The 140,914-nt window shown below is 41.0% G+C and overlaps 3 protein-coding genes and 1 long non-coding RNA gene across 4 annotated transcripts; 3 read left to right on the plus strand and 1 right to left on the minus strand.

Annotated features, from left to right (window-relative positions):
• The first annotated feature begins 23,343 nt into the window (after positions 1–23,343).
• LOC124281395 (peroxisomal membrane protein 11A-like) lies at positions 23,344–34,865 on the plus strand. The gene is made up of 4 exons (XM_046717427.1): positions 23,344–23,460; positions 30,310–30,422; positions 33,461–33,624; positions 34,496–34,865. The coding sequence occupies exons 1-4, from the start codon at positions 23,396–23,398 to the stop codon at positions 34,841–34,843; spliced, it is 690 nt and encodes a 229-aa protein (XP_046573383.1). The 5' UTR covers positions 23,344–23,395; the 3' UTR covers positions 34,844–34,865.
• A 10,655-nt stretch (positions 34,866–45,520) lies between these two features.
• LOC124281376 (methionine synthase reductase-like) lies at positions 45,521–59,525 on the minus strand. Its single transcript, XM_046717414.1, has 14 exons — positions 59,465–59,525; positions 58,405–58,556; positions 57,207–57,357; positions 55,586–55,703; positions 54,523–55,132; positions 54,133–54,276; positions 53,777–53,862; positions 51,665–51,821; positions 51,272–51,452; positions 51,034–51,076; positions 49,128–49,302; positions 48,728–48,942; positions 47,621–47,860; positions 45,521–47,302 (listed from the first exon to the last, which is right to left on the minus strand). Exons 2-14 carry the CDS (start codon positions 58,549–58,551, stop codon positions 47,224–47,226), a joined length of 2,346 nt encoding a protein of 781 aa, XP_046573370.1. The 5' UTR covers positions 58,552–58,556; positions 59,465–59,525; the 3' UTR covers positions 45,521–47,223.
• Positions 59,526–59,804: 279 nt separating this feature from the next.
• Positions 59,805–98,148, plus strand: LOC124281354 (limb region 1 protein homolog). Its single transcript, XM_046717389.1, has 13 exons — positions 59,805–59,965; positions 76,225–76,318; positions 76,776–76,806; positions 77,075–77,214; positions 77,941–78,044; positions 79,289–79,415; positions 79,735–79,806; positions 86,517–86,581; positions 86,820–86,924; positions 95,338–95,496; positions 96,240–96,313; positions 96,697–96,854; positions 97,241–98,148. Exons 1-13 carry the CDS (start codon positions 59,900–59,902, stop codon positions 97,534–97,536), a joined length of 1,491 nt encoding a protein of 496 aa, XP_046573345.1. The 5' UTR covers positions 59,805–59,899; the 3' UTR covers positions 97,537–98,148.
• A 4,157-nt stretch (positions 98,149–102,305) lies between these two features.
• LOC124281377 lies at positions 102,306–105,220 on the plus strand. Its single transcript, XR_006899915.1, has 3 exons — positions 102,306–102,633; positions 102,734–104,988; positions 105,065–105,220. It is a non-coding gene; the product is annotated as an uncharacterized LOC124281377 (long non-coding RNA).
• The last annotated feature ends 35,694 nt before the right edge of the window (positions 105,221–140,914 follow it).

The following is a 140,914-nucleotide window of genomic DNA, read 5'->3' on the forward strand; positions in this document are numbered from 1 at the left end:
TTTCCAGCGATCCATAAAATACCAAACATAACTATCATATGATGACATAATTGTTGTGACAACCCTACTTCCCGCATGACAACAAACACCTATAGCCGTCAGCCACTGAACCAGACCGTGTCATCTGGGCGGTGAAGCCGTTTGAGTCGTCAGGGTGGCTGACATCGCAATGCCGGGTATCACACGCAAACAAAACCATTCATCCCATCAATATAAACAGTTTGTGCTGGTAGTAATCATATCTCGCCATCTTCAGCAACGATCATCCAATACTGTAGTGATCAATATGTCGATAGACGTGTGTAGTTTGACACAAGTACCTGTCAAAGACAGGCACGTCTGTGCCAATTAATGTATACACTAAAAATTAATTAAGCACCCCATGTATTTTTGCAATGATAGGTTTTCAACACGTAACTAAAACTTCTCAAGGTGACCACGATTTTATGACCCGTATGGTCCTTTGACTCATAAGAAACGACAAAATGATTGGAATCCATGTTGATTTTATGATGACAATTATGGTGATTTTCATACAAAACCATGTCTGTACAACGATGGCCCTGGAATGTTTAATGTTGAATTTATTGGCGAATGTGAATATTCAAAATGTTATTTTGCGTGTCTTACACGATTCAAGGTCAATACCGAGTGTAACCTTCATGTGACTGTATGACAGCCAGCTCTCTCCTCCTTATAACCCTGTCAGCCTCCTGATCCTCTGAAGGGACAGTCTACATCTTTCTTCGTGTAAAGCAGCTTCCAGTTGGGCCAGGCTCTGTTCAGGAGGATCCCTTTGTTGCACACGACGACCAATCATGTTCCAGATATGCTCCAGTTAAAAGGGTTAAGGTCGGGGCTCATTCAACCGTGAGATATGTCAGGGGGTGCTTAACTAAGTTCTATGTGTATATATGGGGCTTCCTGATGTTAATACGGTATGTTACTCTCCGTCATCTGGCATAAATATGTGAATGGGGACATATAATATATGTATCAGTTTGCACGGGCTATCTATCTATCTATCTATCTATCTATCTATCTATCTATCTATCTATCTATCTATCTATCTGTCTGTCTGTCTGTCTGTCTGTGTCTGTCTGTCTGTCTAAGCATACATACATCGCTATATAAGCATATGTATATATCGCTGACCGTGCCGTAAAACAAATGTACTCACGGCATTATAGCAGCCTATTACAGTGATTGGCGAACCCTTGATCCACAGTCGTCTTGTAATGGGATTGAGTCTATAGTGTAGACATGAAATTTCCGCTGCTGTCAGATCACATTCAATATTAAAATCCTATGTCTTCATGACACCTTAATCCCACTCCACGCACCTCACAATCGTCGTCAGTGCACTTACAAATCGCTAAGTGAGAGTGCACTGTCTCACTATGATCAGGGCTCCGTTCTACAAAGCGATCTTAACGCTAAGATGGCTCTAACTCCGATACTTTAAGAACGGCTTACCATCGTCGTTCCACTGAGATCGTATTAAGAAACGGGGCCCAGCTGTTAGCGCCCGCGATAGTCTTTTTGTAGCGGAAACGACATTTAAGATCGACTTTAATGCGATTGGGAACGCGGTGCGGACTTCTGTCCCTTTATTGTACCAGGATTTGCTGGTCGTAGGTTCGAATCTCAGATGCCCTGATTATGTCTTGGTTTGTCAGTTATGGTAACTGTCACACCTCTTAGTGTGTCTTGCACCCAAGTGTAGAACATGTAAGTCATGTATCAGTCTGTATCTCATGTGTCGGCCTGTAAGGCATGCATCAGTCTGTTACACATGTATCAGTTTGTAAGTTATGTATCAGTCTGTAGGACATGTATCAGTTTGTAAGTTATGTATCAGTCTGTAGGACATGTATCAGTTTGTAAGTTATGTATCAGTCTGTTACACATGCATCAGTTTGTAAGTTATGTATCAGGCTGTAGGACATGTATCAGTTTGTAAGTTATGTATCATCAGTTTGTAGAAGTTATGTATCAGTCTGTAGGACATGCATCAGTTTGTAAGTTATGTATCAGGCTGTAGGACATGCATCAGTTTGTAAGTTATGTATCAGTCTGTAGGACATGTATCAGTTTGTAAGTTATGTATCAGTCTGTAGGACATGCATCAGTTTGTAAGTTATGTATCAGGCTGTAGGATATGCATCAGTTTGTAAGTTATGTATCAGTTTGTAGGACATGTATCAGTTTGTAAGTTATGTATCAGTCTGTAGGACATGTATCAGTTTGTAAGTTATGTATCAGGCTGTAGGACATGCATCAGTTTGTAAGTTATGTATCAGTCTGTAGGACATGCATCAGTTTGTAAGTTATGTATCAGTCTGTAGGACATGCATCAGTTTGTAAGTTATGTATCAGTCTGTAGGACATGCATCAGTTTGTAAGTTATGTATCAGTCTGTAGGACATGCATCAGTTTGTAAGTTATGTATCAGTTTGTAGGACATGTATCAGTTTGTAAGTCATGTATCAGTCTGTAAGACATGTATCAGTTTGTAAGTCATAACTTACAAACTGATACATAACTTACAAACTGATACATGACTTACAAACTGATACATTACTTACAAACTGATACACGAGTTTACTGGCCAATGTGACATCATCCTCTGCTGGTTGCCGGATCACGTCGGCATAGCAGGTAACACAAAAGCCGATGCTGCAGCTAAATCAGCTCTTGACAAGCCCTATATCTCCACTGTTAATCCCGTACAGTGATTTCAAACCCACTATCAAAAGCTATACTCGGGACCTCATGCAAATAAGGTGGGACACCCAAGTAGGAATTGAAGCCAACAATTAGTTATACCTACGTGGGTTGTCAGTCAAGACGAGATGAGGTAATTTTACGACGATGTCGTATTGGCCACAGTCGGTTTACTCATGACTATCTGCTGAAAAGGGATGGGGATGGACCTCCCATGTGTGTCTCTTGCGATGAAGTGTTCACCATCAAGCATATAATTGCTTGACTGTGTGGACTTTTCGACTGCAAGGGACTCACATTATGACGCGGTAAAACCCAACTCAACTCAACTGATACACGACTTACAAACTGATACATTACTTACAAACTGATACACGACTTACAAACTGATACATTATTTACAAACTGATACATGACTTACAAACTGATACATTACTTACAAACTGATACATTATTTACAAACTGATACATGACTTACAAACTGATACATTACTTACAAACTGATACATTATTTACAAACTGATACATGACTTAGAAAGTGTAATACACCTAAACAGTGTCTTGTGTGGGTTTTAAGGTACCAAACTTTTCTTTGGTTGCATTGGCACACCTTCACATACATAATGATTTAGATGAAGCACTCCAAATACGCTTTAGAAACTACTGGAATTAGTTGTGTGACAAACTACTGGAATTAGTTGTGTGACAAACTACTTGAATTAGTTGTGTCAGAAACTACTGGAATTAGTTGTGTGAGAAACTACTGGAATTAGTTGTGTGTGAGAAACTACTGGAATCAGTTGTGTGAGAAACTACTGGAAGTAGTTGTGTGAGAAACTACTGGAATTAGTTGTGTGAGAAACTACTGGAAGTAGTTGTGTGAGAAACTACTGGAAGTAGTTGTGTGAGAAACTACTGGAAGTAGTTGTGTGAGAAACTACTGGAATTAGTTGTGTGAGAAACTACTGGAATTAGTTGTGTGAGAAACTACTGGAAGTAGTTGTGTGAGAAACTACTGGAATTAGTTGTGTGAGAAACTACTGGAATTAGTTGTGTGAGAGTTGACATAAGTATGCCAGGAAGGAAGCAAGCTTCAGATGAAGCTCACATTAATCGTGTTGAACATGTATGTGTAATATCTATTGCCAGCTTGGAGACAATGGTAAACCCTGGAAACCTAATTATAAACCACAAATGAGGATCTAAATCATTACAGACACGTTAGTTAAACGTAATACGTATATGTCTGCAACATGAATATACTGCCATGATAAGGGATCGTTCATAAGTTATGGTGTGTGTGTGTGTGTGTGTGTGTGTGTGTGTGTGTGTGTGTGTGTGTGTGTGTGTGTGTGTGTGTGTGTGTGTGTGTGTGTGTGTGTGTCACCAATTTAGTTCTGGGGAGGTGGGGGTCCTCAATTTTGTACACATGTAATAGGGGGATCAACAATTTTGCACAATGTAATATTAAACATTATGACTTTGTACATGAAATGCAGTGGGGGGGAGGGGGGCACTTACTTTGTACATGTGCATAAATTTTAGGGGGGTCATTCACTATGTAAATGCTTCTCCATAAAATGCATCACACACACACTAACACACACATACACACACACCTACTATAAATTATGAACGGTCTCTAAGAATAATATTTTAAATAAACAATCGTAATCCTTTTTAAATGTGAAAGTTATTATTGACAGTTTTTACTGTTTTACATTTCTAAAAGCATCTCTTTACATGCCATCTATCAGACCCATCAGAATTTCAATCTAAACTTCATTTAATATTATCCGTTACGAGTTCCTATTGGCATGGGATCTTTGTTCCTTGTTGACATTGATTATCATTACCATACCATTCACACCATGCAGGAATGCGGTGAATGTTTGTGATGCGAACCGATATTCTGGAGAAGTAAACCCACTCAGTGACTGTTTTCACCAAGTACATGGCAGTTCGCACAGTGCTTGTCTTCTTCGAGACATCTCGGATGTGTTCGGCCTTTTCCGTCACATGCGGGGGATTCCCTCCCACGCATTTGAGCTCAGCGAGCTGAAGGTCATGGTTTGGTGGCCCGCCAGGCTGTTTTGACGGCCTAACAGAATACGGTATTAATAACCGAACTGAATGGGATTAACAGGATCTGGGCAGGAATTAGTTCACTCAACCTATTTCCTAAAAGTAACGGCAACTTGCAGAGCGGAGATCACCGTCCATTTTCTTCATCTGTTCACATTAGGGACACTACCCGACTTGTTGAACCGTGGAGTCGTGTTGCACTGTGGGTAATAGATTGCTTGATTGCACGATGCATTTGAAGTCACCTATGCCAAGATGGCGTTAATGAGTAACCTGAACAGCGTGTGACCTTTATGGCGTTCCTTTAGTTTAAAGATAAACTGTCGAGCAAAAGAAAGAATACAATTGGAAAAACAACAACTTAAACACAAGAGTGAATGAGTATAGTTTTACACCGCCTTTAGCAATAATCCAGTAATATCACGACGGGGGACACCAGAAATGGGCTTCACACGTTGTACCTTTGTGGGGAATCGAACCCGGGTCTTCGGCATGACGAGCGAACGCTTTAACCACTAGGCTATCTCACCGCCCCCAAAACACAAGACGTCATCAGACTGAAAAACCCTTCTTGTATGTTTCATCTGTAGCCACCATCAAGTATGGATATATGTCTATAGTATATATTTACCCCGCAGTTTATGCCTTGGTTTTAAAATACCCATAGCTAGTATAGGCAGATCAGTGTGTCCCATTGTGACGTCGGTCTACAGTGAGTGAGTCTCCTTGACAATATTTCCGCCATCTAGCCAGGCGAACTACTTTTACATACCTTGAAACCAAGCGCAGTAACAAATAGGTACCAGTTTATGTGACAGACCACCGGGTGTCCAGATACAGATACAGCGTCTGAAATCACCGTCAACGCCTGGGTACAATGTAACATCACAGACCACACATGACCGGATTTGTATATGACCTATGAAAAGGATTAATCCAATCCAAGGTTTTACTTCTATCTGTATACTGCGTGAAAATTGACTTTTTTAATATAAAATGCGTGTCCATGGTAACAGGTTCACAGCTGGTAATATAATAAGATTAACATTCACGGCACCTTCAAACCTAACCTATCTGTTGACCTACATACCATGACACATTTCATCCACATATGTGGACCAGGTTCAGTTTCTGTTTTCGAACAGTATTGATTATCTTCACCGTCTCAATCACACCAAAGGTCACGTCCACTGTCTGTGAAGGTCACTTACACATCAGTGTGCCTAGTTCAAGGCGTTTCACCTGTGGAGACACAATAAAGACGCTTACTGCGTTTTGTTGAAACCTTAAAGGCGTTTACTGCGTTGTGGTGAAACCATAATACACGGCATTACAACCCCATATTCTTTGTCGCAGCGACTTTGGGAGTCACCGAAAGGCCATGACATGTCTAAGGGAATGTAACTCGGTCAGGCGTTTGAGGCCTTACATGGTACTGGGTCATGTGCTACTTTGCATTCCTCTATAATAAACCAGTAGAAAATTGGTCTTTTGCAACCCATGCTTGTCGTAAGAGGCGACTGGATCGGATGGTCGCCAGCGCTGAAATGGTTGGTTCAGATCATCGCTTCCCAATTAATGTTCATGATGTCAATCTCTGGGTTGTGTGGTCCAAAATTTATTATTACAGACCTGGGCCTAGATTTTCGAAGCTGTCTTAGGTCTAAGATAGTCGTAAGTGTCATACATTAACATTAACTTACGACTATCTTAGCGTCATATACTAGTAGCTAGAATGCGGCGTTATGCAACAAACAAACATGTATCACGTGTTCATCTGTTTACTGTTCCGCGCTTGTTTCAGTACCCGCAGGAGGTCGCGTGTCGAACCATATTAGTCGCACTCAGCAATATTAACGTGAAGCGATTTACACGAAAACGTCCTTTCATTAATAGTCCACTGTTGTTTTTATCCCGCGAGGGTGGTTGAACTACTTTCACGTCCTACAATTGATTATTGAGAGATCAAAGCTTTGCAACCCGTGACATTCATATAACCGATATAAGTATGTCTGGTAATTATACTGCGAAGTATATATATCGGTTAAATATACACTTTTGTTTTCACTGGACTGGTGACCCAGATATAGATGAAATGTATATCGTTAAAAAACATCAGATTATTGCAAAAAATGCTTTGAGGTATTCTGTATAACACATGCTTACTGCACACAAAATTTTATAATTATACGTACAAAGATTTTAATGGGAAAAAATTACACGTCAATGTGGCTACCACAACAAACATGTTTAAATTGTATCACAATTATATTTCCCCAGTCCCCGCCTGCACAACCCACCATAGTTTTTTCTCACCATATTGTTTAACGAGTTTGCTATTTATCATGTCGATTGTTGCATGTTGTCTTTTGGTTGTTTTTTTTACACCTCTGACCGTATTTCTCTGGAAATAATCATCCCTATATACAGCACGACCAAAGTCCAATGTCGCAGGATACGATGCCACGGAGCCTGACCATCCAATCCCTTTGACGTGTAGGTACGAATGTAGATGACCAACAGCCTTGCCTGTAGTAAGACGAGACCTCGTGGACCTGGTCAGCTTCGGCGACTTGGATTATTAAACGTTATCGTAATCCAAATGCGTTGATCAATGCTCATGATTTCATTGAATAACTGGACGACCTGGACTCGTTAGATAGTAAGAATATTGCTAAATGGGCGTTAAACAACAAATAATAAACAAAAACACGATCCACAATTAGTGCTTTTTTACGTAAACTGGCGATCAATTCTGACCCAGATTCTATACGGGGAATGTGCGATGTGAATACATTCGCAATTACAAGTGTTCCAAACATCTTTAATGATCGTTTAGAAGATTAATATTATTGTTTAACGGGATGACCGAGTAAGCACTGTTCACATGTGATGTACACAACCCAGAGGGACGCTCTACTACGCACATATATGTGCGTGACCATTTGAACACTGTTAATTTAAAAATATCTCCCTCCAGCACAGTTCTCTGAACAGCATAACGGTCGGTCTGGGCTAGGTTGTTGATGAGTCGATGTCTCTCTTCCAATATCTTGAAATCAGACACCTGTATCTATTTAAAACTCTTACGGTTGACAAATCAATGTTCATATTTCCCGAAATGGAAACGTGCGCTGATCAGTGACTGAATGATGGAGTCTGACGTCATCAGCGCGTTGTGAAGTCACGGCAGACATTTGATGTCGGAATTAGTAAACATGTTGTTATTTGGCAGCCGTAACATAAATAAAGATGCACAGGTTATTATTAGAAGAATAACACCCGCTGTCCTTGGGCAGACGACACACAAAGACACACATTTGCCGCAGGCTTATGGCATACTTGGGGAAACAGGAACATATACGGGAAATTGACAAAAATAGGGGTAAGTGTTTGAAGTTGTCTGTGTTTAATGTTTACTTGGGGAAGCTTTGTTAAAATCCTTATTAACCATAATGTGTTTCCATGTGATTAATAAACAGCTGACCCACTGGAGATACATCAAACGCCAAAACATGTTATTATTTATTCCTCCTAAATTCTACACATATCTTTCAGCAAGTGTAACAATGGTCAATTCGACAGCAAAAACATCGGATTTATTCAGTGCATTCCTTACTTGTTGTCTCTGGGAGATGAGTAATACACCTAAGAAATAAATAAATACCCTTTGACAATACGAGGATACCAACGATATATCTCTTCATAGCGAAATCATCATACCTAAATTTAATGGGTGCGAATTTCTGAGCATGCGGTTAGGTATATGTACATACTGTCGTCTTAGAAAGAGGTCAATTTTAACAAGGGTAATCCCATCACACGTGGTTCATGTGGTGTGTTATTAATGTCCGTCTTGTTTTTGAATGAAGTTCCAACCTGTTCACTGTCGTTCCCAATGTGTTTGTCAGCCTTGTGACGTGCGCCCCAATACCCCACGCCATATCAGTCTCTGATGTCGACCTTCAGACTTACACGGCACCGATTCACAAGAGTTATTCCCAGAAAAACACGGAAATGTTACAAGATAGTCCCAATACGAGCTAATGACGTCATAACCATTTAGAAGGTATTGTTCTACTGGTGCGAGCGCGAGTTGTGACGTCATATCGCCCCGGTGACTATTGATCGTGAGATGGTGGCAGCGCGTTGTGACGAGCAGTCGCTTCACTTACAGACGAGAATTAGCCGAGCTTGCAACCTTCAGCGTCTGGTCACATGTCGTTCCGTCGTTAGCTTTGCATGACGCGGGAGCACTGATCTTTGCAAGAAAAGATGTTGACGATTTTACTAAAGGTCAAAACCCGCTGACCTTTTGAGAGATGATCTCTTTAACAAAACTGGGCATGTGTAATGTGCTCTCCTATCTGAGTCTCGAATATACATTTCTATGTTTAGCGCTTTCATAACATCATGGCATGTTGTTTTGCTGGTGACGTGAACAGAAGATAAAATTAATCACGTAAACTCTTGGTTTAGGTGCAGGCATGACCATGAGTTAGGTGCGTTAAGACATTGGCCAGCCATGTGCAACATATTGGTGGTCCATTATTTTACACAGGCCGATATAGAACGTATTGATCTGTTTGACAAGAAACGTAATCTACCGGAGTATATGACTCCGCCAGACAGGTGTGAAAATGATTCAAATAGGTCCCTAGTGACAATATATGAACCAAACCTTTTAGAAACGCTTGCTCGGGTCGTAATGCGTGTTGAGGGTCCGAAGTCCTCTTACTAATGGCCATTCTCAATTAAATATTGAGCCGTGACTAGAATGGTCAGATTGGCTTATCATCAGCTGTTCTGTGACACCAGCATGCATTCGGATAGCACCCAAAGGAACCCAACGACAGTCTCTAGTTTTCAGTTATATAGAACCGCTGATGTTACAATCAGTTATTTTTTAATCAGAGATTGTCACAGGTATTTGAAGTCCATTGTCGGCCATCTGAATCAGCTTCTCGTCCACAATGTAGCTGATAACAGTCGGGGTCCGGTTTCACGAAGCGATCTCAGCATTACGACCGAAGATCGCTGCGCAGACGTAAATGTGAATATCATCACACATCTTGTCGTACGTCTGTTAAAGTATGGGAATTACGATCGTCACGATTGTTTTAGCGCAGCCATCGCTTTTTGGAACGGGGCCCACTTTTTGAAGAGTGAATATTATAACACGTTATGTGTACACATGGAAAAAAATATCGCAACACCTATAACTGTTTACCCCCATATAGCCATTTATATTCATATCATAATTATATTTGTTTGTATGATTATTTGGACCCTTACTGCTACGATCAAAAGCGACCAATATCAAGTTTCAGTAAACTGTTCTTAGAGCCCGATAACTTGGAAAATTAGTTGAATTCGTTGTTGATAACCAAATGTTGGGCATGGTCAAAGATGACAAGGTATTGGTATCTGGATTCCAAGCATGTCATTGAGCCCGAGAGATGCTGGTTATCATTCATCGACTATAGCCGAGTGGCATGAAAACATCAGCAAACTAATGACTCAAGGACCGTCAGCTTTCAGTGACAAGTCCAAGGGAGGATAAGTTCATCCATTCACATCAAGTGGCGTATTAAAAACTGGCTTCCAGCTCGTCGTTTGTCAAACAGAACGGTTCGAAATCGCCTAAAATCGTGGTGGTATAGAGCTAGAAGACCTATCAAACATCCGTTGTTATCCCCAGACCACAAAACAGCACGACCAGCTTGGTGTCAAGATTGACATCACTTGAATTTGAGGACATCGGGAGGTGTCCACAGCAGGTTAGACGAAATTCGTTTTCTGTTGATCATGACTGATGGCCGAGCTCGTGTTTGGCGAAAAGCACAACGGAATATCTTGGAGCACGTACCGTTTGGCGCTTGTTTATTGATAGTGTGAGGATGCCTCTCACTTTACTGTAAGCTTGACCTTGTGATGATCAGACAAAATCTGAATGGGCAACGGCACATCACTAACATCCTAGACCAGGTTGTTGTACCACATTTCAATGGCCATCCTCTGAACACAAGGAAAGTATTCTTGGACAAGAATGCTAGACCACGTCATGCACGTGCCGTTGGTGATTTCTTATGTCAAGAGGCGGTAACAACTCTACCTTGCCATCCCAGAAGTCCAGATCAAAATTCCATATAGCATGTTTGGGACAGTATGGATCGCAAAATATGCCAGAGAGATCATCCAATGCAAAATCTTCATGCATTGGAACAAGTCCTCCATCAAGAATGGAACGCAATACCGCAACATCAAATTCAAAGTCTGAGAGTCGATGAGGAGGAGGGTCAGGGGTGATAATGTAATTGGCGGAGATTATACACCAGATATTGATATTGTGTTCGGTCGTTGACACTTATGTTTTTTCTTTAGGATTGTTTGCCAGAATATTGAAAATGTCCACACTTGCTACCATCATACCATAGTTATCAGCACTTAAAAATGGGTCAATGTTTTACCTGGTTTAAATATATTTTCTCCATTCTTTCTCCATCTATTGCAATTGGCGAACTCCATAAAAAGCCGCCACTTGATGTCGGAATTCTATAATTACCTGTCATTAGTGCCAAAGGGTGTACACAACTCATCACTCGGATTTGAATGGTCACATTCACAGATAATCCGTAATTCCCCACAGTTGGTTTCCGATAACGTCTCTGCTACACATTATTAGAGAGTGTGAGTATAGTTTTACAATGTCAGCGTTTAGCAATATTTCATCCATATTACGACGGGGTACGCCAGATATTCTCTTCACATAATGTTCCCATGAGCAGTTCGAATCCATGCCTTGTGTGACGAGCGAGCGCGTTAACCAATAGGCTACACGCTGCCCAAATACATTTATGTGAAAATCGTGGAGATCCAACTTGAACTAAAACAAAATGTTAACGGTTTGTTTGTTGTTTAACGCCGCACTCAGCAATATTCCAGCTATATGACGGCGGTCTGTAAACAACTTAGTCTGGACCAGACAATCCATTGATCAGCATCATGAGCATCGATCTACGCAACTGGGATACGATGACATGTGTCAACCAAGTCAGCGAGCCTGACCACCCGATCCCGTTCGTCACCTCTGACGACGAGCATGGGTTGCTGAAGACAACTCAATTCTAACTACTTGTTTATTATAGAGGAAGTAGCACATGGCCCAGTACCATGTATGGACTCAAACGCCTGACCGAGTTACATTCTCTTAGACATGTCATGGCCTTTCAGTGACTCCCAAGTTCGTTGCGACAAAGAATTTTGGGTTGTAATGGCGTGCATTAAGGTTTCACCACAACGCAGTAAACATCTTTACGTTTTTACCAAAACGTGGTAAGCGTCTTTAAGGTTTCACCATAACTCGTCTGAGTGTCTGTACAGGTGAAACGCCTTGAACTAGGCACACTGATGTGCAAGTGACCTTCACAGACAGTGGGTGTGACCTTTGGTGTGATTGAATACCAGAGTATTTAATAGTCCCTGACATTAGATGCAGTTGTGTGTTTTGGCTCAAGAGAAACAGAACATCGTGACAATAATCACTTTAACACATATTTTATTCTTTTACAGTCTTTCCATAAATGTTCGCTCCTGTGTAATGTCTTTGCTTACCACTACAGCACCCAGTGGTGAAGTCGTCCCCTACATCGCTCCGTACTCTTTCTGCAATACCAATATTTCAAATATCCTTTTCGAAACGGATTTAATTAGCATTGAGTGGAGTCCATTTTGACAGGAAAGAAAAACATGATTATCCATATTCTTGTAACCGCAAAGGTACGTTTTACGAGTTTTCTTCCATCATAAAACATATCTTTGAATATAAAGTACAAATGCACCCTCTACGTCTTCAGGGCTAGCATTTCGGTTAACCTCCGCTAACCCTTGGATCCTTTCCCTTGGTTCAAGTCAAAACATTGATTCCACAACAGTCTCGTATCCTGCTGACTGGGTTCCGTCCTATTGCGCAACTTAGTACAATAACCAGTCCAGAATTTTTAGACCAATTCATTTAACTGGCTGCATAAATATTAATCAATATTATTTGATACATCTAAGCACTTGTATATTGCAACACTACGCTCCTTCTAAATCCTTGCAAACACGTCGTGCAGCGTGCTTTGTAGTACAGCGAACTTAGCCGAGAGCCTGACAAACGGAAACCTGGAAATCGTGGAAAATCAAAACGAGGCTCTGCCGCTAGAAAAGTTTTGCGGTCTGGTACGGACATTCAATCACATTGCGTTACAGAACTACACTGAATAAGCGCAAAAAAACACAAAAATATAGAAATACGATGTTATTAAAGTTTAAAATTAAAATTCATTTGTAAATACCATTTTCTTATGAAACAAGGAATTGGAATTCAGTGTAACCATAGTTGTTTGTGATGTCTATTTTCACTTTCGGATCGACTGAAAGTAGATCATTGTCTGAATAGGTTCATGAGACTCATGTTTCGGTCTGTCCCAATCTCAAATTGCCCGCCCTTGGTTTCCTTTGGCACATTTGATTGGCTGCAGAGACCATTATAGGGTCTCTGTTGGCTGCGCAAGCCGACAGATGGAATGAAAGGCTGCGATCACCAAAACCACGGGAATTGAAACTGAAACTCAGTGCGTGTAAAGATTGCAGCCATATACTGATGAAAATGGGTGAAACAGTAATTACTTGAAGACTAACACCAACAGAAGGTGCAACACATTGTCCACAAGCGCCTTCTGACAGTCAGCTATGCAACTAGTGTATATTCGTGATTCTTGCTGGGGAATATTCTTCCCATAACCGTTAAATTTTTGTTCTTCCTTAAATTATGTAGCGTAAACATCAACCTAAAAATGTACTCCCTTGCCACCACCAAACATAACTGAACACGTGCTTAACACAAGGCAGTGAAATGTCTTCTGAGCAATAGGCTACACACACTGCAGTTTTCGCGATATTAGACTTCAAAATGTATGACAAAACACAATATCCACAGTTTAAGCATCTTCACTACACAGCTAGATTCTCGGAAAGCGTTCTCCAGCAAACATCGTTTCCATGAATAAAACGTTTGACACCTTGAAAACCTTCAAGAAGTATTTCAGGGCGTAGGTATTTCAATATTAATAATTTAATAACCGTAAATATTTAGCCTTCACGTTTCGCACACGCATTCCTTACTGAAAAATGTAAAGCTGTCAACACACTCATAATGTTAAAAAAACATACGAATAATGCAATCAATTTTAATGCTTTGTTTCTCAGGTGTATTTTATTTCCCACCTTTTTATGGCTGTCACTGGTTCAGCGAGTAAAGGACAAATATTTGGCTTCAAAACCCCTTGATGTCTTTGCTTTTTCAGAAAAGTGATTTGGGCATATATTCCTTGAACTCGAGAAATAAAGGTAGATCCTATTCTAAAACAATGTTTGCGAACTCGACTCTCGCAGAGGATACGAATTCATTTCTTCCCTTACACGATCTTGCACAGGGTTGGGTGCCAGAGCTATTGAATGACGTCATGTATACACCCGGAAAAAGTTATGCACCACCGGTAAATTGTACAAAGTTGTATGTTTTCGCTAACATCAGTGATGTGAACGCAGAGTATGTTGGTAAATGTTGCCATTCTTGGTACAAAACTGCTTCCAACTCACGCATATTTTGAACACATACACTCGGTGCTCAGACCTCGAGTCACTGTGGACCACGAAAGGTGAGGCGCTGTTATATTCTGAATGAAAGTTGTCACTGCACGAGAACGGTGTGCCAAGCGTTGTCATCCATAAATACATGTCTTGAAGCAAGAGGATGATTATCAAATAGGGGACAACAACTGGATCCAGCACTTCCTGGATATACTGGTCACGTGTCAAATCCCCACGTGTTGTCACACACCATGAAGGAACCTCCATCAAGGCAGCAGTAGGTTAAATGTGTATTGCTGCAAGTGCTCTCAAACGTCCATCAGTTACATGAAGAAGGAATCTACTTTCATTAAACCAATGTATTCTTTGCCAAGTCCTCAAATTCCACCTTTGCCATGGTAAACACCAAGCCAAACGTGCTTGCTGGTTCAGTAGTGGAAGTTTGGTTACCCTGCTCGTAGAGACCCTGCGAAATGGTAGCCAGTGGGGCTTCTGAACTGTGTTTGTGGCAAATGGTTGTCGTCGAGTGAGCCTCAATCTTCACGATTTGACGTCACCAAATTTTGGTCGTCCTGAACGCAGGCGATGCTTCACCTCATTGGTTTACCTGTATTTTCTGACCAAACTACTGACATCTGTGTAGTCGACATTCATTTCCCGACATGTGGCACATCCACAAACTGAACTTGAGTTTGCGTCTGGACATGCTTCAAAGGCTGTGTTTGGGAGACACTTTTCACCGAGAACACTTACAATAGTTTCCTAAATAAACATTATCATCAGACTAAAGATGAACCTGAACATAGCTGTTAACGGTCAGCACATTTAGGGGTGCTTAAATTTTGCCAGGTGCATATATAATAACCCCAATAAGAAATCATCGTCATCGGATGATAATTTCAGTTTCACTTTAAAGAACAAGCTGATGCCGTTATTTTGGAGTGTTCTTTAAAAACCTTGACTTTTGCATTTTGCTGATACGTGAATACCAACCTGGCATCAGTTGTTAATGTATGAGCCAAGCGGGAATCAATACATTCTAGTTCATTTTAACGCTTTTTCTCCGAATGTTACTTCCTCTGTAAATATTTTATTAGTAGTAGAATGACAAGGTTTTACACAAGAACACCTATAGTTTTTTCTGTCGCATAGCGCTGTTTCGCTGTGAATGTGAAACGGTACACCTTTCTGGCCCATGAGTGAAACTGTAATGTATTTTAGTGATGTCTTTCACAGATACTGCCTTGGTAGCCCTTTTAAAATCATAAAACTGAAACATGATTTATACTTAAAAACGTGTCACTTCCTTTTCCAAGGTAGTTAATAGACTTAATAGGAGACCACTTTCCTTCACATCGAGAACTGTTAACTATTGTCGAAGTGATATCCGAGCAGAGAATATGATCCCGAAGAAATAAATGTATTGACATTGACAATATAGCCGTATTACTGAGTGGTGCAATACAACTGTCACTATCCTTAGAATGAGAAAGTGAGTTGGGTTTTACGCCGCTTTTAGCAACATTCCAGCACTATCACGGCGGGGACACCAGAAATTAGCTTCACATGTTGTAACCATTGGGGTATCGAACGCCTTCAGCGTGACGAGCGAACACTTTGACCGCTGGGCTACCCCACCTTCCCCACTATTCTTAGAAGTGGAGGGAAGTGAAACGACTGTGGAGTAACACCTGTGTGCCTCTGACTCACCATGTTAGCCCAAGCTGAAATATCCTCCAAGGTACGTCTTTGACTTCCGACGATCTTCGTCCATACCTGACCACCCCTTTTCATAAGATACCTGTCTGAAGCAATGCGTTTACACCAACGACAGGAGAATGCTGAGGCACATGAGGCTATACAGAATACTAATATATTGAAACACTTCAAATTCCCACAAAGTAATTTACGACAATCGTAGGATCATGCACATAGATGTATTTGTATGCTAGTGCCTTGGTCTTAGACTTCTGTACATTTCCTGAAAATATTGAAGGTAACTAATTAGGCTTAATTGAGGTAGACTGGTTGTGCCCTATAGTGAAACTGACAATTGTCGTCGAACGTGGGTCTAGAATCTGGTTGATTCCCTAACAACCAAAGGTGGCTTATTCGCGCACCCGGTTTCAGATTGAAGTGTTTGGTATCCAAGATAAGGCCAGACCAATTTTATTTCTTGTTTTACGGATTTCTGTCCTCAGAAAACCTAAAGCAGGAGGGAAAAAATAAATACAATGACCAGTCAAAGTAATATTCCTTCTAAATACTGAAAGTATTTTACTTTGGGGATTTTATGAAGTGTGTATGGGGCAAAAAACAATCTAAAAGAAGTTTTCTTGTAAGTTTACATTTTTGGCCAATAAAAACATAAGGATTTTATTTTTTGAGGGGGAAAAATAATTTTTATTTTTTTCTTATTCCTGAAAAAATACGACCGGCGGATCCGTAAAACAAGAAATATAATTGGTCTGTCCTAAAGTTACCTTTCGCTGATGAGAGTAACTGAGAGATACTTGTTTGTCCATCTTCAAAGACAGCTGTACTCCTAGCACATCAGCAGGGACATTTACCATGTTAGGCTCTTTTGTTCTCTGAATTACCGTGAGTGATCTTTTGAAAGGGTACACTTCAAGACAAATCATAATAGACCTTGTTAGAAATATTTCCACAATCCCGGAAACAAACAATGACTTATTCAAATCAACAAGATGACCCTCTTGATTAGGAAGGAAATCTGATTGCATCAGATCCGAAATCTGACTGGATTTTAACTTGTGTATACAATGCTTCAACCTTATATCTTCCAATGAATTCTAATTGTTTATCAAACTCAGTTAAAAACGTTTTGTTTCTTTAACACTGATGTGACCTGAACCGACAATCATTGAACGATTACATTCTTACCGGACAGGTTGACTTACTCCTTTGTCTTTCCAATAGAACTGAATCCAGGCGATTGGTTTCTTCCTTTAAACAATGCACATGGTTTTCTTTATTTCTTGCAGATTTATATCTGCACATCAAACATTTCCTCATGCATTTTGTGTATTTTGTAACTTTGTATGCATGTCTGGAGGACGGATTTCAGATACAAAAATCTTCACATAATAACGTTCACTTATATCTCACATTATTTACCTGCCTTTCTTTTAGTTTTGTCATTATTGGTATGGGTCTTGTTAGATACCACTTAAATGTGGGTAACACATTCCCTTTGACAACATAATAGAATTCAGGGTGGTGCGTCTCGCAAATAGATTCCAAAATCGATGCGTATATGTCAGGCGCGTATAGCTAGCAACAATCATATGTAAGCCCGGGCTCTTTTCTATAATGGTATGTCTCTGTATGTCATTGAAACTTTTTAAACGTTATAAGCAACAATCTGCAGTAAGCCCGGGCTCAGTTTCTATAATGGTACATGATTCTCAGCTGTATGTCAGTTGAAACAGTTTAAAGGTTAATTTCACAATTTCAACAGTAAAAGGAATTGTCAGTTTCACATTAATTTTCAAGATCTCTTAGCCTAAACGCGTCGTAAGTGCCAGTTACTTAAGGTTGGCGGTACCATTACACTAGTAAGTGGAGGGTGAGTCCAGAAAATCTTTACGATACGATCTCACTGGAGACTGGTCTTCTTGTCCATTACGGACGGGACGTCTACCTGAAAACGCTGACTTTTCTGCCTACTTCCAGCACTGTTTTCTGTATACCAATTTGGTCAGGCAACAGCTTTATGGACCCTGTCAGCTTAATGCGGGAGAAAACCTGGAGAAACACGGGTCGCAGGTTTTTTTTTAGCGAAACAACCTACGATTCTGCAAAAAATGACCCGTGAAGGTCCGGGTTAGAATATTGATCTTCAGTAACCCATGCTTGTGGTAAGAGGCGACTAACGGGATTGGGTGGTCAGGCTCGCTGACTTGGTTGACACATGTCATCGGTTCCCAGTTGTGAGGATCGATGCTAATATGCTGTTGATCACTGGATTGTCTGATTATTTAGAGACCGCCGCCATATAAACTCATGGGCCAAAGAAAGTATAGGACTGGAAACATTATTTTTTCACTGCCATTGACATGGCTATGAGAATTAGACATGCTGGCAATGTAGGCCCCACTACAGGGAAGGGAAATACACCGCCAAACCGCAACACGTTCGAACGGTGCCCCTAGCACATAATGCACGTGCAAAGTTTCGGTATAAATGCAATGCATCGGTCCCGTCATATCACAGCTGCTGAAAACACATGAAAAGTATGCCACGACTGACGCCAGAACAGAGAGAGGGGGCCATAGGGATGTCCGATATGGGAGCGACGAACGTCAGAATTGCAAGAAGATTTGGTTGTACGCCACTGACGATAGCAAGACTCCTCCAACGATTCAGACAGCCAGGTCGAACACGGGACAGGCCGAGGAGTGGACGTCCACGTGTAACCAGCGCACGTGAAGATCACCATATACGCCTGATACACCTCCGAAATCGATTTGTTACGGCAACGTCAACGGCCGAAACAGCGTTGGGACGTCGCATCAGTCGAAGGACTGTCCTCAGACGTTTGAGAGCAGGTGGAATACGTTGCTATCGACCATTCCGTGGAATGAGACTAACACAACAACATCGACTTGAAAGACTGCAATGGGCAAGACGAGTATACCGCTGGCAAGTGCGTGACTGGCGGTCCTCTTCACCGATGAAAGTCGGTTTTGTCTGCACAAAAATGACGGCCGACAGAAAGTTTACAAACGATGGCATGAACGTTTTGCAGCAGCATGCATTCAAGAAGTCCATGCCTATGGTGGAGGTGGTGTGATGGTATGGGGTGGCATTATTGGCGACCAAACGACACCCTTGGTCGTTATTCAGGGGAATCTCAATGCTAACGAGTACCGAAATCAAGTCTTGCAGCCTGTTGTCTTACCTTTCTTGAACAATCAACCAGCAACTCCCCATACAGCAATAGCGACGAGAAACTTTCTTAATCAGAATAACGTTAATGTTCTACCCTGGCCTTCTCGATCACCAGATATGAATCCGATCGAGCATTTGTGGGATCATTTGGGAAGACAAATTTGTGGTCGTCATCACCCTCCACAGACAAGACAAGAGTTGGAAGTGGCACTGAGGGACGAATGGCAGCGACTGCCAAATGACGTCATCCCACGCTTGACGTCATCGATGCGACGACGTGCACGAGCGTGCATCGGGGCTGCTGGCGGACACACACGCTACTGACGTTGTGATCGTTCTGGAACAAACTTTTCTGTCTTTTGTGTGCGCAATTCGTCAAAGGAATATCATTGTAACTTTGATATTTACCCCCTGACTGTTTGAATGTCAATGTCACCTTTCAGTTCTTTCAACCAGGTGATGATTTGTACACACAGCAAAGTGCAAATGAATTTGCTACAAATTACATCTATTACATAATCCAATTCTTGTGTTGTTTCTGTTTTACTGATCTTCAAAATGACCTATACTTTCTTTTGCCCATGTGTTTAGCTGGAATATTGCTAAGTGTGGCGTAAAACTAAACTTACTTACTCTGACTAAATTGGGATGTATATTTAATTTAAACCCCAGAGGAAGCGGTTCCGGTACGAAGAAGGGACGTAGCACCGAGACACTTAAATCAAAAGAATTTATAGGTTTACAAACCTCATAATACAATATCACGGAAGGTTTGAGTCTAATTTTGCAGCGATATCAGTCCAAGAATCCTGATTGCGACGTCAGCCCAATTTCACATCACCTTGTATTTGCTTGCAGAGGACCCCCGTGAAGATTCGGATTACAATTGATATTCAGCAACCCGCGTCGTCGTAAGTGGTGACTGAAGGTATTGAGTTGATGTACGTCATAACAGATGTTACCTGTGCCCTTCGTGAATCGGGTGTTATTGGCACAGAAACCTTTCTTACAAAATGTTGGATCCATCCCTGAATTTAACACGTTCAAAGAAACGTGCTCATTAAATGGGTATTTAATCACTGGATTTTCTGGTTCAGATTCTATCATATGTTGACCGCCTTCCTATAGCTGCAACATTGTTGAGAGAGGCTTTAAACAAGAAGCAAGAAACACGATATTTTGGCAGTTTCCTTGTTACCGTCCGGCGCCATGTTAGTTCCCAGTCCCATACCATGTTAGAGGTAATTATTGTGTAATATCGTCTGGTGGCTCTGCCATCCCGTGTGTTATTACTCGTGTGTTTCCAGACACTGGTTTGTCAAGGCCATGCTCCTTTATAGACCACCGTGATAAAAATAGCAGCATGTCATAAAGCTGCTTATTGGGTATTCATGCTCTCATATGGATGTTTGTGTTCATTGGTTGACGAAATACTAAACCAGAGCCCTGTACGAATGGGTAACTCCCACACTTTAACATATTGGGCACGCGGTAGTTGTACTGATCGCTATTGGAACGGGCTGGGGACATACCTGACCGTCCCTCGTGTGAATATATTGGTCAAATAAAATGATACTGATGGAAAGAAATAACGAAACGTTTTCAAAGGTGGTCGTGAATCCGCTTTATATTGAATCCCGTACATGGGTTCAGCTGATCCCATGTCATCTTAACACCATTGCAAGGGTCGATGCTCATAATATAGACCACTGGATTATCAGGTCAAGTTTTGGATATATATAAATAGCCGCCTTTATATATTTCCAGTTGGACATTAATCGTGTAAAGTTGCAAAGTTCCATCTTTGAAGTTTAACGAGAAGAACGATCTAATTGTCATCATGCAACAGCTACAGGCCCTTCAGGTAGATGGTCGAGTAACACGTTATGTAATTAGACGGCCATTATTTGATTAATCAAGGTAGCTTTGAACAGGTAAACAGAAACGAGTTCCGGAAACAAGAATATGGAGCACCGTGCGTCTTAAGAATAGTTAGATGGAATATTCTATGATTGAATGTTTCCAAATACACAAAGTCACTCTTTTCTTTCTTGAAGAGATTTTCACAGAATCCTTTACCTGGCTGAAGGTAATGCAAGGGACGTTTACAATTATAGACAGCTGTTCTGTTTTATAGTTACACAACCACGGCTGTATCGAATCACTCCGTCATACACACAATCCTATGTTCTAAAAACACTCCCGCCTTTTCTGGAGAGGGCAGGTCACAAATTAATATGTGAAGAGCGACGGAGAAGTAGACAAAAGAGTGAGTGAGTTGGGTTTAACGCCATTTTGAACGATGTTCCGGTTACATCACGGCTTTGGGGCTTGACGTAGAAGGAAAGCTCAAAGTGATACAGGACTCCGGTGTGAGACCAACAAGTGATACTTACAAACCAAGACACAATCAGGGCGAATCTGGGTTTGACCCCACAGACACAGGTTTCTGGCAGCCTTGTCAGGCCTACAAATGTCACTTCATATGCCGATTAGCCCAATCTGTTTATTAGCCTCCAGCTCAACGCCACTTCAGATCGACTCGCGGCAGATAGCTTGACTCTAAACACGCCCACACCAATACCTGAACACCTGTATGGCATATAATTGCTTCATCTCTGCAGGGTATGTCGAAATATATTCTTAATTCAATAAATATTGGATTTTTATTGAAACCAATAAACTTTGGTTAAGATTTCCCAAGGGTAATGTATCATATTTTCATATGTCTCAAAAGAACAATCACCTAGCAGTATGCGTGACGTCATAATGCATTGCTGCACAGGTGTGCGCCTCTAATCATTGGCTACGGCTTGTGCTCTCAGACCAGTATTTGCGTGGCTGTGTGCACCGTGTTGTAGGACATCAGATCGTACACGTCCACTTACATGCTTCATTTACCTTATCCCCGCCAACAATTATTGTGTCATCAAGTATTTCCATCAAAGCACACGCAGATCGATAGATCGATATCTCTTGTCAGATCATACGTTTTGCACGGAATGTATGTGGCGTTATAAGCCTATAACAGCCCCTCTGGGTCATACAAGCGTTCAACGAGCATTAGGATATCTTTAATGCAGTCGCGACCATCTGAATCCGTCTGTTCTTTATCTGTTTTCATCCCTTTTTACGCAATTCATTCATTGATGTATATACTTACTGTCCTAAAAATAATCACCAATAAATTGCGACAAGGCTGAGAAAGGCAGACATTAGAGGGAGAAAAATGCTCATTTATATTCTTCTTAGCTCGCACGTTTTATGGGAACCAACAAATGACGTAATTTTCCAATGATTGTTTAACATTAGAAACTTGAAACAATACCATGAACCATGTCATTCCAATATTTCTTCTAAGTCTGATAAAATATGTTTGGGAGACATTTGGTTTTGAATGACTTGATGACACTGATATTGGCCTGAATTCTCATCTCAAATGCGGATCCAGAGGCGTGTGCGTGCGTGCGCTCATGGGTGCTTAAAATCAATTTTTCAAGAAAGGGTTAGCCAAAAACAGTACGAGTTTTTACGGGCCTGTTTGTGATCAGGTTCTTGCAAAATATTTAATGCCTGCCGCCTCGTTCTTCTTACAAAAACAAAAACGTCGGTAACTCAATACAGATCCGACGGCAGTATGGCTTAGGGGGTTGGGGGTGGGGGGTAATGTTGATTTAAAGGCTGGGGTGGGGTCACCCATTTTGTTCTGGGGAGGTAGGCGGGGTCATCAATTTTGTACATAAAAATATTTAAAATTATGCTTAAAAATATTGGAAGGGGGAAGGGTTTTGATTTTGTACATGACATGCAGGGGGGTCACTTACTTTGTACATAAATTTTAGTGGGGGTCAGTCACATTGTACATGCTTCTCCATAAAAATCATCATCACCCACCTAGCCACAGTCGGGGCAAAATATATATTTATTTCTAGTGGTACACAAAAAAATGTAAGGTAACCAGAGTAGCCTCCCTTTGTAAACATTTAATACACATGTCGGTGTGCATACAAACGATCTCTTGTGAGCAGACATAATGTCGTTGTCGAGAAATATCATCAAATTTAACACGCATACGTCAGCAAGAGATAAATTCTACAGGTAAAGTCATAATCGACACATAATCATCCACTTGGCAATATGCAATAGAGAGGGGAATAAGGTCCTCTTGCGAGATTGGTCTTGTCACGTTTCAACCAGTACGTGTCCAAAGTACACATTTAAGAAAGTCTCGTTGATCTTTTTCGAATATACGCAGTCTTGCGGAATTTAAAGGGACTGTGCTCAAAAGCGGTGTGCCAATTCCACAAGCTGTAACTAGAGCCTAACCTTACCTTATGTTTAATTGAGTTTCATGTTTAAATTTTAATTAAACGGCGATCAGTCTGTAGACAATCAATACTGGACGAGACAATCCGATGATTGACATCATGAGCATCCATCTATGCATTCGAAATATGATGACATGCATCAGCCATCCCCAGCCTTAACACTGCATGTTCCTTACAGGGGTGGAAATAACCCATTGCCCGACGTCCGAGTCCAGTGTTTTTTTCTGCCGGGCAAGCAAATTTGTATATCATGCTGTACCGGTGTCCAATTGACTTTCCAATGTTAATAATGTTGTTTATTTAAAAAATCAACAAGAATCGGCCGGTATAGTGGAAAACTTATCATGGCAAGTGATTTTACATGTGCCACTGTACCGGAGTACACTAGCAATTTTAAAGCTATTTCCACCCCTGCCTTACCATATTCATTTAAGGATAAATCTAGGGGTTGCCAACTATAAGTTAAAGCAACTAATTCTAGAGGATTGTAAATATCTATTATGTATGTCTAGATTTTATTATGCCTTTGGTTGGGAAACAAATTCTATAATCATACTCTCACAACAAGCATGGGTTGCTGAAAAACAATTCTAACGTGCATCTTTATGGGTGTTACAAATGTTTAACTGAGACGTGGAATAATGTAATCATCAACTGTATATAAGCTTAGCTAGCAGGCAAGTTTAGTTTTGAATGATGTAATTTAAACTTCATGAGAATCTGTGCATGAAGCTCATATGCAGATAGAAAGGGTTTGGTGTATGTAGAATTAACTCATTTCTACATGCATGTATATAAAAACACTTCAAAAGAATTTGATAAGAAATCTTCAAATTGTCCGGCCAAATTTAAGCCAACAAATGCAAATGGTGTCTTACACTTTTCGGCATGTGTAACTCCTGCCTTTCCTAAAAGATGTATCTGAGCTTGAGGCTGGTCCTCGTTTTTGTTCGGGAAATATCTATTTCAATGGAAGAAGGAATGGATATACTTGCATAAAGCATGGCCGTGATAATTGTGTACTCTTATCCTGTCCCTGTTATTGCCACTGTAACTTCTACCATTGTTCATTGTAATTCACCATATATTTAAAGGTCACATGCAGCGTAAAACACAACTTTGCAGATTCTGATACCTTTCCATATGGACTTACCGAAACAAATCGTCAAAATGCAAATTCAAGTTATAAAGTTGAAAAATAACGCGATGAAAAAAGCGGCGTGAAATCGAGTTCAAGCGTTTCACTAATTTTCCCCAGACTTTTCTGGGGAATACGAGGTTTCAACAGCTGGGCTGCGTGAATATTCGGTGCAGGCTTTGGTGTGAGCTATTTTCATAATGTTTTGTTGATATCTCACAGGTGGCGAGCTTTTCACCACACGCGTTCTTCTTACCGAGTCACTTTCTCAGTTCGATACTTAAAAGCAATGTCATTATTTAGCTGACACAATTTCTAACTGTGATATAGATATGTCGTTGTCACAGACAAAACTCAATGTCTTGTGTTATTGACACCTATGTGTCTGCCTGCCAGTCTGCTAATGACAATATTCAATACACAACTCACGATCACTGACCACACAATTTGAACTTAACACCAATCAGGCTATACACCATAAACAAAAGCGCATTGATTTATGGCCCGAGTTCGGTCTCTGTCACATTAGGTAATTACACGGACAGGCAGGTGTGATACTTGAACACATGACATGTTATGATGTCTGTTGATTGCAAAATGTTATACACAAAAAATGAGCATGTATTTACAAAACCCAACATCTCTATACATGTGACCTTTAACAGAAACATACATACAACAGTATATGCATGCAATACTTAATGTACATTATTATAGGATCCCATTATGACTGAACATAGCAAATGCTATGTCTGAATTCGAAAGAGTTCCTTAACTTAAAGTATTAAAGCTACACACACAGAGTAGGGCCTATAACAGTTCATCAATACACACTGTATACTCCAGATTCTGAATGGATTATAGATGGTTGCTTTGCACTCGTAGCTCACTCTAGACTCCGCCTAGGACGTAAATTGTCTCAGTGTTATAACATGAACATATCAGTAATTTCCCTCCACGAAACGTAAGTATTCTCAGGGGTGTTTACTGGAACACTATTGACTCATATCTTGTAACAACGTCTAACAACTCGTCTCCCAGACCCTACAGAATAAATTAAAAGTAAATCAACTCAAGCCATGAATTGATGGTTGTTACAGATTTACTCAGTCTGACGTTAAGCATTGTTAATAGCTCAGTAAGGATAAGGCTTGCATATATGTACTCAGAAGTAAAAAAACTGTCAGAACGAATTCAAAATTAGATAGGCACTGTAATCAAATCATTACAGAAATGGACATAATAAGTGGATCTAGAACATTTTTTGTGTGCAAATATCCTGACACATCAATGAATAACTCAGCACAATTCCAAGACATTACGTGAACGTTTGCAGTCCATTCAGACTCTTGACTTCAGTATCTAGTGTGACCACCACGAGCGGCAATAACTGCAGCACAGCGTCTATGCATGGAGTGCACCAATCGATTGATGAAGGCCATTGGAACCTGGAACCACACTCTGATAAAGACAATAAATCGGCTGTGTTCGGCCTTGGTATGACATTATTCAGTTTCCTCTGAATTTCATCCCAAAGATGTTCAATTGGGTTTAAATCAGGACTAAGGGCTGGCCACTGCATAATGTTGACACTGTTCTGCTGTAGGAAGTCCCGTGTAGCTCTGGCAGTATGGGCCCGGGGGTTATCATGCTGGAAAATGTTGTTCCGGTGACGTGCGAAATGTATGACATGTGGTCTGAGAGCTTGGTCGATGTAGCACTACGCTCTGATGCCACCTCCTCTCCCTGGACCAAGGTTCTGGAACACCACAGGACCCACTTTCTGGTTCAGGCCTATTCCACCCCATACCATGATGCTTGCACCTCCCCATGAGTCTCTTTCCATAACACATTGGTCCGAGTATGCTGGCCTCGTCATCGCCATATTCTTGTTCTGCAATCTGCAGTTGATACGCAGTACCGAATCTCATCTGTGAACAGAACAGTTCTCCATTGCCTGTATCGCCAGTTTTGGTGTTGTAGGGCAAACTGTAGACGTTCACGCCGATAACGAGGGGTGAGGATAGGCCCACGGTAAGGTCTACAGCAATGGAGGTTCCTGCTGTTAAGACGTCGGCGTACTGTATCAGTACTGATTGGTCTTCCGTGTGTTCCCGCTTTCTGGCATGCTGTTTCGGATGCCTGCATGAAGGGATTCTGTACATGCTGTCGCACAAAATGGCGGTCTTGTCATCTTGTGGTCACCCTTGGTCTGCCAGTATGGGGCGATCATTTGTGGTGTTGGTGGCCCGGAAACATTGCTGAAGCCTGTAGATAGTCCAAATGTTGACCTGGAAGTGATTGGCAACGGCTTGTGCAGTGTGGCCAGCTTCAAGTCTTCCTAGAGCCTGGTTCCTCTGAGCTGTCGTGAGTCGCGCCATCCTGTCATGTGAATGTTTCAACCAGGTTTGGGGGTTCTTAATATAGGGCTGGTCCTTGTGAACAGCACGTGCAGCATGAGTTGCATGAAAAACATGGAGAACACCGTACCATCTCCGAGATCAGGATGCGTTTTTGAGACCGTTTCCTGGGTTCAATTCTGAGTTTGGGAAGGAATGTCTTTGCTCAGGTAAAGTTGGAGATGTTGTCAAATATATACAATCAAAACATTAAATGAGTTTACAGTTATCCGTTTCTGCAAAGGAAAATTCCAAACTGACGTTTCTTTTGCTGCTACTTAGTATATATTTCAGATGAGATAACTATTTTTCTGTGACTTATTGTTGGGAAATTGACCAGCGGGATGGGTAAAAAAGGTCCCCAGCAAATTATGCTGGTTGAATGAGCTGATTACTTGGATCGGATGCTGGAGCTTGGTGATTTGGTTAGATGGTGTGTCATTGTATCCTGAAGGCTTGGATTGATGGTCAGAATATCAGTCACTGGGGGGCAGTGGGGTAGCCTAGTAGTTAAAGTGTTGGCTCATCACAACAAAGGCCCTTGTTCGATTCCCCACGTGGGTACAATGTGTGAAGCCCATTTCTGGTGTCTCCCGCCATAATATTGCAGGAATATTGCTAAAAGCGGCATAAAACCATACTTACTCACTCACTTACTGGATTATCCTGTGCTGACTTGATTATTTACAGCTGCCATAATATAGCTGGAGTATTGCTGCATATGACAGTAAACAAGAATCAAAGTACTGAAAATACAGCTCTTTGTCAAACCACTGGCATGGCAAGCTGGATCCATTGTCTGTAGACTGTGGCATAAAAGTACATTCACTCACTGCTTCTCTTGTCGAACTCATCTTACACATTACTTATGATTATTTAAGGGGTGGTGGGGTAGCCTTGTGGTTAAAGCATTTGCTCATCATACCAAAGTCCTGGGTACCATATGTGAAGCCCATTTCTGGTTCCCCCACCTTGATATTGCTGGAATATTGCTAAAAGCGGCGTAAAACCACACTCACTCACTATGATTATTTAAAAGATGCACAGAACACAGAAGGAAACACATCCACTCAAGCATGTAAGGGCAGTACATGTCTACCTCTCAAGTGACACATGCAGTAATGATAGACTGTAAGCATGAGCGGGCATGTTGTCTGTGTACAAATAAGTCTTCTCCTTTACCTGAGTCATAGCCCCTTCAGGAAATACCACATCCCTCTCATCCACGAGGATTTTACACCTGAACAATTAGTGCTTATGTAAGCAGGTTGTATTAGAAAACTATATTTAGCTTAACATGTAAAACTACAGGTCTCAGCTATTTGTATGCATGTTCGGTACAGTTATACTAATATTGTACTAAATAACCTGGTTTACCACAAATTTGAAATAACATCTTGTTGGCATTGTGTATTGATTGTATTTCTATTGTTTGGTATATTGATGTGCTGTTTCATTTTTGTTGGAATTAAATTTAAAATTTAGAGAGCTGTCTTTTTGAATAACAAAAATTTTAATAGCAAAAAGATGGAATGAGGAGTTGTTTGATATGATTTGCAGAGTTGTGTCCCTTTGTTGTCAAGATCATGGGTTTGAATCCCGAATTAAATAACCTTTGCTGATAGGTTTCACATACAAGGTGATCATCTCAGTCTTTCCTCCCACATGACAGTTACTGATATTCCATGTAAAGCAATGTTAAATCAAACCTACTCAGCCATGAATACTTTCTTCAGGTATCACTGGCTGTGTAACATTTACCATGTCTACATCATAACAGTATCTGTCATACCTGACTATACGTCAAGTGCTGAAGATCAGGATGCATGTACATGTATACACATGAAGGAAAAAAGGATTGCAACACCTATTGTCTTTAACTCCCATATAGCCATTTATATTCATATAATTTTTTTATGTTGGTTGTCATCCATGGACTATCAGCAACTTAAGGACCGTCATTGTTCAGGTCTGCTACGAATGACAACTCAAGGGAGGATGCAGACCCTCTGAGGAATGACTTCATTCATTCATGTCACAGAATGACTTCCCTGTCGTTATTTGTTCAACAGATTAGTCTGAAATCAACGAAAGATGTCCGCCGTCTGGGTTTTGAGCTAAAGGAACTATCAAACGTCCGTTGTTATCCCTAGAGCACATAGCAGCATGTCTAGCTTGAATCACTTGAATTTGAAGTCATGGGAAAGGGTCCACTGCATCTTCGACAAAATTCCTTTTTTTTTCGTTCATGACTGATGGCCGAACTCATTTTTGGTGCTCCAGAATCACTGCATATACACAACGGAATATCTTGCAGCAAGTATCATTTGGCGGTTAATAATAATAATAGTAACGCGTCTGATATCCAACCGATGCTGCTCAGTGGCGCTTTTACAGGGTCAGTGGAAATACGTAGGTTTTCAGTTGTTTCTTGAAAGAGTCTAGTGAAGTGCAGGATCTAAGGTTGATAGGAAGAGAGTTCCAGAGAATAGGAACGTTGGCTGAGAAGGCTCTGGTCCCCATGGCTGTCTTGGAGTCTGGCACTGAGAGTTGGCATTTGCTCTGTGAGCTGAGAGTTCTGTTTGGTTGGTAGTGATGGATGAGGTCTTTAAGATATTGTGGTGACTGATAGTGTAGGGGTGCCTCTCACTTTACTGTAAGCTTGACCTTGTGATGATCAGACAAAATCTGAATGGGCAATGGTACATCACTAACATCCTAGACAAGGTGGTTGTACCACATTTCGATGACCATCCTCTGAACACAAGGAAAGTATTCTTGGACAAGAATGCTAGACCACGTCATGCACATGTCGTTGGGGATTTCTTATGTCAAGTGGCGGTAGCAACTCTACCTTGCCATCCCAGAAGTCCAGATCAAAATCCCATATTGCATGTTTGGGACAGTATGGGTCACAGAATATGCCAGAGAGATCATCCAATACAAAATCTGGATGTATTGAAACAAGTCCTCCATCAAGAATGGAACTATCATTCTGACAAATAATTTATCTGTCACAGCAACAAGTTTAGAGCAGTGGTCATGGAAAATATAAATGCAAGTAAATTTTTTATTCCCACAGGACGTTCCAGTATGGTGCCAGGCTGATTGCTTGGTATCTTGACACAGGGAAAGATGACCCTCTCATCACACGACTGCGACGAGTGGAAGCAGCACTCTCTTTGTCCAGGAAATGTAAGGTCTTTTGAAAAAATATGATTGCAGTCTTAGTCCTAGCTACTGTGTAGATCATCTGTAGGCATCAAGGGGCAGTTGGGTAGCCTAATCGTTAAACCGTTCGCTGGTCACGCGAAGGACCGGCTCGATTCCTCACATGGGTACAATGTGTGAAGCCCATTTCTGGTGTCCCCCTCTGTGATATTGCTGGAATACTGGGGCGGTGGGGTAGCCTAGTGGTTCAAGCGTTGGCTCGTCACGCCGAAAGACCCGGGTTCGATTCCCCACATGGGCACAATGTGTTAAGCCCATTTCTGGTGTCCCCCGCCGTGATATTGCTGGAATATTGCTAAAAGCGGCGTGAAACTAAACTCAGTCAGTCAGTGCTGGAATACTGCTAAAAGTGGTGTAAAACCATACTCACTCACTCACTCACACACTGTAAGCATCATCCTGGAGACTCCCTCTGTAGATTCCCCTTCAGATTCCTGTGTGTGGACTCTTGAAATCCCCCAGGCAGATCCCCTCTATAAATCCTCTCTATAAATCCCTTGTGTAGATTTCCTTGTTTGGTTTCCCATGTGGAGATCCCTTCTGTAGACCCCCTGTGTACATATCCCTGTGTGGTTTCCCATGTGGATATCCCTTTTGTAGACCCCCTGTGTACATATCCCTGTGTGGTTTCCCATGTGGAGATCCCTTCTGTAGACCCCCTGTGTACATTTCCCTGTTTGGTTTCCCATGTGGAGATCCCTTCTGTAGACCCCCTGTGTACATTTCCCTTTTTTTTTACCATGTGGAGATCCCTTCTGTAGACCCCCTGTGTACATATCCCTGTTTGGTTTCCCATGTGGAGATCCCTTTTGTAGACCCCCTGTGTACATATCCCTGTTTGGTTTCCCATGTGGAGATTCCTTCTGTAGACCCCCTGTGTACATTTCCCTGTTTGGTTTCCCATGTGGAGATCCCTTCTGTAGACCCCCTGTGTACATTTCCTGTTTGGTTTCCCATGTGGAGATCCCTTCTGTAGACCCCCTGTGTACATATCCCTGTTTGGTTTCCCATGTGGAGATCCCTTCTGTAGACCCCCTGTGTACATATCCCTGTTTGGTTTCCCATGTGGAGATTCCTTCTGTAGACCCTCTGTGCACATATCCCTGTTTGGTTTCCCATGTGGAGATTCCTTCTGTAGACCCCCTGTGTACATTTCCCTGTTTGGTTTCCCATGTGGAGATCCCTTCTGTAGACCCCCTGTGTACATATCCCTGTTTGGTTTCCCATGTGGAGATCCCTTCTGTAGACCCCCTGTGTACATATCCCTGTTTGGTTTCCCATGTGGAGATTCCTTCTGTAGACCCCCTGTGTACATTTCCCTGTTTGGTTTCCCATGTGGAGATCCCTTCTGTAGACCCCCTGTGTACATATCCCTGTTTGGTTTCCCTCTGGTGTGGAGATCCCTTTGTAGACCCCCTGTGTACATTTCCCTGTTTGGTTTCCCATGTGGAGATCCCTTCTGTAGACCCCCTGTGTACATATCCCTGTTTGGTTTCCTATGTGGAGATCCATTCTATAAACTCCCTGTGTAGATTTCCTATGCAGCTGCCAAGTGATCTCTTATGTGGATCCAAAGTGAGATCCTGTTTTTTTATCCCCAAACCCAAATAGCATTAAATATAGTGAACATATAAAGTGAACTATACAAACATCATGACACAAATAGCATTAAATATAGTGACCATGTGTGATGTGTGATCTGACTGGTGATGTGTGATCTGACTGGTGATGTGTGATCTGACTGGTGATGTGTGATCTGACAGGTGATGTGTGATCTGACTGGTGATGTGTGATCTGACTGGTGATGTGTGATCTGACAGGTGATGTGTGATCTGACTGGTGACTGGTGATGTGTGATCTGACTGGTGATGATCTGACTGGTGATGTGATCTGACTGGTGATGTTTGATCTGACTGGTGGTGTGATGTGATCTGACAGGTGATGTGTGATCTGACAGGTGATGTGTGATCTGACTGGTGATGTGTGATATGACTGGTGATGTGTGATCTGACTGGTGATGTGTGATCTGACTGGTGATGTGTGATCTGACAGGTGATGTGTGATCTGACAGGTGATGTGATCTGACTGGTGATGTGTGATCTGACTGGTGATGTGGGATCTGACTGGTGATGTGTGATCTGACTGGTGATGTGTGATCTGACAGGTGATGTGTGATCTGACTGGTGATGTGACTGGTGATGTGTGTGATCTGACTGGTGATGTGTGATCTGATGTGTGATCTGGTGATGTGTGATCTGACTGGTGATGTGTGATCTGACAGGTGATGTGTGATCTGACTGGTGATGTGTGATCTGACTGGTGATGTGTGATCTGACTGGTGATGTGTGATCTGACTGGTGATGTGTGATCTGACTGGTGATGTGTGATCTGACTGGTGATGTGATCTGACTGGTGATCTGATCTGGTGGTGATGTGTGATCTGACAGGTGATGTGTGATCTGACTGGTGATGTGTGATATGGTGGTGATGTGATGACTGGTGATGTGTGATCTGACTGGTGTGATGTGTGATCTGATCTGACTGGTGATGTGATGACAGGTGATGTTTGATCTGACTGGTGATGTGTGATCTGACTGGTGATGTGTGATCTGACTGGTGATGTGTGATCTGACTGGTGATGTGTGATCTGACTGGTGATGTGTGATCTGACTGGTGATGTGTGATGACTGGTGATGTGTGATCTGACTGGTGATGTGTGATCTGGTGATGTGTGATCTGACTGGTGATGTGTGATCTGACAGGTGATGTGTGATCTGACTGGTGATGTGTGATATGACTGGTGATGGTGATGTGTGATCTGACTGGTGATGTGGTGATGTGTGATCTGACTGGTGATGTGCTGACTGGTGATGTGTGATCTGACTGGTGATGTGTGATCTGACAGGTGATGTGTGATCTGACAGGTGATGTGTGATCTGACTGGTGATGTGTGATCTGACTGGTGATGTGTGATCTGACTGGTGATGTGTGATGTATTTCAGTGTTCCGGCTGGGCAACACGGTAGACCTGGCATACAAGACCATTGACTGCTTCAGCATTGATGACTACAGGCTGATGATACTCAGTGTGACTGGCACTCTCTTCAAGTCTGTCTGGCTGTTCCTGGACCACTGTCTCTGGTTCTCCAAGATCGGGGTGCTACAGGTACACGATTCTGAAGTTTAGTTTTACCTTGAACTATGTTAGTTACACCTTGGAGATGCTTGCCTTATTAAACTACATATTAGGTAGATAAACGTTTATTACTTTTGTTCGCTACTGAAGGCTAATTTGGGGTTTTATTGAAGTTGGGTTTAAAATCTAATCTGTAATTAGGGTGGCGTAAATTGAAAATCCACAAACATGATTAACTGATGGGCTATTCCACCTAATTGCCATTACATTTATGTCAGAAACAAAGTATGTTATAAGTTTGATATCAGCCACGAGTAAAATAGTTAGTTTATGGTTAACTGAGTCAGTTTTTATTATCCTTTCAGTATGTGATTGTCTATAAGCCCATGCAGCTCTAGAAAGGTTTAAGTTTAAGTTTTTATGTTAATTTACTTCAGCTGAATCATGTGACTCAAAACATTCTACAAGTACATAGAGGGACCAAGTTAACCCATAAAATCATTGTGTAGAATACTTGAATAATTGAAAGTAAACACTGACTGACATAACAATCTGTACTATATTGCAACGTCCTTTCACATCACAAGGGCACAGGACATTGTTAAGCACTGCTGGTCTACAGTATCATCCAGTGTGCTGTCTCCATTCTGTTACTATTCCCTGAACCAGTCTTAACAAGGGTGTGGTGGTGAATGGGTCCAGGAGATATTCATCAGTTTAGAATGAAGTTATATTACTCTGGGAAAATATATACAAAACACTGTGTGTAATGGTAAGTCATACCTGTTATTTCGGGGTTAATAAAACAGGAACTGACCCAATTCTGAAAAGTAGTTTACAAAAATCAACTTACTGTTTCATTGTAGTTAATGCGTGTACATGTGGAATGTTACTGTTACAGATTGACCAACCCATGTGGAGCAAGTGGGCACTGAGGGTGTGGCTTGTGGCACTCGTCGCTTCCACAGCTGCCGATATCAAGAAACTCAAAATTATTAAAGCAAAGCTTGAGAAAGAGATACGGCTGAAGAGGAGAGTTGAGGGAGAGAAAATATCCCCTGAAATTCAAACTGAACTTCATAATGTACAGACAAATTTTTATAAGGATTTCTGTGATATGTTTATTCCCTTGTCAGGCCTGAATGTGTTCAACCCGGGAGTTGGGGCACTCTGTGGCGTGATTTCCTCACTGGTCGGCTTCCAGCAGGAGTGGGAAAAGCACATCACACCCTACACACCCACATTATGATGGGGAGAGAGGGGGGAGGGATTAGGAGGGGAAGGAAGGTCAAGGAGCGATGGGTCAAGAGAAGAGGGAGGGACATGGGGGAGAGAGGAGGGAAAGTTCAGTAAGGGGGGGTCAGAGAGAGGGGAGGGAGATGTCAGTAGGGAGGTAGGGGCAGTTGGAGAGGGAGGGGTCAGGAGGGAGGGAGATGTCAGTAGGGAAAGGAGGGGTCAGGGAAGGGAGAGGAGGGTCAGAGGGGAGCAAGAGTCAGGAAGGGGATGGGTAGGTTGGTGGTTGAAAGTTGTCTAAGCCGCAATCTGTTGTACATATAATGAAGTCATGGTCTGGCAAACCAATCAGCCACATCACACAGTCTATTCTTTCTTCAGTAATCAAGCATAATAGGAGCGATCAAAATACAGATTTGAACTGTGTATGAGAGAGTGGGAGGGAAGGATGAATGCGTTTGTGAACAAACATCAACCTTTATGATGTCCATTTTAGTACAAAGCTTAGTCTTATGATTACTGGGCATGATTTTGTTGTACCATTATACAACATGATACTGCTGTACCTTTATACAACATGGTACTGCTGTACCTTTATACTACATGGTACTGCTGTACCTTTATACAACATGATACTGTTGTACCTTTATAAAACATGGTACTGCTGTACCTTTATACAACATGATACTGCTGTACCTTTATACAACATGGTACTGCTGTACCTTTATACAACATGGTACTGATGTACCTTTATACATGGTACTGCTGTACCATTATACAACATGGTACTGCTGTACCTTTATACAACATGGTACTGCTGTACCTTTATACAACATGACTGTGCTGTACCTTTATACAACATGGTACTGCTGTACCTTTATACAACATGGTACTGCTGTACCTTTATACATGGTACTGCTGTACCATTATACAACATGGTACTGCTGTACCTTTATACAACATGGTACTGCTGTACCTTTATACAACATGGTACTGCTGTACCTTTATACAACATGGGGCTGCTGTACCTTTATACAACATGGTACTGCTGTACCATTATACAACATGGTACTGCTGTACAACTATACCAAATGCTACAAGGTACCATTACACCACATGGTATGGTTGTACCATTATGTGTGACACTGTCATGTTTACAAGAGGACTAGATGGTGTTTCAGGAAGTTCTTTAATGACGCATGTGCAGGTTACAAGTTCCGCTTACCAGTTTCGCATAGTTAAGGAAACGCTCATATAATATAACTATTCAGGCCATACATAACAGCACTATAGTACCATCATACCATATTGACTATATAGTACCATCATACCATATTGACTATATAGTACCATCATACCATATTGACTATATAGTACCATCATACCATATTGACTATATAGTACCATCATACCATATTGACTATATAGTACCATCATACCATATTGACTATATAGTACCATCATACCATATTGACTATATAGTACCATCATACCATATTGACTATATAGTACCATCATACCATATTGACTATATAGTACCATCATACCATATTGACTATATAGTACCATCATACCATATTGACTATATAGTACCATCATACCATATTGACTATATAGTACCATCATACCATATTGACTATATAGTACCATCATACCATATTGATATATAGTACCATCATACCATATTGACTATATAGTACCATCATACCATATTGACTATATAGTACCATCATACCATATTGACTATATAGTACCATCATACCATATTGACTATATAGTACCATCATACCATATTGACTATATAGTACCATCATACCATATTGACTGGGGGAATTTGTTATGCTTCTTTCTTCTACGTCTATGAGTGCCTTTTGAATCGAAATACATATATATTTTGTATATTCAGATGTAAGTAGTCCAAGAAATATAATGACTACTGCTCAGGGATCTCAGCTGTCTTTGATTAAGTAGATATTCACATAATGGAACTTTGTCATATCTGGAGGTGGTCTTCATATTCTATAGTGGGAAGCTTCGTATTCTATAGTGGCAGTGATTCAGTCTTCTATGCATAGTCACTGGAGAGAGATCCCAGTTGCAGCAGCTGCCGAGACCTGATGAACATTGTTGCTGTAACCAGATACAGTCAATGATTTGCTCCATACATGCATAAAATAAACAGATGTTGGTATTTTTTCTCTGCTTTTTAAGTCTTATCACATAATTTTATACACTGATAAATGTGGGGATGTTCCTCAAGCCCTGAGCTTATCATCTGTTCGGGTTATCTGTGCACTCTCTCCTACAGCACAGGTACATTGTACTACCTCGATTGATGCTTAGTGACCAGCTGCAAAAGATGCTGACACTTTTGGTCAAATATGGAAATGACTAGGTACTACTGTAACTCCCACAGCTGTATTGCTGGTATGTGAGGCCAGACCAATGAAAACTTGGTCAGGACCATACCACTTGCACAGTTGGACCAATGATAGCATGGTCAGGAAAATATGGTGATCGGAACAGCTAGATATTGATGGCATGACTCGACCAGTAATAGAATGGACAGTCTGTGCTGGTGATGGGCATGGCTCGACTAGTGGTAATATGCTCAGTCCTTGCTGGTGATGGGCATGGCTAGACTAGTGGTAATATGCTCAGTCCTTGATGGTGATGGGCATTGCTAGACTACAGTCCGTTTGAGTCAGAAACGGACCGATGAATTGCAAATTTTATCATTGTACAAAATTGCCACATAAATATAAATAGTACACATGTTTATCATTTACTAATACCCAACAGCTTTCTGATATTTGAAATTTTCCGGACTCCACCAAAAACCCTTTATCATACCGGTACTAGATCCCATTGTCAGAAACTTTACAGGGGAGTCTCATATTGGTGTAAATAAGAACAATCCAAAATTTCATACTGATATCTTGAATGGTTCCAGAGATACAGGTATGTTCCCATATGGGAACATTGGCAGGATCATCGTGAAAACAAAACAAAATTGAAAATTATAATATAAATTGTATATTTATATACTTATCCTATCTCACGACTTGCACCTCTCTCTCTCGTTTCAACTTTTAGTGGAACGACTGTAAACTTTTTTCCATAGGCCTCCTTGTCCATTCGCCTGTGCACTCCATGCTGCTCTCCTTAATTAGCTTCCTAGTTCCTAATAAAGCTTGCAGCATGCTCCACTAATTGCCCACGTGACTACCTTGAATGATCATTCTCATCTTGGAGCCAACGTTGTAATCTGAGTAGTGGGGAGGCCGGGCAGGCATCCATCGCGTGAGATAGGATAAGTATATAAATATACAATTTATATTAGAATTTTCAAATTTTTAAACTTATCCTATCTCTCACGACTTGCACTTATCCCACAGTTGGACGGCGGGCCGCAGATTACCCTTTTGTCTGGACAGTGCGAACAGCTGGTCTTGGAGCTGTGTGGACTGATGACAACCGTAGATAGCGATGTACAAGGGAGGCCTGTTACGCATGCACGCAACTCCTATGCTTGTAGTGGGTTCTCTGGACCCCTTGGCTTACTAAGCACAACGACTCCCAGGGAAATGGGTGCTCCCGAGCGATGTGGTGTTCGGCCGCAACATTGTACAAGACAAGGGACGCAACTCGGCAAGTAGGCCTCGCCTCGCCACGATTTACAAGGTACCCCCGTAATTAAAGTCTTGCGACTAGAATCGGGCCAGCCCTTGCTTCAAGAAGGCCCCCCTGACACCTACTGAGGCGGGTGAAAGAGAAACACAACTCTGCATCTCCAAGTTTTAACCTTCAGTTCCGGGCAGCATCAAATTGACCCTCACTCCTTTGCCTAAGCTTAGTCAAAGGATGTGCCCAGCAACTTCGGAGGCAGAACGCAATGAAATCCACTGGAATTCAGGAGTGTCACACTTCACTGACATAATTGCTCCGTGGAGTAGAGGTCAGTAAGCGTGAATGTCAAACACCTCTGCATCGTCATACTGATTGTGCCTCAGGTCCGTAGGGCCACGCTAGGTGGCCGTATTCCGATGCCTTGGTATGGAGGCCAAGTGAAGTAGTTCTTAAACCCATATAATGAAAACAAATGGTTGAGATCCAGTTCAACTTTTATTCAGTATAGCCGAGAAACTCAGCAACGACCTGAGCAGAGGTGGAAGTGGGCGATGCAATTCCCCTAACCTTGCAATAGTCTTCAAACTTCTTCCACTTGTTGTCGTACAAGGAACGGGTCGAAGTACGAAGTGCTGAAGTGATAGCTGTGGCCACTCGGCGAGAGTAGCCCTTAGCTATGAAAGATCTCTGAAGATGCGCCAAACGTGTAGATTGCGGGACTGAGGTGACCTGTGGCGCAGTTCCGAGTGAGGGTGAAGAAGTAGGTCGCCCCGGTTGGGAGGCGGTACTGGCTTTGACTCTGCCAAGCTTCTTAGGTTGACGAACCAACTTCTCGGCTGGCCAGAAGGGTGCGACCAAGAGCAGTAGTATGTTGCTGGTGGCCAACAGTTTCTGTATTACTTTTGGTAGCAGAGCTGGAAGGGGAAACCCTCCCATGATATTGCCAGCGCATCGAGGTCCCAAGCCTTGGGGTCTGGGATTGGTGATACGAACTTTGGAAGTTGGTTGTTGAACCTTGTGGCGAACAGATCTATTTGAGGCCGTGATAACGGGTAGATCATCGACTGAAAGATCTGGGGCAGTAACTTCCACTCTGGGGACGGTCGGTTGGATCGGGACAAGGCATCGGGGATCACATTTTTTACCCTGGGAATGTGTCTGGCTCTGGCTACGATGTTGAGTGAGTCGATGAGATGGAAGAACCTGATCGCCCATTGTAGCAGATTTGCCGAGCCTGTCAAGCCTAGATGATTTATATACCAAACCACTGTCGAATTGTCTGTCGAAACAGACTGGTTGATTGAAGCTCTGTTGCACAATGTGAGATGGCTTGAATTACCGCCTTGAATTCCAGCTCGTTTATATGAAGTACCCGTTCGTCAGATGACCACAGCCCGGCCACTTGGTGGTCGAAGAAGTGAGCTCCCCAACCCATGAGGAATGCATCGACGAATAGGTGATGAGTTGGTGCAAAGGGCATCATAGAGACTCCGGCGCAGACATTCCATTCGTCGAGCCAGCACTGAAGGACTGGACGAAGCGGTTCTGGAAGGCAAACCAGTTCCTTGGGGTTGTCGGCCTGAAGATATGAGCATAGAAATTGCTGTATCGGCCGAAGTTGGAGCTGGCCTCTGTACGTTAAGGCTTGAGCTGACGTCAGAAGGCCCAGTAGCTCCTGCCACTGCCATAAGGTTTTCGCCTGAGACAGTGTTTGAGGAATGTATCGCTGAATCTTTATCCACCTGTCGTGAAGGGACGAACATCATCCCCTGACGAGTGTCGAACAGTGCTCCGATGAATTGGAGTCTCTGAGTCGGCATTATTTCCGCTTTTGCGATGTTCAACAGCCACCCTAACTGTCTGAGCAGCGTGGTGGTGAACTGTAGCTGGCGTAGCAATACGATCAGATCCTGTTGAGCCTGGATGCAATCGTCTATGTAGCTTTCGAAGGTGATCCCTTGAAAGTGGAGGAAGCTCGTGATGGGCTTGGTAATTCGGGTAAAAGATAAAGGGCCGTGGAAATTCCAAATGGTAGGACTTTCCATTGGTAGTGATTCCTGTTGAAAACGAGGCGAAGGTACTTCCGGTGTTCTGGATGTATTGGAGCGTGAAGATAAGCATTCTGAAGATCTAGGCTGATTAGGAAGTCTCCCTTCTTCAGGATGGTGCGTAAGAGGTTGATCAACACCATCCTGAAGTGAGGCAGTGGAAGCAGGAATTGGGCATTGAACAACTTCATATTGAAAATGAGCCAGAGTTTGACGGGAGGAACCACCACGGCCAGATCTATTTCCTCTGCCACGGCCTTGAGTGGATGCCCACGGAAAAAGATTGTGTAAATCCGGATTGGTAGGGGTGAACTGTGCAGTCGACGCTGTTTTAATGAGTCCTGGAGCTGTGACTTCTGTTTCTTTAACAGTTCAATCGAGACTTGAAAGTGGGTTTCTTTATCAACTTTAGTAGATACTTCTTGGATGCTGCCATTGAAGAGGGAGTCAGTAAGCCATGGCAGGCGAAACAGTTCTGTTTTAAATCGCTCCTCCCATGAAGAGATGTTAAGAGTCCACGGCGGCGAACAGCAAGAGTGTAGCCCAAAAAATGAGACAACTGATCCAGGATAATTTGGAACTGGTCCAGAGCTAAGGTCATGCATCCTCGGATGTGAGCGTCTTGATCAGTGTAAGTATGCTCCAGAGCAGAGTTGACAGCGTCGACTGCTGCAATCACGCAACTAATAGATGGCAACGTCTTTCTCATGGCTGAATCCATGTGAGCCAACACTCGATCCTCAATAAGGTAGGGCGAAGCAGCTCGTTTGCCACACAAGGTTCCAATGGCCTCATCAACTGTTGGAGCCGTGGAGATTTTTGTTAGGCCGTGGACATGAGAGGTAGAAGGATTATATCTGGGAGCAGAGAATCCGTCCTTAATTCGTTTCAGGCTCTTGAAACCATCATATAGTGTACTGGATAATTTCAGAATACAAGGTCGAGGTGGTAGGATGATGGTAGACCAATCCCAGTTCCTAAGAGTATAAGAGTGATCCAGGTCATCTGCTGAAGTACTCAAGGGAGGTTGGAGCTTCTCAACAATCCAAACGAGTACCTGAGCTGTCTCAACTGCTGCAAAGCTACCCCGAGGGGTAGATAACTCAGAGTGAGCGAGAGATGCAGGCATGACTATTTGGACTGGATCAATCTCAGGAGGTGGACCAGATGAAGAGCCAGGTGCTACCGAAGCCAGATGGGCTGGAGTTGAAGGCTGTATTTGGTTCCAGGCTGAGGTTATGGCCCTGATCATCATATTTAGATCCGAAGTCACTGTAGGAGTGGGGGTGTGATCAGGTTCCCATGACTCAGCGATGATCCCAGAGTGGGTCGAAGGATTCTCAGAGCGTGTAGGCGGAACATCGTAAGAGACTGTAGGCCTATTAGTGGTATCAGAGCAATGATCACCCGAACGTCGGTCAGAGGAACTGTGTCGAGATCTCGACGTGGTAAGTACCGAAGAAGGTTGGTAAGCCGGTGATCTAGTATGGCTAGTAGATCCGGTATGATATGAAGAACTAGTCCGGGACGCTGTAGTTCTAGTTGGTGATCTGGTTCTGATTGGAGCTCTGGTTTGACCATCTGAATAGGATCGGTCATGAGATGTGGATCTGTACTGTGATCCCAAGTGGTCAATGGCTCTGTAAGGTGATCTAGATCGTATAGGTGACCTGGGTCGGTAAGATGATCTAGATTTGTAAAGTGATCTGGATCGATTCGATGCACTAACTGGAAACTGATCGTGATCTGGATCTATAAGGTGATCTGATTAATCTGAATAATTCGTCTTGCATTGAGCACAAACTTTCCTTTTCCTTGACTGATTATCTGTTTTCCCAATGATGTTAGGGTGAAATAATGTCCCTAATATACAGCACGTCCACACAGTCGTGCGACAAGAAAGAGATGATCATTCAAGGTAGTCACATGGGCAATTAGTGGAGCATGCTGCAAGCTTCATTAGGAACTAGGAAGCTAATTAAGGAGAGCAGCATGGAGTGCACTGGCGAATGGACAAGGAGGCCTATGGAAAAAAGTTTACAGTCGTTCCACTAAAAGTCGAAGTGAGAGAGAGAGGTGCAAGTCATGAGATGGGATAAGTTTAAAAACTATCTTTTATTTCTTTGAAATTTTGTGAACAAAACTTTCTTTAACACATAAATCGATGATGCAGGAATGTTCCGGGAAGAGCTAGGTAATGAAATGGTTGTTAACAATCACATAAATTACGATGATGAGTATATAACGCAGCTGGAATGGGTTTTCTTCCCAAAATTTCAGCGACCAAAATCATGTGGCAAGTGTTCCCAAATGTTAGTCCAGCCTTGTCAAAACTGCCCTTGAACCAGGTCATCTGGTTCTAATAGGAAATTTGGGGCGGTGGGGTAGCCTAGTGGTTAATGCTTTCGCTCGTCACGCCGAAGACCTGGGTTCGATTCCCAACATGGGTACAATGTGTGAAACACTTTTCTGGTGTCCCCTGCCGTGATATTGCTTGAATGTTGCTAAACCTGGCGTAAAACCATACTCACTCACTCACTCTAATATGGGATTTCAATATCCATGTTGATTCTCTGTCTGTTGCTAAATCATTCTGTGACATCTTTCAGTCTCCTACAGCACGTGTCTGGTCCAACTCATCGATCAGGTCATACACTAGACCTAGTCATAACCAAGGATAGTTGTGATATTCTGGATGTCGTTGATGTTAGTGACAAACAGATATCTGATCATTCACATATTCAGTGCTCTGTCAAACATACTAAATCTAAGCAAGTGAGAAAAGAAATTAGCTACAAGACTTGAAATATAGATATTAGACAGTTTTCCAATGACATTGAATCATGTTGTACTTGGTTCCAAACAGAAGTTCTTGAAAGTGCCTGCAGGTCTGTTGCTTAACATTGGCTACAGCAATGTCGAAACCACTCCATCTGCAAGAAATCTTGGAATCATATTTAAATCCATCATGTCCCTTGAAAAAGTCAAGAACTTAGGCAAAACGTGCTTCTTCCACATTCACAACATCAGTAAAATCCTCTAATCGTCTTGACAATGAAACGACAAAACGTCTTATGCAGACTCTCATCACATCACGACTGGATTATTGTAACTCCCTTTTCTTCCACATTCCTTTATCCCTGATCAAAAAGTTACAGCGAATCCAGAATGCAGCAGCAAGGGTTGCAACGCGCATGCCGCAAACTGAGCATATATCTCCTATCCCGAAGGCCCTCCAATGGCTGCCCGTGAATTTCATGATTCAGTACAAGATATTTCTTCTAGCCCAAACTGTGTCTATGATCAATCATAACGTCACTATCTCAGAAGCCTTGTCAGGATATACCAACCAACCCGTTCTCTCGACCATCTTCGCCTATCAGTCCCAATCATGAAATCATCAATGGGTGATAGAGCTTTCTCTGCCTCAGCTCCTCTACTGTGGAACGATCCACCTCTTCCTATAAGACCTGTCTCTTACAAACCTTATTTAAGACTTTCTTAAAGACACACCTCTTCAAGCAAGCCTTTGACTAGCTATTCTGAATTACTTTTTCTTATAAATAAGCCCAGACAGCGAATGGGACTTCTCCCAGCAAACGCTGCCTAGTTGAACCCACCAAGAACTTTCTGGAGAATATGTAGACTCCCCGCTCCCGGTTGAGAATCGGGCATTCTCCTGATCTGCACCAAGAGATCAGAAGGTACCAAACCAAGGGCACTGAGAATAATAGGGAGGCTGATGACAGTATACTTGGGATGAAAGCAAGACATTACAAAGCCGATATCCGCATATTTAGCATGCTTTTTGCGTGAATCTTGCCAATCACATTGCTGTCAAAAGGTACAGAAAATTCAATAACATAAATAAATTCATTGGTTTTACCAAGACTGACTGACTGACTGAGTTTGGTTTTACGCTGCTTTTAGCAATATTCCAGCAATATCACGGCGGGGGACACCAGAAGTGGGCTTCACACATTGTGCCCATGTGGGGATTCGAACCCGGGTCTTCGGCGTGACGAGCCAACGCTTTAACCATTAGGCTACCCCACCGACCCGGTTTTACCAAGAAGGAAGATATATCATTTGAAATTAAAAATTGAACAGATAATTCGTTGTTTTTCTTATCTATCAATGTAGTTTATGTGAATATATTGAAAATTTTAAAATAATGCAATTGTATTTGTCAAATTTTTTATAGAGCGTTTTCGGTTGAAACCTGTTTTTGGGGCATTTTTGGACCCTGGTCAATCCTTTAAAAAAATTCAAAGTATGCGCCAGGCAGGGACCAACAAGTACCATATTTTAACATCTTTTGGAATGACGCTGCCTGGGATCAAACCCGCAACCTTCCACTCTCCTGGCGGACGCTCTAACCACTACACCACAGAGGCGGTACCGATGACTTTGAAAAAACTGTGCATTTGCTTCTGGTAATATTAGTGAGACAGCTGTATCCAACTCTTGGATTTCTAGATGGTGATTGGTCGATGACGTCATGAAGCTGTTGATGGCCATGGGCTGAAATGATGTTATGCCAACAAAGTGCCAAGCAACATCCTGTTTCGGATCCTCCAGCCTAAAGCATTCCGATTGCTTTATCAGTCTCTCTGCTTGACAGACATAGCACAACGGTAATGCTCTGATCAATGTGTTATGGTGAACAATGTAATGGGCAAAGTATCAACTTGCAAAATCAATGCCAGATAAAGAGTTTGGACGTAACTGAATAATGCTTCAAGCGCATCGCTTATAAAGCTGGTTCATTTATGTTTGTGTTTGGTTTAAGTGTTTTTTGTCTGTCTTAGGTTCCCACATCCTTCATTAGCCAGACATCACTTCCATCAGTTATATATAGAGTTACGTTTTTTAGCAGAACAAAACATGCCCAATGGTTTGGAAACATAATACATACCATATCTGTTGACATAGGATCTGAACATTGGCATTGAAATGTGCACCTCTTTTTCATTATTGTTTCAAACTTTTCACAGATTAAATGAAAAAGAAAGTAGAGCATTCAAATCATATTTATTGAATTTCATAATTCATTTCACAGCCATGATCCTGATCTTTGAAAGCTCCTGTACAAACTTGCAACATACAACATCACACCATGCACTTAATTTCCAGGTAGACTATTCACAATCTCCCTGCTGGGGAAGTGTGGCCACAGCTCCATGCACTAGCCTTGCAGCAGGGTGGAAATATACAATAAAATATACAATCTGTGAATTAAATTGCTAAAAGATTTATCCCAAAGATCAACATAGAAACGGTGTAGAAGGCATAATGTGAGCATAGTAAAGGCCACACAAATATAAGATCCTTCTAAAAATACATTTAACCAAATATATGGCTCTGCATAATTGCTGGTCATTGTGTAGAAATAAAATACAAGTCAATTATAGATAGAAATATTAACAGTTGCAGTGTACTCTGATACAACAAATAAAATACTTCCAAATGTCAGGAATAACAAACACAATCATTAAGCTCTAGAAGTTTTGAGGGTGAATCACACACATAATCAAACAAACTTATTAGGAAGATGGCAGGTTCCTTCAAGTTGGCTTTAACCACAGTAGCTGCTAGTTCTTTGTTTCTAATTTTTATGTCCACTGATGAAAGAAGGTGGAAAAAGAGGTTCCAATATTCTGGATCAAATAGGTAGTAGCTAAAAGCAATGATGGGTTGATCTGTAGACCCCAAAATAGATCATAGTGCATCAGTTCACATAGATATGTAGAAAACCGTGAAACATTAACAAACACATGATCTTACTATCATCAGCTGTCATCTAAGGAACAAATGTAAAGATTTCAGCTTCATTGTTCCATTGTTTTCGCAGGTGATGTTTACAAAGCCTTGAGCGCACTTTTGTAGAATTTTGGAGTATGGTAAAAATGAAAAGGTTACAAAATACAGATCAAATGTAAATGACAGTGTCTTTTTTTGTGGGAATGAGCATGTGAAGGTGTCAGATTAATTATAATGTAGTTTCTGGGAAGATGTTTACAGATGCCACAGGGGGTAAACGAAAAATGTGAGAATCATTCTCAAGGAAGTGTAAAGCTTATTCTCCTCAATAAACCCGACAAATAAGCAAGAAGAAAATGTGATCCTCGACAGTGACTCCCTACTTCAGCTGAACAACAATTAATAACCTCTCACAACACAAGAGAAACACAAGCTTGTAATATTCACAACAGCAGGTTGGTTCAATTCTGCACCAGTCACTTACCAGTCATGCAATCTTCAGACTTGGTGGATGTCACATTTAGGGAACTAAATGCCCTTAGTGTGAACAAACCAACATAACCCAACCCAACCAAAGTTTCTTGCGATCCAGCCCAAACTTCAAGTTTGCATCATAAAACACTGGCATGTAAAAGAGCCCTGTAATGACATAAAACACTGCCCACACAACTGTGTGTAAGGTTCTACAAGGAGTTTAATCCTGCATGGGCCGTCTGTGTATATATAGCCCCTGTCTTCTTCTGTATTTCCTCACAATTTCTTTATACTACTTGTGCCATAGCATCTTGTGTGTGTCTGTCTACCTGTCTATGTCCAAGCATCAGCTGTGTGTCTGTCTACCTGTCTATGTCCAAGCATCTTGTGTGTGTCTGTCTACCTGTCTATGTCCAAGCATCTTGTGTGTGTCTGTCTACCTGTCTATGTCCAAGCATCTTCTGTGTGTCTGTCTACCTGTCTATGTCCACACATCTTCTAGATACTTCTTGTGTAATCTCATCTTCATTAGGTATCCTGAGGCATCAGCGGCACTCATACCTGCAACACATCTTCACTTCTTGTGCTCATCTTCATAGTCCTCTACTGCTGTCAGTGAGCTGCTGTTTATTGCCATTCAATTAGTTTCGATCACTTGCATATAGTGCATGCCTATTTACCACTTTGGTGAAACAAGACAAGCATGGAAGTAGTGATCAAATGAGAAACATAATCCAGGCAATCAGGATTTGAACCTGAGGTTTCTGGCATGCCCAAGGGATGCAACTCTGCACAGCAAATTGCTTATGTCAGTATATAACGGGTATATATTCTGAGTAAGTGACATTCTTAAGACAATATGATATTCTAAAACTTACCCCCTATATTCCTTCAGGATCTGTACAAAGGTATTTGTTACGTCTTTGGCCATGTTGCGAGCATCACCGCATACATACACAACAGCATCCTGTTTCTCTATCAGATCTAGAGTTAGCTCCCCTTGCTTGAGCAGCTGGTCTTGGACATATCTGGGAGAGCCTTCTGGCTGGATGTCCCTGGAGAAGCTGACAAACAAATGACTCAGGACTCCTGATTCTTGAAATTCCTGTAACTCTTTCCTGAAATACACCAAAAGTAGAGCTACATGTTCTGAACTTGTAAATAGCATGTGATATTCCTAACTTTGAAATTCAGTCACCACACTCACTTTCTAAAATAACTTGTGGGTAAAAATGATGTGATTATTTTTGAATTCTGAAACATACTTGGATATTTTTTGGCAATAGTCGTCTTTGACCAATGACTGAGTCAGTTTGGTATTATCCCCTTTTTAACAGTGTTTCAGTTACATTACAGCGTGCTAAATGTGGGAGGAAAGTCTGAATCAAAGCAGGACTCCGATGTTTAACACTTTCCTGAAACACATGAGTATGGGTCTGGCTCTGAATGACCAAAGAATAAAGTCACAACTGTACACAGTACATCACAGGGCCTTCGATTCCCCAAATGGGTACAATGTGTGAAGCCCACTTCCGGTGTCCCCCGCCGTGATATTGCTGGAATATTGCTAAAAGCAGCTTAAAACAATACTCACTTACTCACATCACAGGGCCACACACTGAAAAACTTAATCTACCATATCACAGCATAATTTTACACGAAAGTTCGCTAAAAACTTGGGACATATGAAAAAAACGCTTCCATATCCAAGGTTTGAAAAGGTATTGACACTGGTGGCAACCTTGTCATCCAGCATTTTGTAGATTCTTGCAAATTCAGATTTGATATAGCAACAATTTCACAAGCAGGTCAGAATTTTATGTGATTTCTGAAATCAAACTACATATCCTTGTGATCTTGTTACACTATAACAATTAGACAGAACTTGAAAAAAAATTCTCATTTCTGACTGAGGCTCTCAGTTCAACATTGGTCAATACAGATGTACAGTGCATCTTCCTTCCTGTAAATAACATCTGAAATACCTGAAGAGGTAATCTCTGTCTTGATGTCGACACCCATAGAACAGGCATGTCTGGCCATATGACTTGTCTGCTTCTGATTGGCTCCTCTGCCATGCTCTATGCTGGAGGAAGCCAATGAATGGCGCAACACCTGTCCCTGGACCAATCAGAATGATGGGCACAGAAATGTCTTCTGGGCACCGGAAATGTTGATTGGTACGTGTAAATATGGGTATCTGCAACCAATGAATATTTAATGTTACCCTGAATTTCAAATATTGATATCAAACAAGACGGATGACATGTTCCTCACAAGTTTATGTATTTTTAATCATATCCCAATATTCATTATTACTTTTATAAATTATTCTTTAGAATTAACATTGCCCAATCAAAAGACGAAATGAAACAGATTTGTTACCTTAAGGTTATTGCCCTCCTTCTCCTGACAACCATCTTGGATTTGTGTTGTCATGGTGACAGTATCCAGCCAACCAGTGCACACCCCCTTCCTGGGAGCTGATCTTCCATCTGTGGCAGGGATGCACACAATGTTGAAGGCGATGCTGAGTCTGTTGGGATGGGTCTGAGGAGAACTGGAAACCAAACATAGTTTGTATCTGCAGAACAAACCTATGCATTTCTTTGGATTGTACAAACTATTTGGAAGTAACAGATTTGGATACTGAGACTAATCTTTGAGTTGCTATTAATATTAGAAATACTAAGCACTATACTGTTGTGTCAGTGAGTTAACATCAGTTTGATGTTGGTAGTATTTCCGCTATATAGTAACAAGTAGGGTGTAACGATGCATTGAACTATCGATGACTGCAATTGTTGAGTCTCCGATAGCAATTAATCGATTGAAGACCCGAAAAACAATTGATGCATCGATAGTATGTGTGACTATCGATAGTTTAGTAATTAACTTCTGTTGATAAATGCGCAGCACAAAACACAGGAAGTACCAGATTCATTTTTTTTATTTATAGTTATCCGCCCCTGTTACCTCTTAAACAAACTTGAACTGGGTTTCAAGTTTCTTGTCAGTTTCTAAAAGAGACTGAAGCTACTTCAGCTTGTTTTTATTTCATATAAACTATACATTCATTTGGGAAATGACTTCAAATGAGACAATTCAAGGAGAGAAAAAACTATTGCAATTATAGTATTGCAATAGTTGGTCGCAATAGACTATCGCTATCACAATAGTTGTTTCCCCCTCAATAGTCAACCCTAGTAACAAGCACATGTTGTACCTCTAGCTGCCGCTAGTTGTGATGAGTAATTGCACGCTAGGCCAAAATTGAAATAAACAAGAAGACAAAGTCATCAATATCCCCCGCAATGGCAAAATACTCTTCATGCATATGTCTACGAGTTATGATTATGCCAAATGTTTTGGTGTGTATATAGAAAAGTGGAAGGAGAGTATTTAAAGGTTTTAAAAGTTCTGCTCCAGAAAGGAGCACTACCACCAGTTTCAGTCTACGTCAAAGTTGTTGGCATGGAAATGCAAAGATATTTTATTCAGAAATCCAAAACTACCAAAAGGCACCAGTACACCACCTGACCAATCTATGTGCCAAGTTTGGTGAAGACATAGTGAACGGTTTTAGAGTTCTGCTACGGAAAAGAGCACAAGCACAAATTCCAGTCTAAGTTGAACTTGTTGCCATGGAAAAATATTTTATTCAGAATTCCAAAACTACCAAAAGGCAGCAGTACACCCCCAGATGTATGTATGTGCCAAGTTTGGTGAAGAAACATTGAACGGTTTTAGAGTTCTGCTACGGAAAAAAGCACTACCACCAATTTCAGTCTAAGTCGGACTTGTTGCCATGGAAACGCCAAAAATATTTTATTCAGAATTCCAAAACTACCAAAAGGCACCAGGACACCACCAGATCTATCTATGTGCCAAGTTTGGTGAAGAAACATTGAACGGTTTTAAAGTTCTGCTCCGGAAAAGACAAATGTGCACGGACGCACGCACACACAGACAGATTCCATTTTAATACCCCACGCAAAACGCGTTGCGGGGGATAAAAAATATTCTACAATTAACACAGAGGTAAACATAAAACATTATTAGCGACAGTACTGAAACCATTTTACATACTAACGTTATGTAGAATAACTATATAAACACGAATTGATGAAGGATACCACAGAACTCAAGACAGATCTGAACAAAGTTGCGACTTGAAGCAAGAGGAAGATCAAGGGTAGGTAACTCATACAGGAGACTGACTTCCAGGGTGTGATAAACGTGCAAGCCTCTATAATGACACACAGTGTTCTGCTAATGACTGTTAACCTACCTGCACACTGAATACGGCCTGGGCTGAAGTCTAGGGAGTTGCTCTGAAATAGATCAGTCAGCATATAACTGGGACAGGACAACATTGCAGTACCCATATATACATATCTGGAAAAAGACAACATAATAGAACTATTATATTCTTACTACTCCTGCCCAAACCACAGTAATTTAAGTTTCTTGACACAGGATCTCTACAAGACATCGACAAGAACAACTGTGATGAAACCATGTCTCACCTATCACTCTCTCCACTGGAGGCTGACAAGAAGGGAAAGCTGTAAGAACATCCAGCAGAGAGAGTCGTGACTCTCGGATGAACCTAGAGTAATCTCCTGCTCCTTGTTTGCTGCAAAGTTCCTGTAGGCGGCGGTGTTCACTTTCATCACTTGTACACTCCACAAATATCCGCAACAGTGCCTGATAATTACACATGTGTGAACAAAATGAAAATACAAGCAACTTCCAATGTAGAACAATGAGAAGGGTGTTATAGTAAGAAGCCAATTGAGAATTTAAACATGCATGTTTTTGCATGAGCAAAAGTGCACAATTGTCGATGAGAGGAAACAGAGTAAAGATACACACTAAATGAGACTTTGAGGCTCTGTAGGCAGTGGACAGCGTCTCACCTTCTTGGGCTGATCACGGATGTCGACACACGTGAGGAAGATGTGTCTGAGGGTACACACTGGGGGAATGTGAGGAGGAACGGCAGCGTTCTTCTTCTTTGTACCCGGAACCACACTCAGCTCTATAGTGGTATCGGCATTACTTGTGTGACCAAGTCTGAAAATAAGCCAAAGTCATCTATACACAAAGATGACACACAGAGGAGTGTACAGAACAACACAATAGTTTACATCACTGTACAGTTGAGTCAGTTGGTAGCTGTAAGCCATAACTTGGGTATCTGTTTAGAGATATCTGTATCTGTGTGACACCAGGCATTTCTGGTGTAGCATATTGACGATAATATAAGGTTAGGTGCTCTACCACTCTCATATGTTACAATGCGAGTTACGTCCCCTTGTATCACTCTCGTTGAGTAAGGCATCAGTAAAGCACATATTTTAGCAGATGCCATTTGTTCTGTGGTATATTGTTGTGAAGTTCTGCCAAGTCTAAGAACTTAGCATCTCACTCTAATCAAATCTGACATTCAGTGAACCGACATTTCATTGACTCTAATCCAGTAAACTATGTTTATAATAAACACACTTATAATTACTGACACACATATATCTCATTTCAAAGGTTTAGACTCACTAGTGTAAAAATAGCCACTTACTTCAGGCAACTGTTCTAAATTAAATTTTGCAAAAGATTCAATACTGTTTAACGGTACTGTTTACACATGAACTGATGTATTGTAAAACAAATCTGTAACGTTGAAAAGATTATTGTCATGAGTTCACTAAATGATAAACATCAGTGAAAATTGGCGAATTCTTAACAAATTTGCACCATATTTGCACATGCTTTTCAGCAATTTGATCAGGGGCGGATACAGCTTTTTGAGAAAGGACAGGGTGGGGTGGGGTGGGGTGGGGTGGGGGGGTCACCCCCCTGCACCCCCCTTCTGGATCCGCCTATGTTAATGCATGATCCTCTTGCAATTCATCTGCATAAGGTTTGCAATTGGTTCCCCCAAGTTAGTGGACAAATCAAACCATATATATATCAATAACATACAGTGAGTGTTTTAAGTGAGTCTAAACTTTTGAAAGGAAGTATATATCAAACTGTTAGTGTTTGGACATGGCTACAAGCTGTATATTCCAGTCCAAATGGTATAAGAAACTGTGGTCATAATAAACTAAAATTAGTGGTTTGTTATTACCGTAGATTACTGTAACTAAAACAATCCAAGGTAATGTGGCAGCGCTACAGACCAATGTGACCAACATTAGTGGTCCAGCATAAACATTCTAAGTCAACTAAATCTTAACTATAGATTCAAATGTGAACCCAGTAGAAGAAAACTTCAATGTACACATGAAAGAAAACTGCTGACCGAAACAATTGTGGTTAAAAAACACTGGCCTAAGGGGTTATCAAAATGTTTTGAACCATAGCATTTTTAGTACAGAAATATTGCTGTGAGCTGTAATTATTTAGCAACATAATCTTGCAGTTCAATACACTCTTCAGCTTCCTGAGGCAAGGGAGGTAACTGAACATTAAAGTCCTGTTTCAGCCCCTGCCAAACTAGCCTGGAATCTTGTTTTGTGTGGACTAAGGAGTCCAGGCATGGTCCAATCAAAATCATGTACAGAAATCAACAGCCGGTTCGTAAATAACATGGTAACGGTCAATTACAGATAAGTACAGCATGTGCACCATAAACAACGTGGCTACAAATATTGTTCAAAACTTTTGATGTACTTAATCTACATACTACAATCGGCACGCACTGGCATCCTCAGAATCAGCATGTTACCAGTTTTCTTTGGTGGTTAATCCTCCCAGGAAAATACTTTGATGACAGTTCTACAGCTGAGTCAGTTTTTTTCCTAAAGAACAGGTTGCCTAGATTTAATTACCGTCAGGTCATGGAACTGAATCATGCCAAAACTGAAAAAATCATTCAACAAACACATGTCAACACTGATACCAGCAAAACAAAACTCTACCGGTACATATTCCAGGTGTCCGAGACTTTCTCTAAGCCCCAAACATGACAGCTCCTGATATAAGTAAGACTAAGAGACACAACTCTGCAGCACACTTCTCCATATTACCTGTCCAGCAGCTTGTCAACTTCCTGAGGGTCGTTGGGGCAGACAATCGACACAGCATCGCCAGGCTCATAGGTCAGCCCACTGTCCTGCACAACAAAAAAGTCATCGTCTCAATCTTTCTCAACGGTTAAACCAAATAAAAACTGACAGTTACATCGATCTCTCTGAAGCTGTCTGCACCATACTTGTCATTTGGTTTTGTTGGATGACACCTGACAACCATAACTGAAAAACATCCAGTGAGTGAAGATTGCTTTACACATCACTCGGAAAACTCCGTGAATAACCGATTCGGGCACAGTGCTAGTCTTATTGAGTTTGCTGCTCATGTTGATGTCATTCTGTGTTTTACTTACCTCAGTGTTTAAAGAGAGCAGTAACGTCTTCTTGACAGCATCCGCACTAGTGAGGACTTGAGCATCTTCAACAGTAACCATGGAGACATCACTTGAAGCAGATGGAAACTTACAGCCATTTTGCATCGGCAACAAAGATGTATCCTGAAATGATTATGCAGTTTTACATTAGTCACAAATTTCAAGTGAGAATTAAACATGCCTTAATGTTTTCAAATTAACATATTCTGGTACATTTTATAAAAAACACAAAGGAACCTCGAAAGTATTATATTTACATCTCACTTTCTGAAAAGGATTAAAAAACCCATCATCATTATTAGGCAAGAAACAAAAAGTGTCTGGTCAAAACATGAAACAATTTAGAGGAGGTCCACACAGTTCACTTACCAATGTATTCTCCGGCATGTAGGTGATTGCAAGGAATGATGGTGGCAGAGCTGGGACAGACAGTCCACTCTCACATAGTGGAGGCACAGAAACACAGAGACTAGGAACACAGGTTGGCACAGAACTGTCACCTTGCTTTAAGTCAGGGGTGGATGTGACCGTCTGCTTTTCTATAGAGACACTCTGAGCTGAAGGTTCAGTCCCATTCTGAAGAGCTAAAGAATTCTCTTTATCTCTGTTGTTGAGTGAATTAGTTTGATCAATAATCAAAACCTCTGGGGTATGTGAAGGTGTATTGCAGCTTTTTATACGATTATTCTCATTGTCATTTAAAGACAAGGCTTTCACAGAATCAGTCACAGTTGTCTCCCTTGACAGATCAGTAGCGCTAGAGACTTGAGATTCTGTTGATTCAAGAGATGTATTCCCATTCTGACTACGACTCGACTGGATATTCCTTGTGTTCCCTGACAGGCTAGAGGTGTTATCAGAGTTTTCACAACATGGAACAACTTCAGATCTTTCTGAATTATCAGGTTCTGGTAAATCCAAAAATGTTCTCAAAGCAGCCCACAAACCATCAATCCATGGCTCCACTACAACCTCCAAACTGAAAACACATAACAAAGAGATACATTGTCTTGGACATACATGAACACAGACGTAGAAGCAGCAGATATGTACAGAGATAATTTCATGCATTCATTACCAAGCTATACCTATCCTGCTCAAGACAAACAAAACAGTTTACCGTTTAGAAAGCCATTCTACTCTTTGAGAGTTCATGGCCGAGAGGATATGTTGTCTTGGGCAAACTGAATTCAATGATTTTTGGCATCCAGGAAACTGAATACAATTTTTGTCTGTATGTCTGTCTGTGTGTCTGTATGTCTGTCTGTGTGTCTGTATGTCTGTCTGTGTGTCTGTCTGTGTGTAGACACTGTCAATAAGGAGCCAAAGATAATCTGAACTTTCGAACAACTGAAAGACGAAAGCATGATGGGATTTTAGTGCAGTTATGAACTTCAAAACACTGGAAACTGAATACATGTACAACTATTACCCAACAGCATCATCTGCCCAGCCACTGTTGTAGAACCGGACAGCACCGAGGTCCTCCAAACGCCGATCAAGGGTCTTCCCACAGTTACAGAAGTTGGTGTAGTTGGAGTCTCCCAGGCCTGCAGCAAGAACAGCAGTTTAGATTCGTACTGTAACTGATACCTGAGTGTGTCTTCAGAACATATTACATCAATCAGTCTGTGGTTAAACTTGGGACCTCTTATCAGATTTAAAATGGCTACAACACCAGTGTTCATTCTAGCATTTCTAAAATGTAAGTCCATGGCCTCAGTAACATTGGCCATTGAGAAATGTGAGTTATGTCAAACAGCTGTGGCTTGCTAGTTACTGGTCTAAATTCACTTACCGTATATTACGGTATTACCGTAGATAAGCCAAATTTTGAGGACCGTCTGTAGAAGGGGGTGGCTTATCTACAGGATACAGGAAACTTTTTTTTCAGGGGGTAAGAAGTTCTTTTGGGGTTAGGGGGTTGTTCTGTTGGCTTCTAATACTGGTAAGGTCAGTAATTTGAACAAGACCAACTAAATCAAGATCTGCTCAACACATTTACTGAACAGTTTACATCTATTAAAAATGCCTTCAAAATAATTAAAATAAATCACAAATAAACTATTATTAATTCACAATCTCAGTGTTCATTAGCAACTCAACTGAATACTTCAACACTGACTGAGCAGTTCTCTATATCTGAGCATTGAAACAACACAACATGAGATGACATGTGAAACAAACTTGCAATACATTTCAGGTTTAAGTTTAATTTCATGAGTGTGCCAACACAACCCGCCTGTACTACTTTTACAGTGCACCATGTAAAATATTAGTGTACGAATGGAGCAAATGCATGGCCTAAAACACAAACCATATTTTCAGTGTAGTCTGTGACTTAAGTCACAAATCCTGTACAGCTGATATTTCACAGGTCTACAGCAAATGATCAAGTAATCAAGTCAGTTACAAGTATCAAGGTTTACTAAACTCCAAAACACTGACTCATGTTGTATGTGTTATAGGCATCATATTTCATACAAACCAGGGCTCCAGATAAGGGGCGTACAGGCGCGTAATGTACGCCTCAAAATCAATTAAGTACGACATAATATAAGATTTCAAGCGTATCGTGTACGCACATAAATACCTTTGTACGTCTAACATTTAATTTCCGTGCGTATCGTGCAAATGGAAATCTATTTTGGATAAAACTTATTAAGTTTCTTTTGCGAAACACGATTTAACACATGAGGAAACCCAGACAGTAGGAATCACATGCGTTGCCATGCAACGATATACGTCACTATTTTTTGATTGGCTAAAAAACTACACTTCCTATTTATATCAGGTCGGACCTGACATTTCGCGCATCACACGGTCGCTCAGTTATTTCTCACGCGTCTTCAAATACAAATACATGGTTGGAAATAGTGATCGATGAATCGTCCAGACAAACCACATCACCAACTCGCTCACACAAAAACATGTCAGTACTCCTTCAAAATTCTCACTACACCTCCACTTGCAATATGATGTGTAAGTACACTTCGCACCCCCAAAAGTTATCTGGAGCCCTGCAAACATCAAGTGTGTGAAGCCCATCATACCTAGCAAGGTGTAGTGGAGTCCAGCAAGGTGGTCCTCTGTCAGTGTCTTCTTCTTCAGTCTCCGCACAAACTTACAAGCTGTGTCAGGGGGCTCTCCATCACCTGTTGTTGATGTGACAATCACAACACATCTTTCTTTCTCTATGTTAAACTGAAAGCAGACCAAAAATAATTTTCAAACATATTTGTATTTAAAAAAATCCCAAAGAATAAAACACCTTATGTCACATTCAGTTATTTCATGCAAGCTGCTCATAGGTATAAAATGGAAATTTACTGTTTCACCTTCTGTTTCATACACTGTCATCATAATTTGAAGAATATTATGCACATAATAAAACAGTGTCCATTGCTGTTGAGAACTCGGTACAGTGCTCAATGTAATCTAGTATTATGTCAAACATAATTAAGTTGCTAGTTAGGGTACAAGCATAATTAACCTCTGATTATTCATGATACTGCAGGGGCTGACGAAGGGGAGAGGGAGCTCGTCTTTGGACTGTATCATATTTGGCCTTCATCCCCAACCTTCAGATTGCCTGATTACAGTCTCAATAAATTCTGTATTGGAGGCCATAACACCGTGACTACATAAAGGACATTATTCATTTTCACAGGAAGCTGGCACATTTATATCAATTTCTGATCAGAGAAAGACGATTTAGCTGCATATATAAATACAATATTACAATATAATAGCTGTGTTAGCGAAATGATGCTTTCAGTGTTACGATATATATCAGGAATGTCAATGAATAAGAAATGTACACCACCCTCAATACAGCTTGAATTACAAATTTCACAAAGCCAATTATCAAAATCAATACCTAATCATCTTTGTAAGTTACTATGAATGGGTAATTCACATATTCTTAAAAGTGAGTGAGTGAGTGAGTATGGTTTTATGCCGCTTTTAGCAATATTCCAGCAATATCACGGCAGGGGACACCAGAAATGGGTATTCTTAAAAGAGATAGACAGGTCTAAAGTGTCTATTTCTAAATAGATTATGTCTCAGATAATAATATATTTGAAAATATACTCTTGATGATTCACACATATTAACATGACTGGGTTATAAGTAATAATCAAAGTTATCTTCCTGTAGGCTTCACAGGCATGAGAGTAAACGGAACATAACGTAAGGTCCATTGAAAATATTGTAGGACAACATCTAAAGTTTATACAATGAAATAACCTTTTTCTCAGTCTGACTAAGACAATGCATCTCAGCATGGAGTCCCTCCTTTTCTGCTCTCTCACAAATCTCCTCTGATATGGCTTTAGCTTGGCCAGTCTGCGAGCCATATAGGAGGAGAAAACGGTTTTGGGTATGTCCTGGCATGATATCTGAAATACATCCACTTATATTCAATATGGCAAAGCAGAGCACAACTAAAAGGTCTGTTTGATTGTCATTTTAGAAGTTGATCAATAATAAGACAGATATTATACTTTATGGATGACAACTTCTTTATCATATTATGATGCCAAATTTTGGTATAGGTTCTTATATTATTGTCAAGCAAGAGGGCTTAATGAAGAAATCTCATGTGTATTTGACAATGTCAAACCTACAACAAAAACACTCTGACATTTAGACAATGTCATGAAAGTGGCACTAGATCTAACATTTGGCAAGAAAAATATGTGTATATATGGGATATTCGTATTCATATGCAACTGATTAAATCTACCCGACCCCTAATCAAATATTCAATCATGGACAACAGCTCTGTCAAAAAAAGTGTTTCTAATAAACATTTATTGTTTCGTGTCTTTGGTAATAAAAGTGTCAGGCCAATTTACAAATTTTGAAAGCAGAGTGTGCTGATGATATAAGATATAACATAACAACACAACCAGGTGATGTTATTCGTAGAAGCTCGGGTGCTTTTACTGTTTTGTGTCTTAACCATTTCGCACTGGATACAAGTACCAATTAAGGAACCTATAGATTTGGTATTATATACAAATCACAGTAAAACGATTCTGCAGTGTTAACATGACTTGTCCCCAGGTTTGAACGACACACTCGTCCGTGCCTACTGTAAAATTGCACTCTCAATTTCAGCGCCATGAATGGTTATATAATTTTGTAAACAATACAAGTGTTGAATGGAAAGATATTATAGAATAATTTCTCTTTGCTTGAATCTGAAGTCCGGTTGGTTTGATAATTCCCGCATGTGCGTCGAATCCATGAAACAGAGCAAATCCATTGACATAACCATGACTGCTTGCATCAGACGTCTTACCTCGGCTCTTGTTTTGGAGGAAATGACATTTTACCGGAAGCAGTGCTTTTAATACACACCGTAGTGAATTATGGGATTGATAAGTACGCTAATACATATTTCGTTACAACTTACTTGCTTTGGCGTAAAATGATTTCTTTAAGATTATATTTCTTCAAGCGTTATGCATTAGAATATTTTTTAGGTATTTATCTCATGTAAATATTATCTTAAAATTTAAAAAATAATGTTACAACGGTACGTTCTATACATCCGTGATGTATACATTAAAATAGTTTTGCTAAGACATATAGTCACGTGGAATATCGAAGAAACTTTATTTAAATCGGGAAAATGACAACAATGGCCGAAGTGCATTGCACACATGAAATGTCGAGGGAGTGAAAATATTCAGTGGACTGTTTTCTGAGGACATATTAACAAAATCGGTTCACCATGTGGGAGGACCCTGACGTATCAGTGCAAGAACAACTATTTCACGACTATGTGCGCGAAAACATTGTGAGTATCATCTGTGACAGCTCAATTCCTAACCTGTCCAGATTAGGCCAGCACCACAAATAACGCAGTTTGACAGTTCGTACACGTGTCTTTTTGTACGTGTGAATATTTGATAGAAAATACGAACAAAAGCTTGTGAATATGGCCTTTATGGATGCCGTTTAAATTATGAACAATTGTTACTGGTAGAGAAAGGTGGACTGTTAGGATTCACACATTTTGAGTTCAATTAGCGTTGGCTAAAGGCTAGTTATCAGTATCCTGATATATTGCTGTTTGTTTTGTTGTTTAACTCCGCACTCATCATTATTACAGCTGTATGGCTGCACCCAGATATGTAACGTGTTAGTTGTTATATTTAGGTTTAAATAATATTTTCATAGGTACCTAGCCGAGAGCCGCGATGCGGTTCTATACAGCATCGCGGCTCTCGGCTAATAGGTACCCTACTAAACACAATTATCATCGCATGATGGCACTCTTGGTTAGGACTTGTTGGTGATTAGCGATGTCTTTATCCTTTTCTACTATGTTAACTATCAATCATGCTAAACTTATACCAGTCAGATTACCACTCAAATATTATTTTCTAAATTTGATGTGTCAGTTATATTTCTTGAAGTTCCAATGAAGGAACACCATTTGTCTTACCATCATTGCCTTGTTGTTGCTGCATTGTCATGCATGTGCTGTTTGAAGATGCATGATCATGATTGTGTGAAAACTTTGTAATATCGATTCATGATACTCATAAGCATATGTGGTAGATTGATAATCCAAAGCTTCCACATGGTGAGTATACTATAATGTCGCGGGACATGGATGTTTATATGCATGCTTGACTGAAATCTCATAAAGTCTTGTTAAAATGGTAAAGGTTATCAAGCAGTTTCTGCTTGGTACATGTTCAGATAGATGTTTGTTTTCTGCCAATTGGTTGCCCACAGACTGTTGTTGGTTATTTGCGATAGGTGTAACTGTCAGTTGATATCAACATCATAAGAGATGCATGTAACACTTGTCTGTGATAAGAAAGACTTTTTGTCTTATCACCTCAATAAAATACAAATATTTGGTTTGTGCAATGATAAGTAAAGTATATGTATATATAAATTGTAAAAGACATTTACCTTGCTTTTGTGACACAATGACAATGTCAGTCTTACAGTTATCATCATGATTCATGTTCATGTATTGAATAGAAATAGATTCAATGGTAGATGAATACTAAAGTATAAAATCTAAGAAGTTGTTGAGATACAAATTCAGATATACTAACTGGTTACTGGTGTCTTATTTGTCTTACCACTTATTCTCAATAACTCAATAACAAGGGAAATGTAACACTTGTCTACCATGTTCATGATGTAAAATACAAGTGTCATATGCCATGATATACACTACAGCTTACTGTTATCCTGGCTATATGTGATCTTATATATTCATCCTTATCATACTTGTCACATAGGTTCCCTTAGTTTACATAACCTTCAAAAACATGACTCACTTCAGTTACAGTTTCTTGTTGATGTGAATTTGCTGCGTTCATCCAGTTACTGCCCTGTAAACTGTACAATAGCTGTAGTGTACAACAGTGGAACAAGAATGAGATTAATACTTATTTAGCATGATGGTGTGGCATAGAAATATGGTATAAAGATGCTGAGATATTCATTACTTTTCTTAATACCTGGGTGCACACTATTACTGAGGGTGTTGATTATTTCCAGCTGAATGATTTAATCACTGAAGCTTTTCATCCTCATTTTCCTAACCAGACAGTCTTTGTAGTCAGGTTATTGTGTCATCCTAAGGTTATATCATTTAAACTGTCAAGGTAAGACATATGACATACTGCATCTTATTGTCACAAATATATCAAGACGCAAAGTTACTGCTGGCCATAAGCACCCATGCAAATTTGAAACTATGTGCCTGGCACAAGATCTACTTGACAGTGCCACAGACCTACAGGCACTAATCAAGCACTGACTAGATATATAATATGTGAAATCATATGACCTTCAGTCCTTCAAGCACCTGCTAGTATTTAACTATCCTTGGTACTTTCAAGAGACTTCAGGAGTTTATTCATTAGTTAGAGGTTCTGTCTTGAGCGTCTCTCTCAGCTTGTCAGTAGCAGTCTGCTCAGCCCTCCTCTCCACTTTACTTTATGAAGGAATGTTGACGTTTGTATTGTAAATGTAGACTATAGTGCCAGCTATGTTGACATACCTGACCCCATTGTTGTGGCATTTACATACCATGTGGTCGGTGAATCGGAACTTTAAAAGGGAGCCCAGTCACCTAGTGAATTACATAGTCACACACCTGTCTGTTGTATATTCTTGGTAAATATATTTGTTGCCTGGACCCTGTTTTGGGATAGATGGGGATCTCCGAATAATCCAGACATACAACATAGGCTTTGTTTGATCAGAGTTTCCTGTGCTTCTCATTGTACTCATCAAATATTTGAATGGAATTTACTGAATATATTAGTTTGGCATGTTCATTCTTTTGCAAGCTTTCTATATGTAATCAGTTTTGAAAACCCCACATTGTTATGAAGTTATACAATATAAATCCAGCTTTCACAGACATTAGTGGGTTGGTAGTGTAGCCAAGTGGATGAGTATTAAGGGCCAGGTTCCATTCCTCACACAGGTACTATACATGAAGTCCATTGCTGGTGCTCCCCACATGATATTGCTAGACAATTTATAAAAAATTCTTAAATTCATTCTCTCTCACTGACTCCAAACATTAGTATTTAATTTGTCCTTTCTTTCATGTTTTGCCAAGTATGCACATGAGATGTTGTCTTCTCCATGCAGTGATTTATTGCTTGCTAACACTCATGTATGCACAGTGTTTTTCCTTTAAGTATTAATACAGGAAATGATTAACTTCCCTGCTTTTTGCAGCTTTGTGTTAAAAATGCCTGTTGTATAACTGTCATGTTGAAAACATTTGCAACGGGGAAATTCATTATATTTTTTACATGCTTTGCATGATCAATTTTCTCCCTATATAAAAAGAAAACATGAAAACTATTCGTTATGAAAACTGGATGAGGAATGATAAATTACAACCTGCGCTGTCCTCATAAGGTAGATAAAAATCACACTGAAAAATGATGGTGAATTTCTGAATACTGCAATGTAGATGCAGTGATTGATGACTGTAAATGTCCACGTTGACACAAACATTATCTCGGTTATTGCCTATATTTCAGGTGCTGTGTTTGCAGGTTTGCAGTGTTCAATAAATCTATACATGATTAAACATACACTTAGTCAGCTGTAACAGGCACACAAACAGGCCATGATTGGACCACCACAGCAGAATGTTCAGACTAAGGACTTTCGTTTGAAGACTGGAAAATAAAAATTAAAACCATACACAACAACTTGAACTTATTGGATATTTAGGTGGCAGAGGACAATCTTGGTTCATATGTTGATGAAACTCAAATGTTTTTTTTATATTTTCTCCTATAGTGCTGTGTTTTCTGTAAAAATCTATAGTCAAGAAGCATAAAGATTACCAGTACTTGCAGGTGTGTTTTTTTATCTTGTCATTGAATGTTTACTGAAGTATTGGGTTTATTGCAGTAAATACAGCATGTCTGAGCTACCAAGTTACACCATTTTCCCCTGAAATTCTGTTTCTTGTGGAATGGCTGATCATCTGATGAGAGGTTGTTGTTGTCAGCCAGTTTTTCCTTTATAACTAAACAACTTGCTGGTTATGTAGCAGGGCTCGATTTAGTGCTTTGATTCTTGCACTGGTGCAACCCAATATTACAAAGTGCAACCTAGTTATCAGGTGCAAGTCAATGTTTGAGTGGGTAAACTTATGAATAAAACATCTAAATAATTAAATAGCATATTTCTGCCATTACATATTGCAATAAAAACAGTGCAACTGGAATTTGGCTGGTGCAACTAGGTTTGTATTTTAGGCAGCACCTGGTGCAGGTAGGTTAACATCTCTTAAATCAAGCCCTGTGTAGGGCTTGTTCTTGTAGTTTTATACAGTCAGATTTAGCATTTTGTTTTGTGGTTGACAGTAAGATATCCCTAGCTTGAGTAGTTTTCTAGTTACATTACTGCAAACAGTAGTATGTATAACTTTTTGAAAATTGATTCTTTTGCATCAGTGAAGTATGACACCCTGTCACCTAGTACACTGTTGGTTCATGATATGGATTAATGCTTTGTGATGATCATGGTGAGTCATGATGCTCCAAGGTCATTTTTTTTCAAATTTAAGCTGAATAATTTTATTTAATTACTATTGACATGCCCATGGCCATATATGTCACACTGTATCTTGTGACAAGCTCTGATGACTCTTGTTCAAACTGTTTTCTTGGGTTTGGGAGACAACTTAATGGGCCCTAGATTCAGATACCACAGAAGCTCTTATGTACATAAGGACTCTGTTTAACTTAAACACTGGCTGTATGCATATGATAAGTATACTAGATAAGATGATGAAGATATTGTAACATGCCCCTGTTCGTGTGCCACACACCAGGTGAGTGCAGGAAGACAAGTTCTGCTGTACTGTAACAGGACTCCTGTAACTCACAGACAGTGTCCCTGAGGACAGACTCTTAATGGTGTTCAGTCTGACATGTACGTTCACCGTGGATGGATGTCTAGGCAGTGTTGCATGTTTGGCCTACTTTAGTGTATTGAACAGTCTGGTATTGACTCTCATAAACTAGCGTGCTACTCTATCACAGGTGATTTGATCAGCTTTGTGTGGACAGTTTACTGTATTCAGACAGTTTGTTGTGTAAACCTCACGAATGCATATTAATGTGGAGAAAGCTCTATACATATGCAGTTAAAGCTTTGAAGAAAGCACGTACAGTGTAGCATTGATTCAGAAAAGAAAAATCATACATTTTTTACTAATACGAATAAATGAGTTGAAGCCTGTCTGTACCAGTTTGATGAACTAAGGTTTTGGTTTTGTTGCATTGTGTCAACACTCACTGACAAGAGATATCTAGAGTAAGACTTGTTAAAGGCGTTCCAGCTCTGTGTGCAAAGTTTGGACAATCAGTTTCTATGTTGACATGTTTGGCTTATTATCCCTGGCTGCATTGAATGAGAAAAACTGTTTGTGTATTTTTTGACACTGCACTCAGCAAGCTGTCAGGTGCTTGACGACCAGACAAGGTAATCAAGTTACTAGAGGTTGATATTATGAGCATGCCCATGGTTTTCAACCCATTGCAGCTGACAATCAGTCAAGATTGTGCCAAATTACTTTTAAGTTAATTCTGAGATTAAAATATTGGCGATTTTATTTTAGGGCAAGGTTAAATGTGGATTCACACTTCTAAATTGAATTGAGACACACACTCATTCAAGTGAAACTATAAAATGAAAGCACAATATGTTTATGACTCTTCTACCATGAGAAAATGTACCATGAACGCTTCAGAGTTCAGTGGCATGGGTTTGGTCTATTGTTTTGAATGGGGTGTTGACTTCATTACAGGAGACCCTGATAATATCCTTCAAACACTATGCTGTTGAAGAATACTTTCTCCATCAGTATGCTTTACTCGCAAAAATGGCAGGCACTGAAAGTGTGCAGCACATCTTCTTCGAAACCCAGCGTGAAGTAGGCACCCCTAAGGAACAGTAGGAAGCCTGGCAAGGTTTAGTTCGATACTGCAGCAGTGTCCCCCGCCGTGATATTGCTGGAATATTGCTAAAAGCAGCGTAAAACTAAACTCAGTCAGTCAGTCGATACTGCAGCAGCACATCAGTGTTATGACATGACCCTGCTCATTATGATGCAACAAATAGTCAGCTTAGAAAAGCATCAAATTTTCAAGAACTCTGATGTCTCAAGACTTGAAATACAAGCTGAGTCAATGTCTATCATGTTTTTCCATTGCCACACATACTTTGACCCCTAGTCTGAAAATGAAGAAAGTCTCAGGGCTCCTTTTCATTATATTTAATCTCTTTTTTACTATGAACTTTTTTTCAGTAAGATATGTTCATTTCAGAGACTAGTTGTTAGTCTATTTGACCCCTGAAGATCCAGGTTAGAATTTATATTCTGTAACCCATGCTTGTCATAAGTGGTGAGTAATGGGTCAGATTCAGCTTCGCTGACTTGGTTGACACATGTCATTGTATCCCAATTGCTTAGATCGATGCTCATGCTGTTGATCACTGGATTGTCTAATCCAGACTTGATTATTTACAGACCACCACCATATACCTGGAATATTGCTGAGAGCAGCGTAAAACTACACTCACACACTCAATACTGCAAATCTACATTTTATAGCTCATAATTGTGAATATATGCATTTATACATGGTAGCTAGTTCTATTCATGGTAGAATCCCAGATAATCATGTCATTGTTGGTGTTCACTTTATATGAAGCACTACTGGTACTTGGCCTTACCATGCCTCTATTGGCTGCAGTAACAAGGCTGACATCAATGTTATGTAAGTGGATAGACTTTGACATTTATAAGTTAGAGAAATGCATTGCATTTCAAGTGAGCTGAAGAGCATTCATGATGTTTAGGTGTGCCTTTTGGAATTCAAGTGTGCAAACTTACTGAATCTTATTGTGCATGAAGATGGTTGGTATTTTCCCATGTTTGTCATACATACCTGTGGTTTCATACAATACACTTTGTCACAAGGTTGGTGTGTTAAAAATTCTGCCCTTCAGGTGACATGTCTTTATCATAACCATGCTGCTATAAGTTGAACTGTTTTGTGAGCATTTAAAAACAAGGAATTTCAAACCCTAATACATGTTACACTGTTTCCATTTCATAAATAATTTGTCAGGTGTCAGTTACATATGCAATGTATAATACCACATGTACATAATATATGACATTTATAACATGGTGTTTGATGTGGAAAATATTGCATGATATACTGTTGTTATATATTGTGTTTAGCTCATGTACAGGAAGGGGCAGTGGGGTAGCCCAGTGGGGTTAAAATGTTCGCTCGTCACGCCGAAGACCCGGGTTCTATTTCCCACGTTGGTACAAGTGCATTTGTAGTGTCCCCCCGCTGTGATATTGCTGGAATATTGCAAAGAGCGCGTAAAACCACACTCACTCACTCTCTTAATCTTTTGTTCAGGAATGTTTACAGTATGACTGTGAGTTTCTTATGAAATATGTAAAATTTCATGATCTGAATGCTCTTACACAACTGGACTTGCTTATTATCAAGATTTATTTTGGAGTTAAGATCATTTGATGTGACAGTGTTATGGATGACATGATTAATTTTCAAATTTCGACTGGTTCATATACACTGATTCTCTGTAATACATCATGTGCACACCTGTAGCTATTGGTACACACATTGCTGCCGTGTTAAGTGTGGATACTATCTGTATGCATACAATGTAACTAGCACTGACTGGACCTGGGGCGATGATGATACTGATGTGTACTTTCAGTTGGAAGTGAGAATAGCTGAACACAATGTTAGCAATAACACAGGGGAAATCTAAACTAACTTGGTAATTTCATCTGTAGTTTCCCTGATAACATTTTTATCTTGGTTAGGAGATATGGTACCGGAGATATCAGCTGGTGATGACAGATCCCGATTTGATGGAGTGTAAACGGTGAGGCTCACATGCCTCCCAACACCTGTAACACTTACTGCCACCCTTGATAAAACTGTGTCACATACCAAACACTCCACTCTTGCCCTGCTGTCATTTACATAAAGAATAGCTGAAGAACATTATCACAGTGTTAACATGTATTATCATGGTGTTAGTGTTCAAGTTGTTTTCAGCTTAGTCCCCTGTTAAATATGCATTAAGGAAGTAAACAAGAACTGGTCAGCTTGGAGCTGGTGGACTGTTTCTGAATGGTTTTGGTTTGCTTTGTTGTTTTATGTCTCACTCAGCAATATTCCAGCTATATGGCGGCGGTCTGTAAATAATCGAGTCTGGGCCAGACAATCCAGTGATCAACAGTGTGAGCATCAATTTACGCAATTGTGATGTGATGACGTGTCAACCAAGTCAGTGAGCCTGACCACTCGATCCTGTTAGTCGCCTGAATGGGGTATCCATGGTAAAACTGTGGCATCGTATCTCATTTGGCTAGCAGTAAAACCAGCCGTTGGCTTAGAACAAACAGACACGCACACACACACATGCACACACACACACACACACACACCATTGCATGCACATGGCGATGTAAGTACAATAACTTGGAACATGACATTAAACTCACCTCATCTGACCTCAGTTGACCTCACCTAATCTCACCTGATCTCACCTTCAGCATAGTTCATTTAGTGAAAAACCAGTTTGATCCATGCAAGATATGTTTGTGATTATTGTGGTGTTTAGTGTTTTTTGCTTACAGTTACTAAAGATACAATGTACATGATACAATTATTTTCCCTGCATGTTTTGACATTTTTGACAGGTCTCATGCAAGCTGTGTGAGAACAATGTGATTTTGTCAGGAGTGTTTGACAAAAGTATTGTACTTTGTTCATCAGCCCCATTGTCCATGACAAGCAGCTTCCCTGCTAATGATGCCTATTGTTGCGCGTACCAGTAAAGCATTGTCCCATCTCATGACCACTACAGTGTGTGGTTACAACAGTGTACACAGTGTAATGTACTGACTAGTTCGTAAAATTCTGTCCAGTCCCATTTACGTTCAGATCTACTCTGGGCAGGAGTCCCTATGTAAGGGATTTCTGTAATAAAAAGATATTTACAACAAAAATAAATTCTCTCCTTGTCTCAGATAGACATAGTCCACATGATAACAATTAATTCCACTTGAAATGAAACTAAGAGGTTAGTCTTGCAGTTTCAGTGAGTGAGTGAGTATGGTTTTGCACCGTTTTTAGCAATATTCCAGCAATATCATGGTGGGGTACACCAGAAATGGGCTTCACACCCTATACCCATGTGGGAAATCGAACCCGGATCTTGGGCGCGAGGAACCAATGTTTTAACCTGTGACTGGGCTACCCCGTCACCCCTCTTGCAGTTTCAAAAGATTGTGGTATGATAGATGTAACTTGTAAGAATGGAATAAACTTAGAATCAGTTCGTTTACAGGATTGTCCACTGTTCTGCCCCTTACATTGTGAAGTGTTTCTCATGTTGTCAACACAGTGTTATGTGGGTTCTGTGATGCAGCTGGAATATTGCTGACTTGACGGAAACCAGCGTTCTTGTGGAGTGTTGGACAGCATTGTGTGTAGTAAACATCTCTTACTGTTACCAGCTAGCTGTGTATACATTCATACACTGCACTGGGTTATTGTGACACATACTGCTATAGTTCACCATACACTTACGACAAACCCTCTTTCCCTCTCGAGACTGCTTTCATTATGAGTCTAGTAGGTAGAGCATGTGCCTGGAGAATGTAGCGTCAACGATTTGATCTCCATCCACGTCCTAAGATTAGTCATACCACAAGATGTTACACGATGGTACTTCTTGTTGTGTGCTCATTTAAAAAAAAATAAATGACTGGTCTGTTCAGGGAGAGTTTTCTGTGAATGAGTATCTTGGCACTAAAAATACGGCATTTGTCCAGACTAGTACATAAACACTGCATGCACATCGCTATTTATCTGGGGCGGTGGGGTAGCCTAGTGGTTAAAGCGTTCGTTCATCACGCCGAAGACCCCGGGTTCTATTCTCTACATGGGTACAATATGTGAAGCGTATTTTTGGTGCCCCCGACTGTGATATTGCTGGAATATTGTTAAAAGTGGCGTAAAACTAAACTCACTCACTATATAATGTACAATAATCCTGAATTGAACTTTAAGTCCCATTTCTCCTCAACTTTCCATCCTGTCTGACTGAAAGTGATGGTTTGTTTAGCAGTATGTTGCTGCTTGACACAAAGTGGTTCTGGAATGAGTCAAATAGATTGTATGTTTGTGAAATAAGTGCAGTCAGTTAATAACATCAGATTAATGATGATTACAAGTGTACATGGTTGTAACATTTTCTAAACATGTACTGGACACGAGACTATCCATAAAGGTGCATGCTTCATTCAAGACTAATATCACATAACCTCAGGTGGCTGATAGCAATTGAAATTCTATTTCCTTTCAATCTTGTCATCAACATGATCCCGTAACACTTATGATTTACAATGTTTAAAATCAACAGAATATTCGACTAGTTTTATAAAAAGTAGTAAACAATAGTTAACCAATGCCAGATGGCTGAATGATTACTTTACACAACGTTAAACCCTATCTACCTTGGTAGAGGAGTCGTAACACATGGTAGACAGTAAAATGCTGTAGTGAAGCTGTTTTTATGTAAATTGACAAATATACTAGTCCAAAGAATCAATTTAATGATTTCCATGATGAGACATCAGGTGTGATAATACAGGCAATGTGAGATGAACACAATGAATGGGCTTTTGTACTGTTTATTGGTATCTGAATAATTTACTGGAATGATGGCTATAATATCAGCACCTGTTACCTTCAACATTTCCAAGCACCAAGATGTGGGAAAGATTCCATATCATGTGTGAATACATGAATCTGAGACGTTTCTGGTATCTCAATGATGTCAGTTGATGTAGCACAGGTCAACATGACCTGGTCTGCTAGTAGGTAGCAGGAGCTGACCAGAGTGGTCATTGTTACATGGTGAGATGTGTCCCCACGGATGTTGTTGGGTGTATGATTATTGATCACCAGCACATGTTGGCAGCATGTCACAGAACTCACTTCTTAGGTCGTGTGACCTTTCATATGTCAGACTGAGCATCATATTCAATACCCTGCTGTGTCACATTATTGCCACACACGAACATTGACGTTTTGCTTTGCTATGAATGTTACATCAAATTCCTCGAAACTTCTGTTGTTTAGGAATTATTTGACTTTAAAATGTGTTGCCCACTACACAAGGAATGCACCATGTACCAGATCTATTGAAACACAGAACATGCCATAATACAAATAACACTTTGTCTCCGATCAGTGCAGGCATTTTGTATTTATTTTACCAATGCATTTGTTGTTTTTCATTAATAATTGGCAAACTATTATCAGGAAAGACTCTCTTGTTAAGCTTTTCATATGATTAACATGTTTGATGAAAATCTGTGTAACTGTAAACAGTGCATGTATTTGACCTGACTTTCAAGTTTGAACAATATTTTAGGGACCGTTCATAATTTATGGCTAGGGTGATGATGATGAGTTTTATGGAAAAGCATGTACAATGTGAATGCTCCCCCCCCCCAAAAAAAACTTATGTACAAAATAAGTGAACCCCCCTGCATGTCATGTACAAAATCAATGAACCCCCCCTCCCTTCCCATAATTTCTAAGTATAATTTTAAACATATTTTTATGTGCAAAATTGCTGCCCCCATAGTTTCCCAGAACAAAATGGGTGACCCCCTAAAATCATCATCACATACACCCAATCCCCACCACCACCACCACCACCCCACCCCACCCTCACCCCTAGCCATAAATTATGAACGGTCCCTTAGTTATATCAGTGCATGTCAGGAAAACCTGATATTGTGGCCTTGGGTTGAAACATTACAACAAGGCCATACAATACGTATCACAATATGATGCAGATACGAAGCATAGTGCTGCAATATTCCATCCGAGTCTACTAAATCCAGGGATTGAGTGGCTGTTATAGCTATGACTGGTGACTGTCAACTGTGATTTGGATTAGTGGGTCATGAAGCCAAGCTCATATAGAAACACAGTGTTTTGTCCCAGGTGTACATACTCCAGTTATCATTACCAGGCTGCTTGTGTGTGTTGTTTGTGTAGAGCCCCATTCATTGAGTCAGCAGTGTGAGTGATGTAAACACGGCCTTGAAGTGAATACACTCCAGCAGTTCCTCACAGTGCAAGAAAAGGAGTTGTGTGGGGTGCACTGACACAGGAGATATGTGCTGGGTGGGGCGCTCAAGTAAACAAATTAACAAGACTCCCCGTCTGCTTAGTAACCACTGTACTTTAGCATGGTACTAGTATTTTAGGAGTCAGGGCCTAGATTTTCGAAGCTCTCTTAGCTCTAAGATAGTCGTAAGTGCCATACATTAACATTAACTTACAACTATCTTAGCGCTAAGAGAGCTTCGAAAATCTAGGCCCAAGTGAACTTAGTAGTCTGCTCCTGTTGGGCAGGAAAGGAAGGAAGCAGTCCGTCAATATGTACTTCCTTTTGTCAAACACTGACAAGCAGGAAAATCAACAGGACAAAAAGCATGATAAGGAACTAGGGGATATTGCTCTGAATTTGGGAGTGTGCACTAATAAGAAAATACGTCAAGCCTGTCAATATCATTTTACCATTTTACCATAGATACAAGTAAAGTTGGGCTTGAATCAGTTGAAGCTTTAGCCTATTTCTGAAGCTCATCTCAAAATCAGTCAGTATTTCTTCATGACACTCTGCCAAGACCCGGGTTGATGTGTCAGCACTTGATCATGTTGATGATTGTCATTAGTTTTCCCCTCTGTATTTCCTCTTGACATTAAGACTGACACACTGTCAAGGCAGTAATGGTGGGCAGGGAATACTTTCCTCTGTATTTAGCATGTATGGAATGTAAATATTTTCATTAGTTGTTTCCTAACTACTAAACCTCCTGAAGATGTTTATGTAGATTCCACATGGCAAGCACATGAAGGCAGGTAGATATTATGGAGAAACTATATCCTGGCTATACCCTCAGCTGTCAGCTGATGAGAGCAGGAAGCGGCAAGTCCGTTCTGCACATACAACACTTGCACACATCATAGTTAATATGTTGTCTTTATCAAAGTTTCACTGTGTGAGTTGTTTCATCGAACTAGTCTTAAGTATGGATGAGTTCCACCCCATTTACTTTATCAATGTATGTCCCCATTGTTTTTTTACATCAATGCAGAAAATCTGGTTTTGTCCATAATGGCTTTCATTTTGAACATATACCATTATCTACATAAGCACACACATCTATTTAATATATTACAATGTCAAAAAGAGGGTGATATTTTGTTGGTGAAACTACTGGAACACACAATTCTGTCTGACAATGAAAGTATGTGCTTTATGAGCCAAGAAAATTTCTGAAGAGAAATCAGGCTGAAAAACTCAATATTGTGTCAGTCATGACGCATATGACCTTTCACAGCAGGTGCAAGGGGTATTTTGTTTCAAATTGGTTTAATGTTATCAGTTAAATGTAGGTGATGTAGGAAGATTAATATTCAACATCTTTGTGCCTGTTTATACATGCTATAGCAAGAGGAAGATCCAGGGCCCCATGAGCACACTTGTCGCACAGCATTCACTTTTCAGATCCATTAATTAATTGAACATCAGAAAAAAATAACTCTGCATTCAAGGGGTTAAGCTGGGTCTCTTGGAAATGGCTAGCCAACAATATAAGGATCAATGCCAAAACATTGCAATTACAGTATAATGAAGTTGTCCGAAAACTTTATCTCCTTTCTCTTGGAAATAGTTAAATATATGAATGAAGAATATCTCAAACTTTTGTGACTTCTCATGTTTTCAGAAAGGGATTGGCTATTCAGAATTATGTTTTTATGTTTACTTTGGTGCCTGTTTTTGTTATTAACTTGTCTTGTGGTGAAAGCATGTCATGTTGCCATGGTTACTGCTGCTTTACGTATTGACTGTGGTCATGATGGCAGTGTCACAATACCTTTTATCAACATGTTTAAAGTGGTCATGACGGTAGTATATTTACACCTTTCTACCTAATTTCTAAGCTTTATAAACTGGCAGTCTGCAGCCCTCCCCAGAAGTCTGAAGCTCATCCTCTGTATGTTTTAGTCCTTAATAGTAAGCAATCTATTAACAATCCATATGTTAGTCTTATTAACTCCAGAATATTATGCCAAGGTCAGATTTAATTTGGCAAGTAAACTGAAAAGCGTTTGGTGCAGACTGTTTTGAGTGTGGTAACCATACAGATACTTTTCTACCATGTGTTAAAGGAGATTTGTGATCAGACATAAAACCCTTCCCTGATGTTTCATTACAGAAACCAAAAACTGTGAAATCTTTTTTGCTCTGTATTTGTATATTGTGTAAACAAAGGCTCTGATCTCATATTGGTATTTGATGGTTTAGGCTGCGTCAATGGAAATTAATGAGATCAGGCATGTTCAATACATACTGAATCAATAAATATCAAGGCTACCCAATCAGTTATTGGCAACTCTGTTTGCAACTTCATATTTACTGTCCAATTGAATAAGTCCATTACTGCGTCAGATTTGTTGTTCAAACACAGCACCTGCACTAGATAGGAGCTGTAGTATTTACTCCTGAAGTTAGTGACAAAGCTTACAACAACCAACTATAACCAGGATGGGGACACATGGGATTTCTGTTAGTTTTGTCTCAAATGTTTTTGTTTGCCATGTGTTAAATGTGTTTGTTTAGTTCTAAGTGGAACTAGTATGGTTTCCACATGATGAGATACAACAGTTTTAAAGGTGATAAATTGGTTGCATTCTTGAGAAATTATTATTATATCAGGTACATGGTGTGCAAGTACATGATCTGTTGACCAGGGGCTCACTGGATTCAGAAACATAATCACACATAGTCAGACCATTTTATTACCACCAAAATTAGCATAGATTCAGCCACAAAATAGAAGCAATAAGACTATTATGGGTATTTTTAAATGCACATTTGATGTGAACTTGACTGGCTGAAGTTAACTTCGCAGCTATGCATCATTGTTCATGGTGCTGAGATACAGTGTTGATATCATATATATGTCTTTCCGTTGTACTGCAGTGTAGAGATGATGTCACATGTCTGGCCATTGTACTGTGATGTAGATTTAATGTCATTTATCTGCCCAGTGTACTACATTGCAGAGTTGATTTCTTGTGTCTGTCCATCATGTTGCAAAAGGGGGGTAATATCACATGTCTGTCCATTGTACTGTGATAGAGAGTTGATGTCACATGTCTGTTGTACTGTGATTTGGGATTGATGTCACATGTCTGTTATACTGTGATAGAGAGTTGATGCCACATGTCTGTTGTACAGTGATTTGGGATTGATGTCACATGTCTGTTGTACTGTGATAGAGAGTTGATGCCACATGTCTGTTGTACTGTGATTTGGGATTGATGCCACATGTCTGTTGTACTGTGATTTGGGATTGATGTCACATGTCTGTTGTACTGTGATTTGGGATTGATGCATGTCACATGTCTGTTGTACTGTGATTTGGGATTGATGTCACATGTCTGTTGTACTGTGATTTGTGATTTGGGATTGATGTCACATGTCTGTTGTACTGTGATTTAGGATTGATGCCACATGTCTGTTGTACTGTGATTTGGGATTGATGTCACATGTCTGTTGATGCCACTGTGATTTGGGATTGATGCCACATGTCTGTTGTACTGTGATTTGGGAGTTGATGCCACATGTCTGTTGTACTGTGATTTGGGATTGATGCCACATGTCTGTTGTACTGTGATTTGGGATTGATGTCACATGTCTGTTGGGATTGATGTACTGTGATAGAGAGTTGATGCCACATGTCTGTTGTACAGTGATTTGGGATTGATGTCACATGTCTGTTGTACTGTGATAGAGAGTTGATGCCACATGTCTGTTGTACTGTGATTTGGGATTGATGTCACATGTCTGTTGTACTGTGATTTGGGATTGATGTCACATGTCTGTTGTACTGTGATTTGGGATTGATGCCACAAGTCTGTTGTACTGTGATTTGGGATTGATGTCACATGTCTGTTGTACTGTGATTTGGGATTGATGTCACATGTCTGTTGTACTGTGATTTGGGATTGATGTCACATGTCTGTTGTACTGTGATAGAGAATTGATGTCACATGTCTGTTGTACTGTGATTTGGGATTGATGTCACATGTCTGTTGTACTGTGATTTGGGATTGATGCCACATGTCTGTTGTACTGTGATTTGGGATTGATGTCACATGTCTGTTGTACTGTGATTTGGGATTGATGCCACATGTCTGTTGTACTGTGATTTGGGATTGATGTCACATGTCTGTTGTACTGTGATTTGGGATTGATGTCACATGTCTGTTGTACTGTGATTTAGGATTGATGTCACATGTCATTGGTATTGCGATACAGAGCTGATGTCATGTGTCCGTCTATGAATGTAGAGTTGGTGTCACATGTCTGTCCCTTGTGCTGCAGATCTGGCTGCTGCTGTTCATCCTCCTCTATGTCAGCTCTTACGCCTCCATCTGCCAGATCCGCAAGCGAGCAGACTCTGAAGACATGTATGCAGGTATGTTCACCTTGGTATCAATTTACATCTCAGTCGTTATGCTGTCACTCAGAGCATGCAGAACTCAAGTATTCCCTACTGTATCTGTTGACTGTGCAACGTTAATGTGTCAGTAGCCAGAGTTCCTTCAGGGCTCTTCTTCATCTCCACACAACATGCACAAAACACTTAGTCATCGTATATTTAATTTACCAAAATAGATAATATGCAGCCTCATACATTTTTCCTTTTTATCACTTGATCACGTTGATCGTGAATTCCTGATGAAATTTAACATGCATTGATTTTATTTAAAGTTGGGCAAATGATTTTACATGTAAATATTGAAGATAGCTGTATATTATTTGGATGTCAGTATGCTTAGTTGTGGTCTCCCTTAACTTTCAAATCCAACAAGTTATTAGTATCTCCCAGCATCTGAATTACATAACACAATGTTAATTGGTTTGTTTTCCAGGTGATGAAGATGCACTGGTGTACCGGATAGCGTAAGCATCTCTATTATGTTACCATGGTTACTGTTGCCACAAAAATCAGTTTATGATATGTTGTTGATGTTTTTAGGCATATAATGTAACTATAATCATTACTTCTAGCACCAGTTTTCATTTAAAACCTCTGTTCTGTGCAAAATTTAATGCATCAGAATTTGTCATTTATATTACTGAAAATCAGTGTGGCAGATGGAGCTGGACTATATTCACCACTCCAAACTGTTGTGATAGGAATGTTGCTGATGAGCAATTTGTCTTGCAGGTTGTGGTTGTGTACCTTTACACTTTCTGTGTCAGCCGGCGCTGTGCTTCTTCTACCAGTCTCTATCATCAGTAATGAGGTGCTCCACCTCTACCCCAAGAGCTACTATGTCAAATGGCTAAATGCATCTCTGGTTCAAGGTAGGTAACTCTGTTTTGTCATCAGTAACAAGCTCCTCCACTTCTACTCCAAGAGCTACTATGTCAAATGGCTAAACGCCTCTCTGTTTCAAGGTAGGTAACTCTGTTTTGTCATTAATGAGGTGCTCCACCTCTACTCCAAGAGTTACAATGTCAAGTGGCTAAACGCCTCTCTGGTTCCTCTGTTTTTTCTTCAAGAGTTACAATGTCAATTGGCTAAATGCCTCTCTGGTTCAAGGTAGGTAACTCTGTTTTGTCATCAGAAACAAGCTGCTATACCTCTGTCTCAAAGGCTACAATGTCAAGTGGCAACATCTCTCGTGGTCAGAGAAAGTTACTATATTTCTGGGTAGGTAACTCTGTTCAGCCCTCAATGTCAGTGGAATTGTTTTCCACTACCCAAAGAACTGGGGTTTTTTTGTTTAACGCCTCAATCAGCAATATTCCAGCTATATGGCAGCAGTCTGTAAATAACCAAGTCTGGGCCAGACAATCCAGTGATCAAATCAAGAGCATCAATCTACACCGTTGGGATCACGATGACATGTGTCAACCAAGTCAGCGAGCTTGACCACCCAATCCTGTTAGTCGCCTCTTACGACAAGCTTGGGTTGCTGAAGACAAATTCTAACCTGGATTTTCACGGGTCCCCAAAGAACAGGGTTTGGAGTGTTTAATGTGTTCTTAATCGTCATCATTTTAACTGCAGAAATGTTTCTTTTGCAGGTCTATGGAATCATGTGTTTGGATTTTCCAACTTGGCGCTCTTCATCCTCATGCCCTTTGCATACTTCTTCACTGAGGCCGAGGGGTTCTCAGGATCCAAGAGGGTATGTCCAGGTGTTCCTTGCTCTCAGCAGAACATTGAGGAATAATGTATCCAGATAAAGTGACCACATGACCCACTCCATGTTGTATAAATTTGATATGTGACAGGTCTTTCTGGCCTGTAACATGGCGGACAGTCAACTCTGTAGTCAACCCTTTACATATCTACACAGAGGATGTTGAGTAACATTGATTGTTACATCAGGAAATTTGTTATTAGGACAGTTTCACTGGATTCATAATCAATGATGATGTGTTGTATGATAAAACAGCTTTTGTGCAGTGCTGTTGGAAAGTATACGGCTTGATATCTATCCTGTTGTTGAAGGGATACTGGGTTATGTGTATGTTGTTATAGTATGTTCATCCATACAGTATTGTGGTGTATAAAGCCTACAGAGACTGTTTATTCCAGGATGTAAAGGACACATGTACTATGTCACGGGGACTAAAGTGTATATGTACCATGTCATTTCAGGTTATGAACAGTATTTATCTTACCTCACACATAAATGTCGCTTTCTGATTGGCTGAGCGCTCTTCTATTATTTTCAATGTACCCCGCTTACAAGCCAGTAACATTTCAATGTACCCGCTGTCAATGGCGACTCATTTGGTACTTCGTGGTAGTAATTCTTTATCTCGAATAACATTGAATCACATATGATGTATGGAAATTACCAATGTTTTGCGAATGCAAATCGATGGAAGGGAGATAACTCTAAATCTGTTTTTCTTGTCAGCAAAATCTAGCGATGGCTACAAAAAGATTTGTACCCGTGCTTCAAACAATTCAAAATTAACATTAAGGTGTTCGGTAAGATAAATACGTTTTTCACTGGTCCCTCAGGGCCCATGGGTTGATGTACCCTCGATGTTTGTTTATGTTCCCCCACCCCGCCGGGCTCAGGGAACATAAACAAACATCGAGGGAACATCAACCCATGCCCCCCTCATGACCAGTGAACAACTTATAATGTACCATGTCGTTTCAGGGAAGGAAGAGTGTGTGACATTGTACCTTGTTGATGCACTGTATGCAGGGTATAATATTGATTTCTAATGCGCGCTGGTGCTAAAATATATACAATGCAGGGGATAATGAGTGTATGAACCTTGTTTTTTAAGAGTATTTGTACAATGTTATAGGGTATAATGAACATATATACCATGTTGTTTCAGGGTGTTAAGAGTATGCACACCACGTTGTTGTAGGCTATAAGGAGTATATATAATATTGTTACAGGGTATAATGGGCCGTGTGAAGGAGGCACTAGCTGTGCTGTGTCTGCTTGCCATCATGGTGTTAGGGCTTGCTTGGGTCGCCAATGCTCTCATCAATGGTGATGAACACAGCAAGCAAACATTATTTGGTAAGTGCAATTTACATAGTTTACTTGGGCGATGGGGTAGCCTAGTGGTTAAAGCGTTAGCTTGTCATGCCAAAGACCTGTGGTCGATTCCCCACATGGGTACAATGTGTCAAGCCCATTTCTGGTGTCCCCACCGTGATATTGCTGGAATATTGCTAAAAGCAGCGTAAACCTAAACTCACTCACTCATATCGTTTACTTTCAACAAAATATTATTGACTAATAAAGTTTCATGCATGTTTTTATAGAATTGATTAACGAAATAATGTGTGTAAATTTCTTAATGTAGAGATTTCATGGCCTGCGATGATTGTTTCAGATGTGTGGCACATCCACCTACCATACCTCTACTCCTGCATCTCTTTCATCGGAGTTCTCATCCTGCTTCTACGTGAGTACACTCACCAACACACCCACCCTACACCCACCCTACCTACACACCCACACCCACACTCCACCCTACACTCAAACCCACCCTACACTCACACCTACACCCACCCATACACCCTACACCACCCTACACCCACCCTACACCCACACCTTCCACCCTACACTTCACCCTACACTACACTCACCCTACACCCACCCTACACCCACCCTACACCCTCCCTACACCCACCCTAATACTCCAACCTACATCCACCCTACACCTCCTACACCCACCAACATCCCTCACCCTACACCTCCACCCACCCTACACCCCGGCCACCCTACACCCACCCTATCCACGCCACCCACACCTACACTTCTACATCCACCCTGCCCCACCCTACACTCCCTACACCCTCCCTACACCCACCCTACACCCACGCTCACCCTACACCCACCCTACATCCACCCTACACCCTCCCTACACCCTCCCCTATACCCACCCTACACCCACGCTCACCCTACACCTCCACCCTACATCCACCCTACACCCTCCCTATACCCACACTACACCCACACACCCACCCCACCCACCCTACATCCACCCTACACCCTCCCTACACCCTCCCTACACCCACCCTACACACACTCCACCCTACACCCACCCCAGGGTGGTCATCACTGAATGATCCACTGTCCATGCCGAGCCGTTGTTGTCACCACTTGATCCCATTCCTCGGTGGTCCTGTCAACATTGTTTACATTAGTCTGTGTGTTTGCATCTCCAGTACACCAGTTCTGGACCATCTAATCTGGGCAGTGACTAAATAGTGTATCTTGTCCTGATAGCAACTATCACTGACCAGGTCTTGATATGATAATGTAGTGATAGTAAAAAATGCCTTGCAATGTGGAAGGAGTGTTTGCCTCAGAAACCTGTATGTTACTAGACCTGTTAGGTATGAACTTGCACAAATAGCTGGTTGTCTTGATTCTCCCAAACCTCAAAGTCAGCAAACATACCCAACTTGGAAGCATAATTTTTCTGTACAGGGAATATGAAAGTCTCTCAGATTTGGACAGTTTTGTCAAACAAAAACTAAACCTGAATGCCACATGCTCAGGACTAGTTTTCAAATGTTAGTAGGAGATGACAAGGGGCGTAGCTACCATTATCAAAAAAAAAGCCCAGGCTTACACATGATTATTGCTAAAAATTGAGGGCAAGCTTTGCAACTTATGTGACTTACCGCTACACGAAAAAATTTGCTTGCAATGTGCCTGATGACCAAGCGTTATGGCCTGGCTTATACATTGATATACTGGATCTAGTAAATATCATTGCGTTGACATTATGTCAGGCTGTACATGTTCATGTCAAGTTCAGTTCACAACACGGTCATGTAACTGTAACTCTGCTTTATGATGAAGAAGTGTTATCTGTCATGACCCAAGTCACTCCCTCCACACCGGAGATAACATCTGTATCCACACCCAGGTGCTTGGCATGATTGCCATGGCAAGCTGTACATCATACTGCTCTTTATGCACGGTATGAATAACTGCGCGAACATATGCGCTGTACAAATATGTTGCGTGTTGCATATATACAGTACTTACCTGTAGCAGAAAAGTAACTATACATTGTAATTTTGTAATGGCTTATAAATAGTGGGGTAATTTAACTTTAATCAAAGGAGAAGTTTTTCAAGGAGATATTAAAAAAGTTCTGTAGGTGAAAGAAGGAATACTGACAACAGGTCAAGTGTCGGCGATAGTGTCTGTTATCCCTGGGTTGATTCAAGCCAGATGTTAGATATGCTAATAACGCGGGATTTGATATTTCAGGGTTTTACCAGACAAAATATTGCGCCACATATGCATACAAATTGAGAAAGGGCACCAAAAAATTACATATCCAGTCCTGGGTGATAAAAAGGGTTTAGTATTAGGAATTAATAATAACAGTAGATTGCATGTCACATACTACTGATGTCTTTTATTCTGGCAAGTAATACACTCTAAGTTCAGGATGTCAGGCAGTCGTTTCTTGCTCAGTCTAACTTTGATATCCCTACCTTTCAGGCTTAAGGCAACTGAGCATGTGCGATAATAGTTATGTGCAATAGACATGACTACCTTTGATCATATATGTTATTATCCCCCCTTATATCCTGGCAACGTGTTTTGCGGGGGGTATTATTTTAGACTCCGTCTGTGCGGCCATCTGTGCAAATTTGTCTTTCAGAGCAGAACTTAAATATTTCCTCACCAGACTTTGCACATTGATAGGTCTGGTGTTGAACTGTTGCCTTTTGGTAGTTTTGGATTTCTGAATAAAATATTTTTTGTGTTTCCATGGCAACAACTTTGATTTCAACTAAACTTGTTGGTGCTCTTTTCCGGAGCGAACGTAAAAACACTTCAGTTCACTCTTGCCACTTTGTGGGTATCCAAGAACCTAATGACATAAATCAACAGTACCTTTCCATTATTTCCAGTATCAACATTACTGAGGTACCTCAAACTGTACATTTGACATAGTCGTAACTAGTTGACATATTCATGAAGAGTATTTTACCATTACAGGGGATATTGATGACTTAGTCTTCTTGTAGTTACTTGATGTTTTAATCAGATCTAGTGGTGGTATTCTTCATCTGGATATGCCCACCACTACATCCACATAACCTGAACCATAGCACTAAACTTGAAGTGGTTGGTCTGTCCCTGTATTTCCAGCTCCAACTTAATACAGTGTTAATTCCTGGGTCTGTGGCAATGTAATGAGATACATTGGTGGGCAAAACAACATCATGTGTAACTGTTTGAGTGTGTTGGATACAAGTATGTGTTCATTGTTTTGACAGACTATATAACATCATGTATAACTGAATGTTATTACGTGGAGGTCTGTGTAAGCATGTGTTTGTTCTTGTTGGACTTTATGACATGTGTAACTGAATGACTGTGTGTTGATGTAAGCATGAGTTCTCTGTTGCCAGACTATATAACATCATGTGTAACTGAATGTTATTACGTGGAGGTCTATGTAGTGAGTGAGTTTAATTTTACACCGCACTCAGCAATATTCCAGCTATATGGCGGTGGAGGTCTATGCAAGCATGTGTTTGTTCTTGCTGGACTAGGGTGCGTTGGGGTAGCCTAGTGGTTAAAGCGTTCGCTCGTCACGCTGAAGACCCGGGTTCGATTCCCCACATGGGTACAATGTGTGAAGCCCATTTCTGGTGTCCCCCGCCGAGATATTGCTGGAATATTGCTAAAGGTGGCGTAAAACTAAACTCACACTCACTTGCAGTACTACATAACATCATGCGTAACTGAATGACTGTTGATGTAAGCATGTGTTGATTCTTGCTGGACTGAATAACATGATGTGTAACTGAATGGCTGTGTTGATGTATGCATGTGTTGATTCTTGCTGGACTGAATAACATGATGTGTAACTGAATGGCTGTGTTGATGTAAGCATGTGTTGATTCTTGCTGGACTGAATAACATGATGTGTAACTGAATGGCTTTGTGTTGATGTAAGCATGTGTTGATTCTTGCTGGACTGAATAACATGATGTGTAACTGAATGGCTGTGTTGATGTAAGCATGTCTGAATTTATGATCAGGGCTCAGCATATATCCCATCAAGAATGGCATAACTCGTTATCATCAAGTTCTAAAACTTATTCATATTCTCTTTTCAAGTGTAATCTATCTATGGAACCATATCTAAGTGTTATTAGCGTTAGTAAATTTCGCATTGCACTCGCACAGTTTCGCTGTGGTTCCCATCAATTAAATATTGAGACAGGTAGATACACAAATAAACCAAGACATCACAGGTTATGTAACATGTGCGACAATGGATATATAGAAAACGAGTATCATTTCCTTTTAGTGTGTACTGCATATAGTTCTTTGCGCACACTATATATTCCTGCCAAGTTTTACAATACCCTTCTTTGTCAAACTACAATATATTAATGACCTCCAACAATACCTTTGTCATCAGAAATATAGCACTGTTTGTCTATTATGCTGTAAGACACCGCCAATCATATATGGCTGCAAATATGTAATATTTGTATTATGGGCAGATGGCCTACATACATTCTGCGAATAAAGAAAGATGTGTTGATTCTTACTGGACTGAATAACATCATGTGTAACTGAATGGCTGTGTGTTGATGTAAGCATGTGTTGATTCTTGCTGGACTGAATAACATCATGTGTAACTGAATGGCTGTGTTGATGTAAGCATGTGTTGATTCTTGCTGGACTGAATAACATCATGTGTAACTGAATGGCTGTGTTGATGTAAGCATGTGTTGATTCTTGCTGGACTGAATAACATGATGTGTAACTGAATGGCTGTGTTGATGTAAGCATGTGTTGATTCTTGCTGGACTGAATAACATCATGTGTAACTGAATGGCTGTGTTGATGTAAGCATGTGTTGATTCTTGCTGGACTGAATAACATGATGTGTAACTGAATGGCTGTGTTGATGTAAGCATGTGTTGATTCTGGCTGGACTGAATAACATGATGTGTAACTGAATGGCTGTGTTGATGTAAGCATGTGTTGATTCTTGCTGGACTGAATAACATGATGTGTAACTGAATGGCTGTGTTGATGTAAGCATGTGTTGATTCTTGCTGGACTGAATAACATCATGTGTAACTGAATGGCTGTGTTGATGTAAGCATGTGTTGATTCTTGCTGGACTGAATAACATCATGTGTAACTGAATGGCTGTGTTGATGTAAGCATGTGTTTATTCTTGCTGGACTGAATAACATCATGTGTAACTGAATGGCTGTGTTGATGTAAGCATGTGTTGATTCTTGCTGGACTGAATAACATGATGTGTAACTGAATGGCTGTGTTGATGTAAGCATGTGTTGATTCTTGCTGGACTGAATAACATCATGTGTAACTGAATGGCTGTGTTGATGTAAGCATGTGTTGATTCTTGCTGGACTGAATAACATCATGTGTAACTGAATGGCTGTGTTGATGTAAGCATGTGTTGATTCTTGCTGGACTGAATAACATGATGTGTAACTGAATGGCTGTGTTGATGTAAGCATGTGTTGATTCTTGCTGGACTGAATAACATCATGTGTAACTGAATGGCTGTGTTGATGTAAGCATGTGTTGATTCTTGCTGGACTGAATAACATGATGTGTAACTGAATGGCTGTGTTGATGTAAGCATGTGTTTATTCTTGCTGGACTGAATAACATGATGTGTAACTGAATGGCTGTGTTGATGTAAGCATGTGTTGATTCTTGCTGGACTGAATAACATGATGTGTAACTGAATGGCTGTGTTGATGTAAGCATGTGTTGATTCTTGCTGGACTGAATAACATCATGTGTAACTGAATGGCTGTGTTGATGTAAGCATGTGTTGATTCTTGCTGGACTGAATAACATGATGTGTAACTGAATGGCTGTGTTGATGTAAGCATGTGTTGATTCTTGCTGGACTGAATAACATGATGTGTAACTGAATGGCTGTGTTGATGTAAGCATGTGTTGATTCTTGCTGGACTGAATAACATGATGTGTAACTGAATGGCTGTGTTGATGTAAGCATGTGTTGATTCTTGCTGGACTGAATAACATCATGTGTAACTGAATGGCTGTGTTGATGTAAGCATGTGTTGATTCTTGCTGGACTGAATAACATGATGTGTAACTGAATGGCTGTGTTGATGTAAGCATGTGTTGATTCCTGCTGGACTGAATAACATGATGTGTAACTGAATGGCTGTGTTGATGTAAGCATGTGTTGATTCTTGCTGGACTGAATAACATCATGTGTAACTGAATGGCTGTGTTGATGTAAGCATGTGTTGATTCTTGCTGGACTGAATAACATGATGTGTAACTGAATGGCTGTGTTGATGTAAGCATGTGTTGATTCTTGCTGGACTGAATAACATCATGTGTAACTGAATGGCTGTGTTGATGTAAGCATGTGTTGATTCTTGCTGGACTGAATAACATCATGTGTAACTGAATGGCTGTGTTGATGTAAGCATGTGTTGATTCTTGCTGGACTGAATAACATCATGTGTAACTGAATGGCTGTGTTGATGTAAGCATGTGTTGATTCTTGCTGGACTGAATAACATGATGTGTAACTGAATGGCTGTGTTGATGTAAGCATGTGTTGATTCTTGCTGGACTGAATAACATGATGTGTAACTGAATGGCTGTGTTGATGTAAGCATGTGTTGATTCTTGCTGGACTGAATAACATCATGTGTAACTGAATGACTGTGTTGATGTAAGCATGTGTTGATTCTTGCTGGACTGAATAACATCATGTGTAACTGAATGGCTGTGTTGATGTAAGCATGTGTTGATTCTTGCTGGACTGAATAACATCATGTGTAACTGAATGGCTGTGTTGATGTAAGCATGTGTTGATTCTTGCTGGACTGAATAACATCATGTGTAACTGAATGGCTGTGTTGATGTAAGCATGTGTTGATTCTTGCTGGACTGAATAACATCATGTGTAACTGAATGGCTGTGTTGATGTAAGCATGTGTTGATTCTTGCTGGACTGAATAACATCATGTGTAACTGAATGGCTGTGTTGATGTAAGCATGTGTTCCGTCTTGCCGAACATCATGTGTAACTAAATGTCATAATGTGAAGGTCTATGATTAATGTAAGCATGTTTTCCACATTGGCAGTGTGTACTCCTGTGGGCATATCTCGGATGTTTACAGTAATGGGCCAGCTGATTGTCAAACCTAAGGTATGTACCAAGTCTGAATGGAGGAAGTAGTGTTGCCTTGTCTTTCAGAGAAAAAGATTTAATTCTGATACGGATGCACACACAATGAGCATACACGTTTATCATGTGGACTCGATCACTTGCTCAAATCACAACCACCAGTTTTTGCATGTGTGATAGCAGGTTGCAAGGCACAATTGTTATTGTTTCCTGGACTATGTAGACATCTATCATGCTTGTGTCTCTTCTTTCATTTCAGTTTTTACGTAACATTGAAGTCGAACTTCACACAGTTACTCTTGAAGAGGAAAATCTTCTCCGGAAAATCAAATCTCAGAACAATCACCACAGTAAGTATTCATATATCTAGAGCCAATTGTTTAAATATTGTTGTTATAAATACACCATTCTAAGATGCTTACCTAAAAGATCAAATATGGCTTGATGATTGAACCATCTCTCATGCCATGGAGTTATCCCACACATATTCTGATGTACATACCTAGGACAGCAGTACAGTGCTGGTGGTGGTGCTCAAGGAATTGTAACTGTCTGTTGAGACGGACATGATCAAACTTTAAGTTATGCTGTTGCTTTACCTCTGACATGTTCATCCTGTGATGATGCCTTATTCTGCCCCATGCTGTTGATTCACATCAGTTACTGTATTGGGTAGAGCAACATAATTGGCAAGCATACCATTCCATGGCTGGCATTTCCTGCAGCATGCTGAATTTAGTGGTGAAAAGTTTGCAACTTTCAGAACAGGACATGCCTCAACTCACAATTACCAGTGACACAGAACATCTTCTATGAGTACATTTGTTAACTTGGCCCCACAATGCAATTGTGGAATGTTTCTTGTCATGTGATTAAATGGAAGCAAATTAATATGAAAAGTTACATATATAACATACTTGTTTCTGCATGGGGGTATGGATAATTACACACTGAGCAGGCCTACTTGACGATCATCTACAGAGTTTGGTGTTGTATTTTTAAGTTCATAACATATATGTCAGGTGTAAACAATAAGGTGTAGCATCCCATCAGTTAGCCCTGTGTGTGGGTTTTCAGTTCGCAGTATCACTTATTGCAGATTTGATTTTTAGCTCATCTCCAGTCAAACATAAGATTACTCATAAATACGGCACGTAGTGTGTAGTAATATCAAGCATCCTCATGCTGTAAGTATAATGGTTCCTGCTGAAACTATTCTTTATTACACTTCACATTATGGTAGAGCTGACTTTATTTCACAGTTCAAGGATTCACTGCTCACATCTCAGAATATGATTCATATAAAACTGTAGCTCAAACAATTGGCATAATTAGATCCGGCTAATATATGGTAACTCTGTATCAGTATGGGTAGTTATATCAAGGAAGTTATGGAAATATTGACATGATTCGGCCCCTTGACACTAGTGCAGTTGTTACATTATATTCTTGTTTACAAAGTGATGTGGCTTCATATCATTACATCATTAGAATTACTGAAGATAAAGGCAGCTTGAGGGTCACAGATTCAATCAACAGGTCAGCACTGTGTCTTGTTTTCTTGTCAGCCAAGGGTTAGTACTTCCTGCCATGCTATAACCCATAACAGATTGCACTTGGTAGGGCTTTTGCTACCTTGTAGCTGTTGAATGTTTTCCTTATCCTGACTCATGCTTATTTGCTTGTCTTCTTCTTCTTTTTGCGAACACAGTGGAACACTTGTATCTCCCAATTGAAGTTCCCTTCAATGTAAAATCACTAATTAGTACTCACCACGAAGTTATCTTTCCCTCAAGTAGCTGAACGAGGGGCCACCTCCCACCATGTGCCTCACTCTCCTTCTTCGCCCAGTGAGCTGGACGGAGAGCTCTGTGTCTCCCTACACACTATATCCTTTATTTATATTTAGTTTGGTACCTCTTATATTCATCTATAGAGGTGTAACTAGTATCCTTATTCAACATGCATTGATAATTATTCGTGTTTCTGCTGCTTTATTCACGGTTCGCCGTGGTTTGCTCAGCAGTTTTGCGCTAATGAAAATCTGCACTGTTTGTAAATTACGCTACTCTGCTGCCGATCCGCATTTAATATGCCCTAGTTGCATAACTCCATGCTCTATTGTTTCACGCTGCAAATTATGTATTAATTTGTCTAATTCTGCCTTTGATAAATATTTATATTCCGCCTTGAGACGGGCGGCAGATAGATCTCGAAACAATCTTCAGTCATGGCTAATAGATCAGAGTCAGATATACCCTGTCAACTGTTGGCGGATCTACCTCTACCGCCTGGTGTTCCGCCTGAGTTACCTTCGGGATAAGCGGGGACGCAGTCCGCTATATCCAAGAAGTTTACCTGCATCCCAGGACATTCCATCATCACAGTCTAAGACTAGAAGAGCTTCCACGCCGTCTCAACGACATTCAACCCCCAGGTCTACAGCTTCATTAAAAGGGAAATCCACTAAGGCTACTAAAAACTTTGCTTCTGACATTCTACCTGTTTCAGAATTGTGTTTATATGATGATGACATTCCGATTATCATTCCAGATGTACGCCATAAGAAGCTTACCAGTATCGCTACCGCCACTTCAGCGCAGATCAACACGCAACCAGAGATGCCTACGCTGACGCTTGAGATTATAACTGAGGGTCCCGCCACTATCACAGAGAGGACACCTCAACGCCAGCGCAGACCGCCCCAGACGCACCTGGTTAACCAAATCATGATGTTGATGGAAGACCGACACGGGTTTACAGAGGCTCAGAGAGCCGGGCCCCAGAGCCCAACCCATAATAAGTCATACAGGGCCCCAGAGCCCGCTTTGACTTTCGCAGAGGGCCCTAGAGCCCACAAACGCTTCCACGAAGGGCAACCCAGCCCGTAGCGAAGCCTGCGCAAGAACGCCCCAGGTCGCTTCCACGAAGGATCCAGAGCCTCACCAGTTTAAGGGCTTCATGAGGAGGAGGAGTGCTTCACCGAGCTCACACCCTGTAGAACACAGAGGTCGCTCAAGCAAGCAGGCTCCCATATAATGATTCGACTCTGACTCGATACCTTCCGAAGGCCTTCAATGGAAGGTTAAGTGGCTCCAAGTCATCTTCACCCAGAAGATCTAGAAGGGATTCATCGAGAGCTTCACGGCCACCAGCTGCTCGCCGAGGAAGTCTCCTCCAAGGTCTCCCTATACTAGCCACACTGGCCAGTCCGCTCACCACAATCTTCTCGCCGATCTTCTTACAGATCTAGGACTCCACCTCACTCTATTATATGTGATCCTACGCCAGAAGAGGAAGAAGGTATCGTATTCTCAGATGCAGAAATTAGATACTGGATGGTGAATGGATTAGAACTTGCTTCCCCGCCTAAGAACAGAACTCAGCTCATACTTATTTGATGAAGGAAGATGATGGACACTATCACCTTACCTCCTATTGACCCGATAGCAGCGGTTCCAGCTAATCTGGATACAGCCTTTACCAAATCTACTTAAATTTCAATCAACACATTTCCCGGTTTTCAACGCCAAGAAATTTGCAGGTCACAATATGGACTCCTTTTTCAAGGCCCAAGAGATTGATGACAACTTTAAGTTAATCAGTGATGCCAAGTCCAGAAATTACAGAATAGACGATCGCAAATTAGCCCAGTTGGATACCATTTCTAGGAGAATGTTTTTTGGATTGAATAGATCTAGAACTGTCAATGAAACTCTCATCACCAAGTTCAAAGATTCTACAGAGGAGGAAGATAGAATGATCTACTCGGCTCTACTCATGCAGAAAAGAGACCATCAGTTCCTTACAGATCACTTGTCAGCGCTTACTGAAGCTACTACCATGGCTCGTCGTCAGGGTCTACTAGCCTCCTGCAATTGGGATAATCAATTTACGGAATCACTCTACGCTGCCCCATGGTCATCGCCCTTACTATTTGGTGGTAACATAGACAAGGTCTCCAAAGAGGTGTCTAAGGACTCTAGAGAGGTGCTTATGATCAAGTCCATGGATAACTTAGCTTAACGCCATTAAGCAATCATCCTTGAGATACTCTGGCAAGTCTAAATTCTCTGGACTACAGAAAGCACGGGACAAGAAATTGGCTACAGCAAAAGGTCCCAGGGAATCTTTTCGTCGCCCATACAGCAATTTCAGAGGAGGATCAGCAAGAGGCAGATCATCCAGAGGTTCCCGCGGATTTAGACGATGAAATTCAGGTTCGGAACGACTGGAGTCTTCCACCCCCAGCCGTTCCAGTACAACCTTCTCAAGTGGGTGGACGCCTTCAGCTGCACTGGGAAAACTGGGGACTACTACAAGATCCTTATGTATCCAACATCCTACAGCACGGATATCAAATACAACTCAAGGCCACACCTCCGTTAACAGTCATCCCTCCAAGGTTCGACTTTCAACCGGCACAACTACCTATGTTAAGAGAAACAGTAGCTACTCTGCTAAGCAAACAGGCCTTAGAAGTTCTGGATCAGCTAAACATCGCACTCAGGTTTCTACTCCCCAGTTTTCCTAGTGCCCAAGAAAAATTCCAAGGAAAAGTTTCGCCTCATATACAACATGAGCATCTTCAACAAAGACTATCTAAGCAAACCGCCAGCTGCCAGATGATACACTTACCGCAACTTCGCACTTAATTCGTCCCCAAAGATTACATGGCCAGCATAGATTTGCAAGATGCATATCTACACATTCGATTCATCCCAATTCAAGGAAATATCTAAGATTTATCCTAGACGGGAAACACTACCAATGGAAAGTACTTCCTTCGAATCTCATCGCCCCTTGGGTATTCACAAGAGTGACGAAGCCTATTGTCGATACCTACATCGCCAAGGTCTTCGTGAGCGATTTTACCTAGACGACGGGATACAAGTGGATCCAGATCCACAGCGCCTCAGACTACAGCTGAACTTTATAATCAAGTTACTAACACAACTAGGATGGTTAGTAAATCTACTCAAGTCGGACCTAGAACCAACGCAAGATCTGCAATTTCTAGGTATACGCATTTCTAACAGCCCAGAATCGTGATAGTAGTCCCGAGGACAGATGGATCAAGATCCAACAGTTAATCCCACAAGCCTTACTCTCTCCGCTACCACTACGACAGTGGCAGATCCTATTGGGACTACTCACATCAGCCCAAGACTTGACAGTCAGAGGCAGGCTTCAATTACGCCCCGCTACAAGTCCTCATCAATGCGCATCTCGAGGACCCTCTACCGCTCAGTCTACCAGATCACGCCAAACCTCATCTACTCTGGTGGACCAAGAGATTGAATGTTTTATGAGGGCGCCTCCTTATTAGAGCCGAATCGAAACACATCTCTACGTAGACGCCGCCACTACAAGGTTGGGGAGCCCACTCGCCTACAAGACAGCGCCAGGCCTATGGAGCAATCAAGAGAGCAAATGTCACATAAATCTGCTAGAGATGCAAGCAGTCATAAACGCCATAAGTCACTGGAGCAACCTACTACAGAACGCTTCAGTTGATGATTCACACAGACAATTCGACAGTGGCGCTTTTATGTGAACAAACAAGGCTCAACAAGGTCACCGAACCCTACTGTCCCTATGTTTCGATTATTCGATCTAATCGACAATCTAAACATACATGTCAGAGCTTGCCACATTCCAGGAGCAAAGAATGTATTAGCAGACGCTCTCTCTCGGCCACACCTACCGTCGCCGACAGAATGGATGCTCCACACAGAGATATTCACTCAAATAATCATGGAAATAGGATCTCCACTAGTAGACCTATTCGCCACTCGATTCAACAAACAACTGACAACCTTCGTATCGCCAGTTCCAGACCCACTAGCATGGGCAACGGACGACTAAGCATATCGTGGAGGGACTCAACGCGACGCTTTCCCGCCACCAGCGCTAATCCCATTAAGTCTTACGGAAAATCAGTCAAACGCAGAGCCTCCATCTGATTTTGGTCGCACTCTACTGGCCAGCTGTAGAACGTGGTTTCCAAATCTTATTCAAGAAATCGGACAACCAATTCTACAACTTCCAGAACGCCAATCTATTGATACATCCGCGACACCAAACAAGTGCACGGAAAACCAGAAGTATTCCAACTTCACGCATGGATTGTATCAAGGCATGTCTGAATAAGAGAGGTTATTCAGCCAGAGCGCAAAAGCAGTCACGCTTTGCACTGCGAACTCAACTCAAGAACTTATAATGATGACAAATGGCACAGTTTTGTCAATTATGCTGCAAAGAAAGGATTTACAGCCAGATATGCTACTCATCCTCAAGTGGCGGACTACTTATGTTATCTACGACAAACTAAGAATCTAAAAGGCTCAACTTTGTCCACTTATCTTGCAGCATTAAGCTCTGTCATAACTATGAGAACGGGGCCAAGTTAACAAAGACCCCAGAGTTACTCGCTTTGCTACGAAAGCATTCCGATTGAGGATCACAAGCGGAAGTTTCACGCTCCAGCTTGGGATCTAAATATAGTGCTCCAACACCTCACAAGTGAGGCTTATGAACCGTTAGAATCTACATCGCTTTGAATCACTGACCCAGAAAACTTTGTTCCTGTTAGCGTTAGCTACGGCTGCCAGGATGTCGGAGATTCACGCTTTGGATTACTTAGAGAACACGCTTTGATGATATTCATAACATCGCACATCTGGGACTACGCTGGGATTTTATAGCTAAGAACCAATTGCCAGGTCAACCAGACAGATTATTCCACGTCCCAGCTCTCTCATCCATTCTTGGACCTCATGATACGATGGATCTATCACTATGCCCAGTAAGAGCACTGAAAATATATCTCCACCGATCCAAACAGAGGAGAGGAAAATTCAAGAGATTATTTATCCCTCTATCTACAGCTACGCAGACGGAAGTCTCAATGCACTACTATCTCAATTTGGATCAGAACTGTCATACTACGTGCCTACAAGGCTGCAGGACTCGACCCTCCAAGAGCATCTAATCCTCATGAAATTAGAGCGCTAGCATCAACACTTGCTCTACACGGCAACTGCTCTTTGAATACCATAATGGAGGGTTGTTTCTGGAGATCCGATATGGTGTTTGCCAACCACTATCTGAGAGATATTACCACCAAGGACGCCTCAGGTATCCACCATTTCGGGTCCCATGGTCCTCGCCAACAGTTGACAGTTCTCGAGAAGATAAGTCAATCTTACAGATTTATACTTATCTGATATCAGTACTAAATAGCTACATGCTATATATATATTTTGCTTAAGTTCAATCTATTATCTTAAGCTCAGTACTATGGTTATTATATCATACAATATATTAGCTAACAACTCTAGAAGTTTTGCTATTATATTTAGCTTAAGTTTCATCATATCTTAAGCTCAGTAATATGGTCACATTTTATATATATATTAGCTAACAAACTCTACGGAGTTTTTGCTATTATATAGCTTAAGTTAAATTATATCTTAAGCACAGTACTATACTCATATAGCTTAAGTTTATGCATATCTTAAGCTTAGTACTTTGGTTACTTCATAAAAGTATATTAACTATAAACTCAAGGAGTTTATGCTATCACATTAACAACTTAAGTCTACTAGTCTTAAGCTTTGTACTAATGTTGTATATACTTTATCATAATAAGTATATTGTAATAGTTATATTGTAATAACCCATATATGGCAGCTGATAAGTTAGCAGCAGGAATTCATCAGTTCAGTGCCTTTATGAAGTTCCCATAGGGTTATTACAGTCATTACAATTCAAATCACTAATTATCCAAATCCAAAGTATTATATATTCCCACCTCCATAGCCGTCGGATTCTACAAGCAAATAAGCATGAGTCAGGATAAGGAAAAATATGTAATTTTCTGAGTAAAATTGATATTTTATACTTATCCTGACTCATGAGGTAAGCCCTCCCGTCCTCCCCACATAACACTTTGGATTTCCCTGTAAATTCAAGTGTTGGGCTCGCTACAAAAGGAGAGAGTGAGGCACATGGTGGGAGGTGGCGCCCTCGCTCCCGCTCAATTGGGGCCATGTGTTCCAGGGGAAAGATAACTCGTGGTGAGTACTAATTAGTGATTTTACATTGAAGGGAACTTCAATTGGGAGATACAAGTGTTCCACTGTGTTCGCAAAGAAGAAGAAGACAAGCAAATAAGCATGAGTCAGGATAAGTATAAAATATCAATTTTACTCAGAAAATTACATTTTAGAAGTTAACCCAGAAATGTATACACAAAAGGATTCAGTATGTACCCAATAAATAACACAGAAATGTTATAAAATTAATAATTGTATTATATAATTAAATAGGGTTACAAAACAATGCAAATTACTGGCCACAATGTATTGTGAGATGAGAGAAGCATGCTCTGGGCCACTTATTTATTCTAAACACCTTCCAGAAAGTTCCATACCATGTTGGATTAATCTGTAGCCTTTCACAAAAATTTCAGATAATACATGACTCCAAAAGCATGAAAATATCGAATCTTCCTCATCACTGCTTAAATTACATACAAATACATTCCTGTCAACTAAATATTGTTTAGATTATTGTTAGGAACAGCTACTGAATCATAACAGAATCAGTGGTATACAGTTACAATATTAGACCTTGTGGTTGAACTTTTGCAATGACCACTATTGTTTTAAATGAATAATTTGATAAAGAGTATTTTTCAGCAAAAAAGTATTTAGGGATCTTGGCACCCTATTTTAAAACATTCAAGAATGAATGAATCACATGTAGTTTAGACAGGTATACAAATGTGTAATTTCATGTCAAGTTTTATTGTTTACCTTCGCCAGTCTTACACTTGTTTCCTTCTGTTTCAGGTATTAAGTATTTTAATCGTTGCACACAACACAATGTTATTGTTAGTTGGGATCAAAGCACTACCTATTGGGGCCAAGGTAAGACTCGATTGTTCCAGTATCCTCTGATTGTTTTCATTACAAAGTTGAAATACAAAAGAAGTGTAGGATTGGGATAGTGTCATGAAATGAACATTGTATGTGTGTCTGTCATGTCAGTGGTACATATTTTAAGAAAGGTGTACACCAGTGTACACATCATGGCTGTCAGTTTCACCTTGACATTCAAAACTAAGGGTCCGGGGACAGGCTGTGATTAATTGTGTGGGTTGTCACAGGAAATATGATGGCCATGTGAAGTACTGAATCGTATATCATATTGTAGGCAGGGACACAAACTAGCATTTACACTCAAGCCCAAAGCAGATTTTTAACAAAAATATAGATATTGGAAGTAGTGGTAGATTTTAAAGTCGTTCAGTCTTGCAGATGTTCTAGTTTAATTTCTGTCTCTGATGAGATAACTATTTATGATAATAATTGATAATTATTCACATACAAGACATTTATGTACCTTGTCAAGGGTTGGGGTAAATAGCATTATGTACCCCATGCTTGATTTATGACTGAACAAGAGGATGGGTTGTCATAAAGTTTGCTCTGGGTGATAACCAGACCATCTCCTGTAACCATGGTAACCTGGCTGATGGCGTGTCATGGTGCCAATGTGAGTTGGAGTGGTGCTCCTACTGCCAGTCACAGGTTTCACAAACTGCAATGATGTAATTCTGATATGTCGACCACAACCCCATTTATTCACAGCCTAATCTTTTCCATTTCAGGATACCGTGCTTGGATTGGCATCTCTCTCAACATTTGGAACGATTGGAGCCTTTTTAGAAATTGTTTTTATTTTGTATCCTTGCCTTGAAACATGTTCATCACATTTTGTGATATTCATCAAATGCTTCCTACTAGTTTCTACATTATCATATCTCTGTTTATTTATGCAAATGTATATTCCTCAACATAGACCAATGATTGGTCTCCAATAATGAATAATGCACTGAGAAATACCTCCAGTCTGCATGATTGCCAAGTAGCTCCGAGCCATATCACAATTATATGTTAATGTTACAGTCGAATCTGCAGTATGACAATTGATTTCACGTTCATGGGTTACCATTAGTGCATGCAGTTTCCATGTATATGTGGAAGTCCTGATGTTTCACTAAAAACCTTGGATCAAACATTCTGCATATTTTTCAAGTTGAAAATTTGTTCCTTAACTTGACTCAGATACTTAATGTCTGCATCAGTTGTTGGTTTTTACAGTTTGCCATTTTTTTGTCGACTGCAACCTAAGGTGAAGGACACACCAATGGTGAAGGTCATTGCCAACTGTATCGTCCTCCTTGTTCTCAGCTCAGCTCTTCCCATTTTGTCAAAAACACTTGGTAAGTATCAGGGGTCCTGGGGAACGATCATGCATATTGAATCAATATTTGGAGGTGACAACTTTTATCTCTGGTGGGACAAGATATAGTATCACCTTCACACTTAAAGTTGGTCCCAAGCATTCTGTGCTGGTTGTGACTTGGTTAATCAATGTATCATATTTATCTGGTCAAGATTAAAATATTTATATTCTACCTTATGTATATAGTTGATGATTGCTGAATTCAGAGTTGAACAGCAAACAAACAATCGGGTGACTATTTTTACATTTATCTTGAATGCCACATTGTAATACTATTACTATTCATTGCAGAATGAACTAAACTTGCTTCTGCATGTGAAATGGTAGATGAACAAGACAATGTGTGAAACTAATGGTTTTCAGGTATCACTAACTTTGACTTGATTGGAAGCTTTGGCAGCATGGACTGGCTGGGCAACTTCTACATCATCTTCCTGTACAACGTCATCTTTGCTGTCACCACTGCACTCTGCTTGTTCACAAAGTTTACAGCCACACTTCGCAGGGAAATAATTGCCAGATTGATGGCAGCCTTCAAAGCGGGAGAAACGGACAATTTCTGCGTCATATACCACTCAATTCGCAAATGGAAACTTGAAAGAGGAGTAAGGGAGATAACTCTGTCGAAGATCATCATAAGTGTTGTGTACATTTTGTAAATATTGTTTTAATTTATTCAGCATATCATTCAAGCTCAACATTTGCTTCCGGCCAAAACGATCAACTCTCAAAAAGTCAGATGGACTCTGTAATTTTTATTGTTATTTTGTAATATATTTTTTTCAGAATTGTTTGATGAATTTAGTTTCCAACAGGAAGTGTTGGCTATGTTTTTGTGATCATCTCATACACCGTTTCCCAGGCTAGTTACATTGTTAGCTTAGTAGTTGTTTGCAATGACAATAGTATCATGTATGTCAGCTTCCTGAACCTAGCATGACATTGTCAGTGGTTTTATGATAAAGTGGTACAGCCACATCATCGTCAGTATGTCACAGGTGTCTACACACTATGTTCCTTCCTAACCTGTGTATACTTTTGTCTGTTTTGCAATGGAGTTGTTATTTTTAATTCATTAATCAAGCAGTTGGTGTTTCTAACAGACAAATCAAGCAAATGTCTGCCACTAGTTAATGAGATTCAACGATTGCTCCGACTGATGAGCAATCAGATAACATCTCAAAAATGGCACTATTTCTCATGCAAAATGTGCCACTTTGTGTCATCATGAGGCAGTAGGGTTCACACAAAGATCAGGCACAGAGTAATGCTCCATTTAGAATTCAGCTATAAACAACCTTGCTTCACTGCTGGACTTAATAGATACAATCCTTACTAAACCAGGTGAGGGGTGAATGTAGTGTAAACAGAACCATGAACTACTGACAATGAAATCACCCTGAAAACATGATGGTTAGAAAATAATGGAGTTGCCATGTATACCATTGTCTGTTGCCTATCCAACTTCTAGATGTTGCTCAAAGTCCTGGTAGTTAATTGATGTTACTGTGAGATACTTGCAGTCGTTTAGATGTTTTGTTACTGTACAATGACGGATGGAAACTACGTGTACGAGACCGTACAAGGTTAATCTTACACAGCTAGTGTGTGATAGACTTGACAGTATTAGCAATAGGTTATCTGTGCCAGTAGGCCAGTGTATGCAATAGACTGATGCATGATGGGATGTCGTTGTCGGCATCTGTAATAGACTGATGCATGATGGGATGTCGTCGGCATCTCAAACAGACTGATGCATGATGGGATGTCGTCAGCATCTGTAATAGACTGATGCATGATGGGATGTCGTTGCCAGCCACTCTAATAGACTGATGCATGATGGGATGTCCGTGCCAGTGTATTCAGTAGACAAATGCATGACAGGGTGTCCGTGCCAGTGTATGCAATAGGCTGATGCATGACAGGGTGTCCGTGCCAGTGTATGCAATAGGCTGATGCATGACAGGGTGTCCGTGCCAGTGTATGCAATAGGCTGATGCATGACAGGGTGTCCGTGCCAGTGTATGCAATAGGCTGATGCATGACAGGGTGTCCATGCCAGTGTATGCAATAGGCTGATGCATGACAGGGTGTCCGTGCCAGTGTATGCAATAGGCTGATGCATGCCAGGGTGTCCATGCCAGTGTATGCAATAGGCTGATGCATGACAGGGTGTCCGTGCCAGTGTATGCAATAGGCTGATGCATGCCAGGGTGTCCGTGCCAGTGTATTCAGTGGACGAATGCATAACAATGTGCCCATACTGATGTTTTCTGTAGAAGGGTGTTTGTGTCCATACTGATGTTTTCTGTAGAAGGGTGTTTGTGTCCAGTGTACAGGTCATTGTACTTGTTGGCATGGGATATGGTGTAATATGTATAATGTGAGTTGAATTATGACTCAGGTCACATGGGTTTTGCTGAGTGACAGATCCGTTTGCCAAAATTAATGTTTTTATAGTGATATGCTGGAACCCTTGGAAGTCTTCATGAGGCCAGACCGATGTATTTTCTTGTTTTACTAGCCAGCACTAATAGCTGAATACTTTTTGGGGTTATGATGATAAATAGTCTTCTGTCGTTCGCTTTTTATAAACTTTTTAAACCTTAAAGAAAGTTTTAAATGAGCAAATATGGTATTTATGTTGTTATGCATCCTTCAGTGCAGTATCTTGATCAAGACAATTTGCAACTCAAGTCAGATATGTCTGTCCTTTGAGAGAGTTTAGTTGTTCATGTTACCTCACCAGGACCCTCTACTGGTCTACAGCAGGTAGGGTCAGAGCACAAGTTTCAGCCTGAGTTTTTTCTGTTTGTGTAGTATACATCATGTTCCACTATAAACCAGGAACAGCTTCTGTTTAAATACTCATGCTGAGCAAGATGACAGACTTTTACCATGATATAAGTAATTACCAACATATGAATATTTTTTCAGATATTTGTTTCATTAGAATGTTTTCAGCAGGGATTCAGTTTTAAAATACATGTATGAACAATTTTCATCATTCAGACACAACACAGTTCCAGCACATCAACATGTATTTACTCTTTCAAAATGAAGTACTTATATTTTGTAAATTACTGCAAAGACGATCTAATGGTGAAAGGTCATTTAAGGGTCAAGATATTAATGTTTGTCTTGTTTTCTAACTGATGTGTGATAAATAATCACAACCATTACCTCTGTTGTGCAGCATTAGTTCTCTGGAGAACAGCTGAATGTTAGGATTGAACTGAAGTATAATGTAAGATATGACCACATAGAAGCATAGCCTCATCATCCCCAGTCTGACATCTTTGCCATGGAGTTCACTGCAGATACAAGACTTTCCATCAGTTTAACCAGCAGTAGATATGTTGTACCATTTGGACTAGTGTGACAGGGATATTTGTTGAATTTGGACCATCAACCAAGATATCTGTAGCATTTGGACTAGTGTGACAGGAATATTTGTTGAATTTGGACCATCGACCAAGATATCTGTAGCATTTGGACTAGTGTGACAGGGATATTTGTTGAATTTGGACCATCGACCAAGATATCTGTAGCATTTGGACTAGTGTGACAGGAATATTTGTTGAATTTGGACCATCAACCAAGATATCTGTAGCATTTGGACTAGTGTGACAGGGATATTTGTTGAATTTGGACCATCGACCAAGATATCTGTAGCATTTGGACCATTGATAGAGATATCTGTAGCATTTGGACCATTGACAGAGATATAAACAGCTTTTGGACCATCAACCAAGATATCTGTAGCATTTGGACCATTGACTGAGATATCTGTAGCAATTGGACTATTGACAGATATCAACAGCTTTTGGACCATTGACAAAGACATCTGTAGCATTTGGACCATTGACTGAGATATCTGTAGCATTTGGACCATCAACCAAGATATCTGTAGTATTTGGACCATTGACTGAGATATCTGTAGTATTTGGACCATTGAGGGAGGTATTCTGTTGCTTTTGGAGCTGTGACAGTTGCTACAGGAATATTTTGTTACATGTAGATCAGTGTTTTTTCTTTTGTCTGCGATAACAGTTGTAGCCTGTGTCAGTATTAATTTCTTAGGAACATTTACATTTTGGCCAAAAGCTTGTGATTATACTAGCCTGCACCATGTTCCCCAAAGCAGTCATAGCACTAAGCTGATCATACTAACGTAGACTCAGGATTGCTGGAGCACTGAGATGACTGTGTTTACAAAAAGGGCTTTGTAGAAAAGTATACAGTACCCATAAAACCCTGAAATTCCACTAGCCCTCTGGATGCTGTTATCATTGACACCAAGCTCGCTGTGGTTACATGGTGACTTCTATTCCGTGAAATCAAAAGAGGAACAGGATTTCCTGAGTTGGGTGTTGACAGTTGATTGTGAGTGTAAGTGAGGCACTTTATATATAGCATCACTGAGTGCCTGAATCCCCCCTTTGTATCTCTGGAAATAGTATCTTACCCTTACTCAGCAAACTGTAGCTGCAAAGATGCAATGAGTTTAAATTAAAATGCTTCCTGTTGTGTAACTGTGCTTTTTCTGCACAACAGCTGGCAATACTCAGGCCGACCTTTGACTAGGTTAATAGGTGTGAACCTAAAAGTCAAGATTTCTTCCTGTTAGACGGATCAGCATGAAACCAAATACATTTATTTTTAAACCAAATTTGGACCCGTAAACAGGAACTTTTTTTAGATTTATAAAATAAGTACACATTTCCTTCTTGCACTTATTTTCAAAGACTTTGTCTGTTTTGGAGTACCTTAGTATTATTCTTTTTACCGACAAATGTCCGATATACCTGTATCCCATCCCACCAACTGAGCCCACCCCACCTACTTGGCTCTATGTGTGTATATTCAACTGTCAGTATTCCCATTACACACTGCAGTGTTGTTCCACACGCCATGCTTCACACCTCCCCGGGGATGGACAATTCATCTTCTGTCACTGATGTTTCCATAACCACCTTCCAAGTCATGCTTCATGTAATATTGTGTAAAACATGCGCATTTGCTGCCATTTGTGGCAGTTTCCAGGTTGTTTTGAAAGTTGATTGAACTTGTTCTTATGTGAATTAATTCCATTGCTAGCTGAGTCCTGGAGCTTGCTGTGAAATTTGTGGATTTGTTGAGCCACATTACCCTGTTTTAACAAGGGAAGTTTGCAGTAGTGTTCATCCAGGGGTGGTGTGAAGGATGTGGAACATTGCACAGCTATGTGGTCCTTCCCACAATCAGGTGTATCCTGAGCCTGTACATATGTTTTTGCTACTATGTCTGTTTTTCCTTATAGCCAAAGATACAGTGTGTTTCTGTGATATTTCTGAAAGAAATCCCATGTCACCTTCTCTGTGGGTAACGTGAGTCTTGTGGGTAACGTGAGTCTTGTGGGTAACGTGAGTCTTGTGGGTAACGTGAGTCTTGTGGGTAATGTGAATCTTGTGAGATCGATCCCAGTGAGTTGCTATATGTGTACTGCTTCCACTACCTTGCATATGTGTGTTATAGATTATCTCAGCAAAATGAACTCGATACTCAGACACACATTTTGTTTTCCATGCAGTACGAGAGCATGCTCCTTGAGCCTACAACTGGATGACTGTTACGTCTGTGGATTTACAGATACATGTGTAGGTGTGTGTAAAGTGTAATACTGGAGTCATGGTGTGTTGGTCTGTACAGTGTCATATTGTGTGATGTGTACATGGACGTACAGTATGTTATTGTGTGGTGTGTTAGTTGTAAAGGTGTGTGTGGTAGACATGTTTTGGGGTGTGTACAGTGTCATATTGTGTGATGTGTACATGGACGTACAGTATGTTATTGTGTGGTGTGTTAGTTGTAAAGGTGTGTGTGGTAGACAAATTTCTGGGTGTGTACAGTGTCATATTGTGTGATGTGTACATGGGTGTAGACGACAGTCCTTTCTGCTTTGACAATGCAAATAGACATGTAGTGTTATCATTATTTTCATGTGCAATAGAAAGATGTCTTCTCGGTACCAGCTGCATTTCATGGTCCTATGCATGCCAGAAGTAGATAGTTTCCTTTCCCTATGCCACCAGGTGATGGTGCAGCAGCCTTTTAGTATGGGAAAACATGTGCACAGCTTGTGCTTGTCTAACACTGTTGTAGCGTTATAAGTCACATGGTTGTCTGTCCTCTCACCGTGTCAATACTGACATCACCAGATTGGTTGATGTTTCCTACCTCCTGAAACCTTGCACACATGAGTTGTCTCCCTTGTATCAGTTTGCTCAACAAATGTCCTACTGTACATATACAATGTATATTCCTGCATTACTGTTATCACTATGCAGGTTAAAGGTAGAAATGGAAGCAATGTACTATACCTGGCCATATTGCACCAGTAAGTCATAAACAAATCCAGTATCAGTCCGATACCAGCGGTCTAGTACTAGAGTTGTCTGTTTGGTTTCTTATAAGTATTTTAGCTTGTTATTTGTTACTCCTGCACCTTGAATTCCATATTTGTTTTAAAGATATCTTTGCTAGTGCTATTAGTCTTGTGCGTACAATATTCAACCCAATAAGACTGTAAAAGACACGAGTTTGCTGTCGGAGATAAGCTCAATTCTCACCATGATGCAACGAGTGTGTTGATACATATTACATAGCTGGAACATGTACTGGGTTGAATATTGGTTGATGTTGTTCTAAGTTGATGTAAATTTTACTTTTAAGAAATGTTATTTAATGTCCATATTGAAAAGATGTGCAATGTAGAGAGTACACTATGTAATTAGCTTAGCTTGTTGACAGGACCCCGACTGACATGACCAGCTTATACCCTTGAGATGCCCTTTGGTCAGTTTGTGTCTGTCTGTAGTCTGCCAAGCTTGTAACCCTTGTTCATGCCAGCACAGTGATGGCTTTGACTCATCTGTAGAATGAATACTCAAATTGTTAGAAACAGGCTTTGCTTGATGTTGTCTGTATACTATACAATGTGTTATTACATGTAAAATATTTCATTTTGTTGCCTGGTTGTTTTCAGTGCAGTGTACTTCCTTTTTCCCCATGAAACACTGTCTTCCTAAACTGCTGATTAACCCCAAAAACTTACAAACATTAATCGAAAGCACAAGCAAGAGATCATTCCAAATATGGATCAATGTCTATTTTTCTGATTGCAGGGTTATATTTTTCACAGCTAGGTGGGGACCACTTGTTTTCTTAAACTTGACACACTAATGGCTGTAGACCCTTCTTTTCTAGTCAGTATATGTAAGAGCATGACAGCATATAAACTACAGCATAAAACCTACCTCAAAATAGACTCTTACTCCAAACTGCCCTTTACAACACTTGGCTGTCTCTCCTTGTCTCAATCGAACACCAGGTCATCTCTCCCTATCCACCACTGGGCCAATCTTCTATTAATCCAAACTATCCATTATACAAGTATTATATTTGTTTCACTGTCATTTAATGTCTTCAGATTAGCTTTGGTTTAATGTGAGCCATATGCTTTGTGTATTCAGTGTTTGTATTTACTTCAGCATCGGTTATATGTTAATAGGGAATCTTCACATGCATTATGATGATTATACCAGCATTGTGGACATGACATCACATCCGCACACCAAAATTAGACATTTGCACAAGCAAGCATTATCCATCAATATACATCTGTATTGACAAACAATAGATTCCGTATAACTATCATTCATTACCCGGTAATTAAGATGCTAATTTCATTTTTGCATTTACAATAGGCATTGTTCTTAGATCCATGGCAGAATTTTATTGGTATATATATTTGTGTCTTTAGAGGGTTAAAACCAGCTTGCTTGTATGGGGCTGGAGATTGACCCCGATAACATGCTTGCTTTCCGCAATTACATATTATCTGTATTTTAGATGCTATTATACATTTGCCTTGTCAGCAAACAATGAGGTAGTCGTGGCATGAAGCTGAAGAACATTCTCAGGCAGTGCTGAGTTGTGGGAGGGTGAGCTGAAGAACGTTCTTTGTAGGCTTGGGTTGTGGGAGGGTGAGCTGAAGAATGTTCTTTGTAGGCCTGGGTTGTGGGAGGGTGAGCTGAAGAACGTTCTTTGTAGGCCTGGGTTGTGGGAGGGTGAGCTGAAGAACGTTCTTTGTTGGGTTGGGAGGGTGAGCTGAAGAATGTTCTTTGTAGGCCTGGGTTGTTGGAGGTGAGCTGAAGAATGTTCTTTGTAGGCCTGGGTTGTGGGAGGGTGAGCTGAAGAATGTTCTTTGTAGGCCTGGGTTGTTGGAGGTGAGCTGAAGAATGTTCTTTGTAGGCCTGGGTTGTGGGAGGGTGAGCTGAAGAATGTTCTTTGTAGGCCTGGGTTGTAGGAGGGTGTGCTGAAGAACTTTTTCTTTGTAGGATTGGGTTGTGGGAGGGTGAGCTGAAGAACGTTTTTTGTAGGCCTGGGTTGTGGGAGGGTGAGCTGAAGAATGTTCTTTGTAGGCTTGGGTTTTGGGAGGGTGAGCTGAAGAACGTTCTTTGTGGGATTGGGTTGTGGGGGGTGAGCTGAAGAATGTTCTTTGTAGGCCTGGGTTGTGGGAGGGTGAGCTGAAGAATGTTCTTTGTAGGCCTGGGTTGTAGGAGGGTGAGCTGAAGAATGTTCTTTGTAGGCTTGGGTTTTGGGAGGGTGAGCTGAAGAACGTTCTTTGTAGGATTGGGTTGTGGAGGGTGAGCTGAAGAATGTTCTTTGTAGGCCTGGGTTGTGGGAGGGTGAGCTGAAGAATGTTCTTTGTAGGCCTGGGTTGTTGGAGGGTGATCTGAAGAATGTTCTTTGTAGGCCTGGGTTGTTGGGGGTGAGCTGAAGAATGTTCTTAGTTCCCTGAAATGTGGTATGAGTAGGGTGAGGGAGAGCTGTGAATGTTCTGTGAAGTCTTGGATACCCTTAGGACAGGTCATTATTATTTGTATACACATTTCCCCACAGGAGGTTTTTGAACACAGTTATACTGACTGATGATGGACTCTGATTCGTCAATGACTATGTGTACTATAGCAGCATTAGGTTTTACTGTATGATAACTACTATCTCTGCACTGTAATGTGACCAGGGTTTTCTTCCACAAAGCATTCTACATGGTAAGATGATTGTAGCTTCCATTCTTGATAAACCTTTGAAGTGATCAGGAGCTAACCTCCAGATACACATGCAGTTCTTAAGTAAGATCATTGTTTTACAGTATTCACCCTTTTTAAGACCTCTTGGCACTTAAAACATTAAGTTGGGTGGGTGGTAAATAAAATTGTTATATAACAAGTTTGTATTGTTTCAGAGATTGAACAGTATTGATCATATTTTATATCAACTAGAAAATAGGGGTGTGTAAAATATTTTGTTCTTTCACAGGGTGGTTATCAAGATTACTTACAGACAGGCCTTAAGCTGTCAGGGTTATAAATAGATGTCATTTTGAAGGTTTATTGGTGCAGTGTTACAGTGCAATATTTCTGTTCAGACATGCGCAACACTTGATCCCTCTATCCAGTCAGCTCAGTCAACTTGGCAAAATACAACTAAATAGTAATGGAAATATGTCAGTAGGACTATTTGTATCTGTGTGGAACAGATTGTTTTCAAAGACCTAATATGGATTCAGCAATTTATGTTGTCATAATATGTAATGATGTTTTCCACATTGCCAGACAATTAAAAGAACTGGTCATGTTGAATGTTTTCTTCCCAATTGGACAAGTTGTTAGTGTGAGACTCTACCTGGTTTCTTTAGCCTCATGGGGATACTGATCTCAAGCCGTGGAAGAGTCTTTGAAGAAAATCCTGTGAATATATTAAGTTAAATGTTCTTATTCATGTTTTTCACTTATCTCTTCTGTGTATTTGAACTGATCTGCAATGTTTTGATTATATTTTGCCAGAAAAATATTCTGGTTCTGACAGATGAATACAGCAATGTTCTTCCCGTGTACTGAACCAAAACTGACCAATCATATCGTCTATGTTCAGGCTCCAGCTCAAAACGTTAGAGTGACAGTTTTTTAAGATTTTTTTGAATGATAACTTTATTTTGTGCCAATCTTTCAGTAGGGAGTTCCCTCTATGTGTCAATGTTGAACATCATGATTAGACATTTTGATACTGTTTAATTTCCCTCATCTGATGGAAGACCAGTGTTTGTTCACAAACATATATTTCTTTGACCTGAATAAAGGAAGTGTTTGCTACATTTGATATTTTTTGTTTGTTATAGTCATCACACACAAACCATTCCTCATATCTATAGCAATGAGGTGCACCTTTGGATGTCCCATATATAGTACTGCTCTACAGGGCTGTGCCCATATATAGTACTGCTCTACAGGGTTGTGCCCATATATAGTACTGCTCTACAGGGCTGTGCCCATATATAGTACTGCTCTACAGGGTTGTGCCAGTATATGTGCCCATATATATATACTTAGTACTACTGCTCTACAGGGGGCCTGTGCCCATATATAGTACTGCTCTACAGGATATAGTACTGTGCCCATATAAAGTACTGCTCTACAGGGTTGTGCCCATATATAGTACTGCTCTACAGGGCTGTGCCCATATATAGTACTGCTCTACAGGGCTGTGCCCATATAAAGTACTGCTCTACAGGGTTGTGCCTGTATATTGTACTGCTCTACAGGGCTGTGCCCATATATAGTACTGCTCTACAGGGCTGTGCCCATATAAAGTACTGCTCTACAGGGTTGTGCCTGTATATAGTACTGCTCTACAGGGCTGTGCCCATATAAAGTACTGCTCTACAGGGTTGTGCCCATATATAGTACTGCTCTACAGGGTTATTCCCATATATAGTAATGCTCTACAGGGTTATTCCCATATATAGTACTGCTCTACAGGGTTGTGCCCATATATAGTACTGCTCTACAGGGTTGTGCCCATATATAGTACTGCTCTACAGGGTTGTGCCCATATAGTACTGCTCTACAGGGCTGTGCCCATATATAGTACTGCTCTACATATATATAGTACTGCTCTACAGGGTTGTGCCCATATATAGTACTGCTCTACAGGGCTGTGCCCATATATAGTACTGCTCTCTACATATATAGTACTGCTCTACAGGGCTGTGCCCATATATATAGTACTGCTCTACAGGGTTGTGCCATATAGTAAACTGCTCTACAGGGTTGTGCCTACATATATATAGTACTGCTCTACAGGGTTGTGCCCATATATAGTACTGCTCTACAGGGTTATTCCCATATAAAGTACTGCTCTACAGGGTTGTGCCCATATATATACTACTGCTCTACAGGGTTATTCCCTGTATATATAGTACTGCTCTACAGGGTTATTCCCATATATACTACTGCTCTACAGGGTGCCCATATTTGCCCATATATAGTACTGCTCTACAGGGTTGTGCCCATATATAGTACTGCTCTACAGGGTTGTGCCCAGGGTTGTATATAGTACTGCTCTACAGGGTTGTGCCTGTATAGTACTGCTCTACAGGGTTGTTCCTGCTCTACAGGGTTGTGCCTGTATATAGTACTGCTCTACAGGGTTGTGCCTGTATATAGTACTGCTCTACAGGGTTGTGCCTGTATATAGTACTGCTCTACAGGGTTGTGCCTGTATATAGTACTGCTCTACAGGGTTATTCCCATATATAGTACTGCTCTACAGGGTTTGTGCCCATATATAGAACTGCTCTACAGGGTTGTGCCTGTGTATAGTACTGCTCTACAGGGTTGTTCCCATATATTGTACTGCTCTACAGGGTTGTGCCTGTATATAGTACTGCTCTACAAAGTTGTGCCCATATATAGTACTGCTCTACAGGGTTATGCCTGTATATAGTACTGCTCTACAGGGTTGTGCCTGTATATACTACTGCTCTACAGGGTTGTGCCTGTGTATAGAACTGCTCTACAGGGTTGTGCCTGTGTATACTACTGCTCTACAGGGTTGTGCCTGTGTATAGTACTGCTCTACAGGGTTGTGCCTGTATATAGTACTGCTCTACAGGGTTGTGCCTGTATATACTACTGCTCTACAGGGTTGTGCCTGTATATAGTACTGCTCTACAGGGTTGTGCCTGTATATACTACTGCTCTACAGGGTTGTGCCTGTGTATAGTACTGCTCTACAGGGTTGTGCTTGTATATAGTACTGCTCTACAGGGTTGTGCCTGTGTATAGAACTGCTGTTATGTAATCCTTCTCTACACTAGTGTATGAAATAAGGCCCGTCCCACCACCTGAGACGGGCTAGATTTCTGACAGACGGTCTAATACGGATGGTCTGCTGAAAAATTTAGACAACATGTTCCGTACATCTGAGTAAATTCGCCATATCTTAAAATCTATTATTGTCTTTGGATTGTCTGGTCTTGTTAAATCCATTTTGGGCTGGTAACATTTTGAGGATACCAGCCCTGATGTCTGGCTGGGTGTTTGGCTTGTGTCCCTTATGTAATCCTGCTCTACACAGTTGTTAAATACAGTTGTGTCCCTTATGTAATCCTGCTCTACACAGTTGTGTCCCTTATGTAATCCTGCTCTACACAGTTGTGTCCCTTATGTAATCCTGCTCTACACAGTTGTGTCCCTTATGTAATCCTGCTCTACACAGTTGTGTCCTATATGTAATCCTGCCCTGTCCCTTATGTAATCCCTACACAGTTGTGTCCCTTATGTAATGCTGCCCAATACAGTGTGTGTCCCTTATGTAATCCTGTTCTACACAGTTGTGTCCCTTATGTAATCCTGCTCTACACAGTTGTGTCCCTTATGTAATCCTGCTCTACACAGTTGTGTCCCTTATGTAATCCTGCCCTACACAGTTGTGTCCCTTATGTAATCCTGCTCTACACAGTTGTGTCCCTTATGTAATCCTGCTCTACACAGTTGTGTCCCTTATGTAATCCTGCTCTACACAGTTGTGTCCCTTATGTAATCCTGCTCTACACAGTTGTGTCCCTTATGTAATCCTGCTCTACACAGTTGTGTCCCTTATGTAATCCTGCTCTACACAGTGTGTCCCTTATGCAATCCTGCTCTACACAGTTTTGTGGCCCTTATGTAATCCTGCCCTACACAGTTGTGTCCCTTATGTAATCCACAGTTGTGTCCCTTATGTAATCCTGCTCTACTCTACACAGTTGTGTCCCTTATGTAATCCACAGTTGTGTCCCTACACAATGTGTCCCCTACACAGTTGTGTGTCCCTTATGTATGTAATCCTGCCCTACACAGTTGTGTCCCTTATATGTAATCCTGCCCTACACAGTTGTGTCCCTTATGTAATCCACAGTTGTGTCCCTTATGTAATCCACAGTTGTGTCCCTTATGTAATCCACAGTTGTGTCCCTTATGTAATCCTGCTCTACACAGTTGTGTCCCTTATGTAATCCTGCTCTACACAGATGTGTCCCTTATGTAATCCCGCTCTACACAGTTGTGTCCCTTATGTAATCCCGCTCTACACAGTTGTGTCCCTTATGTAATCCACAGTTGTGTCCCTTATGTAATCCCGCTCTACACAGTTGTGTCCCTTATGTAATCCTGCCCTACACAGTTGTGTCCCTTATGTAATCCCGCTCTTCACAGTTGTGTCCCTTATGTAATCCTGCTCCACACAGTTGTGTCCCTTATGTAATCCTGGTCTATTCAGTTGTGTCCCTTATGTAATCCCGCTCTACACAGTTGTGTCCCTTATGTAATCCTGCCCTACACAGTTGTGTCCCTTATGTAATCCTGCTCTACACAGTTGTGTCCCTTATGTAATCCTGCTCTACACAGTTGTGTCCCTTATGTAATCCTGTTCTATTCAGTTGTGTCCCTTATGTAATCCTGCTCTACATTCAGTTGTGTCCCTTATGTAATCCCGCTCTACACAGTTGTGTCCCTTATGTAATCCCGCTCTACACAGTTGTGTCCCTTATGTAATGCTGCCCAATACAGTGTGTCCCTTATGCAATCCTGCTCTACACATTTGTGTCCCTTATGTAATCCTGCTCTCTACAGTTGTGTCCCTTATGTTATCCTGCTCTACACAGTTGTGTCCCTTATGTAATCCTGTTCTATTCAGTTGTGTCCCTTATGTAATCCTGCTCTACACAGTTGTGCCCCTTATGTAACCCTGCCCTACACAGTTGTGTCCCTTATGTAATGCTGCCCTATACAGTTGTGCCCCTTATGTAATCCTGCCCTACACAGTTGTGCCCCTTATGTAATCCTGCCCTACACAGTTGTGCCCCTTATGTAATCCTGCCCTACACAGTTGTGCCCCTTATGTAATACTGCCCTACACAGTTGTGCCCCTTATGTAATCCTGCCCTACACAGTTGTGTCCCTTATGTAATCCTGCCCTACACAGTTGTGTCCCTTATGTAATCCGCTTTTGTTTCTTATGTAACAATGTCCAAAGTTAAGCTAATTTGTTCACAGTATATCAAGACAAGTGAATCTATTCAGTACTGGTAGGTGTGCACCTGCACTTCACAAAACACCACAAAAACAAAGGAATATGTACCATATGAAGTACTGAATTAACCAATCAGTGTCTGGCGGAGTCGGGTCAGAGCGACATCGTGGATCCTTGAGACTCATGCATATGGAGGTTAAGTGGGTTTTAATTGGTAGCGTTACCCGGATGTAGACAAGTGCTGGGGTAATTACGGTGTGCTGCTTTTCCTGATGGTTTGTTCCAACAACAACAGTCGTCATGCCTTGTTCTTCCCTAGTGCTCTCGTGACAGGCTTCTAGACTTGCCCCAGGCTCTCTGCCATAACAGGCATACACTTGTCTCCCACCACGGGCGTCGAGACTGATTCAGGTCTCTGTCACATTACATGCAGCCACTTGTTTGTCTTGATGGGCAACTAGACTGACTCCAGTCTCTGTCACTTGTTTCTCTTGATGGGCAACTAGACTGACACCATTCTCTGTCACTTGTTTGGCTTGATTGGCAACTAGACTGACTCCAGTCTCTGTCACTTGTTTCTCTTGATGAGCAACTAGACTGACTCCAGTTTCTGTCACCTTACATGCAGCCACTTGTTTTTCTTGATGAGCAACTAGACTGACTCAAGTCTCTGTCACTTGTTTCTCTTGATGGGCAACTAGACTGACACCAATCTCTGTCACTTGTTTCTCTTGATGGGCAACTAGACTGACTCCAGACTCTGTCACTTGTTTCTCTTGATGAGCAACTAGACTGACTCCAGTTTCTGTCACCTTACATGCAGCCACTTGTTTTTCTTGATGAGCAACTAGACTGACTCAAGTCTCTGTCACTTGTTTCTCTTGATGGGCAACTAGACTGACACCATTCTCTGTCACTTGTTTGTCTTGATGGGCAACTAGACTGACTCAAGTCTCTGTCACCTTACATGCAGCCACCTGTTTCTCTTGATGGGCAACTAGACTGACTCAAGTCTCTGTCACTTGTTTCTCTTGATGAGCAACTATACTGACTCCAGTCTCTGTCACCTTACATGCAGCCACCTGTTTCTCTTGATGGGCAACTAGACTGACTCCAGTTACTGTCACAATACATGCAGCCATTTGTTTCTCTTGATGGGCAACTAGACTGACTCAAGTCTCTGTCACTTGTTTCTCTTGATGAGCAACTAGACTGACTCAAGTCTCTGTCACCTTAGATGCAGCCACTTGTTTCTCTTGATGGGCAACTAGACTGACTCCAGTCTCTGTCACTAGTTTGGCTTGATGGGCAACTAGACTGACCCCAGTCTCTGTCACTTGTTTCTCTTGATGGGCAACTAGACTGACTCCAGTCTCTGTCACATTACATGCGGCCATTTGTTTCTCTTGAAGAGCAACTAGACTGACTCAAGTCTCTGTCACCTGTTTCTCTTGATGGGCAACTAGACTGACTCCAGTCTCTGTCACATAACTAAACAAGTATGTAGACCATACCTTGGATCGAATACCAATATGAGCTTTAAGTGAACATTATTGCTGGAATCATTCCGTGGGCTTTTGACATTTTCTGACCATACACTATTAGTGAAAATTAATTCTGCAATTGTTCACAATACTGAAATATTGTGATCTGGCAATCACATTTAGTGTCAGTTTGTTTTGGATATATCTTCTCATTTCAGGATAATTGGGAAATATATCATATAGTGCAACAATGATTCGTCTGTGTAAATGAACGGGTCTCCAGATATGACATAGCCGAGTTACAAATACAAGAATCATTGGCTGCCTTGACGCTGGCCTATGGAACCTGACAACGCCATGGTTCGAATAGCACGTGATAATGACTACTGCTACCTAGTGCTGTGCAATATTACCGGTAAACCGGTATATACCGGTATAGTATCTCGCGATACGATTATCGCGATATGGTTCAGATTCTGCAATATATTGGGACATCCAAAGTTAGCTCCATTGAATTATCTGCCCTTGATTTCCAAAGCAAACAAAATGTGCTCTAAAAGTGCCGAATACACTTTTATTGCTGTTGGTTTCATGAAACATTTCACAAGTGGAAGCGTCATTATAAGTGGCTCCAAAATTGCCAAATAGTCTACCAAATACTTTACGTTGTGTGGGTTTGAATGGTTTCATTTGGAGGAATTAAGTGGCCTCAAATGGACCAATTTGTATTTGGACTTATTAGTAGAGCCTGGCTCTGAGTGACCATTTCACAGTTCACAGTATTTTGTTATTTTTGTTTTTTCCATCCACTTGTTTCTCTTGATGGGCAACTAGACTGAGCCCAGTCTCTGTCACATTACATGCGTCCACTTGTTTCTCTTGAAGAGCAACTAGACTAACTCCAGTCTCTGTCACTTGTTTTTCTTGATGGGCAACTAGACTGACTCGAGTCTCTGTCACATTACATGCGTCCACTTATTTCTCTTTTTTTCATAATGGGGCATATGATATCAATTTATCATACAGGCCTGAGTCGTAGAAATATTGTAGGACTGTATAATGACATTCAAGGATCTTAGCTATTGGAGGTCACACGCGATGTTAATCTCAAGTAGTTCAACTAAATCTTGGTTTTGTTTCATTTGGCAATAGTTCATGTTAACACATGAATCTGAATGAATCACATACAGTAACAATAATTACATACTGCACTGAAGTTCATTCTGTTTAAGCAAACAACACTGACCATGAAAATCATGTTATACTATTACCTTTATCATTATGTTCGCAAAACGTTGGTGCAATATGTTCCACATTAAGGTTATATATTATTATATTTATCTGTAAACCATTGGCATACAGCCATACACAATGGGGACGGAGAGCCTGAAAGTATGGTGTAACAGCAACTGAGAAGATGATGTTGCACACAGAGAGCTATTATGAAGTTATGATGTACGCACTTGGAGAGAAACCTTCCAGTCAATATATCACAATATATATTGCAATATCTCTTACATTATTGCAATATATCGCAATATGAAAATGAGGGTAATATCCACTCAAACACCACCACCGTAGATGTTCATCCAAAATCAGATATAAGTATTGAATTACATTAGAGATCCTAGTAGTTAACGGTTGTTGCACATGTTAATTACATATGTGGCTTCAAGGCAGCTGTTGTCATATTTAGGTGCCTTGTTCCAACTGGAAAGTCACAGACCCGGGTTCGATTCTCCACATGGGTGAAGCCCATCCCCGCCGTGATATTGCTGGAATATACTGCTAAAAGCGGCGTAAAACTGTACTCACTCACTCCAACTGGCGAAATGCATCAAAGTGACTATTCATTTGCTTGCAGCGCTATGGGTAGATACAACCTTGAGCTACAGAATCATTACAATGTTCCAAGGTTTGAGGGATGTCATTCTACCAATAACAATACCAAGAACCAAAACATTAAAATATTTGAAACGTATTTATCTAAACTTAAAATCCAGAAGGAACCTAGAACAATTCTTAATTTCAGGAACTGCCACCGTCGACAAGACACTTACGAACATCCTAGATGCCAGTGGTAAAGGTCCGTTAAAGGTCACATGAACTCTATGTGACGTATGACGTCATTGGAAGGCACACACATTGACGGTACTTAACACAGAATCATTAGTTTATTATAACGGACATCCCGCATTTAATGGGCGTCCTTGTTTGTACAGAGGAACATGAACCCATTGCCATGATTCCATAAATGGAATGTAAACTGGAAACGTGTTCATTTGGATGTTTTACAAATGTCCAGGATTATTTGAGGGCAAGTCCGGATTGAAGGGGCTGCACTGTAGTCCTGTTGTGTTCCATCGTGTTCCAACCTCTTCTACTTCCTGCTCGGCGGGTCCGCTTATACTGTAAATGTATATATAGCCGTTGATGCTTTGATAAAACAAGAATTTTACAAAAGTCAAATCAATATTCATAATCGGATGAACAACCTTTTCTGTTGACAACACTTGTGAAAAACAACACCTGTGTTAACGTGCACAGCTCTGTGTTGTAAACATGCCCTCGCCTTATAGCAGGAAGTATGCCGCAGTTAACCAATGAAATGAAAGATCTCATATATTTCCAACATATTTGATATTTTCGTCAAAAACAGCCAGCTTCGAAGCACGATCCATACTGAGGAAAAAGTTATACTTTAAAAACAGGGTTGTAAATTGTCTATAAAATGAAAAGTTGGATTGAAAAAGAAAATATGTAATATTTTTAAAGAGGATTGACCGAAAAGGTTATGTGCATCCACTGATAACCTGATTCCTTGTTGAGTTCTAGAACAGCTATTTGTTACGCTGCATTTAAGACAACAGTGTTAGAAGGTTATCTTGTAGATGAACATATACGGACATTTAGAGTAACCCTTTCTCGATTTCGTTGCAGCTCGCGTTATATAGATGTGTCAATTGTTATGTGACAGTGTTATTCAATGTGGAACATGGTTGTATTTGTATTGCATTGTTTCTATTAAAGAACCACTAAACTTTGTTTTTGTTACTCTTTTAACCATTACATATGAAAGATTTGTGGTTAGTCTTATGCGGAACACCAAATTTATTCTTTAAAAACTTGTGGTTATTTAATACCGAGCGATTAAAAGTTGCCAAAAAGTCGCCTGCTTCCCTCTCGCCCGCCAACGAAACCACAGACAGGTTACGTAACTCTGTCGCCAGAGCACTGGAGTGACGTCATATGAGGAACGATTTTCAGTTAGTTGTATAGAAAATGTGTAGCACGCTCATCATTTTGATGATTTCTCGACATCAACGATGACATGCCGAATCGTTGCTTTGTCGTCAATTGCTCCTAGGGGTCCCCATGCACAGATTTCCACAGGACCCCGCAGTTCGTGCTAAATGGGTTATGTTTGTGAGTGCGAAGCGAGCGTTGTGGAAGCCTGAAACGATATCTTACTTGTGTTCAGATCGCTTCACGGAAGTTAAAGAATCAAAACTACTTACTAGTTGTAGTAAAATATGCATATGATTGATGACCATAAAGATTTTCTATGACACAACTTGTAACATAACGATTTCTTCCTCGGAAGTGAGGTTGTGGTCGAAGTAACAATAATATTGTAAGTAGTATTATATTGACACCCACCTCGCTGCCACGAGAGAAATTGTTATGTTATACGCTTTGTCATGCAAAATCCTATTGGCCATCAATAAAATACATATTTTACTACCAGTAGAAAGTAGTTTTGATTTTGTAACTCGGTGGGAAACAAACCCAAATACCATTTATCCTCAGACTGGCGGATGTTCCCGATAGGGCGCCGCCATTTTTAAAAATAAAAAAAATCTGTTAGAATTAAGGAGATTATGGTTTGTTTTCATCAAGTTAGATAATCAAGACTACTTTCTACTCGTAGTTAAATATGTATTGGAATCATAACCAAACGGATTTTGCATGACACAACTTATAACATAACGATTTCTTCCACGGAAGCGAGGTGGGGGTCGAAGTCACAATACTGCGCGATAAATTTCTTGCTACATTCCCATGGTTAATGTCCACTCACCAGTATGTAGATACTAGTCAATGTGCGTCTTTATATTTGGTGTTATAATCCTAATTAGTTTATTATCATACTTGTATGCATTTTGAAACTAAATAAAAAGCAGACGATCTGCTGATACTTATAGTGAATTTATAACAGAACTGTAATATCTAGACATTTTATAGTTTGCCAATGTGAATCATAATTCGCACACACACCCTAGTGCATGTTGTCTGTCTCATTACACTTCACGGCGAAAACAATGATTCTGTTGAATGCTACGACAAATGAATAAAAACAAAATGCAAATATTAAAATCAAAACAGATTAAAGTTATAGGAACAATATCAGGCCATTACCTTGTTCGAGGAATGTATCCATCAATATCCACAAAACTGTTCCAAATGATGTGTCTTTTAACAGTTTAATATACGAAAAAGTGATAAATCTTTTCAGGTATTGGTGTATAGTCTCATTGGTCACCCAAGATAGCACACCTGGCAACTAATTGCATAATGTCCGCCTTTATTTAAAAACAGTAATTTAGTTAGCCAATAATGGGCAATCAATCAATGTATTGCCGGTTAATCCTTTGAAAGAAGGACGTTGTTTTTACGCAGACACCGACACGACAGAGTGTATTCAGTATAGATTAGTCAATCTACATAAATAAACACTACCTTTTGACAATTCCGCTGTGTAAGATAAAAGTAATTAATCAATCAGCGTGTTATCGGTTAATCCTTTGATCGATGTTTATAAAGTTGAATATTTACTCCAGACACAAGAAATGCCAAATGGGAACCTTTGTCAGGTAATTTAAGTGTGTTACCACTAATTATACCTGTTATAAATTCATTAACTGACCATCAAGTGAATGATGACAAATAACATGTGTAGGTTTATACCACCTAACACGGGTTACAACAAGGGAGTATTAATTGCTGTATTGCATGTGAAAACTTATGGGCCGACACTGTTTTGAGAATACAAACAGATTTTTACATGACATGATTAAATATCGAGGTAAAAAAACACAGAAATGGGATCAATTTGGATCAGTCATTATACAAATAGGGCCTAACGACACCAATCGATTTTGACAGAATCGTCTAGGAAAACAAGTTGTAACTCGGAAACTAGGCAAAGCATGAGACAAAATTAAATGACAGTAGATTGTGAGAACATATAGCTTTCATTTTCCACAACAATTGTCACGATTTCAGGTTTATACAAGCCTGTAAACAAGATAATTTAACCCCTAAAATGTAGATGAATTCTGCACAGGCCCTCCAAGCTATTCCTCATATGACGTCACATAGTCGCGCCGCTCTGATTGGTTGAAATTTCGTTCGCGGGTGAGAATTGTGCACTGTTGTCAAAAAAGGTCGATTTAAGTCAATTAAAGGTCGAAATGAGTAGTTTTAATGACGGGGTTTCATTTATAACGATGCGAGTTAGTGATTTATGTATTTTTACCCCCTAGGGTTTATGTGACCTTTAAGATACAGCAGGGGGCAGTGCTTTGCTCGTTACTATACTATTCCAAAAAAAGAAACGCATAACCCGGAAATTGTTGCGAAAATGTTGTATTTTCAAACATGTATAACTCGTCCACAAATAGACTTTAAGAAATGAATTTTTACATCAGTTTAGAAGAAGGTAATGCCTATACAACCAAGTGGATAATTGTAGATAACGGAGACGTTGAGCGCGATGGTGACCACGTAGCATGGTCGCGACGTCGGGTCTCCAGGCTCTCAGTCCAATTTCTCTCAACCTGTTCCGTACAATTTGACCGGATATCCTCCGAAGTTTAGGCACCCTGGTTTCTGTGCTCTCACACGTGGCAGTACGATCAAGCAAATGTAGTACCCGGATGTACCGTACTTGGGCTGCAGTGGTGACTCGAGGTCTGCCTGTACGGGGGCGGTCATTTGTTGTACATGTTTGGTTGTAACGAGCTGCAAGCAGTCATATCGTGCTCAGACTAACATTCAGACGCCTGGCAACAGAAAATTAGTAATCTCCAGCGTGCATTCTTTCAATGGCGATGTTCCGTGTCGCAGCGTCAAGACCTGGCGTACTGATTTGACTTTGAAACTCCTTCAAAACGGATGCCGATTTCCGAAAGTAATCTGGATTTTTATAGCCAAACAGTTCATGCTCTTTGCTGCACAACTTCAACTGGGAGGTGATTTCTGTTACGTTGTGGCGATGCCTTTTAATTCTTGTAACAAATCTCATCAAAATCAACATTTTCAAGTAAAGTCGACTCTTCACTTGTGCAATTGTGTAAAATCACGTTATCAACACTTGTTACATATTTTGACGATTGTTTGAACACCTATACAATACCTATGCGGTTCTTTTTTGGGATAGTATATATTTAAAGTGGCAGACGCAACTGACCGGAAATTTCAAGGCCCATTCCGGAATATTTTTTATTATTATTATATCAATTTTTCCCACTCTACAGCATAAATGATATAGTCATATATGTGAAGATGTACATGTTTTTCCCTTCGGTTTTATTGGTAAATATAAAGAACAGATAGGTATTTTAACTTCACACAGACGCACATACATTAAGCAGGTTGGTATAATTGAATATATTTCTTTCGATATGTACAGCAAACAAAAGATATTTTCAGATTATACGCATATAACAAATTACATACATTGTTCACATCTAGGCGACAGTACATAGTAGTTCATAGGGCATCTAGATATCAGTTTCAAATAATTTGTGAAAAGATGACCAGAAGGAATACTGTTTTGTAGTATTGCCCAGAGAGTTAGAGAAAGTTCTGGAAACTTTGTCCTGTATAACGGGGAGATAGTCTTTTTCCCCAGTCATCTCACATTACATCTCACGTTTCATGAAGTGAGTGAGTGAGTTTAGTTTTACGCCGCTTTTAGCAATATTCCAGCTATATCACGGCGGGGGACACCAGAAATGGGCTTCACATATTGTACCCATGTGGGGAATCGAACCCGGGTCTTCGGCGTGACGAACGAACGCTTGAACCACTAGGCTACCCCACCACCCCGTTTCATGAAGACCAGCAGTTGTGAGAAGATCACTTTCTACCCTACGTACTCAGATTGGCCTATTTTGGAAGATTGATTATAGTTGTAGCGAGGTGAATACTACCATCACTGTCTCTGTTATATTACTGTGATCACTGCTGTTATATTGAATTACTATAATAATTGTATTTAAATTGCCACTTTATTTGGCAATGTCATTGTAACTCCTTAGGTTAATGTTAGAATACAATTTTTGATTATTTCACATTTCTATACAATGTGTGAAGCCCATTTCTGGTGTCCCATTGCTGGAATATTGCCAAAAGCGACGTCAAACCATACTCACACATCCATTAGGAACTGGAATATATTGGTTGTGATTAATCTTGTGTGTTTATCTCACCTATTTTTGATGAAGCTCAGTAAAGAAAGAATCTCTCGATGTGCGTTCTTGGAGATGTAATGTTGACAAAAATAGGCGCAAACGTGGGTGGAAAATATATCTTTACGACGACGCATATTCCATGAAGAACATAAAGAACATCAGTCTGAGACAACATCTAATAATACGAATCTACCACACAGATCATATCGTTTTACGATATTACTTTACTTGATTAAGAACACCTTTACGTACTTAACTTTGTAAGGTCGAACCAGTTTATTCTGATATAACTACTCGGACTACAGAAGGATATGCATTGTCTGGAGGTATGGTATTTAACCTGCATTAGATACCTAACTGGTATTGGTGTCTGATGTTAACATCAAATACGGGGCGGCGGACTAGCCTAGTAGTTAAAGCGTTGGTTACGCCGCTTTTAGCAATATTCCAGCAACATCACGGCGGTGGACACCAGAAATGGGTTTCATACATTGTACCCATGTGGGGAATCGAACCCGGGCTTTCGGCGTGAAATTCGGCGAGCGAAAGATTTAACCAGTAGGCTAGCCCACCGCCCATTTGGTAATGTATCCAAATATCAAGTAGACAGATTCTTCCACGGTGAACATACAGCACTTGCGTTCACATGTCAAAGCAATACATTTATATATGACAGTCAATTGTTCGCAATGAGTGAGTGAGTTTAGTTTTACGCCACGCTCAGCGGTCTGTAAATAATCGAGTCATATCTTAAATTCTACGTGTAAGTTGGTTTGGTTGGTTTGTTTGTTGTTTAACGCCACACTCAGCAATATTCCAGCTACATGGCGGCGGTCTGTTAATAGTCAAGTCTGGACCAGATAATCCAGTGATCAACAACATGAGCATCGATCTGCGCAATTGGGAACCGATGACATATGTCAACCAAGCCAGCAAACATGGCCACCCGATCCCGTTAATCGCCTCTTGCGACAAGCATGGGTTACTGAAGATCAATATTATAACCCGGACCTTCACGGGTAAATCAATATTATAACCCGGACCTTCACGGGTAAATCAATATTATAACCCGGACCATCACGGACCATCCCTGAAGACCCTCATCTTTTCAAACGACCGAAACTGTTTCTGTTAAGTTATATCTGCTGGACATTTTGTTCAGCAAACGGTATTTCCCCTGAGGATCTTCCAAAGGCCGCAAATTAAATGAAGTAATATTTCTATGGTTAGGGCAATACTGAAGATATTTCTCAAAGAGATTTACGATACATCGCTGTGGACATGTTCTGATTTCACATGCTAGAACAGATTGCGATTCGACCTCCTGTGCTTCAATCAGCCTCTGGTTTGCCTTTGATATATCCCCTGTATAATACAAGCATGTGAAATCACGTCAAGCCTGATCTGTGACGTCGGTCCCGTCCAAGTGTGCCATGTTAAGACAAATGTGATAAAACACAGGGTTAACTCACAGGCAAACTGTAGCGCAAACAGGGTTACACAACAGAGAAAAATCACCAGTCCTTATCCGAGCGACGCATACAAGACTGGTCATTTTCTCTTTGTTGCGCAACCTTTTGGCGCGACAGTGTGCTTGTGGTTAACTATACATATGTAAATAAGTATTGCAACACCTATGGTTTTGACCCATATATAGTCCTATCATAATTCTGTTTGCATGATTATTTTGACCCTTTAGGGCATGCACGTGCTGCGATCAAATGCAAGCATCACGTGCAATACATGTACCCGCCATTACGCAAATATCAAGTTTCAATAATTTTCGATAATTTTGAAAATCAATTGATTTCGTTGTTGGAAATCAAATATGGGGCCTTGTCAACTGACAGCTGCTCAAAGATGTCCAGTTATTGGTATCCGGAATGAGGGCTACTGCAAGAGATGCTGGTTGTCATCCATGGACCTATAGGACCATCAGCCGATTGGCAGGAGACATCAGCAGACCAGTGATGTTACGGACAGTCAGCGTCCGACCACGAGTGACTACTCCTAGGGAGGATACAACCCTTCTCAGAATAGCACAACTTCATCCGTTCATGTCAAGTGTTAAACAGAGTGACTTTCACATTATCGTTCGTCCAACAGAACGGTACGAAATCGTCTAAAATAGACCAGATATAGAGCCTGACGACCTATCACACGTCCCCAGAGCACAAAGCTTGGTTGTAGTCAATCTTGAAAACACTTGAATTTGAGGTCATGGGAAAGGATCAACTGGTCGGACGAAAGTCGATTTCTTTTCTTCATGACTGGGGCGTTGGGGTAGCCTAGTGGTTAAAGCGTTGGCTCGTCACGCCGAAGACCCAGGTTCGATTCCCCACATGGGCACAATGTGTGAAGCCCATTTCCGGTGTCCCCCGCCGTGATATTGCTGGAATATTGCTAAAAGCGGCGTAAAACTAAACTCAGTCAGTCAGTTGTTCATGACTGATAGTCGAGCTTGTGTTTGGTGCCGCATGAGAACAACGGAATATCTTGGAAAAAGTACCGTTGGTTGGGGATTCATTGATAGTGAAAGGTGCCTTCAGACGATCAGACAAAATCGGAAATGGCACACCACAGACCTCCCAGACAGGGTTGTTGTACCACATTTCAGTGACCCTCCTCTGTACAGAAGCCGGTTTGCATGTACGGCAATGCTAGACCACATCGTGCACTACCTTGGTCCACAAGGAGTCAAGATCTAAATCCCCTAGAACATGCTTGGGACCCTATATGTCGTAGTATACACAAGAGAGATCCCCAGTACAAAATCTTGAAGTACTGGAACAAACCTTCCACAAAGAATGGAACGCAATACCTCAACGTTAAAGTCAACGTCTTCTACGAGGAGAAGGGTCAAGGATGTCACTGCAGTTGGCGAAGGTTACACAAGATAGTGACATAGCGTTCGGTTATAGATACGTTTGTGATTTCTTGAGGATTTTATGCCAGAATGTTGAAAATGACCACACGTGTTAAAGTCATACGACCATAGTTATCAGCACTACAAAAATAGTCAATTTTTCACCAAGTCTTCTTCTCTGAATAAAATACAGATTTTTGTTCGTTTTGCGTTTAGATTTAATTATTCCTTAAGCGTCAATTTATGCAGATGGTTAAATTGAGGTTTGAAGTAGTCCTCCGCTATGGTAAATGGTAATATATTAATACTCTGAAATTATGTGGTGTTGCGATTCTTTTTTTCCATGTGTATAGTTGTGTTCGATTGTCACTTCCTAAAATCCCATTATTCCACACTGCTTCTTCCTCTTCTAAGGATATTATTTATGTTTGTTTTGTTTTGTGATGTTTTCAAGAGTGTTTTTATTTGTACAAAACACTCGTCATTCAGAAGCTTGTATTGTCCATCCATATACATCTGACTACTGCATCAGAGGGATAATCCGTGCCATCTGCTCGTCATGCCGAAGACCCGGGTTCGATTCCCCACATGGGCACAATGTGTGAAGCCCATTTCTGGTGTTCCCCGCCGTGATATTGCTGGAATATTGCTAAAAGCGGTGTAAAGACATGCTCTCTCACTCATCTAGCAGACAAACCTGTACATGCCACAGTTTAGCTCGGAACTACAATGTCCCCAAGACATACAGTTATCACACTCAAAGACGTAGGCAGCTTTCTACCATGGATGAAGGCATTTATGTTAGTCAGCCATTGTTAAATAGTCGTTCCGCCCACTGAATCTCCGAGTGCTCTCCGAATATCTGAAATATCAATCGTGAAATGTTTACCTCTTAATGCTAATTTTCAAAATACATTAAGACAATTTTCATCGTCATAACCATTAGGGGCTTGATTTGTCACGCGAACGTGTGCAGAAACTGCAATAATGTCATCAGTGAAAAGATAAAAATAGTAACAATCCCGATGTTTGGACAGAAACAGTTTTAGTATAAAATACCAGTGTATGTTGCCATACTGTCTTCCAATTTAACTGATAAAACATAGTACAGTGGAAGCTCTCAAAACCGGCAGCCCTCCAATCCGTATACATGTACTGTAAAATGAAATTTATCTTACCTCACACATAAATGTCGGTTTTTGATTGGCTGAGCGCTCTTCTATTATTTCCAATGTACCCCCGAACAAGCGAGTAACATTTCAATGTACCCCGCTGTCAATGGCAACTCATTTGGTACTTCGTGGTAGTAATTTTTTATCTCGAATTACATTGAATCACGTAGATGTACGGAAATTACCGAAGTTTTGCGAATGCAAATCGATGGAAGGGAGATAACTCTAAATCTGTTTTTCTTGTCAGCAAAATCTAGCGATGGCTACAAAAAGATTTGTACCCGTGCTTCAAACAATTCAAAATTAACATTAAGGTGTTCGGTAAGATAAATACGTTGTTCACTGGTCCCTCGGGGCCCATGGGTTGATGTACCCTCGATGTTTGTTTATGTTCCCCTCGCCCTTCGGGCTCAGGGAACATGGCTCAGGGAACAAAAACAAACATCGAGGGTACATCAACTCATGTCCCTCTCGTGACCAGTGAACAACTGATAATGTATATTCATGTTGCGGTTTATCTATCCGTGTGGGTGTACAAAGCGCAAAAGAAATGATAGGCGAATTAACAGATTATGTGTAAACCAGAACGTTCCTCAACCCTGTCGGGAGTCTGCAATCTAAACAATCCAGCACTATGATTGTTTCGCTCCTCACAATGCCAACACTTCTAACTGGGGTTCCCACTCACACATATACCCGTGAAGATCCGCGCTAGAGTCGGTCCTCAGCAACCCATGCTTGTCGTAAAAGGCGACTAACAGGATCGGGTGGTCAGGCTCGCTGACTTGGTTGACACATGTCATCGTATCCCAATTGCGTAGATCCATGCTCATGCTGTTGATCACTGGATTATCTGGTCCAGACTCGACTATTAACAGACCGCCGCCATGTAGCAGGAATATTGCTGAGTGTGGCGTTAAACAACAAACAAACAAACCAAATCAACTTACACGTAGAATTTAAGATATGTCTACAATGTCTTGTCCTAGGCACAACGCAACAACCACATTTCCAGGAATCGAATCGGGACCGCAAGCCTGACAGGCACACGCATTACCCACTGCACTACTGTGCTGTGTATACCACAGTGAACACCATACATGATTTCATTTGCGATTGTCATTGACAGCAAATTGGGTTATTTTAGATTTTTGGCTCGTCATAACATTTTAAGACTTATTCATTATTTCAATATAGAATGGCGCGTAAAAGTAATTGTTGTTGTCACTGTCCAGTTTAAATATATTCATCTAATTACAAATACGCTAAAAACGTTCTTTTGCGTGCTAATAATTGCAGAAAGTATCATGTTTGTGACCGACATTGACCTGCACGGATTTACAGTGAAAGGGTGAAAAATCTGATTAATTCACGAAAGATGTTTTTTTCAAAAATAATATATATACCAATCTTTTTAAATGTATCAGTATGTAACTATAATCATATACTAAAAGTAAAGAAAGTACATAAATCAGTAACTAGACAGAGTGGACACACGTATTCAGTGCGTTTTCCATGAATTTTCATAATTTAAAAGCATGCGTTGTATTCTTGGCATGGAAATCAAGACACTGAAATAGACCGCAACCGAACCTTAATGTTGATCCTACCATGATGTGGACCCCACGCTTTTGAACAATTTGTACAAGGGCTCCTATTCAGTGGAGAACATGAAGCAGCCAGACTCCTGGGACAGAGGGATGATGATGATGATTGATGATGATGATGATGATGATGACGACAAGACTTTGGTGACCCTTCAGCACCCTCTCTGTCATCTGGATCTCGGTGAAAATGTGTTTGTGACAGCATATCGTGTTGGCCCGCCTGTAGCATCAACACAGGGATTGCAACGACATCGCATGCTCCTGATGAGTCGACCAATAAGGTTTTGTGCCGGACGCTGAACTCTTGAATCTGGCTGGCTGTTACCGTCGACGCTTGCCCGTGACAGATCGGGCGACATTGCTTGACATGTAGAAAAACAACTAGTCTCTGAAATGAACATATTTTACAGAACAATAAAAACAGTTCATAATAAAATTTTAAAAATATAATGAAAAGGAGCCCTGAGACTTTCTTCATTTTCAGAAGCTGTGGAAATCTAGACTTGCCACATAATCTAACTTGTACGGGCTTTCTTGGATATATTTGTTTCAGGGTCTGTATGACAGACGGAACTAGATGTTGACGAAGGTGAGTAGTCGAGCATCCTGGAATCCAAACGCTGGAGTGAGTGAGTGAGTGAGTTTAGTTTTACGCCGCTCTCAGCAATATTCCAGCTATATGGCGGCAGTCCCAAACGCTGGACATCGAGCAAACAGTATGTGTAGCAACCAGAAACTGAGATAAACAGTCCATAGTTTCCCTCTACCTACTGACGTGATGCTCCAGGTTATTGTTCTGTAGGGGCGGTGGGGTAGCCTAATGGTTAAAGCGTTGGCTCGTCACGCCGAAGACCCGGGTTCGAATCCCCACATGGGTACAATGTGTGAAGCCCATTTCTGGTGTCCCCGCCGTGATGTTGCTGGAATATTGCTAAAAGCGGCGTAAAACCAAACTCAGTCAGTATTGTTCTGTAACTCGCCACGACAGATCTGTCATCCCCCCTACTGTGATATCTCCAAACACCATAACCAATCCCCCGCCGTAACGATCAGGTGGCACCATAACAGGTGGCTGGTAACGTTTACCCTCACATGTCCATCTCTAGATTAACGCTTAGTCTCTGAATATATGTAATTTTGATAGTAACAAATAAACCCATTTATACATGACACGTTTTATGGATAACAACTTCTTTTTTATTCTTTACACGACGTTTCAGAGCTAATTCCTGCTCCTTCATCAGGTGAAGTTGGATCAACATGAATACAAAAATTAGCTTTAAACAGACGTTATTATCCATAAAACGCGCCATGTTGATCCAACTTCTAAATGCCTTTCAAAAACTTTAAACCGATTTAGATTGAAAAGGAGCCAATGGTAGATCAGAGATTCACCTGAATCGGAGGAAATTTAGACTTGCTTCATTTACGGCTTTAGCATTACAGGGAGGGTTGGGCAGTAGGGAAAATAATATAGTTCAGGGACTGTGAGACAGACTAGTCCATCTGTGAAGTCTAATTGCGTACCGTCACCCTCCACTGAACACGATATTGGACGACTGGGCTTCGTTCCAGCGACGGTAGCTGCAGACACCAGACGTGCTACTGCTATGTCGGTAGTATTGATGATATTGCTGTGTCGGTGGAATTGATGGTATTGCTGTGTCGATAGTATTGGTGATATTGCTGTGTCGGTAGTATTGATTGCTATGTCGATAGTATTGCTGTGTCTATTGTATTGGTGATATTGCTGTGTCGGTAGTATTGATGGTATTGCTGTGTCGGTAGTATTGATGGTATTGCTGTGTCGATAGTATTGGTGATATTGCTGTGTCGGTAGTATTGATGGTATTGCTGTGTCGGTAGTATTGATGGTATTGCTGTGTCGATAGTATTGGTGATATTGCTGTGTCGATAGTATTGGTGATATTGCTGTGTCGGTAGTACTAAAGGTATTGTTGTGTCGGTAGTATTGGTGATATTGCTGTGTCGGTAGTATTGATGGTATTGCTGTGTCGGTAGTATTGATGGTATTGCTATGTCGGTAGTATTGATGGTATTGCTGTGTCGATAGTATTGATGGTATTGCTGTGTCGGTAGTATTGATGGTATTGCTATGTCGGTAGTATTGATGGTATTACTGTGTCGGTAGTATTGATGGTATTGCTGTGTCGGTAATATTGATGGTATTGCTGTGTCGGTAGTATTGATGGTATTGCTATGTCGGTAGTATTGATGGTATTGCTGTGTCGGTAGTATTGATGGTATTGCTGTGTCGGTAGTATTGGTGATATTGCTGTGTCGGTAGTATTGGTGATATTGCTGTGTCGGTAGTATTGGTGATATTGCTGTGTCGGTAGTATTGGTGATATTGCTGTGTCGGTAGTATTGGTGATATTGCTGTGTCGGTAGTATTGGTGATATTGCTGTGTCGGTAGTACTAAAGGTATTGTTGTGTCGATAGTATTGGTGATATTGCTGTGTCGGTAGTATTGATGGTATTGCTGTGTCGGTAGTATTGATGGTATTGCTGTGTCGATAGTATTGGTGATATTGCTGCGTCGATAGTACTGGTGATATTGCTGTGTCGATAGTATTGATGGTATTGCTGTGTCGGTAGTATTGGTGATATTGCTGTGTCGGTAGTATTGATGGTATTGCTGTGTCGGTAGTACTAAAGGTATTGTTGTGTCGATAGTATTGGTGATATTGCTGTGTCGATAGTATTGGTGATATTGCTGTGTCTGTAGTATTGATGATATTGCTGTGTCGATAGTATTGGTGATATTGCTGTGTCGATAGTATTGATGGTATTGCTGTGTCGGTAGTATTGGTGATATTGCTGTGTCGATAGTATTGATGGTATTGCTGTGTCGGTAGTACTAAAGGTATTGTTGTGTCGATAGTATTGGTGATATTGCTGTGTCGATAGTATTGATGGTATTGCTGTGTCGGTAGTATTGATGATATTGCTGTGTCGATAGTATTGATGGTATTGCTGTGTCGGTAGTATTGATAGTATTGCTGTGTCGATAGTACTAAGATATTGTTGTGTCGATAGAATTGATGGTATTGCTGTGTCGATAGTATTGATCGGTGTATTGCTGTGTCGGTAGTATTGATGGTATTGCTGTGTCGATAGTATTGGTGATATTGCTGTGTCGGTAGTATTGATGATATTGCTGTGTCGGTAGTATTGATGGTATTGCTGTGTCGGTAGTATTGGTGATATTGCTGTGTCGGTAGTATTGATGATATTGCTGTGTCGGTAGTATTGATGGTATTGCTGTGTCGATAGTATTGGTGATATTGCTGTGTCGATAGTATTGGTGATATTGCTGTGTCGGTAGTACTAAAGGTATTGTTGTGTCGGTAGTATTGGTGATATTGCTGTGTCGGTAGTATTGATGGTGATATTGCTGTGTCGGTAGTATTGATGGATTGCTATGTCGGTAGTATTGATGGTATTTGCTGTGTCGATAGTATTGATGGTATTGCTGTGTCGGTAGCATTGATGGTAATTGCGTCGGTAGTATTGATGGTATTACTGTGTCGGTAGTATTGATGGTATTGCTGTGTAGGTAATATTGATGGTGGTATTGCTGTGTCGGTGATATTGATGGCATTGCTGTCGGTAGTATTGATGGTATTGCTGTGTCGGTAGTATTGATGGTATTGCTGTGTCGGTAGTATTGGTGATATTGCTGTGTCGGTAGTATTGGTGATATTGCTGTGTAGGTAGTATTGGTGATATTGCTGTGTCGGTAGTATTGGTGATATTGCTGTGTCGGTAGTATTGGTGATATTGCTGTGTCGGTAGTACTAAAGGTATTGATTGTGTCGATAGTATTGGTGATATTGCTGTGTCGGTAGTGATGATGGTATTGTCGGTAGCATTGATGGTATATGTGTGATGGTATTGTGATATTGCTGCGTCGATAGTATTGGTGATATTGCTGTGTCGATAGTATTGATGGTATTGCTGTGTCGGTAGTATTGATGATATTGCTGTGTCGGTAGTATTGATGGTATTGCTGTGTCGGTAGTATTAAAGGCATTGCTGTGTCGTAGTATTGGTGATATTGCTGTGTCGATAGTATTGGTGATATTGCTGTGTCTGTAGTATTGATGATATTGCTGTGTCGATAGTATTGGTGATATTGCTGTGTCGATAGTATTGATGGTATTGCTGTGTCGGTAGTATTGGTGATATTGCTGTGTCGATAGTATTGATGGTATTGCTGTGTCGGTAGTACTAAAGGTATTGTTGTGTCGATAGTATTGGTGATATTGCTGTGTCGATAGTATTGGTGATATTGCTGTGTCTGTAGTATTGATGATATTGCTGTGTCGATAGTATTGGTGATATTGCTGTGTCGATAGTATTGATAGTATTGCTGTGTCGGTAGTACTAAAGGTATTGTTGTGTCGATAGTATTGATGATATTGCTGTGTCGATAGTATTGATGGTATTGCTGTGTCGGTAGTATTGGTGATATTGCTGTGTCGATAGTATTGATGATATTGCTGTGTCGATAGTATTGATGATATTGCTGTGTCGATAGTATTGATGGTATTGCTGTGTCGGTAGTACTAAAGGTATTGTTGTGTCGATAGTATTGATGATATTGCTGTGTCGGTAGTATTGATGGTATTGCTGTGTCGGTAGTATTGGTGATATTGCTGTGTCGATAGTATTGATGGTATTGCTGTGTCGGTAGTACTAAAGGTATTGTTGTGTCGATAGTATTGGTGATATTGCTGTGTCGATAGTATTGGTGATATTGCTGTGTCGGTAGTATTGATGATATTGCTGTGTCGATAGTATTGGTGATATTGCTGTGTCGATAGTATTGATGATATTGCTGTGCCGGGGTAGTATTGATGATATTGCTGTGTCGGTAGTACTGATGATATTGCTATGCCGGGTGTATTGACGATATTGCTATGCCGGGTGTATTGACGATATTGCTATGCCGGGTGTATTGACGATATTGCTATGCCGGGTGTATTGACGATATTGCTATGCCGGGTGTATTGACGATATTGCTATGCCGGGTGTATTGACGATATTGCTATGCCGGGTGTATTGACGATATTGCTATGCCGGGTGTATTGACGATATTGCTATGCCGGGTGTATTGACGATATTGCTATGCCGGGTGTATTGACGATATTGCTATGCCGGGTGTATTGATGGTATTGCTATGCCGGGTGTATTGACGATATTGCTATGCCGGGTGTATTGATGGTATTGCTATGCCGGGTGTATTGACGATATTGCTATGCCGGGTGTATTGACGATATTGCTATGCCGGGTGTATTGACGATATTGCTATGCCGGGTGTATTGACGATATTGCTATGCCGGGTGTATTGACGATATTGCTATGCCGGGTGTATTGATGGTATTGCTATGCCGGGTGTATTGACGATATTGCTATGCCGGGTGTATTGATGGTATTGCTATGCCGGGTGTATTGACGATATTGCTATGCCGGGTGTATTGATGGTATTGCTATGCCGGGTGTATTGACGATATTGCTATGCCGGGTGTATTGATGGTATTGCTATGCCGGGTGTATTGACGATATTGCTATGCCGGGTGTATTGATGGTATTGCTATGCCGGGTGTATTGATGGGGGTGTCAACAGTGTTGATGGTATTGGTAAACTTACTGCATTCACTTTCTTCGCTTGATTGACCGAGCACAATCGTTGACTTCACATTCTTGAGAACTGTTTTCTTTCAAATAATTGTTAGTTAACAAATATTCTTGAAAGAAGACATTCGTCTTCGAGGTTTCATTGCAAATGAACAACCTGGGGCAATGGGAAGTTACGGATATTGCACATGCGCATACTTGCTGTGTGTGCGTCAATGCACCAGAGTTTACTCACGTGCACATAACAGTTACATGCGACAGTTTTGTTTTATGAGAACCTTTTGAAAAGTCTCACAGCCTTAAGGTGGTGAGTTTTACGCCGCTTTTAGCAATATTCTAGCAATATCACAGTGGGCAACACCAGAAATTGGCTTCACACATTGTACCCATACGGGGGAATCGAACCCGACTCTTCTGCGTGACGAGGAGCGCCACCACTAGTCTACTCCGCAGCCCGCCGCCCGCCGCCCGCCCCCCCTCACATGGTGAAGAAACCTCAGTCAATTTCTACCTATCTCGTCTTGGTGGTCGACTCACATGGTCACTTATAGTGATAAAGTTTGAGACAATTCTTGGCATCCTTTGTTAGTGTTAGCCCTGTGTTTGAAATCCTACAATACACCCCGCATGTTGATTACTTATTTAATTCCTGTGATAAGTCATTAATTTTCTGTCATGACAGGTTTTTATAAATTCTAAACAATAGTTTTGACGTCATTGATTTTGACATCTCAGTTGGTGTACATATCATGTCTATTACCAGATTCGTTTGCAATCTTGTTTCACAGTTGAAGACGTCTATATATTATTTATCACATGTATTTTATGTGCTTTAGAAGAGATGTAACTCGCGTAATAGATCACTCTCGATCGGACAACTCGAGACGCATTCTTTTCAATGTCTGGTGAACTTTGCGTCGTTTGGTTCAGTTTAAAATGTCACCTTCAGAAAAAAAAATAGCAGACTAACTGACTAACATTTGAAACTTGTTGCGTTGACTTAGAAAACTAAATTAACGTATTTCTTCTAAAAAGCGTCTGGGCGCTTATTTTTCAACGGAGTTCCAGAACCGGCGCTTATTAGAGGCCCGGCGCTTTTGCACTTACTGGGTGTGATTACCGTAAATGTCAGTGAGCTGCTTTACCCCCCGGCGCTTGTTGGAGGCCCGGCGTTTACTAGAGGAAATCCGGTAGTCGCAGTCACTGTCGCATTTACAGACTGATTCATTTCACATCAGGGTTACTTAGTATTAAAAAATCATAGGCGGATCCAGAATGACCATTGACACTCGTGTGAAAATGAAGTGTGCACCCCACCTTTCTCAATAGTGTGCACCCCTCCTTTTCTCAATAGTGTGCACCCCACCTTTCTCAAAAGCTGTATCCGCCCCTGAAAATGAATATATTTGTCGGTCTTCAGCAACCCTTGCTTGTCGTAAGAGGTTACAATCGGGTTGTCAAGCTCGCTGATTTGGTTGACACATGTCATCGTATCCAGTTGCGTAGATCGATGTTCATTATGTTGATCACTGGATTGTCTGATCCAGACTCGATTATTTACCGACTGCTACCAAACAGCTGGAATATTGCTGAGTGCCGCGTTAAACAACATACACAAAACAACACAAAACAAATGTATTTGTTGTGCATTGTCTATGTCGGACATATACCCAGAATACAAAGTTATGGCCGAGCCTATTTCAAAACTAAGATGTGAATCTGTGGAAATGTTAGGATAAAATAATTGGGAAGACCAATCCATATTTAGAGAAGGTTCATCTGGTAACTAATTTAGAGATATCATAATCATTTGTATTTACAATTAAAGAAAAATATTTTTGGCACTGATTTTAAAAGCAAAATAACTCTTCCTACACTACAACCTATTCCTATACAACACTATTAAACTCAGGTTTCACTCGTCAAAAATGATAATCATCTGACCATATAACAGTCATTTCTAATTTTCACTTTTCAAAAGAAGGTCACCTTTTTGAGGAAAACAAAATGTATGTTTTCCAAAAGCGCATATTTCCTGTTTAAAGTAAAAGATAATATTCCATAATGGTTTTGTTTTTAAACTAAAAGTACTAAACCAAATTATGGTAGTTGTTTTTTTCTGAAAGATTTCCTATGAGACAACCTATATTGGCAAAATATACTGGGTGGCGCTTAACGTTTTATTCACAGCATATATGTTCCCTTCATTGTGATTGATGAAAGCTTTCGAATACTTTCTGTCGACGCATATATTATGATATGAAAATATGATAAATGCAATACATGTTATATATCAATAGAGGCCGTTAATAGTAATATTCTAGCAATATCACAGCCGACAGGGGTTGAGGACAAGCTCGGGGACATTAGGGAATTGAGCTCAGTTGGGTCCCGTTTCACAAATCAATCGTAACTCGTAATAGCCGCCAGATGGACAATAGATGGACATGCACTTCCGGCCGTCGTACCGCTTCGGAAGCTTCGTGAACCCGGCTTCGACGTGCAATGCGAACACTTTCAGCACTATGGGAGATAGGGTAGCATGGTGGGTAAAGCATTGGCTCGTCACGCGAAAGTGTCAAGCCAATTTTTGGTGTCCCGCTCGTGATATTGCTGGAACATTCCCAAAGACGACGCAACACCATCCTCATTCACATTTACCACTAATCTGGCTTATGGCTCCCATTTCTGAACGCATACACCCTCTACCAGGCTAAATGATTATGGACCGCCATCGTGGTGTAGTGGTTAGATCGTCCGCCCGGAGAGCGGAAGGTCGCGGGTTCGATCCCCGGCCGCGTCATACTTGTTGGCCCCTGCCTGGCGCTCGGCACTAATGGGTACAACAAGGACTGGTCGGCTCGGAGTCAGTATAATGTGTCTGAGTGGGGTATTCATGCTTAACTGCAACATGGTATCTCAGTGAGCTAGCACTATAAAACCAGCTTAAGTCTGGGCTAGTACAAGCAGCCCCATATACACACGCGGCATGGGAGCGTAATATTCTTAAGTACGACGTTAAACCCCATTTCACCTCACCTCACCTTAAGTACGACGTTAAACCCCATTTCACCTCACCTCACCTTAAGTGCGACGTTAAACCCCATTTCACTTCACCTCACCTTAAGTACGACGTTAAACCCCATTTCACCTCACCTCACACAAATGATTATCAATATATTATTATCTTTATTCAACACGTATTCAAACCCACTCCATACCTTCGTTTGTTGTCGCATCCAGCCATATTCCAGCTAGACTAGGCGTCATTAATAAAGGGTCAATTGATATATAGCACATGTAAAGAAAAGTTTCTCAGAAATAATAGAACACAGGGTGTCATCATAATGTTTAATGTGTTGACAAACGTGACACATCGTGACATACAGACGAAAGGTTCAAACAGCACCGGCAGTCATCAGTTGTATAGATCAACCCACAATATGAAAATGACAAACATGACGCACACAGTCATTCAAAATCTTGTGTACCCTCCTCGCGCATCCAAGACACAGGTGCATCTTGTCCTCATGCTCCTTATCAAGTTCATAAAGAAAGCTTGCGGAATTTTCATTCTATTCCTCTACTAGAGCTCTGCGGAGTCCTGGGAGATCCACTGGCGCTGGGTGACGTGTGTACACACGTCAACCGAGCTCATCCCAGGCATGCTCAATTGGGTTGAGGTCCGGCGAGCATGCTGGCACTATATCCGCTCTACACCCTGCTGCCTAAGGAATTCCGTGACAATCCTGGCATAATGAGGCCTAGCGTTGTCGTCTTGCAGTAAACAGGGTCGACCATAACAACCATGCATACCTTGCAGGAATGGTACTGCTATTGGAACCAGGATCTCGCCCCGATAACGCTGTCCGGTAAGATTACCGTCGACCACATGCAGTGGGGTACGTCCAGTAGGAGATGTCCCTGCCCAAACCATGACCGACCCGGCGCCAATCGGTTATACGTGGCCACATGGCGAGTATAAATCATCGGCTGACTGACTGACTGAGTTTGGTTTTACGCCGCTTTTAGCAATATTCCAGCAACATCACGGCGAGGGACATCATCGGCTGACCATCATGGAAGGACAAATTGAATCTGCTTTCATCTGTGAAGAGCACACGAGACCACTGACGTTGATTCCAGCTGCCATGATGTCTACTCCATCTCAAACGCGCCTGACGTGGTGTAAGTGGTGGACGAACTGCAGGTCGCCTACAGCGGTGTCCGACTGCCCTTAAACGTCGACGAACGGTTCTCCTGGATAGCCTTACATGGTTAACATTGAGGTATTCTGTCTGAAGATCTTCTGCGTTAAATAATCTGTTACGTAACGCAGGGTTAATCATGTGGCTATCATCTCTCTGCCACAGTCTATCAATAGCACTCTAGCTGACACACTGGCATATAGCCTGACCCCTTTCAGCAAGTGTCAAAAAAGTCTTATTTTTAGCTGCGATTTCAAACAGGTACGTGAACAGTGAACGACAGTGAAAAAGCATCACAGCATGTGTATTGTCCTCCACTTTCCATGGTTAGAGCAACTTGTATGTGTAAATCAATGACATTAAGTGGCAGGTGGATTTCCATATTGACAATTTGAAATAAAATATGCCATTTGTAACAGAATGTATCGGACGTTAAAGAACGTAATAATGACATTTCAACGGCCTGATGTGTTTTCCAATATTGTTAAGAAAGTTTGTAAAGTATTCAGTTGTATATATTTCAAACCAAAACGAAGATTTTACAACATTTAAGAAATAGTGTTACCAACAGCTTGACCCTTCATTAATGACGCCGAGTATAAATGGCGGCTGTCTGTAAATAATCGAGTCTGGACAAGACAGTCCAGTGATCAACAGCATGAGCATCGATCTATGCAATTGGATGTCATACATAGAAGTGTTACAAATTTTGTCAGGACAGACTCAGTGCGTCCATGAACCATAGTGGTTTTCCATCTCCTGATCATGTATTCACCAAAACTGAGATGTTGTAAGTCTGAAGAAGGTAATCTAAATACTTTATGTACTTTTCCATCTGCCCCTGTCACTACACGGACCATCTTCTGATGTTGATGTTGATGTTGCTGTTGATGTTGCTGCAACGGCTTCAGTCCTCGACGGTTCTGTTTTGTCATGGAACTGTCTACGTGATCTGTCATTCATTAATAACACGGTCATCAGATTCCTTCATCCCCGAGTGGCCTGGTCACGTGTTCATCCTTTTCCACAGTTTTCAGTTCATCTGCCTCCCGTTATTCACCTCAAACAGTTATTCCATCCCTGTAAACCGCCCCTCAGTTGGTCTGATGACCCACCTACAGCTACCGATGGCCAGTTCAACATATGTAGTGGTCAGTGCCGGAAGATAGACATTGATTTAATTCGCCTGCCAGACGACTTAGTTAACCCTTTAACGACCAACCACCAAGTTCTATCCACCGTGTTTATCCTTACCATTTACCAGGGCCACCCTTTCGACCTATACTCGCGTGTATTATGAAACTCTCAACACGACTGGATTCATTCATTGTTATTCAGGTCCCTCGTCACTGGATCAAGCTAGTCATAGGTCCACAAAACACGCACGCCCTCGTTCACTCAATCTGGGATAACAAGTCACTTAACCAGTCTGAAAATACCATCTCAACCACTCGGTCAGTAAGAGGATAACAACTCGCTCACTCAGCCAGTCAGAAGATAACAACTCGCTCACTCAGTCAGAGGATAACAACTCGCTCACTCAGCCAGTCAGAGGAAAATATCTCGATCATTCAGCCAGTCAGAAGATAACAGCTCGCTCACTCAGTCAGTCAGAGGATAACAGCTCACTCGGTCAGTCAGAGGATAACAACTCGCTCACTCAGCCAGTCAGAGGATAACAACTTGCTCACTCAGTCAGTCAGGGGAAATATTTCGATCATTCAGCCAGTCAGAAGATAACAGCTCGCTCACTCAGTCAGTCAATCAGTCAGTCAGAGGATAACAACTCGCTCACTCAGTCAGTCAGAGGATAACAGCTCACTCGGTCAGTCAGAGGATAACAACTCGCTCACTCGGCTAGTCAGAGGATAACAACTCGCTCACTCAGCCAGATGATAACAACTCGCTCATGCAGCCAGTCAGAAGATAACAGTTCGCTCACTCAGTCAGAGGATAACAACTCGCTCACTCGGCCAGTCAGAGGATAACAACTCGCTCACTCAGCCAGAGGATAACAACTCGCTCACTCAGTCAGTCAGAAGGTAACAGCTCGCTCACTCAATCAGAAGATAAAAACTCTCTCACTCGCCAGTCAGAGGATAACAGTTCATTCACTCAGCCTTCAGAAGATAACAGCTTGCTCACTTAGTCAGAAGATAACACCTCACTCACTCAGTCAGAGGATAACACCTCACTCACTCAGCCAGTCAGAAGATAACACCTCACTCAGCCAGTCAGAAGATAACAGCTCACTCAGTCAGAAGATAACAGCTCACTCACTCAGCTAGTCAGAGGATAACAGCATGCTCAACTTGTCAGAAACCACCAACCAACCGCTCAGGCTGGAGGCAGTAAAGTACCTCTGGAGGCTGCATGGAGCGGAGAGGGTTAATACCCTCGGGTTTCAGGAGATGTCCGGCCTTCATTAACACGTCTGGTGGCCGGCACACAAAGTCATAATAAACATCTCCTGTATAATATACTCACTTGTAGTCTCCGTGTGTATCTCGACTACCGATGTTACTTACATACAGTCAACTATTCTCGTCATGGTAGCTCAGTTTAGGAATTGATTTAATCAAAATGCACCATAACTTGGATATAATAGTTAGAAGAGCACAGACACTCTGTAAGCTGCTGAATTAAGTGTTTAACGGGGCACGTGTCGGTCTCTCACTGTGTGATCAGGGGATAATGTCTTTGCAAATGCGAACAAAATATATGTGTTGTCTATACACATAGTCTCTTATAAAACCTTTATATCCGCAATGTATGTTTGATCTGACGCTAGCTCATTACCTTCGCTGCTGACCGTTATATTATTGACTCTCCCGAACTCTGCAGTGACCACCGCTGTCCCTTGGTGACCCATTGGACTTTCCGCAAAGCACAAGGCAAAACTGGGCTTGGGTCAGATGTCAGCCATCCCCTGAAAATCGCGGGTGAGAACTCCTGAAATGCTCGTCGTAAGAGGCGACTAAAGGGATTGGGTGGTCAGATTCGCTGCTTTGGTCGATGCAAGTCATCGTTTTCCAATTGCATAGATCAACGCGCATGTAAACTCAAATTTTATCGTAAATATCATACTGGCATTTTGTGATTTTTCAATCTCTGAAAGACATCACCACAGTTTGTCACAAGCCGTTTATTAACGGGGACTATGTTCATCCCTGTTCAGATACATGTCTGCCAAGTTAAAGTTTGTGTAATTCATATTGTGCGTGTAATAAAGACTTTCTATCTGTGAAGTCTCGTTTATCACAGCTGATAGATCCGAATACATAATGAAATTGTGTAGCAGACGAACAGAGAGCTTCGGAGGATTTCACTCAAATTTACCGGGGCTGCCAGTATGCCTGCCAGCGTTTTTACTGATTTTAATCAAACCGGTTGCAATGACTACCAAGCGGTCTGGGTGAGTGAGTGAGTGAGTGGGTGGGTGGCTGGGTGAGTGAGTGGGTGAGTGGTATTTCCTTCTGCTTCACATATTGTTCATAGCCATCAAACCCGGGCTTTCGGCGTGACGAGCAAACACTTTAACCGCTAGGCTTTCCTAACGCCCAAAAGAAAGATTTGACATTCCAAGTCTTCCCCTAATGTTGCCAATTCCCGTTTTCCCGTGTACTACATGATGTCTTACTGCGAAAAACAAATAGCCTACCACGGGTGAATTAATACTCCGAAACGAGTCGAGCAGAATCCCACGTGTCTCAGACAACACGTGAGGTGAAAACGAACATTTGCCAGACAAATTAAATCGAAAAATGAACAGCAACATAATTTATGCTGAAACTAAATGACACGTATAAAACGATTACACAACTAGCGATAGGCACGTGTCCCGGGCGTCGTTTGACGCCATCAGGTACTGCCGTATTGGTAGTCAAGTAGACTGGAAGTAATGGTCGTGATCAGTATATATATAACACCTCTGTAAGGCAACTAAGTCTCTCGTGTTCCTACAAGTTTCACTGGACACATACCTGAGGCAGTTAGCATCCCCAAGATCTAGATATACTGAAGGACAAAACTAAGGGAATGTGTGGGAAGTGGTCGTGTCTCTGACATTACCATGTTAAGCATTGTTCGTCATTAAGTTAACGCTCTAATGCATTTTATTCACTGTTTATAATTCCAAACAGAATTATTCTATTAATTATAGATGCCACTTTAATTGCTAATATTTTCTTCCATTTCATCTATACTATGCCAGTTAAGAACTACTCGCTATTACCTCCCACGCTGGTACAAGGCTATACCATTAAACCAACACTGTCATTCCTGCTACCTGCTTACACGATACCTATGTCTCTGCTTGGGGCGTCAGACATGCTACTTGTGTCTCTGCGAGAGGCGTCAGACATGCTACCTGTGTCTCAGCTAGGGGCGTCAGACATATTACCTGTGTCTCTGATTGGGGCGTCAGACATGCTACCTGTGTCTCTGCTAGCGGCGTCAGACATACTATATGTGTCCCTGCCAGGGGCGTCAGGCATACTACATGTGTCTCTGTTAGGGGCGTCAGACATGCTACCTGTGTCTCTGCTAGGGGCGTGAGACATGCTACCTGTGTCTCTGATAGAGGCGTCAGACATACTACATGTGTCTCTGCTAGGGGCGTCAGACATGCTGCATGTGTCTCTGCTAGGGGCGTCAGACATGCTACTTGTGTCCCTGCTAGGGGCGTCTGACATGCTACCTGTGTCTCTGCTAGGGGCGTCAGACATACTACAGGTGTCTCTGTTAAGTAGAGGCGTCAGGCATACTACAGGTGTCTCAGCTAGGGGCGTCAGACATGCTTCATGTGTCTCTGCTAGGGGCGTCAGACATACTACAGGTGTCTCTGCTAGGGGCGTCAGACATGTTACCTGTGTCTCTGCTAGGCCGGGCGTCTGACATGCTACCTGTGTCTCTGCTAGGGGCGTCAGACATACCACAGGTGTCCCAGCTACGGGGCGTCAGGCATACTACAGGTGTCTCTGCTAGGGGCGTCAGACATGTTACCTGTGTCTCTGCTAGGCCGGGCGTCTGACATGCTACCTGTGTCTCTGCAAGGGGCGTGAGACATATTACCTGTGTCTCTGCTAGGGGCGTGAGACATACTACCTGTGTCTCTGCTAGGGACGTGAGACATACTACCTGTGTCTCTGCTAGGGG

Source organism: Haliotis rubra, unplaced genomic scaffold, assembly GCF_003918875.1.
Source record: "Haliotis rubra isolate DU_JTF1 unplaced genomic scaffold, ASM391887v1 Scf283, whole genome shotgun sequence".
NCBI lineage: Eukaryota > Metazoa > Mollusca > Gastropoda > Lepetellida > Haliotidae > Haliotis > Haliotis rubra.

Coding starts and splice junctions, on each gene's coding strand:
- LOC124281376 (XM_046717414.1), bottom strand. CDS start 58,551: ATGCCAGGACATACCCAAAACCGTTTTCTCCTCCTATATGGCTCGCAG. Junction 57,358..58,404: donor TTAGTCAGACTGAGAAAAAG/GTTATTTCATTG, acceptor GTCTGCTTTCAG/TTTAACATAGAGAAAGAAAG. Junction 55,704..57,206: donor ACTCCACTACACCTTGCTAG/GTATGATGGGCT, acceptor TTCTTGCTGCAG/GCCTGGGAGACTCCAACTAC.
- LOC124281354 (XM_046717389.1), top strand. CDS start 59,900: ATGTGGGAGGACCCTGACGTATCAGTGCAAGAACAACTATTTCACGAC. Junction 86,925..95,337: donor ACCACAGTAAGTATTCATAT/ATCTAGAGCCAA, acceptor CATGTAGTTTAG/ACAGGTATACAAATGTGTAA. Junction 96,855..97,240: donor CATTTTGTCAAAAACACTTG/GTAAGTATCAGG, acceptor AATGGTTTTCAG/GTATCACTAACTTTGACTTG.
- LOC124281395 (XM_046717427.1), top strand. CDS start 23,396: ATGTCGTTGTCGAGAAATATCATCAAATTTAACACGCATACGTCAGCA. Junction 30,423..33,460: donor ACTCTCTTTGTCCAGGAAAT/GTAAGGTCTTTT, acceptor GATGTATTTCAG/TGTTCCGGCTGGGCAACACG. Junction 33,625..34,495: donor CCAAGATCGGGGTGCTACAG/GTACACGATTCT, acceptor TTACTGTTACAG/ATTGACCAACCCATGTGGAG.